Genomic DNA, 132,515 nt, shown 5'->3' on the forward strand with positions numbered 1-132,515 from the left:
GTTGCATTGGGAGCAAGGGTTACTTTGGATAGCAGGATCAACCAAGGCTTCTTAAGGGTGAGACCTGAATGATAAGAAAGAGTCTTGTGCCAATTTGATGAGAAGAGCCTTTCAGCAGAGGAAACAGCAAGTGCAAAGGCCCTGGGGTTGGTAGGAGATGGTTGGGCTTGTTCAAGCAGCAGAATGGATGGCAGAGCAGTTGGAGCTGAGTGAGCGAGTGAGGCAAGGTGGTAGCATCAGGCGGTTTGCGTGTTCTGTGCTTGTTGATCTGAGGGTGGAGACCGAGGTGGAGGCCAGGAGACCAGGGCATTGGCTGCTGCCATCAGAGCAGCCATCCAGGGGAGAGGTGACAGCTCAGAGCAGGGCAGAGTGGGGAGAAGAGGACACAGCAGAGATCCATTTTGGAGGCCGAGCCAGCTGCTTCTGCAAACAGAGTGGATGTGGGGGGATCAGGGAGGAACAGAGGACTGGAAGGTTCCTGGGAGAAGAGAATGGCAACCCACTCCAGTATTCTTGCCTGGAGAACTGGGATTGGACACGACTGAGCGATTTACACTTTCACTTTTCCTGCTTTTGCGGTAAAATGGCCCCTAGAGGGTGACTTCAGTAACTCCTGCCTCCAAGTGTCCCAGACAGGCAGTAGGCTCAGGGGTGGTTCTCTTGCCTCAGAGCCTGTAGGGAGGACAGGGACCAGGACACCTCATCTGGTGGACAGGACAGAGGGCTGCACCTAGTAAATGGATGCACAGTGGAACCAGGAGGAAAGCACTAACTACAGGCTGTTGGGGCACCAGGGAGAGCTGGCACCTCCCAGGATCTCTCTCATTCTTCTCAGTAACCTTGAGATATAGAGATGATTCCATCTCACAGGGAAGACACCGAGATTCTGGGAAGAGAAGGGACTGGTCCAAGGTCATACTGCCAAGGAAGTGAAGAAATGAGCAGTGAGGCTTTTTCATCCCTAAACCCTGAATCACCACCTCCCAAGGTCAGGTCCCCCAGTCTCTCCCCATTCCCTTGTTATCCTGGGAATGAGGGATGGGGAGAAGGGTGGGGAACCAAAGGAGATTTCACCCCAGAGTCACTGTTATTCATGAAAGTAGACAGAGAAGCAGAACTCTGTCCCACAAGAAGACGGGGACTGGGGGTCCAATTCCTGGGCCTGGGGGCCCTGATGACTAGGGGACCAGATTCCAGGGTCTGAGGGGCCTGGGAGCCCGGACTGCTGAGGGGCTAGGAGACAAGGGGGCTGGGGATCAGGATTCCTGGATCTGGGTGGGGGAGGGCACTGGGGACTCTGGGTCCTGGGTCTAGGGGAAGGGAGACTGGGGGAGCAGACTCCTGGGTCTGGAGGGGTTGGGTGCTGGCACTCCTGGGGCTGGGGCCAGGATTTCTGGGTCTGGGTTGGAGAGGGCTTTGGGGGGCTCTGGTTCCTGGCTATGGGGGACAGTGAGGACTGGGGAACCAGACTCCAGGGTCTGGGGGTGCTGGGAGCCCGGACTCCTGGGGCTATGGGAGAAGGAGGCTGGGGACCAGAATTCCTGGGTCTGGGTGCTGGAGGGCACTGGGGACTCTGGTTCCTGGGTCTAGGGGCAGCGAGGACCGGGGGACCAGTCTCCAGGTTCTGGGGAGCCGGGATTTCTGGGTCTGCGGGAGGAGGAGGCTGGGGCCTGAAGCAGGAGGAAGGTAGCCTCCAGGGAGAGTGTCCCGGCCCGGGGTCCTAGGGATCCGAGGCGGGGAAGCCGCGGGGACGGCCGGGGCTGGAGGGGGTAGGGGCCGGGCCGCAGTAACAAAGACCTCTCCCTCCAACAAGCGCCCCCCCTCGGCCCCGCCTCCCCGGCCCCCCGCCTGCCCTGATTGGTCGGCCTTCCTGCCCGTCAGCGCCGCCCCCTCCCCGGGTCTGCAGCAGCTCCGGCCGCCTCGTCGCGCCCCCCCAGCCCCCTCCCCCCGCCCCCGCCGCCCCCCGGGCCGGTGCAGCCGCAGGCGGGGTCCCCCTCCCCCTTCCCCCTCTCCCCCCAGGCCTCGCGCTCCCCGGACCGGCCCCCCCTTTCCCCTCCCCCTTCGCGCCGCCGCTGCCGCGATGCCCCCCCCCGCGCCCGGGGCCCGGCTCCGGCTTCTCGCCGCCGCCGCCCTGGCCGGCCTGGCCGTCATCAGCCGAGGTACCGCAGCGCCGGGGGCGGGGGGCTCGACCGGGACTTCAGGGTCCCGGGCGGGGATTGGGGGCGGGGGATAGAGCATCCCCGGGCGGGGAGGAGGAGGCCCCCGGACGCCGAGGTCTGGGCCGGGGGGGCGGGGGCAGCATCCTCTGGCTGGGAGAGGGGTCCTCAGACGTCTGGCTCCATGCCTGGGGGCAGGGGTCCGCGTCCTGGGGCCCGAGCCTGGGCCTAGGGGCGGAGGTCTGCTTCTCCCGGTCGGCGAGAGGGTCGCGGACACCTGGTCCCGGCCTGGGGGCGGGAGTCTGCGGCTCGGGATCGTGGTGGGGAAATCTGACGCTAAGTAAGGGTCCCCGGGCAGGATCTCTGAACTGAGTTGGTGGGGGGTAGGCAGAGAGATGCCCCGTCGGGGGTCTTCATCTCTGCCTGCGAGGGTCCCCTGGGGGTCCCGGCCTGCGGGCTAGGGTCGGCGTTTCAGGGGGAAGGTTGAGGGGATGATGTCGTCCCAGGTTCCCAGGGTCAGTAAGAGATGGGGGCCGGGGTGTCGAGAGACCTCCGTCCCGGGCGGCAAAAGAAGGGGGTGGGGCTGGTCTCAGCTGGGAAAGGACAGAAATTCCCCAGCTGGGTCGTCTAGGTTGGGAGAAAGTGTTAGTATTTGGAGGGTTACATTTATGTGTAAGGGGAGATGGGGCTGGAGATCCAAGAAGTTGGGGTGCTGGGCTGGGGACTCCAGATGTGGAAAGCCCTGGCTGAATATTTGGGTTTGGGGCAGGACAGAGGGTGACTGAGGACCGCGGGAAGGGAAGGGTTAACCCGGGGTCAAGGATTAGTATCAGTCTTCCTAGTTGAGGCGAGGCGGGGGGCGGGGAGCGGGGGCGGGCTGGGGGCTGGTCTTTTGTAGAGCTGGAAGGGAAGAATGGTAGGGGAGAGGCTGGGGGGTGGTGAACTTGGCAGTCTCTGTTTAGAAGATGTATAGCTGGACCTTGTATCTCCCAGCAGGCAGGCGACCTGGGGGTGGTCCAAGAGATGACCCCCTAAGGAGGGGAGGGGAGAGCTAGGAGGCTGGAGGAAGGGCCCGGGGTTCATTTAGTGCTTCTGGAGAATCACCCTCAGGCCCTGCCCTGCCCCAGAATCACAGAGGCAGGGACACACAGTCGGGAACATCCTAGAACCTCCGACAGTCTCCGCGAGACAGCTGCGAGACAGCGGCTCTCCGGCTCCCACCCACACAACGCCCGTCAGGCACAGCCACATAAACACCCGTCACCCCGTCCGACCCGGAGCCGCACCTGCAGACAGCCGGAGTCACACGGGATGCTGGCGGCTGGGGCGGGGCGGGGCGGGTGGCGGGGATCACCCCCTCCCTGGTGCAAAGCGTCTGGGTGCCCCTCCCACCTGGTCCGTCTGAATCCCTGTCTGACTTTCTGCCTGCCTGTCTGTGTCTCTCTGTCTCTGTCGCTTGTCTCTCTCGGTCTCTCTCACGTCTCACGCCATTTCTGGAGGCTTCCTGGCTTGGGGTGACATCCTGTTGGTCTCCGTGGCTGGGTCTCTGGCTCTCCATCGCTGCTGGGTTCAGCACAATTCCACACCTGGCCCGATCAGCCTCTGGAACTGCTTGTCCCCATCACACCCTGTGTGTCTCTCTCTGTCTCTTTCCAGCCCCTCACATGGTGCCTTGATCCTCATCCACTTCTGGGAACTCATGTCCCATCCCGGGTCACTCATTCTCCTCCTTGTCCTTTGAAATGTCTCTGACCTTCTCCCTTCACCTCTCCATTTTCCTCTCTCTTTTCCTTTACTCTCAAGATCACTTTCCATTTGCCTTCTACTTTGACTCTTCAGAACCCTAGAAATAACTGTTGTTCACACGTGCAGGGCTGGGAGCTCAGTGGAACCAGGAGATGGTCTGTGACCTAGGTCAAGTCCATTCCCACCTCTGGGCCATTTGTTCCCTACCAGGGACTTCGACCAGAGGGACAGAGGGCAGAGTGGCTGGCAGGTGAGCTGAGACAGGATTAGAGGGTTGGAAAGACAGCCCCACCTACCCACCACTGCTTGACGGCTGAGGCTGAGAAAAAGCCGGTGGAAGTCACGCCAGATTGCATCTCCTCCTCTCTTTTATTCATTTGATGGTTTCCAGATTACAGGAGGAGAGCATACCAGTGAGCCATCCACTACAAGAATGCATAAAAGCAAACCCCGCCACGTCCCCACCCCGCCATGTTCCAGTCTCAAGAGAGAGCCAGGGTCCTCAGCCTCCCCAGTAGCCTCTCACTTGCACGGTCAGACAGGCAGAGTTCAGCGTCTGTAAAGGATTGGTTAGTTTGTTGATGTTCCTCCCAAGATAGAAACAAAGTAAAGCCATTTCTCTGCAACTGGCTTTTTTCCACTCAACTCTACCTCCCTGGCATCTGTAGATATTGCTCTGTCTTTACTTTTTTCCCCCTCTAAATTCTTTATGCCAACATACACGCACATCCACACATCCACTTAGAAAAGTAGCTGCAGCTGGTGATTTGGGGGTGGTTCCTTTGCCGTATTAAATGAAGCAGGGGAAGGGTGAACACAGGCTGCGGACCCTTCTCTAGGGGGTCCCCCAAGCACCCAGTTTGTCTAGACTGTGGGCGCTGCCTTGTTAGCTCATTTAACACATATTTACTAGGTACACAGACACTGTTCTAAACACTGGGGATCTATAAACACAGCAGTGGAGTCCCTGACCTCCTGGAGCGTACATCCTAGTGGGATGGAGAGAGATCCACCAACTAAAACCAAACCTACAAAGTAAACAGGTGATTTTAGAGAGTGATGAGCACAGAGGAAATGAGCATGACTCGGCAGGCAGACGAGTTGGCCTTGGGAGCTCAGGTAACATCTGAGCCGCTGAGTGGAGTTCAGACTGAAAGGAGGGGAGGAGTCAGCCTTGGAAAGATTCCTTGGGAACAGCAGAAGCAAAGGCCCTGCAGTGGGAAAGTGAAAGTGAAAGTCGCTCAGTTGTGTCCGATTCTTTGTGACCCCATGGACTATATAGTCCATGGAATTCTCCAGGCCAGAATACTGGAGTGGATAGCCTTTCTGTTCTCTAGGGAATCTTCCCAACCCAGGGTTCGAACCCAGGTCTCCTGCATTGCAGGCGGATTCTTTACCAGCTGAGCCACAAGGGACCAGTGGAAAGAAACGGCCAGCACATGGAAAGTTCCAGGGCTCTAGGCTCAGCCTAAAGACACTGGACATCAGTGATAAGGAAGATTTGGGAGGTCAGCCAAGAGGGAGAGGGGTCTGGGGGCTCTTCAGTGGCAGTTAGACTAGCCTTTTCTTGGGCTTCCCAGGTGGCTCAGTGGGTAAAGAACCCACCTGCCAATGCAGGAGACTTAAGAAACACTGGTTCAATCCCTGGTTCAGGAAGATTCCCTGGAGGAAGGCATGGCTATCCACTGCAGTATTCTTGCCTGGAGAATCCCATGGACAGAGGAGCCTGGCGGGCTACAGTCCCTAGGGTTGCAAAGAGTTGGACAGGACTGAAGCGACCTAGCACAGCACAGCACAGCACATGAGAGTCACCTGTCTGGAATGGCAGAGACCCACATGGTCCCTCCCATCACAATTGGATCCACCGCCAGGCTGCTCCCTGCCCCATAACCATCCCACCAGCCAACACAAGTAGAGCTGTTTGCAGGTGCTTAACTAGCAGAAACCTGCTTGGGTGACCTTTCATCCTCTCTCCCTCAAGCCAGCGAGTGAGGCATGATGATGGTCCCCTGATGGGCCCCATTTAGAGGTGGGAAAACTGAGTCCCTGGTATAGGAAGTAACTTGTGCAGCTAGGTGGTGCAGCTGGGATTTGAACCTAGGCAGCCAGGCTCCCCAGTCCATTCATTTAGCAGGCTGGTTATGCTTGCTTAGTAGTAGCAGAACAGATGCTGAGTCCTGGACTCAGGGGTGGGTGCTGGGCATAGAGCAACCTACAACCCAGAACCGCCCTGCCCTTCCCCCACCCCCAGGGGACCGACACCGAACCTGGGATAGCAGTAGATGTTTCTTTAAAAAGAAGGTGCTGTTAAGAGCAGCAAGCATTTCTGCCTGCTAAGCGCTGAGTTAAACATTTTGCTTGCATGTTCTCATGGAATCCCTGACAAAAAGCCTGCTGAGGGAAGAAATACCATTTTTCTCCTTTCTACAGTTGAGGAAACTGAGGCTCAGACTGGCCGGGGGTCATCCAGTCAGGAAATGATGGGACAGACATTTGGTCTATCAGCCCAGGCTCCTCAGGGCTTTCGTATCCAATCTCTAGAGATATCCAGCCCCCCTACCAACAGTTCTCTAAGTCCAATTTGGGGGAGGCCTTCGGAGAACTCCTGGTCAGGAAGGGAAAACACCTGGATGCTGTAACAGCTGAATCAGAGGGTACTCAATAGAGACAGTGGGAACTGTCCACCTTGTATAGTCAGGGATGTACTTCTGGAGGAGGGGGCATTTGAGCTGGGGTTTTGAAGAATGCATAAGAGTTCAAGAGTTGGCACAGCATGTTGCAGGCATCCATTTACATTCCCTCATTCAACAAATTTTTCCCAAGGCCTTCCAGGCCAGGCCTGGTGCTGGGAGATCCTGGGGACACAAACCTGAGTCAGACTCAGGCTCTGCCCTCAAGAAACTTATAGTCTGATAGGGGAGAGAGACACAGACAGTCACCACAGTGTGATCTGAGCTCTAAGGGAGGTAGTGCAGGCATTGTGGGAAAACAAAAGAGGACTAGAAAGAGTAGGGATTCAGTGTTTTCCAAGCAGAATTCCTACAGAGGGGACCTCATGTGCACTGGCTTATTTATTTAGCTATTAAACATGTCTTGAGGCCGCCTATGGGTCAGACTGTGCGTAGGGTGATGCTGCTGGTGAGGAGCCCGGGCCCCACCCTGAGAGGCTCCCATCCGGTGAGGAAAGCAGAGCGAGACAGTCCAAGTGATTGAGACTAAGAGGGAGGGACAGTGAATGGGACTCAGACAGATGGTGGGGCCGGGCCCAGCGACAGACAGGGTGGTGGGATGGCTCACCTGACCCTCTCCTCCATTTACTGACACGCAGAGAGGGGAAGGGACTTACTCAAGGTCACACAGCACACAGGGTCCTCCTGAGCCTGGAGTCTGGGAACTGCAAGAGCCAGACAGGCAGACATCCAAATTTATAGACACACAGACCAGGCATACAAGACCCACTTGAGATAACTTCATCACTCATCTCCTGAGACCGCCCTCAGCCAGGGCCCAGCTGGGCGTGCTGGGGACGCAGATGGTCTGAGCCGGGCCTTGCCCTGGAGGAGCAGGTGGGGGAGGCAGACGCCTCTGATACACGGAGCCCTGGGAAAAGAGCGAGAGGCTGTGTGGGCTCGGATGGGCCGTCTCTCCTCCGAGAGGCCCCATATACCAGGTGCCTGGAGAAGGAGAAGCGTTTTGATGGGGAATAGTGGGAGGGAGAGAGGGGGAAGAAAAATGGGGAATGCAGACTTGGGTCGCACTAGGGGAGGGGAGGCAGGAGACAGAGATGTCAGGGCCCTGGATGCCAGGCTGAGGGGTGGGGACTTTGTCCTGGAGGCCCTCTGAGTGTTGGAAAGATCCCTCTGGCAAACAGTGTGTGTGTGTCTGTCTGTTTCTCTGTCTCCTGGGACATGTGATTAAGATCCTGCCCTCTCCTGTGAGGTCCGCACCCTACCCCAGGGCCCGAGGCTGAGCTCAGGAGCCCTTGGTTCTACCCTGAGGCTTTGGGGGCACCTTGGACAGCTCCTTCTTCAATCCCCCGGCCTGGGGCAGGCCTCCTTGAACCTGGGACAGTTGCTATCGGAGGGCTGGGGAAGTGGCGGGCGGGGAGGGCAGGGTGATTTTGGCTCCCAGGAGGCATCTAACGACGCCGGCATTTTTGGTTAGGGTGAGGGAGCTCCTGGCATCCCGGGGGGTCAAAGCCGGGATGCTCTCAAACATTCTACACTGCATAGGACGGCCCCATGATGAAGAATCATCCGGCCCCCGATGTCAACGGTGCTGAAATGGCACAAGCTTGGTCTGGGATGTGTGTGCCCAGGAGTGTGACAGATCTATGGGGTGTGCATATGCGTGTGTGTGTGTGCATGGCTGTGTGTGATCTGATTGTAGGTGACAGCATGGCTGCATGTGCCCAACTCTTGGCCCAGGGCAGTTGCTTTGTATTTGAAAGCCTCCGTCCGTGTGTCGCTGTTTCAGGCTGTAGCTTCATGCACTACTGTCTGGGGTCGGGGGTGGGGATGAGCATAGCCCTCCAGCTGGGAGGTCACTGTGACCGATGAAGCCTGTGTGTGTGTGTGTGTGTGTGTGTGTGTGTGTGTGTGAGTGTGAGAGAGAGAGAGAGTCTTTGGGCAGGGCTGTAACTGTGTGTAGACTTGGCACCTGTGCGTGTTGGGCTACATGTGTGTAACCGTGTGCATCTGGTTCTGTCTGGGGGGGCTGGTCAGGGTGTTGTGGCTGCTGGCCGACTGGCGTGCTTCCGGGAAAGAGCTGTCTCTTCTAACTGACCTTCTCCCGGGGGTGTGTCCCGGGCTGTGTGCCTCAGCCCAAGTGTGTATGCCTCTGTCCCTCAGCGGACCCACTTGTCGTGGGTGGGACTTTTTCCTGTCCCTGGGGCTGACTCTTTCCTGGGCCCTGGTGACTGTGTGTGTGTGTGTGTGTCTGTCTCTCCCCTGGCTGCCCCTTCCTCTTCCTAGGGCTGTCCTGGCACATCCTCTCTGCCAGGCTCAGGGCTGGCGAGTCCCTTCCCTCTCTCCAGGGCTCACCAAATGACCAGAGCAGCTCCAGCGCAGGTGAGCTGGGGGTGAGGGCTGCGGGATCCAGGCCCCAAATCCTGGGGCCTGGTAAGCCCACCGCCCTGGCTCTGCCCCAGCTGCGTCCAGAGGGGCTGCAGATGGAGAGGGCCTCCGGGAGTCATCGGGGTGGTGCAGGCAATTAATTCATCAGATTAATCAGTTCCTCATTCCGGGGCAGGTGCCGGGGCAGCCCTGAGCTGGGCAGAGCCTCCCCTGGCGTCCAAGGTCACCCGGCCTCTTCCTCTCCCCCGCCTGGTGCTGTCTCCATCCGCTGCCTCCGCGGGCCCAGCCCCCACTCCCTGGCCCTGGTCCAGCCTCTGGCCACAGTCCACGGAGAGATGAATGGGTGGGGGTGGGGGTTCTGCCAAGCGCCGGGGCACTGGAGCGGGCAGGCAGGAGTGGGCATGCGCCTGCCAGAGTGCCCCGCTGGGCCCAGGCACACGGGGCAGTCTGTGTGCACACGGGGATCGCTACACCACGCCAGAGGGCGTCCTGGGTGTCTGTGATAGATGTGTGTCCGTGGATATTCGCACACACCCGTGTTTGTGTGTGTGCTGGCGTTTGTGTGTCTGGGTGTCTGTGTGCACATGTGTGGGTGTTGAGTGTCTGCCTGCAGCCTGTCTTTCCGTGTATTTCTGAGTTAATGTGTGTACATGTGTGTACCTGTCTGTTACATCTGTACATACATCTGTGTACATGAGTGTGTACTTGTGGGTCTGTGAATATGTATGTGCCTCTGTGTATGTGGATATGTGTGTGTGTGTACTTTTGAATCTGTGTGTTCACTTGAACATGTATGTGTGTGCCGTGTTTACACATGTCTCTGTGTGTGTGCACAGCTTTGTGTGTCTCTACCTGCACATGTGCATTTCTGTGTTTATGAGTGTGCATGTGTCTCTGTGTGTGCACACATCTGTACACAGCATCTGTGAGTGTATACTTGAGCTTTGATGTACGTGTGTCTGTGTGCATATACATGTGTTTATGTGCTGTGATTGTGTTGTCCCAGTGCCTTGGGAGGTGTGTAGTTTGTGTGTCCCAGCCTGTCTGGGTCAGCATGGGCATGTGGGAAGGTACGTTGCGTGTGTCTGTGGTGAGTGTCTCTGGAAACATCAATGAATGTGTGTGCCAGTGGGTGTGGGAAGTGTGTGTCTGCCAGGGTGTGTGTGTGTGTGTGTGTGTGTGTACACATGTGCACGGTCCTGCCCAGCTGAGCTACCCTCCCTTCCGCAGGACTGCTGTCTCAGAGTCTGGAGTTCAGCTCTCCTGCTGACAACTACACGGTGTGTGAAGGCGACAACGCCACACTCAGGTAGGGGGACGCAGAAGTGCTGCCCCTTCGCCCTCCTTAGAGGGGAACTGTCCTGACCCACAGGCTCCACCCATACCTCCCCCCTCATCGGGACAGAGGCCATCAGGGCCCAGACTCTGGGCCCGGCTCCACCCTGGGCCTCAGTGTGCCCATCTGTCAAATGGGTGGAGGAGCGGTGACCACCACCTGGGTTGTTGGAGGATGCATGAGTCTGTACATACACCCCGGGGGCTTCCCTGGTGGCTCAGTGGTAAAGAAACCACCTGCCAATTCAGGAGACCCAGGTTCAATCCCTGGGTCTGGAAGATCCCCTGGAGAAGGGAATGGCAACCTGCTCCAGTATTCTTACCTGGGAAATTCCACGGATGGAAGAGCCTGGCAGGCTGCAGTCCATAAAGTCACGAAAAAGTCAGACACCACTTAGGAACTAAACAACAACAACACACGCTGAGCTTAGAGAGCTTAGCACACTGACTGTTTAATCAGAACTGGTGTTACCCTCCCCCAGCTCTCTGCCCTCCTGTGGGTCTGTCCCCCCATCTCTGTCGCTCTCTCTGAGTGTCTGTCCCCCTCTCTCTGGGTCCCTTGTCATTCTGTATCTCTGTCCCTCTCCCCCGGGGTGTCTGTCCCCCTCTTTTTGGGTCTCTGACACACAACAGTCACTCAGTAAACATCAGCTGTCATCCCATTGTGCACTTGGGCTCACAACTATCCCTCTCTGAGGCTGTTTGCCCACCTGTAAAGTGGGCGCAGTCACAGCTGCCTCCCAGGACTGCTGTGGGAACTGGAGATGCAGCGAGCCTTCCTCTCTCCACCTCCAAGCCCCCTTGACAGGGGGGACCCTGGAGGGCCAGGCGGGGATGGGGGAGAGAAGAACTGCCCTCCCCTCGTCCTCCCCTCCAGCTGCTTCATTGATGAGCATGTGACCAGAGTAGCCTGGCTGAACCGCTCCAACATCCTGTATGCGGGCAACGACCGCTGGACCAGTGACCCGAGGGTGCGGCTGCTCACCAACACTCCCGAGGAGTTCTCCATCCTCATCACCCAGGTGGGGCTGGGCGACGAGGGCCTCTACACCTGCTCCTTCCAGACCCGCCACCAGCCGTACACCACTCAGGTCTACCTCATCGTCCATGGTGAGCCTTCCGCCGGGGCCCTGGCCGGGGAGGGGGAGCCGGGGATGGGCGCTGGGGAGAGGGGACACTCGTGTCCTCGTCAATCCCAGGGACATCCAGGGAAGACAGACACACTCCCTGCCCTCACGGATTCCAGCCAGGCAGAGGGAGAGAAAGTCAGAGACAACCTCCAGGGCAGGAGAGATACGCGGGCCAGGGGGCACTTGAAGGAAAACCCCGCGTTCGTTGGCTCAGCCCTGTTTCTTGAGCACCTGCTGCGTGCAGGCACTGCTCCACAGGCCAGGGACAGAGAGGAGCCAGGTAGGCTGGCCCTGCCCTTCTGGAGGTGTCTTTCCGAGGAGAGGCAGTTTCCCAGACATCACGTCTGAGCTGAGACCTTCAGGAAAAAGAACAGCACGTGCGGAGGCTGGATGCTCAGAGCGGGAGAGGTGGGGGTGGAGAGACCCATGGCGGGGGACGGGAGGCTGGAGAGACCCATGGCATCAGAGGTGGTCTGGAAGGCAGCGAGCACGTGGAGAGACAGGAAGCCAGGGACGGCTCAGCCCTGCTCTTGACAAGCCCTGACCTGGGAGCCAAATCCTCCGGTTCCAACCTTGCGGCTGCCACCCAGGGCTGAGGCACCCAAAGCGAGACGGACGTTCAGACTCCTCATCTGCAAAACCGAGATGACGCTGTCATATATCAAATTCAAGACGTCATCCGCTGGAAGGGACACCTTTACTTTATTCTGCTTGCTAGAAACGGGGTGGGAGGGTAACCTGCCCGTTAAACACTGGAGTCCTTCATAAGGCCACCCTGATTGGAGAAATGTTCATAGGGGGCGGGGTCGAGGCGGGGAACGCCCCCATGTGTTAGAATTGATGAACAGAGCAACATCTCGCTTCCCTGGTGGCTCAGTTGGTAAAGAATTCGCCTGCGATGAAGGAGTCGAGTTCGATCCCTGGATCAGGAAGATCCCCTGGAGGAGGGCATGGCAACCTACTCCAGCATTCTTGCCTGGACAATTCCATGGGCAGAGGAGCCTGGCAGGCTACAGTCCACGGGGTCACAAAGAGTCAGACAGGACTGAAGCGACTGAGCAAGAATGCATGCACCCAGAGGGGAGTAGTGAGGGTTTCATGGGTTCATTTTTGTGAAATACTTAAAACAGGGTAAGCTTACACTCAGTAGGCACCATACAAGCATTAGCTAAACAAATTAGCTGAGAATAATAGTACTAACCAATACAAATAGAGATGGGAAGGGAGGAATTCAGACCCAAAGATAGAAGATAGAAACCACGTGAGAAGGAAGGTGGAGAGAGACTGAGAAAGTGAGGAAGACACAAGACCAGCGACTGGAGAAGGGGCCAGATCCAGAGGGGAGAGGAAACAGAGGAATTCTTACAGAGAGTCAGGAATATCAGCTGAACCCCTGGGTCTGAGGGAGGAGGGGCCAGGGGTCTGGACTCCTGGTCTGAGGGAGGAGGGACCAGGCCTAGATCCTGGGTCCTGGGAACCCACAGGGCCTCTCACTGACCTTCCCTCCGGTCTGCAGTCCCTGCCCGCATCGTGAATATCTCTTCGCCCGTGACAGTGAATGAGGGGAGCAACGTGAACCTGCTTTGCCTGGCTGTGGGGCGGCCGGAGCCCACGGTCACCTGGAGGCAGCTCCGAGGTGAGGACCCCACCCCTGGCTGAAAGTCCTTTCCCCCACTCCACAGGCTGGGCCCAAAGCTCCTCATGTTCCTAGCTAGATACCCAGAACCTCCCACTCCCACCTCCTTTGATCCCCCCAGAAGCTTTGTCATGACCGGATTTACCCCTCCTACTTGGTCCTGTTATTTCTCCAACGGACCCCAGAGCCTTAGGGCCTACCCACGTGCCCTCCCAGGCTGGGGCTGTTTCCTCCACCCACCTGCTAGATCCCAGCTTGCCCCTCATCCCCGACTCCAGCAGCCCCAGTCTCTTCCCTACCAGCTCACAGGATTCTCCTGGACTCAGACTCCCATCCACTAGATGACCGGAGTCAGGTTAGCGCCACAGCCCCTGCCCACATTACTCCTGTCTCCTGTTCACATTACTGAATCTCTGCCGGATGCCTCAGGCCAGCGGTTCTCTTAGTATGGTCCCCAGACTCACAGCAGGAGCATCACCTGGAGACTTGCCAGAAAGGCATGAGTCAGAACCACCCCTCCCCCTATCACCACCACAATCTGTCCTAACAAGCCCTTCAAGTGATCCCAAGGTAGAGCTGAGAAGCATGGCGGCCCCCAAACAGAGCGATCTGAATGGGAAAGTCCAGATCCTACACATTGCACACTGTCCCCTTTACTTGGATTTCCACCACCATTTCCCAGACCCCTAGATCCTCACTCACTGGGTCTTGGGAGACCAAATATGCCAGCCCCTAGATTTCTTGGGGCCCCAGAACGCAATAACTAGGTCTTGGATCCCTGGATCCTCCCCTGCCACTTCATCTGAGCCCCACAGTTCTGGTCTTGAGTTCCTGGATCCCCGAATGCTGTGAGTCCCAAAGGGTCTTCTGAGCAGGCGCGCTGTTCTAAGACACCCAATACCTGGATTGCTGATTCCAGTCACCAGCTCCTGATTCCCTGGGCCCCAAGGGCTAGACCCCAGAATCCTGGATCCTCCCTCGCCAGGGCTGTTTTCTGGATCTTTCTGAGCCCCAGGAGCTCCTGGCACCCTCCCCACTGGGTTCTAGTTACTAAGTCCCAGCTCCTCAGTCCCTGTCCCACCGCAGCAACCCCCACCCCGCACTGACCCCGGCACTCCAGGCCCTGCGCCTGTCCGCCCCGCTGATGTTTGTCCGTGTTGTGCCCGTGTTGTCCCGTGTTAAGTGTTTGTGTCCGGCCCCGCCCCCTCCCCTCCCCTCCCCCCACAGACGGCTTCACCTCCGAAGGCGAGATCCTGGAGATTTCCGACATCCAGCGGGGCCAGGCTGGGGAATACGAGTGCGTGACTCACAACGGGGTTAACTCTGCACCGGATAGCCGCCGCGTGCTGGTCACAGTCAACTGTGAGCCGCCCCCCCACCCCCTGCTCCCCCTCCACCCCGCCGGCACAGGGCACAAAAGTGGGGCGGGCCCTGGGTCCCTGCGACAGGAGGAAGGGGGAGGGTCTGCGGGAGGAAGGGGTCCAAGAGGAGGGGGCTCGAGAACTCCCAGGAAGGAGGAAGGAGGGGCTGGGGGGTGAGACCCTTTCGTCCGCACGAGCAGGGAAAATTCGCTGACCCTGTCCCTCGCCAGATCCTCCAACCATCACCGACGTGACCAGCGCCCGCACGGCCGTGGGCCGGGCCGCCCTCCTCCGCTGCGAAGCCATGGCGGTGCCTCCCGCGGATTTCCAGTGGTACAAGGATGACAGACTGTGAGGATGGCACCGGGGCGGGCCGTGGTGGTGGTGGGGGGGGGCGGTCCTCGGTCCTTTGGGACTCGGGGAGGGCGCAGAGGGAGCAGAGTTCTGGGTCCTGGGAACTAGGGGGTGGTGGGGGTGGTGTCCGGGTTCTAGGTGTTGGGGTCCTCTGGGCCCCAGGGCAACTGCAGTGGCTTACTGGAAATTTAGGTCCTGGGATAATGAATGATGGAACCTGGCCTCCTCCTACTATTCAGGAAGAAGGTCTGGGGTGGGGGTGATGCTGAGACTTGTCAGCATCAGGGTTTTAGGGTACCCCACCAGCTTTAGGGTTAGGGGACCACTGGATCTGAGGTTTAGCAGGGCCTGGGAATCCCTAGAGGTTGGAGGTGAGGGTCTGGGTGTCTGGAGAGGGGCGTCGGTGGGAGTGGCCCGGGTTCCACAGGCAGTTAGAACCAGAGGCTCAGGGTCGCTGGGATGGGGGACAGAATGTAGGATCTACAGGGAATCGGGGAGTCTAATAGTCAGGGGGCTGGGCTTTTTGTCCGGAGGGGGTCCCGGCCCAGGGTCCTGCGGTCTGGTCCCTGACCCGGATCCCCGGCAGGCTGAGCAGTGGCACGGCCGAGGGCCTGAAGGTACAGACGGAGCGCACCCGCTCAATGCTTCTCTTCGCCAACGTGAGCGCCCGGCATTACGGCAACTACACGTGCCGCGCAGCCAACCGGCTGGGAACATCCAGCGCCTCCATGCGGCTCCTGCGTGCGTCCCCGGAGGAGCGGAAGGGGCGGGGCCGGGGCTTGGGCGGGGCCGACCTGAATGGGCGTGGCCAGGGAGGTAGAGATGCAGAACCGCCCCTCGACTGACCCCGAGCTTAGGAAAGAGCCCAAGACCGGTGTTCATTGAGAACCCACTAAGGGAGGGAATTGGATGCTGGGGACACTGCAAGGCACAAAAGAGGCAAGGTCTGGTGGCTCAGACGATAAAGAATATGCCTGCAATGCAGGAGACCTGGGTTCGATCCCTGGGTTGGGAAGATTCCCCTGGAGAAGGGAATGGCTACCCACTCCAGTGTTCTTGGCTAGGAAATCCCATGTACAGAGGAGCCTGGAGGGCTGCAGTCCATGGGATAGCAAAGAGTCGGACACAACTGAGCGACTAACACTTTCACTTTTGTCTAGGGACTGGTACAGCTAGTAGCAGTAGTAGTAAAGCAATAAAGTACACAAATAAAATGAAAAGTCAACAAATACATAAGCAAAAAACAATTTTGCATATTGATAAGGACTATCAAGAAAATAAACAATAGAATTGGGGATGGTAGCAGTAGACATACGCATCAGAGAAGACTTCCTGGAGGAAGCAACCTTTGAAATGAGACCTGAATGGTCAAAAGAATCCAGCCCTGCCAAGATCTACCAAAGAGCTTTGCAGCGGGGTGGGCTGGGGGAGCAGGTGCGGGGACAGAGATGAGCCAGATGATTAGATTAAGAGTGTGGTGTGGGCAGGGTCCCTGAGTGAAAACCCAGAAAGGCCCTTAGGAGGCGGCCTCAGACAAGACCCTCAGAAGCAAGACACCCAGGAGACACACGCATGGGGTCTTCCCACTCCAGGCCTCCTCCCTTGACCCCTCTCTCTTTCCCCAGGCCCAGGATCCCTGGAAAACTCGGCCCCGAGGCCCCCAGGGCCCCTAACCCTCCTCTCCGCCCTGGGCTGGCTGTGGTGGAGGATGTAGGAAGAACTCAGTGCCGCTGGTGTCCCCCTGCGAGGGGGGGCTGAGGCCGAGAGCGAGAGGAGCAGGGGGAGCAAGCGCCGTGGGTCTCGAGGGGCGGAGGAGCTCTCGGCCGCTGAGGAAGAAGAGGAAAAGGAAGAGGAGGAGGGAAGATCTATAGAGAACCCATCACTGTGAGGGATAACGCAAAATTATGCATCTTTCTACAGCCATTCTCGCCACCGTTCACCTTTCCAATTGACCCACCCCTGGCCACCCCCACACCCCTCTCTTAGCTCAGGCTGTCAACTGGATCGCGCGTGTGTGGTAGGTGTGAGCGTGTGTGTGTGCATGTGTGTGTGTGTGTATGGATGAGGGGTGGGTGGGTGGGGAAGGGGGCTCAGCACTCTTCCCTCCTGGGCACCCCCTCTCCCCGACATCCACTGCCCCCATCCCCGCTGTCTCTCACCTCTGGCTGGAGGTAGGTATGGGGTCTTCGTGCTGGAAGCTGTGAGGGGAGGTTTTCCAGGCTCCCGCTTTCCCAGTATATGCACGTACCCCGCCCCCTCCCCTCCCTGCTGAAAGGCTGTCTCCCGGGCAGGTTGGAAGTGGGAGGGGCATCAGACTTGCCTGGCAAGCTGTCACTCAACCTCTGCGAGCAGGTGCGGGATCTCCACTTTGGCTCTGGGCCTCCCTGCTGTCAACCAACCACCTGCCTGGAGCCAGAGGCCCCATCACCGGCTCAGCGGCCTGAGACCTTCCCGCTTTCCCTGTCCCTCCCCGCCCTGGACTTTCTGGCCCTCTCCTGGGCCGATCGGTGCTTCCATCCAACTGTCAGGCCGGTGCCTGCTGTCACCTGCCTGTCTCAGTGCTTTGCCCTAGCCCTCCCCCACTCCCTTCGGCCGCCTGCAGCGCCCCTACGGTCGGCCCACAGGTGTGAGCTTGCTCGTCCACCACTGCCTGGCCTCTCCACCAACTGACCCTCCCAAAGGCTGACCTGACCACCCTCACACACACTCAGACACACACACACACACCAGCGACTGTGACCAGCAATAGCCCCCTGGCTCCAGCTGTCCTGTAGCCGGTGACCAGCTGTGGTTCCCCCGAGGATGAGCAATTATGTCAAAAAGGCACTCCGAGGCTGTAACTTCAGCTTGGATTGTAGGCATACCCCACGCTGGCACACCACATCCCACAACGTGGGGGAAGAGAGGGGCATCACACAGACGTCCCCAGCCCAGACCGAGATGTTACCAACTCCAGCTCCCGGGAGACCCTCTTATAAACACCCACCCCAAACTATACCACCCAGCAGGAGCTTGGGAGGACGAGAGAGGGCAGAGCAGGGGCAGGGGGGGCAAGGGGCAGTGACTGTACCTCAGATGGGGGCCCCATCCCACATTGTCTTCCATTCCCAGGGTCCAGGGGACAGGGAGGGGAGGGGGAGGGTGCCAGGGAGGGGGGCGGGGGGGCCCTGGGGGCCGTGTGTTCCGATTCATGGGGAGTGTTGAGACCGCCACACCAATAAACGCCTTTTTCCAAAGTCTCCGCCTACTAGTGTCAACGTCAGTAAGCATATGGGTGAGTGGAGTGCAGACTCCTGGTCATTGGTGGTGCCTCCCCAGCATCACTTCTGCCCTCCCCTTTCTCTTTGGTAGATGTGGAATTGACCTATTTACAGAGGTGGCCCCTGATTGGCTGAAGCTACTCGGCATAGCCCGTTTCCCACTGTGACTGGTTCAGAGGTGGGCATATGGCCCAGCCAGGCTAATGAGAGAAGGAACACCAGAGCAGTGTGGATTTCCCAGGAAGAGCTGCTCTTCTGTTGGGATAATGTGGCTCAATGGTATGAAGTCAAGATCTGCAGATGTCCATTCTCCATCACATGGAGAGATCTTGGGTCTATGGGGATAGCACTGGTGGGGAAGACAATACATGGAGCCTGCGAGTGATAGAAACACCATGGAATGCAGAGTGGAAAGTCTAGAGAAACTGAGTCCTTGATGACATCATTTGAACAACTGGATCAAAATTTACCTGGTGCCTACCTTCACTTACATAAGCAATAAAGTCCAATGTATGTTTAAACCAACTCAAGTTAGGTTTTCAATTTCTAGTGATTACAAAAGAAATGAAAATTCTCACTGACATAGAAGAGATGTAGAGGTTCCAGGACTCCAGCCATCACCTTTCTAAAAAGATCCAAGGTCTCTATTTTCCAAAGGCCTCTTTCACACCAAACTTTAGCCAGAATGGCTCACATCCTTTCTTCCCCTGAGACAGATATTGTTGCCTATGCTTTATTTGTTTACAATTTCATCTTTGCCCACCTTCCATGACACAGACTGAGACATTTGGTTTCCCAGCCTCCCTCACCGTGATATGGCTTGGTCAATGAGACTTAAGCGAAGTTTCCTATCAGGCTTCCTGGAAATTTTCGCCTCATTCATGTGAGGAAAGGAACCCTGCTCCCTTCCTTTTGTCATTAGATACAGTTGTGTGAAGATGTGATGCCTGGAGCTGCAGCAGCCATCTTGTTACTTGAGACAATATGCTAACACACTGAGGGTGGCAAAGCAGAAGGACACAAAGAAACCAAATACTTGATGGTGTCACTAAGTTGTTGAGCCACACTGAAACTACCTACCTCCATATTTCTTTCCCTCATTTACTTTATTACTTATAGCCAAAATAATCTTCATTGATGCACTCTTTCCATTTCCAGTGAGAAACTCAATTGGAAAAGGAAGTCATCCTGCTGGGGAGAGCAGCAACAAGCCCTGAATTTCACTGGCCCCAGACAGTTGATCAGATGACAAATACTTATGGATGTTTTTGTGCCAAACTCTGTGTTAAATGCTGGTGATAACGACATGGTCTCTACCTTTGTGTAACTCTCAGTTCAGAGAGGAAGTCAGAGGTTAAACAAGTAATTACATATTTACATACAAGAAGCAGGAAGTTCTGAGCCTCTAGGACCTAATTCATAGCCAAGACAGGTTTGGGTCATGGGTTAGAGAAGGGTCCTCTAAGATAACATTTCCCTTTATACTTGAAATATTAATGATGCAGAGCAAGAATCCTGCTCCAGGTGCAGTAAACTCTAGAACAAAGGCCTGGAGGCAAACTAAAGTATGAAGAAGAGAAGCAGGGGTGAAATTTCTGGAAGGGGAGGTTAGAGGGGCCAACAGAGGCCAAACCGCTAGGCTTCAAAGGTCCCAATGAGGAGCTTGGACAATATCTGAAGGGCAATGGGCAGCCCTAGAAGGGCTTAAAGAGAAGAGGTATGTGATCTGATTTGAGATGAAGATTCTGGGAACTGGATGGGGCGTAGCCTGGAGGAGGCAAACATCGATATAGGAAGACCTTTCCAGAGAATGAGGCAGGGCACCCTCTCCAGCTCCCAGCCGCACAGCATGCCCTGCCCGGCCGCCACAGACCCTTGCCCGCTTGAAGGATGTACAAACCACACTGTTCGGTTAGCAGGAGTCCCTCCCAGCCGTGGGGTCCCATCTCCTTAGTTGCATGAATACAGGGAGAATCTTCCTGGGCGCCGAGAGAGGGAGACGGGAAGTCCCACTTTCCAGGTCAAACCATCAATCACAGTGGGACAGGAAGTCCCTGACTGCTACGAAGGCGAAACAGGAAGTCCCGCCCCCAAAGTCCTGCACAGAGCGAGCCACTCGGCCAGCTCACACCTGTGTAGCCGTCCGAACGGTTTTGGGGTCCCCACCTGGAGGCATGCCGGTGGCCTAGAAGAAAGAAGAGGGACGGGGAACAACCACAAAAGTTACCCTGGATGTGACATGACTCACCCTTTCCCAGCACTAGCTCGCACCATTCCAAAATTAGCTGAGTTCCCAACATTTGCAAGGGGGGAAAAAGGTCTAGTCACCCTTGGGAGAAATAAGGCATGCAACAACTCAAATTTTATGGGGAAGAGATGTTCTATCCCACTTCAGAGAGAAAATGGAAGTTTCCCAATTTTTATGGAAATGAATGAAGGCATTTTGGGAAAATTGGAATTTCATGCATATATATATATATATATAATGGAAAGTCCTGTCCAACTTCTGTGTATCAAAAAAAAAAAAAAAAAAGAGAGAGAGAGAGGGAAAATCTATCAACTTTCTGAACCAACAAAAAAAGCTGGAGGAAGAGAATTCTGACCATCTCCTCTGCCTGACTAAAACACAAAAATTTCCACCCCCATTCTAGGACCCTGGGGCACCCATACTCACTGGGTGGGCCCTGATTGGGCTAGGGTTCTCCAGTGGTACTTTGAGGGGCAGAGGCTGTGGGGTGTGCACTGGGGTCAAGCCCTGCACCTTCTTTTCCGGTTGGGGGACTACAGGGGTCCATGTGCCGGGTTCCTTCTTTTTCTTATGCACCTCTCCTGGGCAAGGGAAGAGGAAGAGAAATATGAACACTTGATTGGTGTACCCACATGCCCATTCAGTCAATGGCAAAGGAAGCTGGGCTGAATGGACTGGAGGTAACTGCTGCTGATTGGTTCAGAGGCTGAACCAGTGGGACTCTTTTCAGGGGTGGGTTCCCCACTTACTTCGAAAGCGGCACAGACAGCAGATGCACAGGAGGAGAAGAGCTGCCAGGAGCGCCAGGCCTAGTAGGGACCCCAGAACGATGCCAGCGATGGCCCCGGGGCCCAGGGTGGGACCTGGAAGAAACCAAGAGAAAGGGAGTAAGGGGAAAGGAACCAAAGCTGGACCTGTTTCCTGAGCCTTCTGCCTCAACCCTCCGCTCGTCAGAACCCAGGAATCTAAGACCCCTTACACCCTCAGTTCACTAAACGTTTCCTGAATGACTGTAGTGTGTCTGGCATTCTGTCACGTGGTGAAGATCCACTGGTGAGCAAACCAAGAAACCCGCTTTCCTGTGGGTTGATGTTAATATTAGGAGGGAAATCAGAAACAAATGTGTAAATAGATAACATAATTACAGACTGTCTTCAGAAGAAAAAATAAATGTGCTATGAGAGAAATTTGCTTTTGATGTCTCTGCTTTCCGGAGCAAAAGCAGACACATCATTTTGCTGGCAAAGGTCCCTACAGTCAAAGCTCTGGTTTTTCTAGTTGTCATGTACAGATGTGAGAACTGGACCAGAAAGAAGGCTCAGCGCCAAAGGATTGATGCTTCTAAATTGTGCTAGAGAAGACTCTTGAGAGTCCCTTGCACTTCAAGGAGATCAAACCAGTCAATTCTAAAGGAAATCAACACTGAATATGCATTGGAAGGACTGCTGCTGAAACTAAAGTGCTAATCCTTTGGCCACCTGATGCGAAGAGCCTACTCATCGGGAAAGACCCTGATACTGGGAAAGATTGAAGGCAAAAGGAGAAGGGGGTGGCAGAGGATGAGATGGATGGATGGCATCTACCAATACAATGGACATGAACTTGAGCAAACTCCTGGGGATAGTGAAGGACGGGAATCTGGCATGCTGTAGTCCATGCTGTTGCGTCAGACACGACTTAGCCACTGAACAACAACAAAAGATAGAACTAATGGAACAGGAGATGACATTTAGAAAAGCTGGTGAGGGAAGGTCCTCGAGGAAGTAACATTTGAGCAAAGACCTGGGGAATAGGGAGCCAGGCATGCTAAACAGGGGGACAAGGGTGTTCCAAGCAGAGGGAACAGAAAATGCAGACTCAGAAGCAGGAAAGAGTTATCTGTGTTCAATGAAGGCCAGTGTGGGTGGAGGATATGGAATGAAGGTGGAAGAGGTAAGGGTTGAGGTTAGAGGGATTAAGAGGGGCCAGAACCTGGGCATGAAAGGCTTTTAAGCAAGGCAGCAGCAACATGGTTTGATTTGCATAACTTTGGCATCTACTTGGAGGATGGACTGTAGGCTGGCAAGAGGGGGCATAAAGACACCAAGAAAATGGCTACTGCAGTCCAGGAAAGAGAGGACTGTGGTGCCTGACCAGAGTGTAGAAGTGAAGATGGAAAGAAGTAGATGATTAAGAAAGCATTTTGGAATAGAATTTGTACCCTGCTCTTGTGTGAAAATTGTATAAATTTTAATTATGTTGGATTGGCTCATAGTGCTTTTCAGATCTACTATATCCTTCTACTTTTCTGTCTATACATTCTATTAATTTTTGAGTGTGATATTGAAAGTCCAGCTAAATATCTTAATTTATCTACTTAGAAAATAATTGCAATATACAGTTGAACTACGTGTAACTTTGTTCTGTATTTTCAAAGTCTCCTGTAAAGGTATTATCATACTTTCATGGTTTAAAAAATAAAAAATTTAAAACTCAAAAAAAAAAAAAAAAAAGCATTTTGGAAGGAAGTGATGGGACTCTGGAGATATTTGGGATATTACAGGTGATGTCAGCATGTGGGTGGTACCATTTTCCAGGACAGAAAGACTGGAGAGTTGACAGGAGCTGGGTGGGCAGGGTATAGTTTGGAGAAACATCAAGAGGTTTATTTTGGACATGTAAAGTCTGAAATGTCAGTTGGACATTCAAAGTGAAGATGACAAGTAGGGAGGTGGCTTTTCAAGTCTGCAGTTCAGAGGTCTGGGCTGGAGATCAGATATTTGAGCCTCATCTGAGTATTGATGATATTTAAGGCAGTGAGAGTGGAAAGGCCACACTGGGGAGAAATATAGGTGGAGAAGAGAGCTAAGGAAGGACGCATCCAGTACTTAGAAGCTCAGCGTATTCGCAACCACTGAAACCCCCACGCTTCACAGCTAGAGTCTGCGCACTGCCATGAAAGATCCTGCGCAATGCAAAGAAGGTCCCGTGTGCTGCAACTAAGACTGATGCAGCTAACTAAATCAATAAAAATTTTGAAAAGGAAGTTGGAGAGTCTTACTAATTGTCTCCTCCCCCAAAAGATAATAGTCCCCGTGAACGTGACTTTACTTGGAAATACAGTCTTTGCGGATGTAATCAAGTCAACATCTTGAATATGCAAAGACTTCATTTCCAAATAAGGTCACACAGCTATGTATCTACATTTTTCCCAGCATCACTACTCTGGCCCTTTGGGGTCATTAATAAGTGAAATAAGGGTTTCCTGAACACAAGCCCTGACATACCTTGACAGCTGATCTGACAACTGAGACAGTTTCAAAGTAACTAACAGGCAGGATAAGCTGGACAAAGGGACGACTCACTTCCCAGGTGAGATGGAGTGGACGGTGTGAGATCTCATCGTGCTACTCAGGCATGCAATTTCAAACTTCAGTTCAGTTCAGTTCAGTTCAGTCACTCAGTTGTGTCCAACTCTTTGCGACCCCATGAATTGCTGCAGCACGCCAGGCCTCCCTGTCCATCACCACCTCCTGGAGTTCACTCAAACTCATGTCCATCGAGTCGGTGATGCCATCCAGCCATCTCATCCTCTGTTGTCCCCTTCTTCTCCTGCCCCCAATCCCTCCCAGTAAAGTCTTTTCCAGTGAGTCAACTCTTAGCATGAAGTGGCCAAAATATTGGAGCTTCAGCTTTAGCATCAGTCCTCCCAAAGAACACCCAGGACTGATCTTTAGAATGGACTGGTTGGATCTCCTTGCAGTCCAAGGGACTCTCAAGAGTCTTCTCCAACACCACAGTTCAAAAGCATCAATTTGGTGCTCAGCTTTCTTCACAGTCCAACTCCCACATCCATACATGACTACTGGAAAAACCATAGCCTTGACTAGACGGACCTTTGTTGGCAAAGTAATGTTTCTGCTTTTCAATATGCTATCTAGGTTGGTCATAACTTTCCTTCCAAGGAGTAAGTGTCTTTTAATTTCATGGCTGCAGTCACCATCTGCAGTAATTTTGGAGCCCAAAAAGATAAAGTCTGACACTGTTTCCACTATTTCCCCATCTATTTCCAATAAAGTGATGGGACCAGATGCCATGATCTTCATTTTCTGAATGTTGAGCTTGAAGCCAACTTTTTCACTCTCTTCTTTCACTTTCATCAAGAGGTTTTTTAGTTCCTCTTGACTTTCTGCCATAAGGGTGGTATCATCTGCATATCTGAGGTCATTGATATTTCTCCCGGCAATCTTGATTCCAACTTGTGCTTCATCCAGCTCGGTGTTTCTCATGATGTACTCTGCATATAAGTTAAATAAGCAGGGTGATAATATATAGCCTTGACGTACTCCTTTTCTTATTTGGAACCAGTCTGTTGTTCCATGTCCAGTTCTAACTGTTGCTTCCTGACCTGCATATAGGTTTCTCAAGAGGCAGGTCAGGTGGTCTGTATTCCCATCTCTTTCAGAATCCAAGAAACACCTGGGGTAACAGGCAAATTTGGCCTTGGAATACGGAATGAAGCAGGGCAAAGGCTAATAGAGTTTTGCCAAGAGAACGCACTGGTCATAGCAAACACCCTCTTCCAACAACACAAGAGAAGACTCTACACATGGACATCACCAGATGGTCAACACTGAAATCAGACTGATTATATTCTTTGCAACCAAAGATGAAGAAGCTCTATACAGTCAGCAAAAACAAGACTGGGAGCTGACTGTGGCTCAGATCATGAACTCCTCATTGCCAAATTCAGACTTAAATTGAAGAAAGTAGGGAAAACCACTAGACCATTCAGGTATGACCTAAATCAAATTCCTTATGATTATACAGTAGAAGTGGGAAATAGATTTAAGGGACTAGATCTGACAGACAGAGTGCCTGATGAACTATGGATTGAGGTTCGTGACACTGTACAGGAGACAGGGATCAAGACCATCCCCATGGAAAGAAATGCAAAAAAGCAAAATGGCTGTCTGGGAGGCCTTACAAATAGCTGTGAAAAGAAGAGAAGAGAAAAGCAAAGGAGAAAAGGAAAGATATAAACATCTGAATTCAGAGTTCCAAAGAATAGCAAGGAGAGATAAGAAAGCCTTCCTCAGTGATCAAGGCAAAGAAATAAAGGAAAACAACAGAATGGGAAAGACTAGATATCTCTTTAAGAAAATTAGAGATACCAAGGGAACATTTCATGCAAAGATGGGCTCGATAAAGGACAGAAATGGTATGGACCTAATAGAAGCAGAAAATATTAAGAAGAGGTGGCAAGAATAAACAGAAGAACTGTACAAAAAAGATCTTCACGACCAAGATAATCACAAAGGTGTGATCACTCACCTAGAGCCAGACATCCTGGAATGTGAAGTCTAGTGGGCCTTAGAAAGCATCACTACGAACAAAGCTAGTGGAGGTGATGGAATTCCAGTAGAGCTATTTCAAATCCTGAAAGATGATTCTGTGAAAGTGCTGCACTCAATATGCCAGCAAATTTGGAAAACTCAGCAGTGGCCACAGGACTGGAAAAGGCCCGTTTTCATTCCAATCCCAAAGAAAGGCAATGCCAAAGAATGCTCAAACTACCGCACAATTGCACTCATCTCATACAATAGTAAAGTAACGCTCAAAATTCTCCAAGCCAGGCTTCAGCAATATGTGAACCATGAACTTCAAGATGCTCAAGCTGGTTTTAGAAAAGGCAGAGGAACCAGAGATCAAATTGCCAACACCCGCTGGATCATGGAAAAGCAAGAGAGTTCCAGAAAAACATCTATTTCTGCTTTACTGACTATGCCAAAGCCTTTGACTGTGTGGATCACAATAAACTGTGGAAAATTCTGAAATAGATGGGAATACCAGACTACCTGACCTGCCTCTTGAGAAACCTAGTATGAATCGTTTATTTCTGAGATTTTCCATTGAATAATTTAAGACCACAGCTGACCCCTGGTAACTGAAACTTTGGAAATAAAAACTGAGGATAAAGGGGCTACTGTATCTTTTGCAGGGGGGAGCACAATTCAACCAATCAAGTCAAGATGAGATCATGAGGGTGGGTCCTCATCGGATATGACTTGTGTCCTTACAGGAAGACAGAGACACATACAGGGAGGAGGAAGAGACTGTGAGAGGCTAGAAGCAGAGGCTGGAGTAATGTCAAGGATTAACAGTCACTATCAGAAGATAGAGGGTCCCTGGTGGCTCAGCTGGTAAAGAATCTGCCTGCAGTATGGGAGACCTGGGTCTGATCTCTGGGTTGGGAAGATCCCCTGGCGAAGGGAACGGTACCCACTCCAGTATTCTGGCCTGGAAAATTCCATGAAGTATATAGTCCATGGGGTCGCAAAGGGTCGGACATGACTGAGGGACTTTCACTTTCGCTTTATCAGAAGCTGCTGCTGCTGCTGCTGCTAAGTCGCTTCAGTCGTGTCCAACTCTGTGTGACCACAGAGACAGCAGCCCACCAGGCTCCCCCATCCCTGGGATTCTCCAGGCAAGAATACTGGAGTGGGTTGCCATTTCCTTCTCCAATGCATGAAAGTGAAAAGTGAAAGTGAAGTCGCTCAGTGGTGTCCAACTCTTAGTGACACCATGGGTTGCAGCCCACCAGCCTCCTCCGTCCATGGGATTTTCCAGGCAAGAGTACTGGAGTGGGGTGCCATTGCCTTCTCCATATCAGAAGCTAGAAGGAGGCAAGTGAGGATTCTTCGTAGAATCTCAGAGGCAGGGACTTCCCTGGGGTCCTGCGGTTAAGAATCTGCCTTCCAATGCATGGAATGTGGGTTTGCTCCCTCACTGGGGAACTAAGATACAACGTGCTTTGGGGCAACTAAGCCTGTGGGCTTCAATGAAGCCCTAGTGCAGTCAAAATTTTAAAATTAATTTAAAAAAAAGAATCTGCCTTATTCAGATCGGATGTGCGGTTCGATCCCTGGTCAGAGGAGATAAGATTCTACAGGCCACAGGCAGCTAAGCTCTGTGGGTCACAACTAAAGAAAAGCGCACACGCTCTAGAGCCCAGGTTCCACAAGAGAAGCCTGTGCACCGCAAAGAACACAGTACAGGAAAAACAAAACCAAAAAACAACTCAACAATCTCAGAGGCAGCCTGACCCTGCACAGACTCCTGGCTTCCAGAGTTGGCAGAGAATACATTTCTGTTGTTTCCAGCCACACAATTCAAGGTACCTAATTACGGCAACCCCAGGAAACTAACGCAAAGAAAGAAGAAAGATCCAACTTAAAGAGACTTGAGATGGGGAAGTCCAGGAGAAAGGCTCCAACTCACCGGCCTGGTAGATCTGGCTTTGGGAGGGCATCCCTGGCTGGCCCCCCAGGGTGGGCAGGATACGAAAGACCCAGGTCCTGGGATTCTGAAGAGGGAGGGGTACCACAGCTGAACGCTCCCGAGGCCCCAGGATGAGCAGGGAGACCCAGTCCGAGGCAATGGCTCTGCCCGGGTCAGGGCCCTCCACCTGTGCCTGGATCTGGAAACGGCTGATCAGGGCCCCGCGCTCCACATCCCAAGTCAGCACTGCTGCGTCCCGGGTTCTCTGCAGCCTCCATGAGGAGATGGATGGTCCTGGGGGGGTGAGGGGGGTCAAGGTGGAAGCTGGATCCACCGGTCCAAGAGGGAGAGGAACAGGGGTCACAGACCTGGACTCCTAAGTCCTAGAAGCAGAGGGTCTGGAGACCCCAACTCCTGGATCTGAGAAAGGAAGAGACTGGGGGCCTGGACTCTTGGGTCTGAAGAAGCAAGGGTCTGAGGGTTCCCTGGAAGAAGTGACTGGGGTCCATGATTCCCTGAGGGATCAGGGAAATGGGGGTGGGAATCCTAGGGTCTGGGGTTGGAGGAGGCCCAGGACCAAGATTTGTGTGTCTGAGGGAGGAGGGACTGGGGGTCTGGAGCCCTAGGTCTGAGGGAGGAACTGGCTGGAATCCCAGTCTCCTGGGTTTGGGAGAAGAGAGGTTCTGGGAAAAGGTGGGACTCACCAATGAGGGTGATCTTGTCAGCCCCAGCACCCAGCGCCCCACTGCACAACACGGAGTAATTTCCCAGGTCCCGATCCAGGCTGAAGTTGCCAATGAGAAGTCTCCGCCCATCCTCGGTGAGCCGCAGGCGTCCCCCGCCTCCTGGGGCCAGGGGCCGCCCTTCCCGGGCCCAGGATGCTCGGGAAGGTGGGGGACAGCCAGACGCCTGCAGGGCTACCTCTGCCTCTCCGGACCGTGTCTCCTCTACGATCGGGTGAAGCAGGACCTTTCGGGGGGCCTCTGCAGGCGGAAGAAACCCGAGTAAGAAAGTCAAAGGAGTCCTGTGCCTTTTGGTGAATCTAATAGGGTACCTTAGCCACAGGAGGAAGATCTGCCCTTTCACTCTCTCCCTCATTCATTCGTCTTTCTTAACGAGGACTTATGAAGTACGTGCAACAGACCAGGTCATACTATTCTCAACCATTTGTTGCTCTGAACACGTGGGAGAGTGTCAGTTCTCTTGGTGGGTCCAGGAAAGAAATTTTGGACTGGCCCCTGCTTGAGGTATAGAGAAAACCTCCGAACATCTGTAGGGTTAAAAACAGAGGAAATCCCCCTCCCTCGAGTCCTGAAGGACCAAAGCAGTACCCGCTCCTCCTCGGGGGAAACAGTAAGGCAATCCCACAGGCTCTCACCCGGGGTGACAGTGCACGTGCGCGTGGTCACCAGGTGGCGAGCAAGGCAGGTGACGGAGACGCCGCTGAGCCGGGGGTGGGCGGGGACCACTGCCTGGAGCACAGAGGACGCCAGTCCCTCCTGGACGCCTTCCGGGAGACCCTGGAACTTCAGGGAGGCGGCAGGGGCCCCGCCGGGCCACGAGCATCGGAAGCGGAGGCTGCGATCCCCAGGACCCCCTTCGACTGAGCACTGAGGGGACCCAGGGGGCAGATCTATGGAGGAAAGGGAGAGATCAAGGGGTCAGTCGGCTCTGTGTCCGTTCTGCCCCCAGCCCCTTCACTCCTCTTCTTCACCTGACCCCGCCCAGTAGGCACTGACCCCGCCCATTCTCCTGTAAACCCCTCTCGCTTTCCGGCAACTCCAGGGCTAAGTGGTTAGCCCCACTACCGGTCCCGGATTTCCTAAGGAAGCTTCATCTTGCCACTCTGATTCTTTTCCTTCCGCTCGTAGCCCCGCCCCCTTTCCTAGCTCCACCCCTTCCACCAGGGTCTCGGCCCCCTCTTTGACCCTTCCCTTTTGTTGTCACCCCTGCCCTTCCTACTGGGCCCTGCCCTTCCTACTGGGCCCTGCCCCTTTTCTAAAATGATCCTGTCCCTTTCTAGAATGAATTCGCCCCTTCCTCTTGTGACTCCGTCCCCTTTCCCAGGTAACTTCTTTTCCTGATCCCAGTTACTGGCCCAAGCAACTTAGGCCCTTTCCTATCTCCTGCTGGTGCTGCTACTAAGTTGCTTCAGTTGTGTCTGACTGTGCGACCCCATAGACGGCAGCCCACCAGGCTTGCCTGTCCCTGGGATTCTCCAGGCAAGAACACTGGAGTGGGTTGCCATTTCCTTCTCCAATGCACTAAAGTGAAAAGTGAAAGTGAAGTCACTCAGTCGTGTCAGACTCTTAGCGACCCCATGGACTGCAGCCTACCAGGCTCCTCCGTCCATGGGATTTTCCAGGCAAGAGTACTACTTTTTGTCATTTACTTTGTTGTTCAGTCGCTCAGTCGTGTCCGACTCTTTGCGGGCCCATGGACCGCGGCTCACCAGGCTTTCCTGTCCTTCACTGTCTCCCGGAGTTTGTTCAAATGGACTCATGTCCATTGAGTCGGTGATGCCATCCAACCATCTCATCCTCTGTTGCTCCCTTCTCCTCCTACCTTCAACCTTTCCCAGCATCAGGGTCTTTTGCGATTTACATCCGCTGCTTGATTTGTAGAGATTGCCCCTTGCCCAGAAGTCTCCGCCCTCTCGGTAATGACCCAGGCCCTTCTCCTCGCCATCCTTTCTCCTCTCCTTCTCCTGGGCACCCCTGTTCCTCTACAGAGATCTCCGCTCCTCCCTGCCGGCCCCGCCCCTTCACGAGTCCCAGCCGCTCGTTGGTACCGCCCCTTCTCCCGGGCATCCCCGCCCCCGCATCCTGCCCAGCCTTGCTCACCCGCCACTGTGAGGTTCAGCAGCGAGCGGCGGCGGCTGCTGGTGCGCGGGTTCCTGGCGATACAGGCGTAGGCGCCGGCGTGGCCGGGCTGGACCGCGGGCAGCAGGAGGCGCGGGCCGGCGGGCACAGCGGCTTCGGTGGGGTCGGCCAGACTCCAGGTGATGTCGGCCGGTGGCCGCGAGGCGGCGGTGCAGCTCAGGGTCACGTTGCTGCCCGCGGTGACATACTGGGCGGGGTTGGCATCTCGGTTCGAGGACACAGTGATGACCGGCAGATCCGGGCCATCTAGGCAGAGGAAGGGGGTTGAAACCGAGAAGGTCAGGGTCATCTGGGGCCGCTCCAGGATTTCCGAAGATGGGACATCCTCCCTAGGGACTCCAGGAGCCTAAGCCCTCAGATCCGTGTCCCCGACTGGAGGCGTCCCCCTACTCACAGAAAACACTGACGTCGGCCGTGGCCTCTGTGTGGCCGAAGGGGCTGTGCACGCGGCAGGTGTACCGGGCGTGGTCGCTGCGCACCGGACGCGCGATGAGAAGCTGGTCACCCTCTGCGCGGATCCGCAGTGGCTCTGCTCCCGCAGACTCCACTGTATCCAGGGCGCGTCCGTCTCGTGTCCAGCTCAGCTCCCCGCGACCTGGTCCCCACCCCATGCAGCGCAGCCGGAGCTCCGCTGCTCCTTCCTGGGTCTCCGGAGCCTCGGGCTGCATGGACAGCTTGGGCAGGGGCTCTGGGGAGGGGGCACGGGCTCAGGACTAGGCTCTCAGCCCCTGGGGCCCTTAGGTCCAAGACCCGGTCCCTGCCACCTCTTACACCCAGGACCTGGCCCAGCTGAGTCCCCATCTAAGCCCTCCTCTTAGCCCCAGGAATCCTCTTCTCACAGACTAAGTGCCCAACTCTCTCCTCTCCGGGACTCAGGAGTCAGTGTCCCCAGGAGTTTTGGTCCCCAGGTCCAGCTTCCCTCAAGCATCGGCCTTGACCCCCAGCTCCTCTTCTGTCTCTTCCTAGCCCAGGAGTCCTCTCCCTTGTCTAGGAACCCCTGCTCTACGGAGGACACAGCTACAGAACAGTGGTAACCTGCCCACCAGCAGGCCCCTGCAGTCAGCAATCTGGAGTTCAGAGCCACTTACCATATACGCCCACCGTGAACTCCCGGATCTGCCGGGAGACCCCAGCCCGGATGACCTCCGCTGTGTAGACCCCAGCATCCTTCAGCTGAGCAGAGGTGAGCTCCAGGCCCCCTTGGGCCTGGTCAAATCGTAGGCGGTCTCGGTAAGTGGGGTCCAGGCTAGTCAGAGGGGCCCCTGCCCCCAGGCCCCCCGCTGCTAACACCTTGGAACCTCGGCGCCAAACCACCAGAGGGGGTGAGGGGCCAGGGCTGGGGACTGGAACCAGCCGGAGCTGGATGGTGGTCCCCACCAGGACTGCAAGAGGCTCCCCCGCCTGAGGGGGGAAGCTTGTCCCCACATGGGCCTCTGAGGACACTTTAGAACCCAGGCTCTGGGCAGAGAACTCAAGATCCCCATCCTTAGGGGAGTATTTTGAAGCTGGGGCCTCCACAGAGACTTTAGTATCAGGGAAGTGAGCAAAAATGCCCGAAGCTGGGGTTTTAACAGACAAGGAAGGCTCCCGGCTTGGGGCAGCAACCTGCAAATCCGAAGTGTCAGGAGATACATTGGAACTAGGGATTCCAGAGAAGGGTTCCAGATTCAGATTTTCGCTCTGAGCAGAAATATTGGACTCAAAGGAATCGTTCAAATTCAGCCCCTTGGGAGACCATTCGGAAAGTGAGGTATCTGTGGAGACTTTTGAGCCTGTCGTCTGATCTGGGAATTTCCAGCTGGGGAGATTGATGGAAGGAACTTTCGCACCCGGGCCCTGGGAAGAGCTTTCTGGGTCTGAGGAGAGACTGGTTCTCTGAATTTCAGAAGAGGCTTGGAAGGCAAGGATCTCTGCTCCGGAGGCTGCAGAGGAGAGAAGGGGAGGGTGTTGCTGGGCTGCAGAAAAGGGGGCTGGTGGGGAACCGGCTGAGCTGGGGGCTTACCCAGGAGCAGGAGGAGCTGCAGAGCCCGTGAGGTGTCCATGGTGCTGGCCGCACCCGCGAGGATACTGGAGCAAGACCCAGGGCCTGCACTGATCCCTCTGGGGCTGGACAAGTCTGACAGGACTGGTAGCTTCCTGGGCGGGGAAGAAAGACAGATGTAGTGGGAGGTGCCAGGATCCCCCACCCAGATCTGGTGGCTGAGCCACCGACCCCACCCAATTTGTCCTCATCAACTAGTCCCAGCTTGGGGCGGGGTGCCTAACCTGACCCCTGCACTCCCCACTTGCGGGGGCTTGGGGGTTGGGGCAGGGTAGATGGTGAGAGTGGAATCCCAGCTGGTAACTTAGCAGCAAGTTTGTGGAGAGGAGTAGGGGAGGTGAAGCCAGGAAGACTGCCTGGAGGAGGGTGAGGTGTGCTTTCAGAGAGCCCCCCTCTTAATGGCTGTGGTCTTCTTCCCCCGCAGCCTCCTGGCCTCCAGTCCACTCTGTCCTGCCAGGCCTCAAATACCCCTGGTCTGATCCTGCTCCTCCTCTGCTCTCCATGGTCCCTTTTTGCCCTCAGGGCTGTTTTGAGTGGCTGTTTTCCACCCAATCAAATCTCCGGAGACCCACCCAGAGCTGTGTCTCCTTGACCCCTAGACCCCTAGTCACACTCTGTCCCACTAAACTTAGGATCTTTCCTCTAACCCCACCCTCAGGCGTTCTCCGTCTCCATTCAGCTCCACCTTCTAGAGGGATGCTGGAAGCCTTCCTCCTGCCTCTCTTCCCCTCACTGCTGTCAATCTCCAGATTCCATACCACCCCCTTGGCCCCCTGAATCTCTCTGCTCCATCCCTTCCTCTCTTTCTACTGGCATGACCCCAGCACAGGCCCTGACTCCTCTCTCTATCCCCTTGCCTAGCCTCCTCCCTCCAGCCCATGGATCCCCAGATGGTGGAGTCTTTCTAACCCCAGAGCTGCTCCTCCCGCCCCTCGGCCAACCCTCACAGCCCTCCTACAGCTCCCCAGCACCTGCCCTGGGAAGACAACCAAGCTCCTCATCCAAACATCCAGGGCCTGCATCACGTAGAGCCACCCACTCCTTTTCCCCTCCAGCACTTACTCTTTGAACACTCCGCCATTCTTCAGCCCATCTCTTCCCTCCCAGCCATGGCCTGGACAGTTTCCTCTGCCTGGAATGTTCTGGCTCAGTCCCCCACCCCCTCCCACCTAGCTAAACCACAACTTGTCCCTCAAGTCTCACCTTATTAGGAACCAAAATAATAATTACCCACTTATCATGGGCCAGGAACTGTGCAAAATGCTTCTCCGGCATTACCGGCTAGAGCCCCTTCTAATCGCTCTATGAGCTGAGTGTTTATGAACCAGGATACTGTGGCTCAGAGATGTGAAGGGACCTGCTGGAGGTTGCCCAGGCAGAGGGAAGAGCTTAGTCTGTGACGGTCAGGCTGCTCACTCCTCCTGAGAGCTTCCCCCCAATCCCATGCTAATGATAATAATGGTCATAATACAGAGTGAGCATTTTCTGCACATCAGGTATGGTTTCTGCACATCATGGTATGGTGCTATTGTAATTAACCCTCCAAAATCCCATGGGGTAGGTTTTGTAGCTTCAAAATGGCAAAAAATGCCACACTTCTTCTGTTAAGAAATAGAGTCTATGCCCCCTTTCCTTGGATCTGGGTGGGCTCTGGGACTGTTGGACCAAGAGAGGGTACAGCACAAGTGGCCCTGTGCGTTTCTGTATCTAGGCCTTGAGAGACTGGCACTGTCCACTCTCTGTACTGTGGGGCACTCCCTCTTGGGAGTCAGCTGCCATGCTGAGAGGAAGCTCAATCACCCCCCCAGAGAGGTATCGTGGCCAACAGCCAGCTCAAGTCAACAGCTCCAGGCACGTGACTGGGGCATCTAGGACTTCCCATTAGAGCCACCCAAACAGATGCTGCGTGAAGAGGCAAGCTGTCCCTGCCAAACCCTGCCGAAACTTCAGATTTATGAGCAAAGCAACTGTAGGTTTATGCCACCAAGTTTTAGAGAGGTTTGTTACGCTGCGATGGTTTTTCCTGGTGTCTCAGTGGCAAAGAATCCGCCTGCAATGCAGGAGACGGGTTCAATCCCTGGTTCGAGATCCCCTGGAGGAGGGCATGGCAACCTACTCTAGTATTCTTGCCTGGGAAATCCCATGGACAGAAGAGACTGGCAGGCTACAGTCCATGGTGTTGCAAAGAGTCAGACAATACTGAAGCGACTTAGCACGCACCTTATACCATAACAAACAAGCAGAAAACAGGTATCATTACTGACTCCACTTGATGGAGGAAGAAGCCCAGGCTCAGAGAATAGGAGTCTGCCAAAGGTCCTCCCAGAGCCAGGGACTGGGCAGGCTGGGAGCTGAACCTGGGTTAACCAGGCCCTTAACCACTGTACCAAGCTCTTCCTGTTTTGATTGTCCAAATGAGGAAACTGAACATCAGAGACAGGAAGTAACTCACTCAAGATCTCACAACTGGTAAGTATGAGAGTGAGGCTCTAAAATCACCATCTCTGACTCCAGGGCTCAGCTCTTCATCCCCACCCTACGTTTGGATTGTCTGTTGCTTGCCTGTCTGCCCAACCAGGACCAGAGCTTCCGGCATCATTCCCTCTTGTGACCCAAGTCTCAGCAAAGGCCAGGCACCCATGTCTGTCCCTCCTTCAACATGGAAGCTCCTCAAAGGCAGGGGCCTGACAAAACTCACTTGGGACCCCAGTGTTGCCCAGCACAGGACCTGGCACATGGGAGACTTGAATAAATGTTCATTGAATGAATCAAAGAAGGGATTCCCGGGGAATGAGTTAATGGAGACAGACGTCGGAGGAGTCATGGTTTTATTGCTGGGTTTCAGGGAAGGGGCTCAGATGCGCCCAATCTCCTTCAGTTTGGCCACCAGGTCCTCTGTGGTCTCCACCTTGACACCAGCCGTGCGCTGGGGCGGGTCTTCCACGCTAATCACGGAGAGCTTGGAGGTCAGGTCCACGCCCAGGTCCCCTGCCTTCATCACCTCGATCTTCTTCTTCTTGGCTTTCTGCACTCAGGAGGCCGTGATTTCACAGGGCTGCCCCGGCCCCTGCCCACCCTCTTGCAGCCCCTTGGCATGTGTGCCACACCTGCAGAACCACTCCCATCGGCTGAACCCTCTGGATCTGCCCACTGGCCAGGGCACATGTGACCTCTTACAGGGCCACACTTGGTGCGGACAACTCCTGCTGGCTGGGGTGCCCTGGGGAGCCTTCCTATTGTGGAAGCCCCCCTTTAGTTAACCACCGTGGGAAGTCCTTCACTGGCTGGAAAGGGTGGGAAAAGTCATCCTCTAGCAATAATAACTCAATGGACCTTTGGCCAAGATGACCGATTGTACTCCCCTTGTTGGGATGACTCAGTGAACCCTCCCTGTTAAATGAAATGACCTACTAAACACTCTCTATTGGCTGGGATGACACACTGATACCTTCCTATTGGCTGAGATAACTCACTGAACTCACCTATTGGCTATGATGAGTCAATGAACCTTCCTTGTTGGATAAATGACAAACAGGAGAACGGTTTGGCTGAGAAAACACAATGAACTCTCCCTATTGGCTGAGATGGTTCACTGAATGCACCCTATTGGCTGAGATGGCCCACAATGTTCTCCACATGCTAGAATCTAGATGAACAGTGATTTCACCATGTTTGCCAAGAGACCCCATGAACTTTTCCTAGTTAGGCCTAAATGATTCTTTCCTGTTGGTAATGATTACCAGCGGAACCCTCCCTGATGAACCAAGATGATCTAATTGGCTAAGATTACACAATCAACTTTTCCTATATGTTGGAATGACGGGTAAACCTTCCTATTGGCCAGTGAAGCCTTTCTGCTGGCTGAGGTGACCAAAAACCTGCTCCATTCGCCAAAACAGCACCGTCTCCCGGAACTCTATTGGCAGAAATGATTCAGTGAACCCTCTGTCTAAGGGCAGGAATCCCTTAGAAGAAATGGAGTAGCCATCATGGTCAACAAAAGAGTCCAAAATGCAGTACTTGGATGCAATCTCGAAAACTACAGAATGATCTCTGTTCATTTCCAAGGCAAACCATTCAGTATCACAGTTATCCAAGTCTATGCCCCAACCAGTAACACTGAAGAAGCTGAAGTTGAATGGTTCTGTGAAGACCTACAAGACCTTTTAGAACTAACACCCAAAAAAGATGTCCTTTTCATTATAGGGGACTGGAATGCAAAAGTAGAAGTCAAGAAACACCTGGGGTAGCAGGCAAATTTGGCCTTGGAATGCGGAATGAAGCAGGGCAAAGGCTAATAGAGTTTTGCCAAGAGAACGCACTGGTCATAGCAAACACCCTCTTCCAACAACACAAGAGAAGACTCTACACATGGACATCACCAGATGGTCAACACCGAAATCCGACTGATTATATTCTTTGCAGCCAAAGATGAAGAAGCTCTATACAGTCAGCAAAAACAAGACTGGGAGCTGACTGTGGCTCAGATCATGAACTCCTCATTGCCAAATTCAGACTTAAATTGAAGAAAGTAGGGAAAACCACTAGACCATTCAGGTATGACCTAAATCAAATTCCTTATGATTATACAGTAGAAGTGGGAAATAGATTTAAGGGACTAGATCTGATAGATAAGAGTGCCCGATGAACTATGGATTGAGGTTCGTGACACTGTACAGAAGACAGGGATCAAGACCATCCCCAGGGAAAAGAAATGCAAAAAAGCAAAATGGCTGTCTGAGGAGGCCTTACAAATAGCTGTGAAAAGAAGAGAGGCAAAAAGCAAAGGAGAAATGGAAAGATATAAGCATCTGAATTCAGAGTTCCAAAGAATAGCAAGGAGAGATAAGAAAGCCTTCCTCAGTGATCAAGGCAAAGAAATAGAGGAAAACAACAGAATGGGAAAGACTAGAGATCTCGTCAAGAAAATTAGAGATACTAAGGGAACATTTCATGCAAAGATGGGCTCGATAAAGGACAGAAATGGTATGGACCTAATAGAAGCAGAAGATATTAAGAAGAGGTGGCAAGAAAACACAGAAGAACTGTACCAAAAAGATCTTCATGACCAAGATAATCACGATGGTGTAATCACTCACCTAGAGCCAGACATCCTGGAATGTGAAGTCAAGTGGGCCTTAGAAAGCAACACTATGAACAAAGCTAGTGGAGGTGATGGAATTCCAGTAGAGCTATTTCAAATCCTGAAAGATGATTCTGTGAAAGTGCTGCACTCAATATGCCAGCAAATTTGGAAAACTCAGCAGTGGCCACAGGACTGGAAAAGGTCTGTTTTCATTCCAATCCCAAAGAAAGGCAATGCCAAAGAATGCTCAAACTACCACACAATTGCACTCATCCCACACACTAGTAAAGTAATGCTCAAAATTCTCCAAGTCAGGCTTCAGCAATACGTGAACCGTGAACTTCTAGATGTTCAAGCTGGTTTTAGAAAAGGCAGAGGAACCAGAGATCAAATTGCCAACACCCGCTGGATCACCGAAAAAGCAAGAGAGTTCCAGCTGCTACTGCTGCTGCTGCTGCTGCTGCTGCGTCACTTCAGTCGTGTCCGACTCTGTGCGACCCCAGAGACGGCAGCCCACCAGGCTCCCCTGTCCCTGGGATTCTCCAGGCAAGAACACTGGAGTGGGTTGCCATTTCCTTCTCCAATGCATGAAAGTGAAAAGTGAAAGGGAAGTCGCTCAGTCGTGTCCAACTCTTCGCAAGCCCATGGACTGCAGCGTACCAGCCTCCTCCGTCCATGGGATTTTCCAGGCAAGAGTACTGGAGTGGGGTGCCATTGCCTTCTCCAAGAGAGTTCCAGAAAAACATCTATTTCCGCTTTATTGACTATGCCAAAGCCTTTGACTGTGTGGATCACAAAAAACTGTGGAAAATTCTGAAAGAGATGGGAATACCAGACCACCTGACTTGCCTCTTAAGAAACCTGCATACAGGTCAGGAAGCAACAGTTAGAACTGGACATGGAACAACAGACTGGTTCCATATAGGAAAAGGAGTATGTCAAGGCTGTATATTGTCACCCTGCTTATTTAACTTATATGCAGAGTACATCATGAGAAACGCTGGGCTGGAAGAAGCACAAGCTGGAATCAAGATTGCAGAGACATTACTTTGCCAACAAAGGTCAGTCTAGTCAAGGCTATGGTTTTTCCAGTAGTCATGTTTGGATGTGAGAGTTGGACTGTGAAGAAAGCTGAGCACCGAAGAACTGATGCTTTTGAACTGTGATGTTAGAAAAGACTCTTGAGAGTCCCTTGGACTGCAAGGAGATCCAACCAGTCCATCCTAAAGGAGATCAGTCCTCGGTGTTCTTTGGAAGGAATGATGCTAAAGCTGAAACTCCAGTACTTTGGCCACCTCATGCAAAGAGCTGACTCACTGGAAAAGACTCTGATGCTGGGAGGGATTGGGGGCAGGAGGAGAAGGGGATGACAGAGGATGAGATGACTGGATGGCATCACCGACTCGATGTTGAGTTTGAGCGAACTCTGGGAGTTGGTGATGGACAGGGAGGCCTGGCGTGCTGCAATTTATGGGGTTGCAGAGTCGGACACGACTGAGCGACTGAACTGAACTGAACTGAACTGACTTTGGAAACGTCCTTTGGGTCTGCTCTCCTCCCACCTGACCACCAGTAAGGCATGGGGCCTGCAGCACCCGCCCCTTCCCAGCCCCCCAGTGGCCCCTCTGCTAAGTACTCACCATGATATTGGGCAATGTTGCATAGCGGGGCTCATTGAGCCGCAGGTCAGCGGTCACCACAGCAGGCAACTTCAAGCGCAGAGTCTCCAGGCCCCCATCAATCTCCCGCTCTACTTTGATCTTGTCCCCTTCCAGTGTCACCTGGGAGGCGAATGTGCCCTGGGGAGGGACAGCGTGGGGGGACACAGGGGAGGTTAACTAAGGAAGTCACAGAGAGGGATCTCAAAAATCCAGGGGAGGGTGTCTTTCATGGGACTCAGGGTATAGTTCCTAATATCCTAAACCTACCCACTGGATCTCCCTTTCTCAATAACGAACACATGTTGAGTATGGGACACTGTTCCAAATGACTGAAATGTATTAAATCATCAGATCCTCCTAGGAACTCTATGAGGGAAGTGCTATTATCCCACTTTACAGATGAGGAAAACTGAGGCAGAGAGAGAGAGGCTCAAAAACATGTCTAGGCTGGTTCAAGGCTCGTGTCATGGTCTCATTTACCCATCTTTCTGTCCCCAAGAGCTCCTTTGAGGCCTCTTGACAACAGAAGCTCAAGCGTACCTCGATCCTCAAAACATCCTCTGGGGCCCCACCTTCTTCACATAGTGCCCACCCTCTGGCCCAAGGCTCTTGGGTCCTTCGGTCCTGAATCACCATTTCCAGATGTGACCTACGCCCTCTGTCTAACCAATCTGTTCTCTCTATTGTGTCACTTATTCACTGGACAAATCTTTCAGGTCTCACCCGGAATGTCCCACGAGCCTGCTCTTGGAGATACACCATGAACATAACTGATAAGGTTCCGGCTTTGGGGCCATTTATCCTGCAGTGAAGACCACTGATAACCAAGTAAACACACAGTGGCCACTGGCCACAGGTGGCTTCTGAGCACATGAAATGTGGTTAGTTCCACTGAGGTGTGGATGGAATTTTTCATTTTATTTCGTTAATTTAAATTTTAAAACCAATAAGCAGGATCCATGATCATAACTGTGGGGATGGTTTCATGGGTGTGTAATATATGTGTAACATGTACCAAAGTTCACTTAATTGTACTTTATATATGTGCCGGATATTTGATCATTATTTAAGCCTGTTTGGAACAACTTGGGCATATGAATCTACTTTTTCAACACTGAGTTTTAGGAATCTGAATATTTCTGATAGAAACTGAGCATCTGAATTGAAATACTCTGTAAATATAAAATACACACTGGATTTCAAAAACCTCATACCAAAACCAAAAGAATGTAAAATAGCCCAATATTTTTTCTCTGTGACATGTTAAAATAATATTTTTGATATGTGAACTAAAATAACATTGAAATAAATTTGGCCTTTTTTACTTCTTGAAAGTGGCTGTGAAAAATTTTAAATGACTCCTGTCATTTGCATTTCAGTTAGGCAGGAATGGGGCTCATGGGGTTGGAGAGGGGGCATATTTCATAGATTGTGAGCAAGTAGGCCTCTCTGAAGAGGTGAAACCTGAGGAGAAATCTGGAGGTAAGTCAAAAGCCTTGAGGTGATCTGAGAGAATCCTGTTCCAGGCTGAGAGAACAGCAGGTGCAAAGGCCCTGGGGTAGGGCTAAGCTGGGTGTGGCTGAGGAGCAGCAGGATGGGGAAGGGGCACGTGAAGGCCCAGAGGAGGCCTGGAGTCTTGCATATGCGACCCCACTTCTGCCCACTGGAGCAGGCGTCCAGCTTCACACCTGCCTCCCTCCAGAAGGGCAGAGATCGGGTGGCTGTGTTCTGAGCCCCCAGGCCTGGCCTTCAGCAGATGGTCCGCACTCTGGCCTCACCTGTGGCCAGTCCAGAAATCCGGCTGTCATCTGCCCTGTCTGGTTACAGTCATCATCGATGGCCTGAGTGGAGAAGAGAGAAGACTGTACAATGATGGGGTTTCTCAGGTAACATTTGGGCTTTTGTTCTAGAAAGGAGGCTGGCAAATGTTTCTATAACAGGCCAGGTAAAAAATATAAACACTCTTAGGATCACTCAGCTTTGCCCCTATAGAGCATAAGCACCCATAGACAATAGGTGTCTACATAAACACATGTGGTAGCATTTCAGTAAAACTTTATTTATAAAATCAGTGGTGGCCATGGACCAATTTGCTGACTCCTGGTCCACAATGCTCCCTTCCCCTCACTCAGGCCCCGAGAGAGGCAGTTAGTTTTTGAGGAGCACATGAGGGGCCCTGGTATGTCTTTGCCCCTTTTCTAAATATTCCAGTGGTGTCACTCTAGGCACACCTGTTCTGGTCACACAGAGCAACCACATGGATGGCATCTGGGCCAGTGGGAACACTTTATCTCCAACCCCAGTGATTAGTTCAAGGATGGGCACGTGACTCCAGCTAGACCAATGAAGAGTCAGCTCTGAAAGTTTTGCTGGACTCCTTGTAATAGAGGTTCCTGCCTTTCTGCTGGGGTTCTCAGGCTGCTGGGATGTGAGCCTGGAGCTACAGAGAGTAAAGCTAACACAGAGTTACAGATTATAGCATGTGGGACCTAGAACAAGCTGTGCCTGAAGCTTCCTCACATGAACTAATAAGTCTGCTTTTTGGCTTCAGCCAGTTTGAATCATGATTCTGCCACCTACCTGCTTTCCCAGCAGCACCAGGTCCACTTTCTCCTTCTCTGCCAGCTTGGCCAGGACCCGAGCCACCTGCAGGGGACCCAGGTGATTCGCTTCTGCAGCAGGCACCTCCACATGGATGCCCCGGTCTGCACCCATGGCCAGAGCGGTGCGGATTGTCTCCTGCCGGGCAAAGAAGGGGCTTGACTTGGCTTCTAGCCCGAAGGGGACTGAGGAGCACAGGCCCCCAGCCCCTCCTCCCTCAGACCCAGGGATCCAGCCCCCGGCCCCTCCTCCCTCTGACGCAGGACGTGGGGCCCCAGCCCCTCCCTAGGCCCAGAGCACCTGGCACTGGGCAGGCCCGCAGCTGACGGCAATGATTTCTTTCACTAGCTTCTTCTCCTTGAGCCGCACGGCCTCCTCCACTGCGATTTCACAGAAGGGGTTCATGGAATGCTTCACGCCATCCGTGACCACACCCGTCTTGTCAGGCTTCACCCGGATCTGCTCAGCCAGGAGGGGAAGGGGCAAGGTCAGAGGGAAGCAGGTGAGGAGGCAGGGGCTGAGACACCAAGCTCCACCCAGGCTGAATGGGGACCACGTGCATGCCTGCTAAATCGCTTCGGTCTTGTCCGACTCTTTGCGACCCTATGGCCTGTAGCCCGCCAGGCTCCTTTGTCCGTGGGATTCTCCAGGCAAGAATACTGGAGGAGGTTGCCGTTTCCTTCTCCAGGGAATCTTCCCAATCCAGGGATTGAACCTGTGTCTCCTGCTTGGCAGGTGGATTCTTTACCCTGAGCCACCAGGGAAGGCCCCGAATGGGAGTAACTGTCCCACAGTCATGTGGTCAGTCGGCAGTGCCCTGGGCCCCAAGCACTCTAGTCTCCTTCTGTACCACCTGACAATCCTAGAGGAGGAGTCAGGGAGCTTAAGACAGGACGAGGGGGGCCCTGCCCAGGCTGATGCTGGAGGCTATCAGGGGAGGATTCCCTGAGGCAGTGGCAGTTAAGCTGAACCTGAAGGGGAACTGGCATTGAGGGGTAAAGTGTGTGGGAAAGTGTCAGGGGTGGGAGGAGCACGTGCAAAGGCCCTGGGGTTTGAGGAGTCCCAGGGAGCTGTTGTGGCCAGAGGAATGCAGTGTGCTGTTGCAGAGGCTGGCAAGGGCTGAACCGGCATGATCCTCAAGATGTCCACATCCTAACCCTGTGACTGTCGCCTGCATGGTGACTGTAGCCTACGTGGTAAAAGGGACTTATGCAAAAGTGCTTACATTCAGGATTCTGAGAGAGGTTACTTGGTATGAACCAGGTGGGCTCAAATGAGTCACAGCATTCCTTATAAGTGAAAGAGGGAGGGGAGAGAGTGTCAGGGTCCAAGAGAGACTGAAAATGCTATGCTACCGACTGAAGACAGAGGAAGGGGCCACAAGCCAAGGGATGCAGGGGGCCTCTAGGAGCTGGCAAAGGCAAGAGACAGATTCTCTCCTGGAGCCTCTGGAAGGCACACAGCCCTGCTGACACCTTGAACTTAATCCAGTACACTCACTGCAGACATCTGACCTCCAGACCTGGAAGAGAAGGAATCTGGGTTGTTGGGAGTCACACAAGTTATGGTAACTAGTTTCAGGAGCAACAGGAAAGGAATATGACTGTCCAGGGCCCAGCAGGCCCCGCCAGGGAGCTGGGCCTTGATCCAAAGAACAGCATAAAGAGGTGAGTGCATCCAACTTAAGTTTGCACCAGGTCATTCTGGATTCTTGGTGGAGAAAACTGGAAAAATGGCAAGAGCGGAAGTGGGGACTGGATGGCTGTCGGTCACCGAAATCAGAAATGACTGCTTTGGACAGCCGTGACAGCGGTGATGGGGAACTGGATGCACTGGAGGTCTTTGGAGGTGAAACTGACGGAGTGCCGGGGTGGAGGAGGGGAGTGGTGAGAGGGAAGAGCCGGGTGGACTCTCGGGTTTCCAGTGGGTACGTTAGCAGAGAGGGGGACACTGAATTGGGCTCCAGCCTGAGAGAGAGATGCCCAGGGGAGCTTGGCTTGGGAACCTACATAACCTCCCTCAGGACCTCCCTCTCTCTTTTCCTTGAACAGAGCAGATCCAGGGTGACAGCATGGCCCAATGGGGGGCACTGGGATTCTCTCTCTTACTATTTCCCTGCACCGGTTTCTCTGGGCCTGGCGGAGGTGTGGCTGTTCCTCCCATTCACAGGACAGAACTGAGATGGGAGTGTGGGATTTGGGGAGGGGTCTCCCAGTCTGCCTGGGCCTCAGGGACTGGTAACATTAAAAGGCGGAGGGGAAAAAAAAATAAATAAAATAAAAAAAATAAAATAAGAGGAGGAGGGGGAGAAAGAGAAAAAGTACAACCCTATCCCAGTTTTGGAAAAGTCATCTTGGCACCAACAATAGGGCACAGAATCTAGAACTTAATCAATTAACTTTACAGAAAAAGCCATGGAGCAAACACCATGCACTGAGTCCATGTGTTGTTCTTCTTTTCCTACTAGAACCTCTACTGGGTGGATCACACAAGATTTCCCCAGACATGCCGTTGGCTCCATCCCTCACCTCCTTCTGCCTTCCCTGGCCATCTTCCTCAAACTGCAACCCTCTCAACTCTCCGTCTCATCTTTCTCTTCCTGTCACCATGGCCAACCCCCAGCCACATGACACATGTCAGACCTGTCTTCTCTCCAGCCAAATGTCAACTCCACGAAGACAGGAATTTATGTGCATTTTGGTCATGACCATATCCCCTGGGCCTAGCACGGTGCCTGGCACATGGTGAATGCATTGTATTTGTCGGATGACTAAATGACAGCCTGCTCACAAGGGCACCTGTCTGCTGATCAGTCACTTACTAAACAGTATGGAAACTAAAACACCAAAGCCCTTTCTTTCATTAAAAAAAAAAAAAATTCAACATAGGAGCCTCCCCTTTATAAACAGGAAAGTGGCCCCCCAAATCAGTACAAGGCCTCACTGGGGGGAGTCAGCGGGGGCCAAGGGAGCGCCCCAGCCTGTTCCAGCCCTGGCAGGATGCCCAGCCCCGGACTCCCAACTCCCAGGGAGAAATAGATGTGAGTTCTCTGGTAGCGGGGACCTGTGCCAGCTCATCTCCAGGGAAGACCTTTGAAGCTTGAGTTGTTTCCAGGCTTCAGAAACACTGCTTACTTAAATTACTTAAGTCGGGAAACAATGGTTGGCCTGCAAACTCAATATGGTCTTTTTTTCTTTTTTTGAATAAAGATGTTTTTATAAATTGAGGGAGATGATTCAGTGGAGCATCCAGGCTTTCTCTTTAAGGTGCAACAAATTAACCCTCAACAGAAACAGGCAGGCAAAGCTTCCAAGGGCTTTATAAGCCTAAACTCGTTTAACCATCCAAAGAGCCCAGGAGGCTGGTTACTGCCACTGCCATCCCCACTTGCTAGATGGGGCAACGGAGGCACAGAGAGGCCGAGCAGGTGACCACGGAAGGCCTCAGAGACTAGGGCAATGCTGGGAACACAGAGTTGTGTCAGGCTTTGCACACGCCCCGCCCCCCCCCCCCCCCCAAAAAACAGCTGCCAACCTGGGGGCGGGGTGTGGACATCTGGGCAAACAGAGGATCTTAATTAATCCAGTGTGGGAAGGGCTGAGACCAAGCCCAAGGGGCTGCGGGAGGGCCCAAGGACACATCAGAGTAGCCTAAAGGGATGAGGCGGTGGGGGAGGGGGGATTTCCGGGAGGTGGTGACATCATAGAATCCCTTAGCCCTACTGCAATAGATGAGATGGGAATTAGGCAGGACAAGGGAGGGATAAGAAGCAGAGGTGGGAGGGTGGAGCTGGAAAGGCACCCAGGCAGAAGGCACAGCAGGGGCAAAGGCGCAAGGCAACCAGCAGTCTGGTCTGTTGGGAAAGTCTGAGCAGCTTGGAGCCGCGGAGGCACCAAGGAGGGGTGATGGAAGGCCTGGGAGCCAGGGCTGGACCACTGAGAGGCCTGAGCCCCAGGCTAAGGGACTGGGACTTTGTCCTCCAGGAGCTTGGGAAAACTGGGATGATGGTGGGGGCACAGGGTCAGCCCTGGGTGTAGGAAGCCCCCTCCAACTCCGAGGCTGGGAAGGGATGAACTGGAGGGGAGAGACTGGGGAACTGGGGAGGAGACGACACTGAGGGTTCAGGTAGAAGAGGAGGCCTGAACCGCCGGAGAAGAGGGAGCAGGGCAGAGAGATGGAGAGAGCAGAAGGCACCGGGCTGAGAACTGACAGACTGCGGAGGTGAAGGAAGGAAGCTGGGGTGGTGCTCCAGGTTTGGCTGGGTGATTAGGGAGTTGGCACTGTTTAAATCACTTTTTTTCTGAACAAGGAACATTAACAAACACATCCAGGGAGACACCCTGGGGCACTGTGGGAGGGGCAGGCAGCGCCAACACTTGGTGGGGGGGACGGGGTGGGAAGGACAGAAATTCATATGAGGAATTTACACTTCGGCATTCGGCACGAACACCAGAGGCCGCCATGTCCTGGTGTCAGGTCCTGTGCTGGGACCAAAGAAAACATTAGTCACTCAGTCGTGTCCGACTCTTTGCAACCCCATGGACTGTAGCCTGCCAGGCTCCTCTGTCCATGGAGTTCTCCAGGCAAGAATACTGGAGTGGGTAGCCATTCCCTTCTCCAGGGGATCTTCCCAACTCAGCGATCGAACCCGGGTCTCTAGCACTGCAGACAGATTCTTCACCTTCTGAGCCACCAGGGAAGCCCAAGCTGAGACCTAAAGCTGAGTCAAATGTGAGCCTGTCTGATGGATGAGACAGGTATCTTAGGCCAGCGACTAGGACTAGCGCTGAGGGAGGCTATGGGAGCCCAAAGGGACAGAGGGGGGAGCAAACAGGAGAATTGGGTCGCAGGACCCCAAAATAAGCTTGCCCCCCAAATGTTGGAGGCAACTCCCCTGTCACATGGTGCCAGAGCTGTCATTAGGCCAAATGGTTGTCACGTAGAAATGAGAGGAGGCCCTGGCTACCTTTAGATCCTGACTGCTGCTGACCTGCCGGGTGATCCGACAACCAACAGAACCTCCATGGGCCTCAGTGTCCTCACCTGTCCAATGGGATTCATATCTAGATGGTATTGAAAGGACTGAATCAATTCATCTCCCTGCCTAGTGCACAGCAAGGACCCACTTAATGTGAGCTGTCAACAATCACAGAAGTTTTCATGCACAGACAGGCTTCCAGGCCCTGTATTGGGCAATGCTGGGGACACAGAGGTGTACTGATGGGAGTGGGGAGGTGGGGACAAACGTGGATGGACAGTCACTGCCTTCAGTCTGGTTCAAGCCAACTATTGAGACAAAGTGGCTTTTGTCTGAGGGAGTCTGTCTGATTTACCTCTGTCCAGACCAGCTTCCCTGGGGACAAGCCCGGTCCTCAGGGACCCTGCCCTCTACCCCATCCCGTGGAGGCTGTAAGCTATTTCCATCAGCTTGTCAGACTGGCTTTCATCTTTAGCAAACCTTTCTCCTTCCGAGCTACAGCCTCCTCGCTCGCCCTGGGGCTGGATAGCTTCTGGGTTCCCAGAGGACTTCCATTATAGCACACTGCCTGTGCCCAACCCCTCTGAGTGTGCAACGCAGCCGAGTGAGTGAAATCCTGGCTCGTGTTCAAAGGCACTAATTGGGGTGAGGAGTCAGCGGGACCTGGCTAGGAATCCCGGCTCAGCCCCTTCTCAGCCGAGTGGCCTCTCTGTGACTCCGTTTCTTCGTGCGTTAGGGGCCACGGCTCTTCCAGCAGGTAAGAAACAGAGACGGTAGCTCGGCCCACAAGCAGTTCTCAAGACACTGAGTATAGAAGTGGCGGAAGGGGGACGGAGTCATGACCCCAGAAGGGCTGGGTTTAAATGAACCAGGACGGGAACCTAAGAACCTCTCCGTTCGGTGATCTCCGCCCTCAGATGTGACTCGGACGTTTGGGAGAGCGGCAGACACGGGAGGTGCCAGAAGACCCTCATACGGTGGGCGCTCGTGACCCCGGAAGTACACGACCGCAGGGTTCAGGGACGAGGGAGAGGAGGGGGGGGCGGTCACCTTCACCGCGAAGTCGATGACCCTCTTGACAGCCACGAGCGCGCGCAGCTCCGCCATCTTCCCGCCACGGCGACCCGCCGGGTCCGAACTCACCTTCTGCCTCCCTGACCGCTCGCCCCGCCCCCTCTGCCCTCCTCTGCGCCTGCGCCACGCGCCGCCAGCCGCAGCGGCGCCCGCCTCCTCGCCCCGACAGAGGACCAATCGGGAGGCCGGGAGGCAGAGTCTCCAGCAGACGTGGGCCAATGGGGAGCGGCTCCTGAGGAGGGAGGCGGAACCCGGAGGGGAAGGGACAGGAGCTTCAGGAAGGGGGCGTGGCCGGGAACTGGGGTAAAGGTCTTGTGGGGGAGGGAGCTGCCCCAATCTTTTTTTCCCCCGAAGACCTCCGGGGTCGGCCCCTCCCTGAGGTCCCCACCTCTTATTCTCTCTCTCTAGAGTGGTGAGAGCGGAAGTGCTCGTGTCCCCGAGCCTCTGAGTCTGCAGGCTTCTCCGATCTCTCCACGCTCGTATTCCTCATCCCCTCCACGATCGCACCTCTGCGTTCCCTCCGTTCCGTCCTCCCCCGCCCCCGCCTCCACTTTCCCCGCAAGTCTGCGTCCCTACCTCCTCTCCACGCGCCCCCTTGTCCCCTCCTAATTCCACAACCCCCTTGTCCCTGTTCCCATCAAAACCCATGTCCTTGGTCCTACCCACGTCGGAATCTCTCTGCGTCCCCCAAGTCTCCACTTTCCCTGTAGGTTCGCGTCCTTACTTCCTCCCCGAGCCTCCAAGTACCCCCGTGTGCGCATCCTCGGGTCCCCCAGAAAGTCATGTGAGGCCGGCTGGCAGTGGGAGCCGATCCTTTATTCTGTCCCCAGGCAGCTGCGGTCATAAGCACACGGGGAATCCACTGATGGCATCCGTGCTCTGCATGATCATGTCCGCCAGCAGAAAGCAGAAGCCTGACAGAAAGGGGAACGGAGGGCGGGTGGAGCAGGGTGGGTCCTGGCGCAGATGACCAGGAGGACCCCGGGGACTGGGGTTTGGGACTCCAAGGGCCCAGAGTGGAGGGTGTTAGGAAGTCCCTGGGAGGGCAGCTGGGAAGACTCTGCAAGAAGCGGGGCGGGGCCCTCGGGGAAGTCTCCTCTCCACCCTCTTCCGCTGTCCAGGTTACCCGCGATAATACAGAAGGGTAAAGCCAGCCACCCCAAAAAATAGGACCAGGAATAGAAGACGTCGTCTTTCCATGCATTCTTCACTGTGTAGACTGTCAGGGCGATCAGCAGAAGCAGGCCTGGGCCCCACCCCGCCGCTAGGTGAGCGTGGCCGGGGGGGCACCCAGGCCCCACCCTGACCGCGCCCACCGCCCTGGCCACGCCCTTCTCGCCCACCCTCCGGCCCCCTTCATCCCGCCCCCGCCCTTGGCCCCTCCCCCTCGAAGCCTGTCCTCCGGAGCCCTGCCCCGCTCCTGGGCTTTCTCTTCCAGGCCCACCCTATGCCATCTCACCCGAGATAAGGAAGACGGCACACGTGGTCTGACCCCGGGAGTAGCCCTCACTGCACAGAAGCCGCAGCCCCATCACCAAGCCCATGATGCCGCAGCCCGCCGCCAGCACGATGCACGCCCCGGTCACCGCCAGCGTGTCTGGGGAGAAAGGACCGTGTCAACAACCTCCGCTGGCGCCGCTCTTGCCCATCACCCCCAACCGCCGGTTCCGGGCTGGGAGCCGAGTCAGGGGTTTGGATGGGGACTCGGAAGTTACATCATGAGGGGAGGTTAATGTTGCAACAGAGAAGCAGGTCCCAAAGTGGGAGTTCGTGGTGGCCTCGGTCACGGAGGAGCCGAAGTGGAAAGAGCAGGGGGGTGGGGGTGCTGCAGGATGTGGTGTCAGGTGAGGGGACAGCTGCGGTCAGTGCTGGGGGCTGTCTGTTCACGGGGGTGGGGGGGGTGGGGGCGGGGGTCTGACAGCTGGGCCTCCGGGCCTCACTATCGCAAGGGATGTTGGAGCAGACGCCCTTGTTACACTCCTGCCAAAGGCCACTGTGGCCCCCGGAGTAGCGGATCCAGTAGTTGGAGGCAGTGGACAGAACGATGAAGGAGTTGGCCAAGAAGCCCAGCATGGTGCCCCCGCTCTGAAGGCTCCGCTTCACCCCCATGCCAGGGGACTGCTGCCAAGGATCACGCCTGCAAGACTGACCCATGCCCTGCTCACTGCCAGGTCCCTGGGACCCCCTCCTGCATGTCCCTCCGTATCATGCTACGGAATAGCCATCAGATGGCTACTCCTCCACCCCTGCCTGGGGCTTCTCATTCTGGGGACCCCTCTCAGGCCCCACCCAGACCTAAGACTGACCACCTTCCCCTCAGGCACCACAGCTTAGGAACCTCCCTTCTGTCCAGAGACCTCTGTTCTCTAGTGGGTGTGCCTTCCTAACACCCCACCTCTGTGCACACTCACCTAAATGACTCACCCCCAGCTCTCCGGGGGCCCTTGGACAGGGCCCAGAGGTGTGAGAGAAGGAAGACTATGTCTCTATGCAGCAGAATTCCAGAACCCCCCCTCTCCTAGCAGCCATTTAAAGAGATAACCACTCACCCAGCTATACACACACACACATAGGAGCAGCTCTTCTGGCAAAGTGACAGAGTCAATGTTAGGTGGCAAGTCCGAGGGAGTCTGAGGGCCTTGACACAGTAGCCCATGTCCTTCTAGAAACTTCCCTTCTCTTGACCCCCATAAGCTCTCCTGGTCCTCAGTTCTTTGTGCCCTCCCAAGCCCCCAGGCAGCCTCCTGCCCCTCCTCCTCCGTCTGCTTCTCAGGGCCAGTTCTCCTGGAGAACTCCATTCTGCATCTTCTTACCAGGTGAGCTCCAGGGATGTCTGATGCTCTGAGAGCATCCCAAACCCTATCTCCAGTCTGGGTCCTCATCTGCTTCTGACCATCTCTCAGACCCTGACCCTCAACCACATCCCCACTGAGCTTGGCGTGTGACCATGTTGTGGCTCAGTCATATCTGACTCTCTCTGAGCGCGTGGACTGTAGCCCATCAGGCTTCTCTGTCCGTGGGACTTTCCAGGCAAGAATACTGGAGTGGGTTGTCATTTCCTCCTCCAGTGGGATCTTCCCCACCCAGGGAAAGAACCAGAGTTTCCTGCATGTCCTGCACTGGCAGGCCGATTTTTTTTTTTTTTTTTTTTTAACCACTGAGCAACCTGGGAAGCCCATTTGAGCTCAGCATCTTCCACCAATCCAGGGAGGCCCCTGACATCCCACCCAGTTAGTTGGACCACACCCTTGGGCACTATCCTTGTTCCCTTCCTGCTCCTTGCCCTACAAAGTCCTTGGATCCCTGAGTCCAGTTCCTCCTGCCCTGCCTCCGAATCTATTTTTTAAAAAATAATTTTATTTATTTATTTACTTCTCTGTTGCACTGGATCTTTGTTGCTGTACTCAGTCTTTCTCTAGTTGCCACGAGCAGGGGCTACTCTTTGATGCGGTGTCCTGGCTTCTCATTGTGGTGACTTCTCTTGTAGCAGAGCACAGATTCTAAGCACAAGGGCTTCAGTAGTTACAGCGTGCAGGCTCAGTACTTGTGGCTCATGGGCCCAGTTGCTCCAAGGCACGTAGAATCTTCCTGGACCAGGGATCGAACCTGTGTCCCCTATACTGGCAGGCGGATTCCTGTCCACTTCTCCACCAGGGAAGTCCCTCCCCCCGCCCTGAATCTTTCTGGCTCCTCCTTTCCTTCTCATGCCCTGGCCCCAGTGCAACCTTGTAATGTCTCGTGTCCCTCCTGTTGGATTGCAGTCTTTTTTCTCTCCCCTTCTGGCCTCCAGAGGGTGCAGAGTGGGGGGCTTTCTGGCACCCAAACCAGATGCTGTCCCTCCCCTGCTCCACCCTTAGCTCCCTATCACCCTCAAGAGAGTCAATTGTGGGGTTAGAGGTGCTACTTCTCACCCATCCTCATTTCCTGTCACCCTCTCACATTCGACAGTGGACCACAAAGTGCTGTTCCCCATCTTGTGAGAACTCCCAGCCTCTCCATGCCTCCACTTTGGGGTCCCTCTGCCTGCATTACCTTTCCTCATCCCTGGAGAAGTTCCTAAACACATTCTCCCCAGAAAGCTCACCCCCACATCCCACCTCTCCCCCAGACACAGCCAGTCCTCCTGCAATACCAGCCCTGGGCTCTGCCTGCCCCTGTGGGACTTGGAGCCCCTGGCAGGCAGGGCCCAGTCTGAGTCACCTCGGCATCTACGGTGGAAGGCCCAGCAGAAAGGATGCGCTCAGGAAAAGCCAGCCGAAGGAGTGAATTTATTAATGAAATGAACAAGGACTAAGGATGAACGCCAGGGTGACTAAATCAGAGAGGGAGCCAAAAGACAAGAACTAAAAGGAGGAAGGTACAAGGAAGACCTCCCTGTTGGCCCAGGGGTTAAGACTCTGTGCTTCCGCTCCAGGGGGAGCAGGTTCAATCCCTGGTCCCGGAAGTTTGCATGCCATGCAGTCAAAAAGGAAAAAAAAAAAAAAGACACAGGGAAGAAAAGAGATGGAAGGACAAAGAAGAGAGACAACAAGGACCCTAAGGCCATGTCTGAGCCTAGACTGGTCCCCACACTGGGTAGGAGCTCCCGAAGGGCAGGGCGGGTGGCAGGACTGACTCCCCTCTGGGTGCCCAGCGTCACCCACCATGGAGCTGGCATGTCATCAGTTTATGTCGTAGCTGCATGACCCTTTGAATAACCAGATCCCGGCAAATTTTTGTTGAATGAATGAAGCTACAAAGGAAGAAGCTTGTGGAGGCTGAGAGTCAGGGCAGGCTGGCTGGAAGGAGAGCCAGCTGTTGCTTTCAGGATTCCTGATGATGCCTTCAGAGAACAGAGCTCTAAGGCCATCCTGCGGTTCACATGGCCTCGTAGCCAGGCCGGTGGGTCGTGCAGTGAGCACCCAGACTCAGGCCACCTGGGGTAGCAGAGAAAAGTTAGATACTTGCTCCTCTCCTGCTCCCTCAGAGCCCCCAGCCAGCCCCAACCCTCCCAGCCAGCCCCTCCCCCAGCCAGCCCCCACCCCAGCCCCAGCCAGCCCCTCAAGCCAGCCCCAGAACTCCCCAGGCAGCAATCACAATCACCTGTACAGAGAAAGAGGAGTGTTGAAACCCAGCCCAGGTAGAAGGACCATGCGAAGAAGCTCTGGACCTGGGGGTTTCCTGGCTGGTTCCACCGCTCAATGGTGTAGACCGTCATAGCCACTATCAGGGACAGGGCTGGGGATGGAGACATGAGGGTCGGGTCAGCCCCCCTGCAGCAGCTCCCCCTCCTCAGCACCCCTCCTCCCCGCCCCCAAGCCCAGCACGGAGTCCTCACCTCCAGCAAAGGCCATGAAGGTGGAGACAATGGGGCCGCGTCCGGGGGCAGACAGCGAAGGGATGCAAGACATGACCAGAAAGGCCGTGGAGATCAGGCCCCACAGGACGGCCAGGATGCAGAAGCTCTGCGTCACATGGATGTAGCCTGCTCGGAAATGGGACCTCTGACTGCCCGTCCCCGCAGGCTTTTCCCAGCACCAAGACCACACCCCCAGCCCTTACCTGCTACTGAGACTTGATCCTTGCTGGGCCAGAGGCCTGAGTGAGATGAAGACTTGGGCCCCTGGGCTGCAAACCAGAAATTCGTGCTCAGAGCCACTAAGAGGGACACCAGGCCCAGGGAGCTGGTGAGGAGGGCCAGGGACCGGCAGGGCTCCATGGGGGTGAAGTCTGGGTTCCTGGGTCCTGGGTGGCAAGGACGAGGCTGGTGATCTAGCCTCCTGGGTCTCTGAAAGAGGAGGAAGTCTGTTCCCCCTCCGCCCCAGATTCCTGGGTCCTCTGGTCTCAAGAAAGAGAAACCAGCAAGCGCTAGGGGCGGCTGGGGGGTGGTCTTTGCTCCTCAACGTCAGGCCCGTTTGGTCTCAGCCTGTCCAGGGCAGCTGCTCTGTGTGACACACCCTGCCTTCCTGGCTTGCATCGACACCCGTCCCCCCAACCCCGCCCCTCTCTGAGGTTTCCCTCACCCTGGACGGTGGCGGCGGGGGTTGGCCCTGAAGATGTCACATTGTCACTGGTTTGGAACTTGTCTGTCTCCACAGAAGCCTCTCTATATGCTGCCCTTGGGGGCCTCCGCACCAGAGGGGCTTCCTGGAAAAGGTGAGAGAAAGAGATGGGAGGTGGGTAGAGGAGTGAGCAGAGGGGGCATGCGGTGAGTGAGGCTGGGGTGTGAGTTAGATGGGAGGGGAGGTGTGACTAGAGGGAGACAGTGGGGGAATGCATCATGCTTTCCTGTAATTCTGCAATTTTCCGTTCTGGGAGGTGGGGGCCCCTAATTCTAGGGTCTCTGAAAAAAGAGAGGGGGCAGTTGGCAAGGATGCTGGGCGCTGCATGAGGAAGGTGCTAGAAGCCTAGACTCCAGGTGCTGAACTCAGACTCCTGGCTCCTTGCTTGGAGCTTGTGCCGGGGGGAAGGTAGATAGTGACCACAGTTCTGAAAGTTTGCAGAGGGGAAGACGTGCCCACATCCTGGTACAAATGAGTTCACAAACAGCTCGGCCGAGGGTAAGGCGTTCAGCCTGGTGGGCTTCATCGCCGGGATCGGGGTTTCTGTGGTCAGGGGGAGAGGGGGGATGGGTAAAGGATGTCAGGGCAAGACTTTCCGGCTCTCCTCACCTCAACCAGCGTCAGGCTCTGGGCCCCACCTCAGGCACAAGGGGAAGGTGTCACGGCCCAGCGGGGAGGCGCAGACCCTAACCCTATCTCTGTGAAGCAGGAGTGACCTGGAACAGGACTGCTGTCCCAAAGAGGAACTGAGCCGACAGTCCCAGGACAGCCGGCGAAGGGGAGAACAAGAGTGGCTGCAGGAGGCCGGTCCTCTTCCTTGGCTGGAGACTCCAGTTTGCAGAGTTTGCCCCCCATCTAGATCCTCACCACCTGGGCAACTGGTCACTCCTGAGAACACGCTTGGGAGGACAGGCTCCTGGAAGGAGATCCTGGTCATGGACAGCTGGGGCACCATCTCGAAAGCGGTGATGGACCCGGCTCCTGTGAGGAGCAGCTGGACAGGCTTCAGGAAGTCTGGGCTGAGGGCATGTGATGATCACATGCTCGGAACCCATCTGTGATCTTCTGTTTTTCCTTTTTCTCCCCACCACCTCTCTCCTATTTTCTCTTTTGGCCTCACTAAATGGTTTGTGGGACCTTAGTTCCCCAATCAGGGACTGAACCCGGGCCCCTGGCAGTGAGAGTAGAGTCCTAACCACTGGACCACCAGGGAAATGTCCTCCTCTGTGATCTCGACCCCATCCCAAGCCCAACCTCATCCTGACCACAGCTCCAATCCCATTTTGAGCCCCATTCCTATCCTCCAACACCATTCTCATTCCCAAACCCAATCCCAAACTCATCTTTTCTTTTTGGCTGCACCCTGAGGGTTGCAGGATCTTAGTTCCCTGACCAGGGACTGAACCCAGGTCCCTGAATCCTAACCACTGGACCACCAGGAAATTCCCTCAATCCCATCCTTAACCCCAGTTTCAACCCCAAATTTCCACTCCAACCCCAAATTCAATCCCATCTCAAACCCCAAACATAACCCCATTCCTGTTCCCAAACCCAACTCTACATTCAACCTGATGCCCAAACACAACCCATATTAAACCCCTGAGTTTAACCCCAACCCTCTCCTCCCATCTAACCACTTTCTTAATCTCAAACCCAACACCAATCTCAACCCCATCCCCAAACCCAAATCCATCCTCACATTTAACCCTCTTCTCATTTCTATACCTACACCGGTTCCACCCCTACTTCCTTCTTCATTCCTCTCCCCAACCCCAGGAATTCCTACCTCAATCCACACACTCCTCCATTTTTACCTTCATCCTACCTCCAGGTCCAAGCCACTGGAGGACTTAGAGCACAACGGGGACAAGATATGAATCATGTTTTAATAAAAATTCCTTTAAAAGTCTAAAAACAAAGCTGCAGAAGGTGCAGAGAAAAAGGAACCCTCTTACGCTGTTGGTGGGAATGTAAATTGGTACACCCACTATGGAGAACAGTATGGAGGTTCCTCAAAAGACTAAAAATAGGACTTCCCCGGTGGCACAGTGAATGGGAATCCACCTGCCAGTGTGGGGGATGTGAGTTCAATCCCTGGTCTGGGAAGATCCCACGTGTCACGGAGCAACTAAGTCCACGTGTACTGAGCCTGCACTCGTTTGGGGAGATGTTGGTAGGAGCAGATGTGGGGTGTGAGAGAGATCAGGAGCTCAGCTTTAGACCAACATGTGAAAATTGAGATGCTTCTTCAAATGGGAATGTTGAGCAAGTAGTAGTTGGAGCTGTAAGTCTGAAGTTATAACATTATCGTTATTACTAGAGTCATCGTTGTTCAGTTGCTAACTCATGTCCAGCTCTTTGCGACCCCATGAGCTGCTGCACCCCAGGCTTCCCTGTCCATCGCCAACTCCCAGAGTTTATTCAAACTCATGTCCTTTGAGTCAGTGATGCCATCTAACCATCTCATCCACTGTTGCCCCCCTTCTCCTTTCGCTCTCAATCTTTCCCAGCATCAGGATCTTTTCCAATAAGTCAGCTCTTAGAATTAGGTGGCCAGAGTATTGGAGCTTCAGCTTCATCATCAGTCTTTTGAATGAATATTCAGGGTTGATTTCCTTTAGGATGGACTGGTTTGATCTTGCAGTCCAAGGGACTCTCAAGAGCCTTCTCCAGCACCACAGTTGGAAAGCATCAATTCTTCAGTGCTTAGTTTTCTTTCTGGTCCAGCTCTCACATCCGTACACAACTATTGGAAAAACCATAGCTTTCAGCCCCTATGAATTCCTGGAGTAAGTCTCAGTAAATATTTCTACTTAAATAGGCTTCAATAAATTATAACTAAAGAAGACTTTGTGCTTGCTTTGGCGGCATATATTCTAAAGAGGAAAAGAGGAAGACTTCAATTGCTATAATTACTAGAGGAAGCCTCTATAAATACAGTATTATTGTTATTTGAGGAGGGCCTAATAAATATGTCTAGAGAGTAAGCCTCTATTAATATAACAGTTCCTAACATAGGCTGCAATAAATATTCTTGTTATTGGAACTAGCTTTCTAAACAGTCTTATTGTTTTATGATAAGCATTAGTAAATCTCATGGCAGTAGGCATGAGTTTGTTGAGTGAACTAACGAATGAGTGAATGAAGAGAAGATTAAGGTCAATGTCATGAAAGATGGATGAAAAGGCAGCTGCAGGAGGAGGTGCAGGTCAGACTTCTAGTGTTTATTCTTGGAGGGGCTCATCCAGGGAGAGACGGAAAGTTGGGAGAACCAACTGGAGATGGCATGAGTAGGCAAGGAAATTGTTTTTTTCACAGATTTTTTTTTTTTTTTTTTTGGCTATGCTATGCAGCATGTGGGATCTTAGTTCCCCCAGGGATTGAACTCAGGCCCCCTGCATTGGAAGCTCAGAGTCTTAACCACTGCACCACCAGGAAAGTCCCACAGCTGTTGTCATTTATCCTATTATCCTCTTGTGATATTGTGATTTATAAGTATATAAAGTATATATAAGTGGGGTCTTTGTCCCCTCTTCTGGCATCCAGAAAACAGAGGTAAGTTCTGGTGGCTCAGATGGTAAAGAATCTGCCTGCAATGCGGGAGACCTGGGTTCAGCCTCTGGGTTGGGAAGATTCCCTGGAGAAGCAAATGGCTACCCACTCCAGTATTCTTGCCTGGGAAATCCCATGGACAGAGGAGTCTGGTGAGCTACAGTCCATGGGGTGACAAAGAGTCGAATACCACTGAGCGACTAACACCTTCACTTTCAATTTTCTGGCATCCAGATGTTTAAAGTCTAAAATTTCCTAAGTTGTGAGGGCAATCAAGGTGTCTCATGTTATATTAATGTGCTGACTTTGGAACCACCCCTCCTTAACCAAAGGGAGGGGGCTGGTTGCCACGGGGACCAAGCACTCCGTTAGAGGGCCAGAACTTGCAGTCCCAACACCTGACCTCCTGGGAGGAAAGAGAAGTTGGAGATTGAACTCAGTCACCAATAGCCAATGATGTTCTCAGTCATAATTGTATAATGAAGCCTCCATAACAACCCAAAAGGAGAGGGTTCAGAGAGCTTCTGAGGTTGGTGAACTTGTGATTTTGGTGGGAAGAGTGACTTATTTGGAGAGAGCATGGACATTTCGGGCCCCTTCCCGCTTACATTGCCCTGGGCATCCCTTCCATCCGGATGTTCTGAGTTAGATTCTTTTTTAACACACTGGTGACCTAGTAAGTACAATGTTTCTCTGAGTTCTGTGAGCTGCAAATGAATCGAACCCTATCAGGGGGCTGTGGGGACCTCTCATCTATTGCTAGTCCTTCAGAAGCACAGGTGGCAACCTGGACGTGTGACTGCCATCTGCAGTTGGGGGTGGTCTTACAGGGCTGTCTTTAACCTGTGTGATCTGTCAGTTTCTTCAGGTAGATTGTATCTGAATTGAATTAATTGCTTGGTGATGTGGGGAAAACACACACACACACATCAGAACATACAGGGACCTCTCTAGTGGTCCAGTGGCGAAGATTCCATGCTCCCAATGCAGGGAGCCCAGGTTCCATCCCTGGGGAGGGAACTAGACCCAGAATGCCGAAACTAAGACCTGGTGCAGCCAAAAAAAAAAAAAAAAAGAATTGGATTTACACACATCAGCTTCCTAGCAGTTGTGAGCCTAGGAAATTCCCTGGCAGTCACCCTGTGGTTAGAACTCCACGCTTCCACTGCAGGGACCTGGGTTCCATGCCTGGTTGGGGAACTAAGACCCACAAGCTGCCCTCATGCCTGTGTGCTAAGTCATTTCAGTCATGTCCCACTCTTTATGACCCTATGGACTGTAGCACACCAGACTCCTCTGTCTGTGGGATTTTCCAAACAAGAATACTGGCATGGGTTGCCATGCCCTCCTCCAGGGGATCTTCCCAACCCAGGGATCAAACCTGCGTCTCCTAGGTCTCCTGCATTGGCAGGTGGGTTCTTTCCCACTAATGCCACCTGGGAAGCTCCTACAAGCTGCCTGGTGTGGCCAAAAAATTAAAGAAGTGGAACCCAGTAGCAAGGGCCTGTGTGGTTTATTCTGGTGCCCACCCCTACAGGAACTGAACAGCTTGGGCTACTATAATGCAATCACCCCTGCCCCATTCACCACAATCACCCCTCTTTCTCTCTACCCCAAGCCCTCAGGGACCACACTTCAGTAGTTTCAACCAGTTTTATTAGACTCCAGAAAGCCGCTCTAATGGATATCCCATTTCTCTAACAACCCCTCGGTGGGTGGGGTCGTAGGTCTTCTCAACTGCCTCCCCCAGGCCCCAGTCTTGCTCCCTTCCCCTTGGGACAGGAGTCAGGGGCCTCCACCCAGGGTCCGGGACCAAGCCCCCTCACGCCCCCTAGGAACCAGGATTTCAGGCCTCTAGGCCCTTCCCCTCCTCTTCAGTGACCAGACTTCTACTTCCAGGTGCAGTCGGGGCACACATTTGGGCTCAGCGGGGAGTGGACAGGCGCCGACATTCATGCATCCGGTAGGCACACATGTAGAAAATTCCTGCACGAGAAGAGACCCCAGTGGACCCCGCCCTCAAGCCCTCCCATCCCTTCATCCCCCTCAGCCAGCCCAAGATCCCAACACAGTATTCCCTTTCTCCCTGATTGTCTGCAGGGATTGGAGTCTGCCTTCTGGCTCAAAGCTGGGCGCCTTATCTGGGACTCCCCATCATTTCAGCCTCCTGGGTGCTGCCAGCTGGGACACAGACACTGACCTTCCCACCCCCAAACCCGGTACCTGCAAAGAAGGTCATGAGCAGGGCTACCCAGCCCAGGATGTAGGACCAGGAAAAGCGCCAGTCCCCAAAGCGGCGACCCAGAAAGCTGACGGTGACTCCAGTGTAAATGGCCAAGGCCAGCAGGACGAAAAAGGCTGGAGAGAGAGGGCGGGGGATGGGGATGTGCGTGGGAATGGAGTTGGGTTTAGAGATGGGGCTTCCCTGGTGACTCAGAAGATAAAGAATCTGCCTGCCATGCAGGACACCCAGGTTCGATTCCTGGGTCAGGAAGATCCTCTGGAGGAGCGAATGGCTACCCACTCCAGTATTCTTGCCAGGAGAATCCCATGGACAGACGAGCCTGGTGGGCTACAGTTCCATGGAGTCGCAAAGAGTTGGACATAACTTTTTGCTTTTAGAGATGGGAGTTGGAATGAGATTGAGAAGGGGGTATGGATGCAGAGAGGGATAAGGGTGAGGATGGTGGCTGAGTTGAAAGTAGGAGTAAAAATGAATGGGGAGTAGGGTTAAGGGCAGGGATTGGGTGGGGTCATGTTGTGTCATAAAGAGTCTGACTGGTCTTCGTCTCTGGTTCCTGGGAGGGAAACTCTTAAATCCTTGGAAGTTTCTGAGTAATAGGAGTGTCTTTGTTTCTCTTGAGCCTCTCGAATCACACCTGAGTTTATATTGATGAGCAGAGATGACTCAGGGTGAGAGCTGGTCACCAGAAAGACCAACCGTAGGATGGAGGGTTGAGACGGAGCCACCTGGGATCACTGCAACCTCTGGGGAGGAGAAAGGAGCTGGAGATTGAGCTCAGTCAGGTGGCCCATGATGCAATCATTCACGTCCTTGTAATGAAACCAAAAGAAACGCAGGCCACTGCTGCTCACTGGGGCTTCCTGGTTGGCAAACATATGGATGTGCTGGGGTTGGAGGGTAGGGTGATGAGCCCCAACTCTAGAGAGAGGGCATGGGAACTGTGTGTTCAGGACTCTCTCCAGCCTCACCCTATGCATTTCTTTAGTTGGCTGGTCTTGAGCTGTATTCTTGGTAATAAAACTGAAATGTTTAAGTATTATGCTTTTCCTGGGTTGTTCCAGCAAATTTTTGAGCCTGAGTGGATCCTGGGAACCCCTGAATCTGTAGCTGATAGATCAAAAGTGCAAGTGGGCTGGGGACCTCACTTGCAGCTGAAGTAGGGGCAGTCTTATTGGGAACTGTGTCTTTAAGCCTGTGGGGTCTGATGCCTGCTCCAGGTGACGAGTGCCAGAATGGAATGGCAGTACATTTAGGTGGTATAGGAATCAACGAGCGTTAGAAATAGTCATGAAGTTGTTGTTGGGAGTGGAGGTGGGATTCCGGTGCAGGTGGAGTTGAGAGCGAGGAGCAGTGGGGAATGGACGCAGCATTGGGGGTGGCATGGGTGCGGTTGGAGCTGGGCAGGGAGTCGGGGAGAGGGGTAGGTGTAGGGTGCGGTTCACTCACTGGAGGCGAAAAACATGATGCCTGCGGAGAAGGGCCGGGAGAGGCGGGTGAAGGTGGGCTGCTGAGCAAAGGCCACGATGCCCATGATGATGCCGGAGGTGGCACAGAGGGAGGACAGGATCATGAAGGCCCGGGTGGCATTCCAGTATGCTGTAAGAGCACCCCACAGTCACTGCTGTGCTGCCCCTGCCCTCAGAGGAAAGGCTGCTACCTCTGGGGGCAGGAATGCCTTCCCCCTCTCCATATCCCCGACCCAGCTCTTCCTTCACTGCTCTTCAAACACCCCCCCCCCTCTTCACCTGGCAAACTCCTATGCATCCTCCAAAGCCCACCTCCCAGATCCCCTCCTCTAGGAAGCACTCCCTCACCCCTCAGGCACCATCAGCACTCCCTCCTCTGGTTTGAGACTCTTTGTCTTTCTCCCTCTCCAGCCTGATTGCTCCCTGAGGGCAAGTACCTGGTTGATTCTCCATCACAAACATGCCCAGCAGAGGCTTGTTTGAACAGGAGTCTGGAGAAATGTTTGTTGGATGAATGAATGAGTAAATGAATGAATACCAATTTCCCATATCCCCCTGCTACTCACTGTCTACCCTCTGCCTCATGCTCCCTTTCCCTTCCTTCATACCACTTGCCCGTATCTAAAAACGTCCCACTTGTTTATTTCTAACTTGTTTATGATGTCTAACTCTCTGCACTGAGTTTTCGGTTCTGTAGGGACAAGGGTCTGGCTTTCTCATTCACTGCTGTATCCCCAGCATCTAGTGCCTGGCATGTAGTAGGTGTTCAATAAACATGTTGAATGAATGAAGATCCCTGAGAACAGTCTTCATGATCTCAACTTCCACTTGGTAACTATCAAGTATGGCCCAGGTTCTCTTTTCCTGTATGACCCTATTTATTCCTTCCAAGAGTCCTATGCTGTGTTTTCCTGCCCATTTTTTTCAAGTAAAGGAAGGAATAGAGGCTCAGAGAGATTCAGTGTTTTGCCCAAGGTCCCACCATTAGCAGAGAGACTAGAGTTGAAAGTCAAGCTCAAAACTCTCAGTTTTAACTACTTGGGGTCACCTGCTGGTCATACCCAGCTGACCATGAACCCAGAGAAGGCTTGAAAAACCGGAATTTTCAACAAGAGCTAGAAGTCCAGATTTTAATGTAAAACCTCCAGATTTTTTAACACTGGTGTATTATAAAATAAAGACATCTCTTTGCCGACAAAGGTCTGTATAGTCAAAGCTATGGATACGGATAGCCGTATATGGATATGAGAACTGGACCATAAAGAAGGTTGAGCGCTGAAGAATTGATGCCTCTGAATTGTGGTGTTAGAGAAGACTCTTGAGACTGCAAGGAGATTAAACCAGTCAGTCCTAAAGGAAATCAACCCTGAATATTCACTGGAAGGACTGATGCCAAAGCTGAAACTCTAATACTTTGGCCACCTGATGCGAAAAGCCAACTCACTGGAAAAGACCCTGAGGCTGGGAAAGACTGAAGGCAAAAGAAGGGGGTGGCAGAGGATGAGATGGTTATATAGCGTCCCTGCACTGACTCAGTGGACATGAATCTGAGCAAACTCCAGGAGACAGTGAAGGACAAGGAAGCCTGGTGTGCTGCAGTCCATGGGATCACAAAGAGTCAGACACAATTTAGCGACTGAACAATGACAACGACTTTGGAAACTTTAAAAATGTTATGAATACACATCCAAGGTTGGGTTTAGCCCTGGGGAAGCAAGCTCAGGACTCCTGCTCTAATTTTGGTGATTGGATTACATCAGTCGTACAATGAATGAACAAGTTAAACCAGTTGTTTGGACAAATACTCAAAACTCTATCAGGGTGAGGTCGTTCCTGAGACCCTCAGTCTCGGGGTCATGAAGATGTCAAATGAACTTGAAGACCTCCATCCAGCCTCCCTCTTTCCCATTCCCAGCAAAGATAAGACAGAGAAGAAACTCGGACCGTCCCAGGGCGGGGGGTCAGGTGGGGTGGTTCCCAGTCTGAGTCAGGAGGAGTGGCAGAAGCATGACAGTGGGTGCAGCCGGATACGAAAAAGATACATGAGCCTTTCCCCATGAGATGCATTTCCCATGAGCCACCTCCCATGAGATACATGGGATCCTGAAAAGATACATGATTGGCAGATGGGGTTCTGAAACCCGTAGCCCAGGGCAAGCTTTTCTGCTCCCCCCTGCCTCAGTTTACTGCTCAGGTTTGGTGAGATGGGGTAGACGAAATCTCCTGTCACAAGCCTGTCACATTACAGGGCTCAGGCAAGGTGGGCTCCTCCTCCCAACCCCCTCCCCTTGCAAAAGAATTGGTTTTTCAAGGTCATGTATTCTGTCTTATTCACAGACACAAAGGAACTGCCTTCTTAGTGTTGTTGGGACAGCTAAGGGCGTTAATCCAGGCAAAGTACTTAGTATAGCATGTAAGGCACAGTAACAATACGTGCCAGTTATTATTATTATAATTATTATTACCGTTATCACTGGATACATATAGAGCACGTGATACACTATATATCATTAATATATTACATAACATATTACATAATATGTGTGAGGTAATATAGTATGTATCTCTATGTATCTCTCTCTCCAGGTATGAGATTCCCAGGTGGCCCAGTGGTAGAGAGCCAGCCTGCCAATGCAGGAGATGCAAGAGATGCAGGTTCAATCCCTGGGTTGGGAACATCCCCTGGAGAAGGCAATGGCAACCCACTGCAGTGTTCTTGCCTGGAGAATCCCATGGACAGAGGAACCTGGTGGGCTGCAGTCCATGGGGTTCTAAAGAGCTGAACATGACTGAGCACTCACAACTTCCATATATATGCGTATATATACACTTGACCCTTGAACAGCACAGGTTTGAACTGTGCAGGTCCACTTACACACAGATTTTTTTTCCAATAAATACACACAGTACTATACGATCTGGGGTTGAATCCATGGATGCAGAATTGTGGCTATGGACCCATGGCTGCGGAACAGCCGATACAGAGAGCTGACTATGTGACCTGAGCATCCAGGGGCTTGGGTATCCACTATGGGTCCTGGAAACAATTCTCCGAGTATGCTGAGGGACTGAGGGATGACTGTACATACATACAAATATAGAGAGATAGGGAAAGAGGTACACAGAGATACATAGCTCATTATAATAATTTATATTATTTAACATAGATTGTAAGTGGCTCAGATAGTGAAAAATCTGCCTGCAGTGCTTGAGACTGGGTTCAGTCCGTGAGCCAGGAAGATCCCCTGGAGAAAGGAATGGCTACCCACCCCAGTATTCTTTCCGGGGAAATCTCACGGACAGAGGAGCCTGGTGGGCTATGGTCCATGGGGTAGCAAAGAGTTGGACCCGACTGAGCGACTGAGCATGTGTGCACATTAGTCCATCTACTGTAAGAACTGTTTTTATGCCATTTTTACAATATAGAGTGTAACGCATACACTCTATGGGCTTCCCAGGTGCCACTAGTGGTGAAGAACCTGCTGCCAGTGCAGGAGACATAAGAAACGCAGGTTCTATCTCTGGCTTGGGAAGATTCCCTGGAGGAGGGCATGGCAACCCACACCAGTATTCTTGCCTGGGAAATCCCATGGACGAGGAGCCTGGTGGGCTACAGACAATAGGGTCACAAAGAGTCAGACAGGGCTGAAGCAACTTAGCAGCAACATATACGCTATACATCTATATACACATATATATATACACACACACATATATATTATTACATGGCTTGGCTCACAACAAATATTTAAAAAGACCTCATCTAGCACAGCAAATTTAGGGTCTATATTGCTTCTGCATCCTCTTAGTACTGAAAAGAGTTCTTGACACATAATAGATATTTAGAAAATGCTCTTTTGTCAGCCCCAGCCCCAACTGCTGTTACCTGACCTCTATTTCATGCCAGAAAACGTCACCTCTCTCCTTAACTTCTTAATCAGTACATCCTGTAATTGTACCAGAAAAAAATACTGGGCTCCCAACTCTGTCCCTTCCCTGCTGTGTGACCTTGGGCTGGACACTTTCCCTCACTGAACCACAAGGTTCTCCATCTGCAAAATGGGGGGGAGGGAGCCCTTCTGCTATAAGGTTCTGCCCTGCGGGAGGCTCTGGTCCCAAGCAGAGCCCAGACCCCGTTCCGGAGCCTCACCGATGCTCTCCGTCTGCAAGTAGCACTTGGTGCCCAGGCAGTATCGCCACAGGCCCTGGTGGGCGAAGGCCCCCGACAGCCGGTACTGCATCCAGTGGTCTGTCGCGGTGGCCACCACCAGGAGGATGGTCCCCACCCAGGCACAGAAGAGGCCGCCTCCCATGAAGCTGTACATGGTGACCTGTGGGCGAGGGGAGAAAGGGGGTCACGAGCTGGACTCCCGGGTCCTGGGGGAGGTGAGGGCTGGGGGATCTGAGTCCTGGTTTGAAGGAGGACGACCTGGGGACCTAGACTTCCAAATCCTAGGGTGGGGAGAGGGGGTGGGGGCTGGGACATCAGGTCCCAGTGGGAGCAAAGAACTGGGCACCTGGACCCCTGGCTCTGGGGGAGGAGAGCTTGAGGACCTAGACCTTTGTGTCCTCTGGGAGACCAAGACTGGGGGCCTAGACATCCCGGTCCTAAACTGGGAAGGGGCTGGACACTCCCTGCCCCTTGGGGCACCAACTCTCTGGGGGTAAGGAGAGGGCTGGGGCCTGGACCCCCAGATCCGAGGTAGCAGGGGGCTAGGCTAGGACCCCACCAAGTCCCGGGGAGAGAAAGCAGTCCCGGCCGCCTACGTTTGGGGGGAGGGGGCCACGCCTGGTCCCTACCTGAGCAGCAGATTTTGCCCTGAGCCCTCCGTCTGCCTCGGCCACTCTGAGCAGACTGAGCCCGGCCAGGTCACTGGCCTCTCGGCTCCCTGGGTCCCGTCAAATCCCTTAAGCCTCCCCACACAATGGCCCCGCAGCCCAGCAGCTTCCAGCGGGCAGAGGCCCCCAGGTGGAATTCGCTGAGGCAGGAATCCAGGCCCTGCCTCTCCGCAGCCCCTGGCCCCACTGGCCTCTCTCCGTGACCCTCCCAGCCACCCTGGCAGCCTTTCACCGGCCTGGCTCCCAGCACCCACGGGGTTAGCCCGAGCTGCGTAAGCACACACAGACACAAGATATAGGGACACTCAGCCATTTATTGTGTAAGCCAGTCCCCTTACCCCAAGCTGCAGTTGCCTGGATATGTTGGGACAACAGGGTTTTCTGCAAGTGGGGTCACAGGGCATGTCACCTGGGGGCTTGGGACAGGAAGGGGGTTGAGGATGAAGCGGGGCCGGCTGGGGTGGAGGACACGGCTGCACTGGGGGCTGGAGCTTCAGTGAAATGAAGGATGACGGCTAGGCCGGCCTTTAGAAAGAAGGGGATGAGGGAGCTGGGAACGAGCCTATGAGGGTGGGTCAGGGCAGAGATGGGAGCAGAAAAGGGGATGAATGGCTGGGGCCATGGGGTGGGGCTGGCAGGAATGGCTTTGGGGTTAGGAAGGGGACTGGAGATGTCCCTGGGCGTTGGGAGAGAAGCACAGGTTGGCACTGTAGTTAGGGATGCTGTCAGAGATGGGAAGGAGCTTGGGTTTGGGCATGAGGTTCAGGGTTGTTTCCCTGGCTTGGGATCCGAAGTCAGGAGCCCCTCCTGAGGCTGTGGTTTTCAGGGAAGAGGGATGGGAGTGTGATGTTCCCTGGGTATCTCTGGCAGGGCTGGGGTCACCCCGGGCTCCAAGAAAACTCTCCTGGTGACCTCCACGGCTCCCTCCAGAATCTGGGGTGCGGGATCCTCAGGGTCTTAGTACTCGGCCTCCCAGTCCTCAGCAGGTGGCGGCTCCACGGGTGGCTCCGGACCCTGGGTGTCCTTCCCATCCTGGGCAGGCGGTGCTGGTGATGACGGCATCATCGGCGGGGTCTTGGGGCCAGCCCCACGGCCCCTGGCCCAGCCCTTCTCTGCCTGTTGAGCCCTCCCAAGTCCCCATCTCCGGTGGCCCCGGTCTGGCCTGCGCAGGACGTCCCAGCCCCCACGTCCCTTGGGTGGCCTCTTGGCAATGCCCGGCGGGGTGCAGCACGCCTGAGGGACACAGGGGCAGGAGGGCAAGGACTGCTGAAGTGAGTAGGCTCCCATCAGGGCGCTGTGCAGGAGGTAGGAGAGGGCATCCAGGCGGACGGGGACAGTCACAGAGGCCAGGCTCTTGGGGAGCCCCAGGTGGGCTGGATCTGGGGTACCCAGGAAAGAAGTGGGCAGAACTGGGAAAGATGGAGGCGGCCACGACCCAGTCCCGGGGGACGGCAGATTGTTCCTAGAACGACAAGAGGACAGGTCAGGCAGGGGATGTCCCCAGTCTACACATGCTTTTCCTTTCCGCAGCCTCGCTGCTTCCTGCCTTCTCCCAGGCTTTCATTTCTCACCCTCAGGACCGTTTGCCTCTGATTTCTGGCCCCTTACTTTCTCTCTTTTTCTGTTCCTTCCTGTCTCTCTTTACAGACAGGCAGACAGCTCAGCTGGAGCTTCAGCGTCCCACCGAGCCTGGTTCCCATTCGAGGCTGCCCTCCTCACCCCTGTGTCTGGGCGAATCATTTCCCCCTTCCGAACCTTAAGTTTTCACACTAAGAGAGAGCTTCTGGTGGTATCAAAGGTGCCTCTGAAAGGGCTGGGTTTGGGAAGTGTTCAGTGCCTGGGGTCAATTATTATTATTATTTCCTCAGACAATTATTAGTATCTTCAATTCTCCTGGTTCCCGCTAGAAACTTCTCTTCCATTAATATCTGCTTCTAGCTCTCTCCCTATTTCTCAGTATCTCGCTCAGCTCTGTCGCTAAGATCCTCAAAGATTCTGTTTCTATGTGATGATACCAGAGGCTTTCCCCGCCCCACCCCCGCTACCCTCTCTGGATCTGCTCAACTCTCTCTCCGATTTTCTCTGTCCCTCCTCATTCTGGGTCACTGTCCTTCCCGCGGGGAGTCTCGTGTCTCTCACCCCTCAGGCTCAGTCTCTTCCTTTTGCTGTTCCATCTTTAAGGGGGTGTTTCAAGTCTTTTCTAGCACCTTCGCCTCGATTTCTCCATCGCTCAGAGAGAGGGGAAGGGTCTGGGAGAAGGTGGGCGGGACTTTGTTGGGAAGGGGCGTGGCTTGCGGGGCGTGCGGGGGACGGGGCGTGACTTCAGGGGCGCGGCTTGCGAGGTGCGCCGGAGCGGGTCACGTGGGTCGTGCTGAGCGGCGCGGAAGCGTGCGAGGGTTGGGTTCTACACGTGTCTCAGGTAGCAGCTCCCACCTCCCCGAGATCAGAGACTGCGGCCCCGAGCCCACTCCTCCCTCAGACCTAGAAGTGCAGGCCCCCAGCCTCTTCCTTCCTCAGGTCTAGAAGACTCTAGCCTCCTCTATCTTCATCTGTATTCCTGGAGGGAGTCGGGGTGGGGCCAGTGGTGTTCTCTAGGACTAAAGGGGCATTAAAAGGAATCTGAACATTGGATGCTCCCGGGGCGGAGGGGTTAGTAGCTGGGCTGCGAATCTTCAAGGCTGGATTTCATTCTAAGCTCTGTCTCTGACTTATTTTGTGAGCGTAAACCTTTCCAGTCGCTGTTTTTTGAGAAACAGGGTTAATATTACCTTCTAGGATCTCGTGAGGTTTAAAGGCTATATTGCATGTATAAAGTAGTCAACATGCGATCTGGACTAAAATTCATCTCAACCAATGAGGGTTTCTTATTGTTATTGCTGATGACCATGGTAGTATTTTATTGAGAAGCAATGGGATGCTTGTATCTATTTATCTAAGAAATATTATCCAGTGCCTGCAATACTCTGGGCACCACGTTGGGCGCCCGACAAAATAGATGCACACTTATGAAACTTACAGGCAAGGTGAGCAACACGCAAGGCACAGATAGTACATTTCCTACATGAAAGACGGCTTTGAAAGTGTAAAGACAGGACAAGGGATACAAAGGCACAGGGGATTATTTTAGTTAAGATAGTTAGAGAAGACTACTTGTGGGATGGAACCAGCCAACCGGGGAGCTGAGTATTCCTGGTAGAGAGACCAGCAGGTGCAAAGGTCCTTCAGGGTGAAACAAACATAGTGTTTGAGGGACTGGGAAGCAATAAGCTAGGAGATGAACAGGTCTATTTTTAAAAAAATATTTTTTAAAATTTTGGAATACCTTCACATTTACAGAAAAGTTACAAAGATAACTTTGTAACTCACCCTGCTTCCATTCTTGTTATTTCCTTACCTGGTCGTGGAACATTTGTTACAGCTAAGAAATCAGCATAGCTCTTTTAAAAAATATTTATTTTAGTTATTTATTAGACTGCGCTGGGTCTTAGGGATCTAGTTCCCTGACCAGGGATGGAACCAGGGTCCCCTACATTGGGAATTGAGTCCTAGCCACAGGACCACAAGGGAAGTTCCCTTATATGACTCTTAACTAAAACTCCAGACTTGGATTTCCCCAGTTTTCACACGAATATCTCTTTTCTTCTGTTCCAGAATCCAGTGCAAGGTCTCACTGAATCATCATATCTCAGTCGCCTCTGATTTGCAGCCATGTTTTCCCCAACTTTGACAGCTTGGAGGACTACTAGTCAGTTTTTTCCTTTTAATAAAACAGAAAGTGAAAGTGAAGTCGCTTAGTTGTGTCCAGCTCTTTGCGACCCCATGGACTGTAGCCTACCACACTCCTCTGTCCGTGGGATTTTCCAGGCAAGAGTACTGGAGTGGGTTGCCATTTCCTTCTCCAGAGGATCTTCCCAATCCAGGGATTGAACCTGGGTCTCCTGCATTGTAGGTAGACACTTTACTGTCCGAGCTGCTACCAGGGAAGTAATAACACAGAGGTCTATTTTAATTAATAATTCCAACTTATTAGTCCTCATTTCACAGAGGTTCAAACTGGGCCTCAGAGAGGCTAAGTAAGTTACTTAAGGTCACAGATCAGGTGAATAGCACAACTGGGACTTGAACCCTACATCCAGAGTCTGCTTTCAATGGAGACACAAGTAGAAGCTAGATTGTATAATACCTTATAGGCTGCATTGAAGACTATGGAATTTTTAAAATTTTAATTCTGGAACATTGAGATGACTTTGAACGTTTGCAGGCAGAGGTGTGACATAATTTATGTTTTAAGAAGAGCTCTTTGCCTGCAGTTTGGGGAATGGATTGTGGTGGGGCATAAGACTGGAAGCAGGAAGCCTAGGGAGAATGCTGTCATCCTATAGGCAAGGGTGGTGACCACCCCAAGGAAGGTGCGGTTAATGGGAATGGGAAGATGTGAGTGTATTTACAATGTATTTTGGAAGGAGAACCATCAGGATTTGCTGTAGGGCTGCTGGAGGTGAGGAATGGGGAATCAAGGATGATGCAAAGTTTTCAACCTGAGTGACGCCTTTCAATATGAATTTTCTTATAAAAGCTCAGAACATCCCGCTTTAAGGAGGATGAGAAATTGGAGAGTAACTCACTTTCCAAGTTCTCTTGAGCTAACTCTGCACCATGCTGGGGACTCAGAGTAGATGCAGAACCAATAGCTGCTCTTCAAGGGCTTTCGAGGTTTGAGGGGGTGAAATCCATGGTAGCATTCTGGGGTGATTGGGACACTGGGAGGGACAGGACAATGAGAGCTGGAAGTGGGTTAAATGTAGCTTGGAGGCCAAGAGGTGGAGGGTCAAGTCCGGGTCCAGGAGAACAGTTGCTCTCCTGCTAGAGGCTGGAGAAGAAGGTAGCGGAGGGTTTTTTGTTTGCTTGTTTTTACAGGAGGGGCCTTTGGGCTAGGTCTAGGATGAGTGGACGTAGAAAAAATGGTGCGAGCAAAGGCCAGGTGGCTGGAATCGAAAAGATTTTATCAAGAAAGCTGGCTTTTCTGGCAGCTATGATTAGCATTCAGGTCTCATTAATCCGGTTACAGTCTATCCCAAAGAAGAAGCTTTTGTTGAACAGGGCTTCGAAATGACGGTTTGAATCCTCACTCTGCTTCTTACTAGCTCTTGCCCTAGAACAGGCTAAGTCTGTTTTTCCGAAACATAAAACTCAGTCCCAGCGTAACAGCACTGCTTCTGGTTTTGTTCCGTAACAGGTCCTCCTATTTCTGCGATCAGGGTCTGACCTTGTCACTTACCAAGTCAGTCAGTTCATTCCCTCAGTCGTTTCCAACTCTTCTCGACCCCATGGACCACAGCACGCCAGGCCTCCCTGTCCATCACCAACTCCTGGAGTTTACTCAAACTCATGTCCATTGAGTCCGTGATACCATCCAACCACCTCATCCTCTGTCATCCACTTCTCCTCCTGCCTTCAATCTTTTCCAGCATCAGGGTCTTTTCAAATGAGTCAACTCTTCACATCAGGTGGCCAAAGTATTGGAGCTTCAACATCAGTCCTTCCAATGACTATTCAGGACTAATTTCCTTTAGGATTGACTGGTTGGATCTCCTTGCAGTCCAAGGGACTCTCAAGAGTCTTTTCCAACACCATAGTTCAAAAGCATCAATTCTTCAGCGTTGAGCTTTCTTTATAGTCCAACTTTCACATCCATACATGACTACTGGAAAAACCATAGCCTTGACTAGACGGACCTTTGTTGGCAAAGTAATGTCTCTGCTTTTTAATATGCTGTCTATGTTAGTCATATGGAGAAGGCAATGGCAACCCACTCCAGTACTCTTGGCTGGAAAATCCCATGGACAGAAGAGCCTGGTAGGCTGCAAGTCCATTGGGTCGCTAGGAGTCAGACACGACTGAGCGACTTCACTTTCACCTTTTACTTTTATGCACTGGAGGAGGAAATGGCAACCCACTTCAGTATTCTTGCCTGGAGAATCCCAGGGACGGGGAAGCCTGGTGGGCTGCCGTCTAGGGTTGCACAGAGCTGGACACGACTGAAGCAACTTAGCAGCAGCAGCATGTTGGTCATAACTTTTCTACCAAGGAGTAGGCGTCTTTTAATTTTATGGCTGCAATCACCATCTGCAGTGATTTTGGAGCCCAAGAAAATAAAGTCTACCACTGTTTCCACTGTTTCTCCATCTATTTGCCATGAAGTGATGGGACCAGATGCCATGATCTTAGTTTTCTGAATGTTGAGCTTTAAGCCAACTTTTTCACTCTCTTCTTTCACTTTCATCAAGAGGCTCTTTAGTTCTTCACTTTCTGCCATAAGGGTGGTGTCATCCGCATATCTGAGGTTATTGATAGTTCTCCGGGCAATCTTACCAAGTATCTGGCCCTTTAAGGCCCTCCCCCCGGAGCTAGGAGAGCGGAGGCTGGCTTTTGAGTCCTTTAAGGAAATATGCTTCGCCCAGCTTCCAAAATTGACAGGCAAGTTCTGAAAAGTGACCAATCAACTCCTGCATCGGGTGGGAAGGACGTTTCCGATTTGTTGGGGGAAAGGGCAGTCATCGGCCTGAGCTCCGCCCACTCCTTGTTACGCACGACAGCGCGAGGCGCCATCCTCAGCTCTGATTGGCGGGTGAACTCGCATTGCTTCCGGGCCCCCTCCGTCCTGCTGTCAGATCCAGGTGGGGCTCGGAAGCAGTGCGAGGCTAGCATCCCAGAAAGGTTCAGTTCAGTTCAGTCGCTCAGTCGTGTCCGACTCTTTGCGACCCCATGAATCGCAGCACGCCAGGCCTCCCTGTCCATCACCAATTCCCGGAGTTCACTCAGACTCACGTCCATCTAGTCCGTGATGCCATCCAGCCATCTCACCCTCTGTCGTCCCCTTCTCCTCCTGCCCCCAATCCCTCCCAGCGTCAGAGTCTTTTCCAATGAGTCAACTCTTCGCATGAGGTGGCCAAAGTACTGGAGTTTCAGCTTTAGCATCATTCCTTCCAAAGAAATCCCAGGGCTGATCTCCTTCAGAATGGACTGGTTGGATCTCCTTGCAGTCCAAGGGACCCTCAAGAGTCTTCTCCAACACCACAGTTCAAAAGCATCAGTTCTTCGGCGCTCAGCCTTCTTCACAGTCCAACTCTCACATCCATACATGACTACTGGAAAAACCATAGCCTTGACTAGGGACCTTAGTTGGCAAAGCACCCTCATTCTTTGATTGGCTACGTTTCTGAGCACAAGTCTCTCTCTCGCCCTCTGATTGACTGTTTCCTTTCAGAGCCTGGGCTGTAACTGAAGGTTTTGCCCTGGTCTTATAGCGGTGTCCCTTGTCTGCTTCTCGGCGCGGTGGCAGCCTAGACCAGAAGATGCTGAGCGAAGCTAGAAAGGGAGAGGGGTCCCCAGGCTGAGGGAAGTCTTGGTCCTCTAGGGAAGCTCATTGGACTCTCCTGATGGCTTAAGTGGGTTAGGAATCCACTTGCCAACACAGGAGCCATGGATTCAATCCCTGGCTCCAGAAGATCCCCTGGAGGAGAAAATGGCAACTCACTCCAGTATTCTTGCCTGAAAAATTCCGTGGACAGTGGAGCCTGGCGGGCTAGTGCTTGGGGTCGCAAAGAGTCGGACAGGATTGAGCAACTAAGGACAGGACTGAGCAACTAAGCACGCAGCCAGTCTTAGGACGAATCTCTTCCTTCCACTGCCCCCTACAGGCCTCCGACTGTCAAAGTCCCAAGATTCCATCTTCAGAGCCTTCCTAGACCACAGGACTCAAGGATTCCCTTAAATTCCTTCCGTCTCCCTCCCTGCAGGGCACCTTCTCTCCCTTGAGCCTTACCCACTCGTTCAACGCCTCCAACTTAGGAGCCCTTCCGGTCTTGGGGTTTTCCACTATCCTCAGAAATGGTCGGGATGCTTTGGCAAGGGGTTACTGGAGTGAGACTGAGTTTAAGGGGTCAGATTTGTGGGCTGAAGTCTGTGCTGGAATGAGTGCCCCTGGGTTTACGTGGCTCTCATGATTGCTTTTTTTTCCCCTTAAGATTTTTAAATATTGTTCTTTTGAAAAATTATTTGGCTGTGCTGAGTCTTAGTTGTGGTGTTTGGGATCTTTGGTGCAGCATGTGGGTCTAGTTCTCTGACCAGGGATGGAACCTAGGCCCCTTGCACTGGGAGGGTGGAGGCTTAGCCACTGGACCACCAGATAAATCTCCATGATTGCTTTTTAGATCGCTTGGTAGTCAGGGTTTGCTAGAAAAGTCCGCTAAAGCGGCAGTGGGAGTCTGGAGGTGAAGGGCCCCAGAAAGGGAGATCACTGAGATACTTGCATTAAATCATTTAAATTCTCACAATCTTTTAAAAAGTACTCAAAATATTTTGCATTTGTATTATTTACCTTCTTTCAAGTACAGTAAAATTCACTCGTTTTGGTGTGCAGTTCCGAGTTTTGACAGATGTATAGAGCAGTGTAACTGTCACTGCTAACAAGATCCAGCGTGTTTTTATCATTCCTCCACATTCTCTTGTGCTGCCTCTTTGTCATAATAACCTTTTTTAAAAAAGTTTTCATCAGTTATCTATTGAAAACTCACTAAAAACTTAACACTAGAATCATACTATATGTTGGAGGAGTTTATTTTATATAGGTTATAATCATGCTTACTTGAAGGGCTATATGAACTTGACCTTATAGATGTCATATAAAAGTTTAGTTACTCCAAGTCCTCTTATTGTCTTTAGAAAGTCTTTTTTTATTTTATTCAAATATAGTTCATTTACAATGTTGTGTTTAATTTCTGCTGTACAACAGTGACTCATACGTATATGTATTCTTTTTCATAACTTTTCCATATATATATATATAACTGAATCACTGTGATCTACACTTGAAACACAACATTGTAAACCAACTATACTGTAATTTAAAAAAAAAATTTGTTTAAAGGTGCCTACCATTCCAAAAGAAGAAGCAGAAGAACCAGGAAAGCAACTAAACAACAACAAACTTTTCCTAATTGAAGGCTAGCTTTCTTAGGCTTAGCAAGGCAACAACTCCATTCTTCCTGAAATCAGTCATAGGCAATACAGAAAAAAAAAAAATGGGCATGACTGCGCTTCAATAAAGCTTTATTTAGGAACACTGAAATTTGAATCTCAAGTTATTTCCATGCATCATAAAACATCCTTCTTTTGATTTTTTTTTTTTTAACCCCTGAACCATTTAAAATGTAAAAAACACTCTCGGCTCACAGGTGCCATCAAAGCCGACAGCGGCCCAGACTTGACCCGTGAGGTTGTCTCGGCAACCTCACAAACAGGCGTGCTTCATCCTGTCTAAAGCCTCCCCCCCCCCAAACCGTTGAGAAACTGAGACTGTGAGTAATCAGCTGGGGCGGGGCCTGGGCTTCTCCGAGAAAAATCTTTTCCTTGCTCAGAAGAGTGTATTTGGAGAAGTAAGGGCAGGAGAAGGGGGCAACAGAGGATGAGATGATTGGATGGCATCACCGACTCAATGGACATGAGTCCGAGAAAACTCCAGGAGATGGTGAAGGACAAGGAAGCCTGGAGGGCTACAGTCCATGGGGTCACAAAGAGTCTGATACGACTGAGCTACTGAACAACTCTGGAGACATTCATCAAGCTGCTCCAGGGTCTGGGATGGGATGACCCATCCTCAGAGGATTAAAAAGAGAGAGAGAGACAGACCACACTGTGTTCTCGTCCCAATTGCTCTGCCTCTCTCCCTGGCCTGCATCTGAGTCCTCCGGCCCAGCCGACCCTCAGTGGAACTGGATTTCAGCGTACTCTGGGTGCGTGCCCTCAGGTCTCTGGGTCTCCCATGGTCTGAGGCCTGGGAAGTTGAGGACAGCGTAATGGAGCTCCTCTTGGTTGTTCTCTGCTTCTGAGGCTTGTGGGGATGACTTGGGTCCTGGACAGTTGTGGGAGACGAGATGGAGCTCCTTTTGGTTCTTTCTGGCTTCCGGGGAGTGACCATCTGGAGGAGGAGGCTGGGAAGGACTGCTTGGTTTGGCTTTCTGTTTCTGAGCATAAGGGGGGTAAAGAAAAAACCAACCATCCTGCCTTCCTTCATTCAACAAATACTTGAGCACCTGCCCAGTGCCAGGTACTAATTAAGGAACTGGGGTTACATCAGGCAGTGAAACAATGACTCTGCCCTCCCTGAGCTCACCTCTTGTCTCGGGACAGGAACAAACTATAAACAGAAGTCTGTTGTTTAAGCCTCCAGCCTGTGCTCTTTGCTATGGCTGCCCTAGTGAACTGACTAATGCAGGTAGGTTGGTGTGAGGACCACCACAAAACACTGAAGCGCTCCATCATCACATCCATCTCCCTCCCATATCCATAACCTCCCTTCTCATCTCCTCCCATCCTGGACCCCTCACAACTACTAACCTGTCCTCTATCTCTACAGTCGTAACACCCCGTGTAGGTGACCATTTGAAATTGGCCTTTTTTTTTTTTTCTTGGTCCCTAAGCTCTATCCAACCGAGGTGGGGAGAAGTGGTTTGGATGGATTTGGGAAGAAATGTGCTGATGGATTGATTGTGGGAGGATAAAAAAGAGAAGAGCAAGAAGTGACTTTAAGGATGGAGGCTTGAGCAATTGGGCCAATGTGGGCTCTTTGCTGAGATGCAGAGGGTGGAGGAGAAGGGATTTAAGTGGTACTTAGTCACAGGTTTGATTCTGGATAGGCAAAGTCTGAGATGACTGTTGGACATCCGAATAGAGACGCAGCTTAGAGAGTTGGCTGTGAGTCTAGAGTTGAGGAATGAGTCTGGGAAATGTGAATTTTGGAGTCATCAGCATCTACATGTTCACTCCTGAAAATATCCAGCATTTAAACCAACACTTATTATTAGGTGCCTGGTACTCAATGTTTTATGGGTAGAAAATGAGCCTATCAAATACCCAGAATGAGCCTACATGGTCTGTACTACTATTATCCCCTTTTTACAGTTAAATCGAGGCACAGAGAAGTTAAGTGACTCATCCCAGAACACACAGCATGGAAAGCAGAAAGGAACCCCAACAGCCTGACTTCAAAGCCCTGCCCTTATTCATCACTAGGACATACGGACCCTCAGTGATATTAATCATTGTGGCATCATTAATTATACTTTGTCATGCCGTTGGTAGTGGTGATAGTGAAATAGTTATTGCCATCTATCAAGCAATAACATGTGTTGTAATCCTCAAACCGGCTCTCAAGGAGGAAGCAACAGAGGCTCAGCAGGAAGGAAGGATATGGTCAAGGTCTCCTAGAAGTTATGTGTCAGAATCAGGGTTTGAATCCAACACCCGGGCCTTTTCCACTGTGAGGAAAATCGGGGACGGGGCTGGAGAGGAGCGCATATGGGAGTCAGAGAAGGGGAACAAGAGGCAGCGGCTTGGGAGCACTCACCAGGGGGCCGGCCTTAGGGATCACGTTGATGTAATCCAGGATCGTGCTCCTGCGTGAGAACCTGGACCGCGGAGCCTCTCCGGGGGCCGGGGCCGGGGCCGGGACCTCTCCCTGGGTCCATTTCTTCCTCAGAGTCCTCACTCTGAGGAAACAGCCCACTGCCTCCTTGGTGTGCGCCCGGGTCCCGCCCCCTTTGCCAGGGTGCCCCAGATTTCACGCCCCATCCCTCGCTGCCCGCCTCGCTCCTAACTCACAAGATCAGGATGAAGCAGAGGAAGAGGAGAGTGGTGACGCCAATCCCTAGAGAGATTCCGCTGGAGAAGGCCCCGGAGGCGAGTCCCTTCTCATCTGCACGGAAACGGTCAGCCGTCTCTGAGCCCGTCCCATTCACGTGGGTCCTCACGTCCGCCCGCCCGCGCCGACTGAGCGTCTAGGCGCTCAGTCTTCCGGCTCCCATGCCAGAGGTTTTCCCCTGCAGCCCCTTCCCATCGACTTCTTGGAAATTCCACTACACCTCAAGCCCAGATATCAGGCTTTCTGATTTAAACTTCCCCTCTGCATCCCAAGGGGCTTCCTTGGTGGCTCAGACGGTAAAGAATCCGTCTGCAATGCGGGAGACCTGGGTTCGATCTCTGGGTGGGGAAGATCCCCTGGAGAAGGAAATGGCAACCTACTCCAGTATTCATGCCTGGAGAATCCCATGGACAGAGGAGCCTGGTGGGCTATACATTCCATGGGGCTGCAAAGAGTCGGACAGGACTGAGGGGCTAACGCGCCGGCGTGTCCCCGCCCTCCCCCAGCTCCTGATCCAACCGCAAGGCCCAGCCCCGGTCCCTTTCAACCCCCCGCCTCCACGGGGGCGTCCAGTTGACCCCTGACCTGGCAGTAGCAGGACAGACCCGCTCTGGGCCCCGTGGCCGTTCAGGGCCTCGCAGCTGAGTCTGAGGCCGGAGCTGAGCCCCTCGCGGAGGCTCAGCGAACTGTTGGCCCAGGGCCCCGCAGAGCTGGAGTCGACCTCAAAGGAGGCGTTGCTGAGCTCCCCCTCCAGCAGGCCCTCCCCGAGCCGCCAGCGCAGGGAGGGGGCCGGCCGGGCTCGGGAGGAGCAGCTGCAGCGCAGACCCTCGTCCTCCTGGGAGCAGGAGGGGCCTAGCAGTTGCGGGGGGGCTGTGGGGAGAGATGGGAGGGATCAGGGGCGCCCCTCCCCTCTCTGGAACCCCGGCCTCCTGTCCCCAGGGGACCCCACACTCACAGACCACGGAGAGACTCAGGGAGATATTTTGGGAGCCTAGCAGGTTCTGAGCCCGGCAGGTGAACTCCCCTTCCTGCTCTGTTTGTATCTGAGGCAGCTCCAGGACCCCGGGATCTGAGGGCTGGGAGGGGCTCACAGTCCGTCCCTGTCGGGCCCAGCTCAACCGGGCGGGGGGGTTGCTGTGAGCGACACAGAGGAGACGCAGGCTTTGGCCCTCGAGGACCTGAAGAGATGCGCCACTCTCCAAGTTTTCCAGGGCTAGGGAGAGAAGAGGCAGGATGGATGAAGAGAGGAGGGCACAGGAACCCTTCTGCCTGTTGATATGCCAGACGTCCATGCAGCAGTATGGCACCCAGAAGCCTGGCTCCTCTGATGCCCTTCCTTACCTGTGCGGTTTGCTTTCGAGACCATCACTTTCAGGTTCTCTGGGGCATCTGAAACAGAAACGGGGGCCTTGGCTGTAAACAGGCAGGGGTTTCCTTCTGGGGCAAGTGAATGTCCCCAGGGATGAAGGGCTCAGAGGGGGAGGAGGGTTAAATCACCCTCTGAGTGATTCTCTGAAGAGGAACCCATGCTATGTAATAGAAATAGGTCTTTGGTCTTCGTCCCTACTCCACAAACAGAGCTTCTGAAACTCCTGGATTTCCTGAATGGTAAGCATGATAAAGGTGCCTTGTTAAATAACAAACCCCTTTCCACCATCCCTGAGTATACCATTATTGAAGCGACTTTTGGAAGTGCCCAAGGCTGAGGGCTTGTTGCGGGGTGGGGGTGGCGGGGACCGGCCATGTGGTTTGAGGGTTGAAACTTCCAGTCCCACCCCCTGACCTCTGAGGAAGGGAAAGAAAGGAGACTGGAGATTGAGTTTAATCACTAATGGCTGATTTAATCAAAGTGACTATGTACCAGGGGCTTCCCAGGTGACTCAGTGGTACAGAATCTGTCTGCTAATGCAGGAGACCCAAGTTCAATCCCTGGGTGGGGAAGATCCCCTGGAGAAGGAAGTGGCAACTCACCCTAGTATTCTTGCCTGGGAAATCCGAGGGACAGAGGAGCCTGGAGGGCTACAGTCCAGGGGGTCGCAAATGTAACGAAGCCTCCATAACCACCTCCCCAAATGGGGTGAACAGATGGAAATTTGGGGAACGTGGTGCCCAGGAAGAGGGCATGGAGGGTAGGTGCCCCTTCCCCATACCTTGCCCTAAGCATCGCTTCCATCTGGCTGTTCCTGAGTTAGTCTGTTATAATAAACCAGTAATCTAGTGAGCAAACTATTTCTCTGAGCAGCTCAAGCAAATTCATGGAACCCAAGGAGGAGATCATGGGAATCCCCAATTACTGGTGGGTCAGAAGCACAAATGACACTCTGGACTTGTCGTTGGCAGCTGAGGTGGGGGCGGGGCCAGTTTGGTGGGCCCCATCCCTTAACCTTCGGGGATCTGACTGATGCTCTCTCCGGGTAGACAGGATCAGAACCGAGCTGAGCTGTAAGACAGCCTGCTGATGTGGGAGAATTGCTTGGTGGTGTGGGGAGAATCCCACCCCCTCCACTAGCCCCCCACCCGGCTCCTCCGATCAGAGCTGGAAGCAGAATCTTAAGTTGGCCTGGGGTTCCAGGTCCCCATGGAGCCCTGGGACTCTACCCCCAGCCCCCCTGCCTCCTCCCTGGCCCCCCAACCCAGGCCCCTGCTGGTCATACTCACAGTGCACTGAGAGGTCCAGGCTGCGGCTCAGGAAGCCAAGCCTGTTCTCAGCCCGGCAGGTATAGCGACCCGCATCCTCGGCTTTCACCCTGGGCAGCGCCAGCTCCAGAGCTGTGGAGCCCAAGGGGTGGGACCAAGAGAGGACTCTGTCCTGCAGGGTCCAGCTCAGTGTGGCCAGCGGCAAACTGTCCGCGGTACAGAGCAGCCGCAGGGACTGGCCTTTCTGGACTTCCAGGTGTGGGCTCTCTCCCCCGGGCTCCAGAGCTGCAGAGAGAGAAAGAGAGACAGCAAGAGAAGGACCGCCGGGGGAAACGCCACTCCCCCCGCCCTCCTGCACCCCCAAGTGGCCCTCAGTACCTGGCTCATCCGTGTGGGAGACGCTGATAACCAGGTCTTTGGGGGCATCTGTTAACAGGATTGGGAGTTGGCTTTGGGGAAAGTGAAAGTCGCTCAGTCGTGTCCAACTCTTTGCGATCCCACGGACTGTATAGTCCGCGGAAATCTCCAGGCCACAATACTGGAGTGGGTAGCCTTTCCCTTCTCTGGAGAATCTTCCCAACCCAGGGATCAAACCCAGGACTCTCGTATCGCAGGCGGATTCTATCCCAGCTGAACCACAAGGGAAGCCCAGGAATACTGGCGTGGGTAGCCTATCCCTTCTCCAGCGGGTCCTCCGGACCCAGGAATCCAACCGGGGTCTCCTGCATTGCAGGTGGGTTCTTTACCAGCCGAGCTATCAGGGAAGCCCGGCTTTGGGGAGGAATGATACATTCCCCACCGCCAGAGAACACCCCATCAGGGAAAAGAAAGCGTGACAGTCCCCCGGGAAGACAGGCGATGCATGAGTGCCCAAGATGCGCTTGCGGACAGAGGACCACATGGCAGCCGCGTTCCCTTCCTAGGGCCGAGCCCAGCATCGCGAGACTCCGCGCCTTCCTGCCCCGCGGGCTGCCGAGAGCTATCGGTCATCGGTCACCGCCCGGCCGCCTCTCCACCTCCCCATCCCCCGAGCCTGGAGCGCACCGTCCTTCCCGCCCTCAGACTCACAGGCCACGCTAAGTCGGACGGTGTTCTCCGCGCTCACACCCTCTCCGAAGAAGTCCACTCTGCAGGTGAGCTCAGTGTTGTGGTCCTGGGGTCTGGGTGTGAAGGTGAGCTCTGAGAAGTAGGAAGTTCTCGGGCTGGCCTTGTGGGGGGAGACGGTGTTCCCGATCCAAGAGAGAGTAGGGACTGGACATTCGTCAAAGATCCAGTTAAACGCACAGAAGAGCGTCACCTGGTGCCCGGGCTGCAAGACCTCAGGGACGTAGATCTCCGGCTTCAGTGTCAGGGCTGGGATGGACCGAGAGAGGGTGGGATGCTAGCCCCGGATTGGGGGGTACCCTTGGGAAGTCACGTATGGTCTGTTCTCTACAGCCCCTCCCCAGTATGAGAAGGTGGGGGAGAGGTCCCCCCCACCGCGCCCCCTTCCAGTTCGAGCCAGTTCCATACCTGTCACCTCCAGATAGAACTTGTATTCCATGAAATTATATTTCACATAATCGCCTCTCTCGAACCGGAAGAAGTACAGTGCGCTGTCCTCCAGGTGTGCCTCTCTGATGAGCAAGGAGCAGCTCTGATTGGGATCGCCAAGGAGCTGGAATCGGCCCTGGGTGTCTGTGTCCACGTCCTGACCTGGCTTGTTGGTGGCCACTGGCAGACTAGGCTTGGGGGTCTTGTCTCTGAACCAGAAGCCGTAAGCTGGGGTGGTGGGACTCCATCCTCTGGAGGGGTAGAAGACAGAGCAGGGCACGACCACACACAGGCCTTCTTGCACCATCACAAACTCCTGCACCTGCAGCTTGAATGAGTCCAGAGCCTGAGACCCTATGAGGGAGACAGAGGTTCAAGCTGCAAGCCCAGCCCAGACCACCCCCCCCAGCCCCCGGGCCCCTCCTGGCCACCCCCTTCCACTCACCGCCCCACAGCATGGCCAAGAACAGTGGCAGGAACATCTCAGGCACTTGGACCTTCCTGGGACACACTCATTCCCCAGACGCTTCGACGGGCAGTGGGTAAGGGCAGAAGGCGGAAGCTGAGCCCTAGGGGACTGATGCATGAAATGCGCTTCTGGTGCACAGACCCACACGACTCTTTTTCCTTTTCTGGACTCTCCCCACCGCCACCTGGCACCCACTTGAATTCACTCTGGGGAGCTCACCTGGTGTCTGGGCTCCCTGAGCTGGTCGCCTTTCCCAGTCATCTCTGGGGGAGGGGCTGGAGGGCATGTGTCTAACCTTGGGGCCTGGCTTTGGGTGGGTGGAGGCTGGGGGCTCTCCCACTGGACCCTGAGTCGTTACGGAAGCAGAAGTGAAAGTCCCCACTAAGCCCTTCCAGGGGCCCCTGGTGACTGCAGTGGATTTCTGGGGCAGAAGATGGTGGTGGTGCAGGGCTGGTCTTGCCAGATAAAAGGCAGGATGCCCAGTTAAAATTGGCTTTCAGATTAATAATATATTTTTTTTTAGTATAAGTATGTCTTAGAAGTATAAGCATGAGATATTCATGCGTGCGTGCTCAGTCGCTTCAGTCGTGCCTGACTCTTTGTGACCCTATGGACTGTGGCCCACCAGGCTCCTCCATCCGTGAGATTTCCCAGGCAAGAACACTGGAGTGGGTTGCCATGCCCTCCTCCAGAGGATCTTCCTGACCCAGGGATCAAACCCCGAGACTCTTATGTCTCCTGCATTGCAGGCAGATTCTTTATTGCTGAGCTACCGGGAAAGCCCATGTATGAGATATGCTTCTACTAAAATTATTCACTGTTTAGATCTGAAATTCACCTTTAACTGAGCACTTTGCATTTTTCTTGGCTACATCTGGCAATCCCAGGCTGCTCTCTGTCCCTACCCCTTCACCCTCCCTGATGGGCTCACTGGAGCCTGTCTCCCAAGATCTCTGTCTGCTTCCCAATCTCCCCTTCTGTCCCACAGTTGGATGACATACATTTGTAACACCTGCTGTGAAAAAAACTCAGGATCCCTGACGGCTCAGTGGTAAAGAATCTGCCTGCAAGGCAGGAGACTCAGGTTCAATCCCTGTGTTGGGAAGATCCCCTGGAAAAGGAAACTGCAACCCACTCCAGTATTCTTACCTGGAGAATTCCCTGGACAGAGGAGCCTGGAGGGCTATAGCCCATGGGACAACAAAAGTCAAATTTGACTTAGAGACTAAACCACCACCCCAGCCAGGGTGATGCCGATGGTGGCATCTCTGGCAGTGTAAGAGGCATGGGAGCTGTGCAGTGAGTCAGTGTAACTGCCCCAGATCTTGACTATTGTTCCCTTCACCTTGAAATTGATTCTCTGTTTTGGTCACATAGAAATGCCAAGTTTGCCCTCTTGACCTCCACTCCCTGGGACCTTGTATGTGGCAAGTGTCCTGCTGTGAATGGGGGAGGGGAAGACACATAGGTAAATCAGACAGTGTCTGGCCTCGGGGGATCCCAGCTTGGTAAAGAGCCTTAGAAACGGAAAAGAGCTGAAGTGTTCATAAATGCCCCGCCCACACACTGAGACAGATGTCCCCGCCTGGCCCTGGGGAAAGGGTGTTCACTTCCTCCTGGCGGAGTCAGGAGGGGCTTCCTGGAGGGAGTGACATGTAGCTATCCCTGTCTTTGGATCTGCTGTGTTAATCTGCCGTCATAAAACCACACAGAATGAGTGGCTTAAACAAGAGAGATGTACTTCCTCACTGTTCTGGAGGCTGCAAGTTCAAGGTCAAGGTGTCAGTAGGGTTGATTTCTCCCAAGGTCTCTTTCCTTGACTTGGAGACGGCCGTCTTCTCTCCGAGTCTTCAGCTGGTCTGGCTTGTGTGTGTGTGTCCTTCATAAGGACAGCAGTCATATTGGACTGGGACTCTACCCTGTGACCTCATTTCAACTGAATTAGTTCTTTAAAGATTCTATCTCCAATTGTATATTCTGAGACACTGGGGGTTAAGGCGTCAACAAATGAACTTGGAGGCCGAGGGAGCGCAATTCAGCTCATAACATCCACCCTCCTCTTCATCTCCTTCCAGGTCCCCACTGCCCATCCTGAGCTTTCTCTCGGGGATGCCCTTGCGTCCAGGGACAAAGGCAGAAGGGCCTCCCAGAGGGTGGAGTGAAAAGGAGAGAAGAAGCCTGGATCCTGCTGGGGGCTTGCCCTGAAGGAGCCGAGAACTGAAGTTCCCCACCTTCAAAGCTTAGATCCAGTCTTGCCCCCGCCTTGGAGCATCTCCATGCCTCTCTGAGGCTAACAGGAGCAGGAACCGGGAGGGTGGCAACATCTCAGGCCTTCCGTGGCTTTCTCCGCATTCTTCCATGCTGCTCCGTCAGCCCAAAAAGGGAGAGAGAGAGGACCCTCTGCTACCCTGGGGCCAAAAGGATACCAACCTGTGGCTACCCTGTTCCTCTGAACCAACCCAGAGGTCTCCCATTCTCCTGTCAATGAACATGAGCCACTGCGGGGTTAGATATGCCTTCGAACCTCAGCGCTGATCCCTGAGATGTGGAGGTGAGGCCTCCTGTACCAGGTGAGGTCATCTGGGCAGCTTTACATCCATAGCCAGGTGGGCAGAGGCAGGTGGAAACTGAGAGGGGCCCAGAGGACCCTTCAGTGACCCTGCTTGCGGACCAATCCATCCCCTTCCGCAGGCAGCTGCCAAGAGGTTCCTGGAGGCGGTCCTGAGACCATCAGCTCCCCTCCTCCGCTTTCCTGGAAACGCTGAGGGTCCACTCTTCTCATCACAGGAAAAGTATTTCCAGTCACAGGACCTGCCCTTTCTTTCCTGCCCATCCTCCTTTTCCTGGTCCCATCTTGCCTCCATCCTCATGTCACTCAAACTCTTCCTGTCAAGATCGCCGAAGACCTCAAACGCTTAAAAGCCCTAGGTAAATTATGTTCTCATCTCACTTGGATGCTGCCCACCCAGCAGCATTTGATGTGCTCGGTCGGCCCCTGCCCACCTGCTTCTTGAAGCGCTGGTTCAGTCTGGCCTCTGAAGGCACCTGCCGGAGCTGGGCTGCAGAAGACACCATTGTTGCTGTATTGGTTGCTCAGTCGTGTCTCCCTCTTTGTGACCCTGTGGACTGTATGCCCCTCTGTCCATGGAATTCTCCTGGCAAGAATACTGGAGTGGGGCACCATTCCCTTCTCCAGGGGGATCTTCCCGACCCTGGGATCGAGCCCAGGTCCATACTTTCCTGGTTTTCCTCCAACCTTTCTAGACACTCTTCCTCATCTTTCATAGTTCTGCCTCTTCCCCTGACTCCTAAATCTTAGAATGCATCAGGATCGCTCTCCCAAGATGTCCCATTTCCTCCATGACCTTAGAAACCTTTGCTGTGTGTGATATTGTGACTTGCAGTAAATACATATTTTGGTCTTTGTTCATGTTTCCTGGCCCACAGTTCCCCAAACCCTTGGAATTTCCTGAGTGAGAAGAGCAATAGGAGCATCTTTTGTTAAAAAAATTTTTTTTTGATCTCTTGTCCTCAATTTCTGAAAACACTTTGGAGCTAGAAATGGGTGTCTTGTTATTCTTAACAAACCCCTTTCCACCACACCAGAGTTTTTGTTAATGGGGTGACTTTTGGAAAACACAAACAGATGAGGGCTGGTTGGCAGGGGGAATGAACCCTGTGACTAGAAGGTTAGAATTTTGCGTTCAATCTCTGACCTCCCAGGAGGGGAGAGGAGCTAGAAATTGAATCAGTCCCCATGGCCACTTATCTAATCAACTGTGCCTATGGAATAAAGCCTCCAGTAAAAAAAAAAAAAAAAAGTATGGGGTTCAGAAGGTTTTCAGGTCAGGGAATATGTGAAGACTTGGGAAGAGTGGTACTTGTCCCCAAACAGAAGGCATGGAAGCCCTGAGCCCTCTCCCCATACGTTTTTCCCTGTGCACCTTTTCCATCTGACTATTCTGAGTTACATGTCCTTTTAAAATAAGCCAGTAACCTCAGCAATAGCCTGCTTCTCTGAGCTCTTCTGCTTTACAGGGGTCCAAAGGTCATGGTTTCTGGTACCAATATCTGCCCATATCCTAGCATCACCCTGATGTCTTTGCCTCAGCCCCATGTACAATCTATCTTCATGACCCATCAGTTCAACTTTAAAAAAATAATAATTTTGTTTATTTTCGGCTGCACTGGGTCTTTGTTGCTGCATGGGCTTTTCTCTAGCTGCGGTGAGCGGGGGCTACTCTCTAGTTGCAATGTGCGGGCTTCTCAGTGCAGCTGCTTCTCTAGATGCAGAGCATGGGCTCTCGGGCACCCAGGCTTCAGCAGTTGTGGCTCCCGGCTCTAGAGCACGGGCTCAATAGTTTGGTGCTCAGTCTTAGTTGCTTCAAGGCATGTGGGATCTTCCCAGACCAGGGATCGAACCTGTGTCTCCTGTGATGCCAAGTGAATTCTTTACCACTGAGCCACCAGGGAAGCCCTCAACTTTTTAAATATTAAAAAAAAAAATGTGCTCACTTATCCCCATCCCCACTTTCACTCGTTACCCTAGTCTAATGGGAACACAATGGACAACACAACTGACATTTTGAGTCAGATAGTCCTTGGTGAGTAGAAGCTGCGCTACACGTTGTGTAGAGTATTGAGGAGCATTCCTGGCCTCTCTACTCACTGCTCTTTACTCCCCTCCTTCCCATCCCAGGTTCGACAATAAAAACGTCTCCGGGCATTGTCACCTGTCGACAAAATTACCCTTGATTGAGAATGACTGTTTAGGTCCTAGTCACGTTACCACTCATCTGTTTGACGAAAATCTATCAATGATTCTCCTTGCTTCCTTTTTTTAAAAAAATGATTGACATATAGTTGAATTACAACGTGTTAATTTCTGCTGTGCGGCAAAGTGAGTCCATTGTACGCATATGTGCATTCTTTTTCCGTTATGGTTTATCACTGGATACTGACTGTGGTTCTCTGCTTCCATTGTTTTTGCTCCTTCCCTAATGCCATTTCAACACAGCAGCCAGAGTTACTGTTAAAATATAGATAAGGTCAAGTCACCCTCTTACTCAAACATTTCAATGGCATTTCACTCTATTTGAGAAAAATCTAAATGAATCACCTCAACTCACCGAACTTGACCAGGTGTAACCCCCAATGAACACTGCAAACTCATTTTGAATCCACTTCACTTTATTTCCCGCATTCTCTCCAATGATACCTACCTCCTCCGTTTCTCACATTTACCAAATTTGTTTCTGCCTCAAGAACATGATGCTAGCTGTCCGCTCTTCCAGGAATGCTCTTCTTGTGGCTGGCACCCTTTTTCACCGTTTTCAACTCAGAGGCCCTCTCTTCTGAAATGTTTTCCCTGAAGTTACAATGAAGGTGCCCCAACATTTCCCCACCTGTACACTTTTTTCCCCCCAACTCGCATATTTCTGGTGATTCCTTGGACCTCCTCTGAGCTTTCCACCTCTCCTCCGTGTGACCAGAGCACCTCCCCACTCTTCTTTGCAATTGCCTTCTCATCCAAGCCACCCTTCCCCCACCCTTGGCCATACAGCAGATGAGGGGTTACCCGAGTCTGCAGGAACCTTTTTTCAGTCATCCTTGTATCTGTCTTCTCTGCCTAAGAATGTTCAGATTGTCTCTGAGCCTATTCCTTACGAACAAACAAACAAACAAAAAACACTCTGCAAGCTTCTGGTTTCCTTCTGGAATTCAACAGATGTTGAGCACCTGCTGTCTGCCTCTGAGGTCACAAGGGCAAAGACAGATACTGAGGGGAAGTGAGAGAGGGGTGGGTGGATAGGTATGGGGTTGGGGAGGTTAAGGAGGAAGAAGAGAGGTCAGTAGGTATGCGTGTGTCCGTGTAGGTAGGTGGGTAGGCAGCTTAAGATTCTGTCCTAGGAAGGATGCTGGGTGAGGGTTTGAGGACTGGACTCAGGATGGATGAATGAAACGGATGTAGGGAAGCATTCCAGGGGTGAATGGAGAATCCGAGTCAGGCTATATTTGAGTCCCTGGGGGTGCTGAGGACCCTTGGTTGGGGGAAAGGGGCTATCTTAGACACCCGCTATGTGATCAGTTGCATCCAACTCTTTGTGGCTCCATGGACTGTAGTCCACCAGGCTCCTCTGCCCATGGAATTTCCAGACAAGAATACTGAAGCGGGTTGCCATTTCCTCCTCCAGGGGATCTTCCGTACCTAGGGATCGAACTAGCGTCTCTGGCATCTCCTGCATGGACAGGCAGATTGTTTACCTACTGCACCACCTGGGAAGCTGTTGTGCTTAGTCATGCAGTCGTTTTCGACTCTTTGCGACCCCGTGGACTGTAGCCTGCCAGGCTTCTCTGTTCATGTGGGATTCTCCAGGCAAGAATACTGGACTGGGTTGCCATGCCCTCCTCTAGGGGATCCTCCCAACCGAGGGATCAAACCGAGGTCTCCCGCACTGCGGGCGGATTCTTTAGTCTGAGCCACCAGAGAAGCCCACCTGCGAAGCTAGACACCCCCTAGCTGGCATCTTGGTGTCATTCAGATACACCTGTCTCTGTCAGTTCCCACCCACAGCGCTTGTACTGCAGTTCATAACGCTGTCCCCAGAGGGCGCTCCACTTCCCCCGGCGCAGACTGACCCCTGTGCCCCAGTCACCACGATCTGTGCTGTCCAGAGTCCTGAAGAACTGCAGCTCCCTCAGGAATGTTTCCCAGGTTCTGGACACATTTGCAAATGACGCTTGCCCAACAAGGGTGCATTCATACTCACTGAACCTAGGAACAAGGAGTCTGCTCCTCTCACTGAACCTCAGTACAGCCAAGTCTCTGCTGGAGGGAGCATATCAAAGCAAGCACTTAGTTACCACAACCACCTCACTGCCCTCACCCTTCCTGAAATTTAAAAAACCTCAATATCTACCCCACACACACTTTCACAGTGTCATTCTCAAATGACTTCCACCGAGACACATCAAACCTGTGATGTCTACACCAGAAAATGTTCCTGTGGCGTTTCAGTCTGTTCCTGCTGCTGTATTAGACATACCAAAAGCAAGATCTGAAATCATGAAACTCTTAGAAGAAAATATAGGCAGTAGTCTCTTTGACATTGGTCTTAAAGACATCATTTTGTCTCCTCAAGAAAGAGAAACAAAAGCAAAAATAAATCAATGAAACTCTAAGAAACTAAAAAGCTTTTCCACAGTGAAGGACAAAACAAAAACACAGCCTACTATCTGGGAGAAGATATTTGCAAACAGTATATCCGGTAAGGGGTTAATATTCAAAATACACAAAAGCCTCATGCGACTCAACATCAAAAAGAAAAAAAAGCACTCTGACTAAACATAGGCAGAGGACATGAGTAAACATTTTTCCAAAGAAGACAAACACATGGCCGAGAGACACAAGAAAAGATGCTCAGCACCACTCATCTTCGAGGAAAGCACATCAAAACCAGAATGAGCTACCACCTCACACCTGTCAGAATAGCTGTTATAAAAAAGACAACAAATAACAAAGATGTGGATAAAAGGGAACCTTTGTGCACTGTTGTTAGAACTGTAAATTGGTGTAGCTGTTATGGGGAACAGTACAGAGGTCCCTCAAAAAATTAAAAATAGAATTGCCATACGATCCAGCAGTTTCACTTTGGAGTATTTATTTACTCAAAGAAAATAAAAACAACAAGTTGACAATATATATGAACACCAATGTTCACTGCAGCATTATTTACAATAGTCAAGATATGAAAGCAGCTTAATGGTCCGTTGATAGATGAATGAGTATATAATATACATATGACATTACAATATACTCAGACATAAAAAATGAAATCTTGCCATTTTTGACAATTTGGATGAATCTACAGCATATTAAGGGGGCTTCCCTGGTGGCTCAGAGGGTAAACAGTCTGTTTGCAATGCAGGAGACTCAGGTTTGATCCCTGAGTCAGGAAGATCCCCTGGAGAAAGGTATGGCAACTCAGTGCAGAATTCTTGCCTGGAGAATCCCATGGACAGAGGAGCCTGGTGGGTGATGATCCATAGGACTGCAGAGTTGGACATGACTGAAGTGACTTAGCACACAGGCATGCAGGGCCTATTACGCTGAGTGGAATAAGTCAGGTACAGAAATACGAATACCATATGATCCTGCACATGGAATCTAAAAAATAAAGCATACACACAAAACAAAATGAAAACAGGCTCAGAAGACAAAGGGGTGGTTGCTGGAGGGGAGGAAGTGGTGGTGGTGAGGCAAAACAGGCAAAGGAGATTAAGTGCAAACCACCACTTATAAAAACAATAAGCCATAAGGATGCAATAAACAACATAAGGAATACGGTCAATGATACTGTCATAACTTTGTGTGGGGACGAGTGGTGACTAGACTTGCCATGGTGATCAGTTCATAATGTATGCAAACGTCGAATCACTATGTAGCGCCCCTGAAACTAACACAATACTGTACATCAATGCTATTTCAGTAAAAATTAAAGAGCCCTTAAAATATTGACCCAACATACAAACAAGTTAACTGCCATCAAGAAAAAGACTAGTATTATTTAAAGAAATACAAGACCACGTCATCAACCACATAAAACTGACAATGTCCAGCAATCAGTGAAAAATTGCTAGACATAAAGAAGTAGGAGCATATGACACTTAGTGAAAGAAAAATTGCTCAATGAGGCATGACAGAGGAAACAGACCTAGCAGATAGATACATTAGAGCATTTCTTACAAATATGATCCACATACTCAAGGACATAGAGGAAAAAATTAACATGATAAAAGAAGAAATATGAGATCAAAAACTAAGGAATGAACTTCTGGAGATGAAAATAAATGATCTGAGGTGAGAATTTCACTGAATGAGACTAAGAGCTGATTCAACATTGTGGAAGAATAATCAGTAAACTTGAAGATATAGAACAGATCCTATTCAAACGGAAGAATATAGAGAAAAAAGACTGGAAATGGTGAACAGATGCTCAGGACCAATAATGAGATCATATTGGGCAATACCACATATGTAAAATTGGAGATACAGAGGAGAATAGGAGAATAGAGACAGGAAGACTAGAAATATATACACACATATAAAAGAATAGAAATATATATAATACAAATATATATAAACTGACTTAATTTCACAAATTTGATCACAAGTATAAAATTTCAGATTCAAGATACTTAACACACTCCAAGTAGCATAATCTCTGTCTGTCTCCCTCTCGCTCACACACACATACATACACATTTACACACCACGGCACATATTAATTTAATTATTTAATTTATTTTTAAACCATGCCTCGTGGCTTGTGGGATCTTAGTTCCCCAACTAGGGACTGAACCCATGCCCTTGGCAATGAAAGTGGGGAGTCCTAACCACTGGATGGCCAGAGAATTCCCTTAATCAAGTTTTTTTAAACCCAGTGAAAAAGAGAAAATGTTAAAACCAGCCAGAGAAAGATGTAAACTACAAAGAAAGATGAAAGTAACAGCAGAATTCTCATAAGAAACTAAGCGAGCCAAAATAATTTGAACAACCGAAAGGAGGAAAATTTAACCTAGAATTCCTAATCCAATAAAAGTATCTTAGGCAAAAACTGATAGGCAAACAATGGCCAAGAGAATTCATAACCAACATGCCTACACTACAAAAATATAGGGAAAGACCTTCAGGTAAAAGGAAAATGATACTATAGAGAAAATATTTGGTTTTTGTTTAGTTCCTAAGTCGGGTTCGACTCTTTTGTGACCCGATGAACTGTAGCCTGTCAGGCTCCTCTGTCCATGGGGATTCTTCAGGCAAGAATACTGGAGCAGGTTGCCATTTCCTTCTCCAGAGCCTCTTCCTGACACAGGAATCAAACCCGCATCTCCGCATGTCCTGCATCGGTAGATGGATTCTTTACCACTGAGCCACCTGGGAAGCCCAAAGCAACTATACTCTCGTCTTAAATTACAAGTAACTTTGAGAAAAGAAGCAGAGTTACCTTAAAGCGAAAGGGCAGCTTTATTGTTCACAAGGTTTGCATACCAGGGATAAGAAGCCTTTGGCTGTAACCCAAAGTATGTTCCTTGGAGGTGAAGGGGTGAGGGACTTTGAAAAGCACAAACCATAGAAGCAATAGGACTTGCAAAAAGAGACTGGCTGGCCCTGGCAGACCGGCCACAAGTCCTTGCTGGCTGACCTGTAGTTTCCGATGGTGGCTGTCAGCAGAGCATGTCCTGAGTGGTTTTTCTGGTAAAAGTCTTAGCACAATCAGAAGTTCTTACCGTTTTTGTTTGTGGTTTTTCTAAGAACACAGTGTACGTGGCTGAACCCTATGTCTGTCGTGCCTGCCTGGCTCCAGTTTATTTGCGGTCCCTGTTAGCCACAGTGGGCCCATTTTCCATGCTCTCTCCACAGGAAAAGCCTCTTATGTTTGCTCTTCCTTGTATGCAAGTGTTAGTGGCTCGATCGTGTCCAACTCTTTGCGACCCATGGGATTCTCCAGGCAAAAATACTGCAGTGGGGTGCTATTCCCTTCTGCAGGGGACCTGCCTGACCCAGGAATTGAACCCACGTCTCCTGTGTCTCCTGCATTGGCAGGTGGGTTCTTTACCACTGAGCCACCTGCGAAGCCCCCTTAGGGGAGGTTGTTTTTACAATAAAATAATGAAGAGCAACTGAAATGATTCATATATGCCTAAACACAAAAGAGTTAATTTTTCTAATTGAAAAAAAAATCTCCTTTGGGACTTCCTTCATGAGCTAGTGGTTAAGAGTTCAACCTTCTAGTGCAGGGGGTGTGGGTTGGATCCCTGGTCAGTAAGCTGAGATCTCACTTGCCTCATGGCCAAAAATCAGAAAACAGGAACAAGGGGGCTTCACTGGTGGTTCAGCTGGTAAAGAACCCGCCTGCCAATGCAGGAGACCCAGGTTCGATCTTTGGATTGGGAAGATCCCCTGGAGGAGGGAATGGCTACCCACTCCAGTATTCTTGCCTGGGAAATCCCATGGACAGAGGAGCCTGGCGGGCTACAGCCCATTCGATTGGAAAGAATCGGACATGACTGAGCAACTAACACTGTCACACATTATGTTTTTATGGGTCGCGTTATGGGCATATCAAAACCACTCCAAGGTAAGCACACAGAAGAAAACCTATTACATCAGGCATAGTTCAATTTTGTAATAAGAACATCTATTTCTTCCTTGCCTTCCCAACCATTCCTGTAGAACTATCAGCAAGACACCTGGAGACCAGATGTGATGAGGTGTTATTCCTGGGTAGGGCTTGGGGCCAGGTCCTCTAGCACTTCCTTGTCCACAGGCCTCTGGAGCACCCCCAGGAAGGACCAGGCTTACTCACACCTCCTAGCCCCACTCCCCCGTGACCTTCTGAACCTGTAAGGGAAACACAGGTCAGAAATAAGAGGTCAGCTTGTCGGTTTCTTTACCGGATGTGTTGGAGTCAGTTTCATGGAGGGTTTGCTCTGGAAAGGACAAGACAGAAGGCCGCAGGAGGTGTCCCTTTCCCCCTCCCCCAAATCCAGGGACACCTTGAAAGTGCTTCTCACGTGGTGTAGTAGATCCAGCTGAGGCCACAGGTAAGAAGGAAACCAGCTCCCATCAGGGCACCCCTAAGCAGGGTGAGGACCAGGGGCCAGGAGCCCTGATTCTCCCCCAAAATCTTCGGGGCAGAAAGAGGAGACACCTACAGGAGGAAGAGAGGAAGAAGGTAGAAGTGAAGTGTGAGTTCACACCTTAGCCCCGCTTACGGCCCCAGCTCTGAAAGAGAGCATCCGGATGTCCCTAGTGGTTCAGTGGTTAAGAATCCACCTGCCAATGCAGGGGACACCCATTCCATCCCTGGTCCAGGAAGATCACACTTGCTGCAAAGCAACTAAGCCCGTGTGCCACAACTACTGAGCCCACGCGCAGAGAGCCTGGGCTCCGCAACTAGAGAACCCACCGCAATAAGAAGCCCGAGCAAAGCAACCAGAGAAAGATCTTACGCAGCAGTGAAAACCCAGCGCAGCCAAAAAATAGAGAACTGGAGCATCCTTGCTTCTACTCACCCAGTACAGCTCAGTACACATGGCTGGAGCCGCTCGGGTGCTGAGCTCTGCAGGTGACCTCTCCTCCATCCCCTAAGACCACCTGGGGCAGCTCTAGGACCCCAGTATCCAAAGGCTGGGAGGGGCTCAGGGTCAGGCTCCCCCGGGACCAGCTTACATTGGTGGGGGGGTTGCTGTCGCTAACACAGACCAGGCGCAGGGACTGGCCCTCCCAGACTCTCAGGGAGGTGGCATTGCCCAGGATCTTGGGGACTGGGAAGACAGAGAGAGCAGGAAGTGCAGGGCTGATAGGCCCTTCTCCCCTCTCTGTCCTCCCAGATATAGGACAGTGGCCCTGAGATTTCATCATAGGCAAGGGCAAGTAGGGGTGAAGGCCCCCACCCCGGAGGTCAGGGGCAAGGGGAGGAGAGGCAACTCGGTGAACCCAGGACAGGGGGATGGATGTTAGAAGATGTTTTCTCAACCTGGGAGATAATATCCAAGGAGGTGGCCTCTGATGTGTGACCACGGGCTGGACATGGACACGTGTGGGTCTGGCCACATGCAGGCTTGCACACAGGTGATGAAGGAGAAGGGAGACACGGAGGGAAGGAGGAGGGTCAGCTCTGGGCCTGCGGACAGCGCTTTGTGGCCCCAATTATGGCAGGCTGGACAAGGCATGACTAGAGGCTGACAGGCCAGAGGGGAGGCTGCTCCAAGTCCAGATGAGAGAGAGAATGCAGGCCTGAGCTGTGAGGCTGTGGTCACGGAGGTGGGGAAGGGGAAGACATGAGGCGTTTTCAGGAAGCCAAGCTTGCAAACTAAGTCTTGGGGAGGGTTGGGTGAGAAATAGTCTAAAGGAATTTCTGAGATGTAGACTCTGATTACTCAGGTTGGAGGGGCCCGACCAAGGGGAAGTGGAGGACACTCAGGACAGAGATTTGTGAGGGTCTTCAGTGTGGAGGCTAGAAAACTCCAGGGTGAATGAACTTGACCTTGCCCTCCTGCACAAATGGGCAGGAACCTGGTGTTAGTTAGCGTTAGTCACCCAGTCATCTCTGACTCTTTGAAATTCCATGGACTGTAGCCTGCCAGGCTCCTCTGTCCATGGAAGTCTCCAGGTGAGAATACTGGAGTGGGTAGCCACTCCCTTCTCCAGATCGAACCTGGGTCTCCTGCATTGCAGGTGGATTCTTTACCATCTGAGCCACGAGGGAAGACCAGCGGCCTGGTAACCAGCTTGGGAACTCAGTCTCCTCCTGGGAGGTGGAGATGGCACAGTCAGGAAACTGACAGAGAATCAGGGAAAGGATGGCATGGCAAAGTGAGCGGTGAGGAGAGGTGGGAAGAGAGGGAACAAGGGGAGATGACAGTGAATAGTCACCTAGGAGTCCACAGTGGCCTCAGAGAGAGGCCTGCCAAGGGACAGAGTGGGGGACTGGGGAGGGGAGACGTAGGAGCCAAGAGGGGATGAGTGATGAGGGGCCTGATTCTGTTCAGTCTTCACAGCATCCCCCCATCTGACCTCCATGCTGCCCAGGGATCTCACACCTGTGCTGTTTTCCCAGAAGACCCGAATATCCAGGTTCTGCGGGGCATCTGGAAGAGAAAGGAATAAAAATCCTGCTGCATTGTGATGGGGGGGGGGAGTCAGGAGTAAGGGGTGAGGCAGAAGTCTCCGTGTCTTCACCCCAGCTTGTCTCCAAGAAGAGTCCCCGAGTGTCCCACCCAGCACCCTTCATCTCTTTCCCCTGCATCCTCCATGACTCAGGTTCTTGGCTCCCCACTCACAGGACACATTGAGCCTCATGGTCGCCTCTGTGCTCACACCAGCTCCAGGGAAGGTCACACGACACGTGAGGTTGGTGCCGTGGTCCTGGGGCCTCGGGGTGAGGGTGAGCACCGAGGAGTGGGGACTCTTGGGGTGCGGGGAGGTGAGGGCGACCCTGGTCCAGGAGAAGGTGGGGGGCGTCCCCCTCTCACAGGCCCATGGCACCGCACAGGTGAGGTTGGTGGGGCGGCCGGATGCTAGGGTCCCCTGGACGTGGACGTCAGGTGTGTCTGTCAGAGCTGGAGAGGGGGAGACGCAGACCCAGGACTGGAGGTAGGACACCTGTGTGCCCCTCAGAGCAGTCTGTTCCCCAGCATCCTGTACCCCTGGGTCCCTCCCAGGATGAGAAGACAGGGTTCCCCTCTCAACCTGCCCTGGGGACCCTCAGGACCCCTGTATGTGTGTCCTCCCCTTGACTTCATCCTTACCCGTCACACGGATGGAGAGCGGATGCCATTTATAATTTATATCTCACAGTAGGCCCTCTCTCCAACCTAAAGAAGTATACTCCTGTGTCCCTCCTCTGGGCATCCAGGGAGCAGTCCTTGGTCCGGGGGTCTCCAAGGAGGAGGAATCGGCCCTGGGTCTCACTGAGCACTGCATGCTCTGGGTTGTTTGTGGCCACTGCCAGATCTCCGTAGTCACGGGCCGGTTTTTGGAACCAGCAGCCGGTTTTTGGAACTCTGGGTCAGAGTTGTTCCAGCCTTTCTGGGGATAGGAGACAGAGCAGGGCACGTAGACACACAGGCCCTCCTGCACCGACACGGACCGCGGTGCTTTCAGCCAGTAATTTGGATCCTGAACCAGGGACCCTGCGGGAAATCAAGGATCAGCCGAGCCCCCGCCCCGCCGACCCCCGCCCCGCCGTCCACTCACCTGCCCATAGCAGCAGCGGCAGCAGCAGCGGCAGCATGTCTGAGCAGGAGGGTGTCTGGGCGTCCAGTGTGTGAAAAGAGAAGGGAAGGGAGAGGGAGGTAGGGCTGGGGAGAGGCGAGGGAAGCTGGGGAGGAGCAAGAGACTCTGTTTACAGAAGAGGAACTTCAGAGCCGGAGCTCCTCCCGCTTCACACACAGCGGACAGGACACCCCTGGGCCCAGAGACCCCGGAGACCTGCCCACAGAGGAGCAGACAAGCAGGGGACCCCTGTCCTGACCCCCATCTGGGGCTTGTCCCTCCAGCACCAGAGCTTGGACCTGTAAAGACACAGAGGGCTGGGACTCAGGTGCCCTCCTAAGGTTCTCCCATCCGAGCTCCACTGTCTACACCAGGGCACTGCTCAACTCCACTCTTGACCTGGAGAGTCACAGCCTCACGGAGACCCTCGGGTGGTCATTCCTGCGAGATGCAGGGCTCTTTACGGTCTGTGGGAGTGTCTGGAGCAGAAGACAAGAAGGGGCTCCTGGGTGGAGTGAAGGCAGCAGCCAGCCACCCATTCACACATCCCCCCAGCAGTGAGCAGACGTCTCTGGGTGGTGACCTGGAGGCCATAAGGGATACGACTCACCTGGTCCCGGCCGGCCAGATGCCCCCCGCCCGGGGCCCTCACTTCCTCCCCCCACACAGCACTGCTGGGTCTTACCAGCTTTCGCTGGTGACACGGCCATGTGTCCTGGCAGCATTCTGGGTCTTTTTTTGAGTGAATATGATTTCTCTCACTCCAATAAAAAACTACTCTTTTCCAATAGAGAAACTTGCAACTCTCAACAACAAATCCTTATTTCTCTTTTTACCATCTCCTGGCCACCCCAGTTCTAATTTTCAGTCTTTAGGAAATTGACACCTTTGATACCTCGTAGATGTGGAATCATACACTATTTGGCTTTTTGTGACTGGGTTATTGAAGGTACCATAATATCCCTAGAGTTCATCCATGTGGTGGCATGTGTCAGAGATTCCCTCCTCGATTTCCCTGGTGGCTCAGTGGTTTAGAATCCGCCTGACGATGCAGGGGGCACGGGTTTGAGCCTCGGTCAGGAAGCATCCTACATGCTGGAGAGCACCTAAGCCTGTGCCACACAATTACCTGCCTGCCTGCCCTGGAAACTGGGCTGCACAAGGACAAAAGCCACCACAATGACAAATCCACACGCCACAACCAGACTGTAACCCTAGCTGGCTGCAACCAGAGAAAGCCCCCGTGCAGCAACAAAGACTCAGCACAGGCAGAAATGAATAGAAACTCCTTCCTTTTCCAGGCTGAATAATTTTCCATGGTTGTTGATCCATTCATCGGCTGAGGGGTGCTTGGATTGCTTCCATTGTCTGGCTGTCATGAATACACTACGAGAAACACAAGCATGCTAATGTCTCCAAGAGTCCATCCTCTCAATTCTCCTTGGAGATAATCAGAGGCAGAATGGCTTGATCATGCTAATAATATGCTTAATTTCTGAGGAAGTACCATTATCTTACCATCTCACCGACCTGCTGCCCCCTGACTTAACCGCGGCTGTGATCAACTTACACTAACTATACGTTTGAAGGTGTTTATCTTGGACCCCTCTCTTGATCTCTAGACATTCCTGTCCAGCTCTCTCCCTGGCATCACAGTTGCATATCTAAGGGCTTCACAGGAAAAACTTGGCATTTCAAAGTCCTACTCTGAAGCCCTCCACGTGACACAACTCCATCTGCCCAGTTGTTCAGAAGAAACATTTGAACAACATCTTTGTTCCAGCATCATCTTAGCTCCTCTTTCTCCCTCACTTACCACCTCCACTAAAAAATTTCAGGTACTTCCCTGGTGGTCTAGTGGCTAACCTCCCTGCTCCCTAGACTAGCAGCCTGGGTTTGATACCCCAGTCAGGGAGCTAGATCCCATGGGCTACAACTAAGAGTCACACACCGTCCCTGAAGATCCCATATGCTGCAACTAAGACCTGGCCAGGCAAATAAATAAGTAAAGGTTTTTAAAAAGAAAAAAAACTCCACTAACTTGACCTTCACAATAGATCCAAATATACGCTCCCTGTCTACATGACCTCCCTGGGCCATCGCAGCATCACTTCCTGCCTGGGGTGCCCAGCACTCTTGCCACAACTCTTTCTTGCTGCCCTGGATCTTTCTGGGGTATCCTGGTGGTTCTGAAACTAAAGAATCCACCTGCAATGCAGGAGACCTGGGTTCACTCCCTGGGTGGGGAAGATCCCCTGGAGAAGGGAGCGGCAACCCCCTCCAGTATTCTTGCCTGGTAATTCCTTATGGACAGAGGAGTGTGGCTGGCTACAGTCCATGGGGTCACAAAGAGCTGGACATGAATGAGAGGCTAACACTTTAGGGCTGATTCTGTTGTAACAGCCATTGGGATTCTGCTCCTTTCCTTGTGTGATGTTCCTCTAAACATGTCAGCAGCTGATGTGGTCTAATTTTATTTTTAATATATTTTTTAAAATTCAGGTCCACATAATGACAGCACCATGATGACAGAAGTGCTCCTCATTCCCTTTATTTCTGTAAAATATTCATAGAATAAAAATTATTTTTAAGACTGCATAGGGGACACTTTGGGGAATCCCAGGTGGCTCAGTGGTAAAGAATCTGCCTGCCAAGCAGGAGAGTTGGGTTGGGTCTCTGGGTCAGGAAGATCCCTTGGAGGAGGGCATGGCAACTCACTGCAGTGGACAGAGGAGCCTGGCGGGCTACATTCCATGGCATTGAAGAAAATGGACATGACTCAGCAATTAAACAACATGTTACACCTGAGTGGCAGTAAGTACATCACCATGTTAGTGCAACCATCACCATTGTTTCCAGAATGCTTTCATCATCCCAAACAGAAACTCTGGGTGGAGAGTCAGCAGGGGAGAGCCCGCCAGGACTTTGAATCCAGCCCGTGGTGTGGGCCCCTCCGTCCCCTGCCCCCTGCGTGGGGAGGAAACAGCTGCTCCGACTGTGCGGGAAGTGGACGGGAAGCGTCTCTGGCGAGTCCTCTGACCCGAGGGCCGTGTTTCCCAGCGAGAGGAAGCAGGAGATGCTTGGGTTCAGTGACTCAGGGAAGAGATGAGGCTGCTGGAAGGACCAGGGTCACGACGGGGAGGAGACGGGCTTCAAGATGAGCTGTGCTTAGGAGGAAGGTCGGGGAGCCTTCAGTGATTTGTTGGATCCGTAGAAGGGGGCAGGGATTAAAGGCGGGCAATTTCGCCTAGCACCCTCCCCCGCCTTGCCTCTCACCCCGCCCCCCTCACCCCCCTTGCGCCCCATCCCCTTCTGGCCTTCAGATGGGGGCTCTCATCAACGGGACAATAAACCCAGTAGAGCAACGGGTTTGAGGAAGAAAATAGCAGCTGAGTTTTGGCCGCCCCGAGTGTAGCAATCCCAGGAGCCATCCCAGTGGAGGTGTGCACTGGGATGTTGGTGAGGTGCCCCATCACTCACCTGAGGGGTTAAAGACGGGGTTTCCTTTGCCTCTGACACGCCCCCTGCCGGCCTGGCTGACTTCCTTGTGCAGCGCCTCACTCTGCAGGGCAGACCAGGCTCTTGAGTCTTTTCAGATTGGGATTCAACGGGGATTGGACTCACCCACCCCCCGCCCCAGCCGTGGTTCAGGGACAGGAGGGGTGGGACAGGGCGGTTGGCCCCACAGACCTCCTGGAGCACAGCAGGGACCTCCATCCCTGACAGTGGGCTGGGGCGGGGGGGCGGTGCGGTGAAGCCGGTCCCCAAGCGGAATCCTCAGGTGCCCCTGCCCACCCTCCTTCCCTTCAGCCTCCTGCCCTCCCCTCAGCCTCCTCTCCCGGGGCAGTGCTCACAGGAGGCCCAGGAGACAGAGGAGGAGGAGCAGAGTCTTGACAGCCGCTTCCCAGGTGGCTACCAGGACCGCCTTTGCCGGGCGCGCTGACCGCCCTGCGGGAGAGCGGACGAGGCCGCGTCACCCGCTGGTCCTCAGCCTCGTCCTCCCGCTCCCAGGTGGACTGCGGTCCCTGGCCTTCCAGGCTCCCCCCACTCACCGGATGGAGGACCCCACGTGCCCGCCTCCCCCCACCCCGCCATCTGCCCGCCCAGCAGCTGTCGTCGGGGGCACTCAGGGCCTGCAGGTGGGTGTGGGCCTCCGCAGGCCGCCCCCGGACACTCACTCTGCAGCGAGAGCCTCAGGGAGACGTGCTGGGAGCCCAGGGCGTGCTGAGCGCGGCAGGTGAACTCCCCTTCGTCTCCCACGAGCACCCGTGGCAGCTCCAGCACCTCCGGGTGGCTGGGCGGCGAGGCGCGGAGGGTCAGGCTCCCCCGGGCCCAGCTGATCCTGGCGGGGGGGTTGCTGTCGACGACGCAGACCAGGCGCAGGGACTGGCCCTCCGAGACTGAAAGAGAGGATCCGTTTTCCTGGGCTATGGATGCTAGAGGAAAGGAGACCGAGGGTCAGAGAGACCCAGAGACTGGGAGGAAGAGGAAGATACACTTGGAAGAGGGCTGAGAGGGAGCGGCCCACAGACACTGACTGGGAGAACCACAGACTCTGTGAGAGGGATCCAGAGAGACAGAGTGAGCGTGGTCCCTCAGCACTGCTGTGTGCTCAGTCCGTGCCAATGGGCTCTGCCTGGTGGATCCAGTCCCCACGAAGCAAACAGGGAGGCTCTTGACCTACACAGGACACCTAAGTGCTGTCAGCCCTGCTGTTAATTCCACATGCCCTTCGTTTAGAACCCACATGGACCCTGAAAACTTTTGTCCCTTATTCATGGTTTCACTTGACACCAATTTACTGATTTAACAAGCTGTCTCCAAGGAGGCTCAGGCTTCCCTGGTGGCTCAGTGGTAAAGAACCTGCCTGCCAGTGCTGGAGATTTGAGTTCAATCCTTGGGTTGGGAAGATCTCCTGGAGGAGGAAATGGCAACCCACTCAAGTATTCTTTCCTGGAGAATCCCATGAACAGTGGAGCCTGATGGGCTAAAGTCCATGGGGTCACAAAAGAGTTAAGACATGACTTAGTGATAGCAACTAGACAAGGATGCTCACTCTTAGAAACAGCCTGGTGAGGAACTCGGGCCCAGGAACAGGGCCTCACAACACCACATATTACTTATGGTGGCAGTGACTCTGGGCGGCAAGAGCCCCTGTGTATGGTAATGTGAATGCTACTGTCAGGTCCAGGAGGGCATCCTGCAGAAGGCAACATCGGCAGTCAAGTGTAAAAAGGAAAGCAAGGATGGCGAGATGATGATGAAGGGTTGGAAGGGCATTAAGGGAAGGAGGAACAGAGCTTGCAGAGATGACCAAGCCCTGTGCATATCGGGAAAAAGCACACAGACTTGCAAGTCTGGAGGGAAGGGGTTGGGGTGGGTGTGGGGGGCCTTCAGAAATGGGGCCACAGGACAAACAGTGGCATTTGTTTTTTTAAACTCAAAGTGGGAGAAGCAAATGTGATTGATAAATGTAGCTGTGGGTATGCATACATGCTAAGTCACTTCAGTCATGTCCAACTCTTTGCAACTCTATGGATTAGCCAACCAGGTTCCTCTGTCCATGGGATTCTCCAGGCAAGAATACCAGAGTGGGTTGCCATACTCTCCTCCAGGAGTCTTCCCAATCCAGGGATTGAACCCAGGTCAATGATTCCTTACCATTGAGCCACAGGCAGATTCCTTACCATCTGAGCCACCAGGGAAGCCCAAGAATACTGGAATGGGTAGCCTATCCGTCTAAGCACTGTAAAAATCACTGTGTATGTATGCTCAGTTGCTCAGTCATATTTGACTCTTTGCGACCCCATGGACTGTAGTCCACCAGGTTCCTCTGTCCATGGAGATTCTCTAGGCAGGAATACTGGAGTGGATTGGCATTCCCTTCTCCAGGGCATCTTCCTAACCCAGGGATCGAACCCAGGTCTTCCACATTGCAGGTGGACTCTTTACCATCTGAGCCACCAGAGAAGCCCACTATATTCAATATCCCGTGATAAAGCATAATGGAAAGAATATAAAAGAATATTACAATAGTTACAAGATTACTCGTGCAGTGTTTCAGTTAGTAAAATAAAACGAACACCACAATTTCCCACAGGAAAATTGTGGATTTTAGATAGATGCACAGGGATTCAGAATTCATCCATGCACTGGAGTACTCCACAGTCCTGAAGAAGAATAGGGATGTCTGAACTACTGCTATCAAAGGATGCCTAAGATGCTTTAGGCAAGCAAACCAAAGCTCAGAGCAGCTCATGGACACAGGTAACTTCCCACAAGGGGACTGGGCGTCTGAGGACAGACTCTGCTGAACATTTTGAATTTTTGATCCTGTGAAATACATATGACAAGCCTAGACAGCATATTAAAAAGCAGAGACATCACTTTGCCGACAAAGGTCCATATAGTCAAAGCTATGGTGTCTCCACTAGTCACGTACAGATGTGAGAGTTGGACCATAAAGAAGGCTGAGCACTGAAGAATTGATGCTTTCGAACTGTGGTGCTAGAGAAGACTCTTGAGAATCCTGTAGACTGCAAGGAGATCAAACCAGTCAATCCTAAAGGAAACCAACACTGAGTATTCATTGGAAGGACTGATGCTGAAGCTGAAGCTCCAATACTTTTGCCACCTGATGCAAAGAGCTGACTCAATAGAAAAGACCTGGGAATGACTGAAGGCAGGAGGAGAAGGGGGCGACAGAGGATGAGATGGTTGGATGGCATCACTGACTCAAGAGACATGAGTTTGCAAAAACTCCAAGAGATAGTGAAGGACAGGGAAGCCTGGCGTGCTGCAGTTCATGGGGTTGCAAAGAGTTGGACATGACTGAGTGACTGAACAACAATACATAACCTGTCAAAATAGATGTAAATTACAAACTATTGGGAGAGCACTTCCCTGGTGGTCCAGCAGTAAAGAATCCACCTGCCAATGCAGGAAACATAAGTTTGATACCTGGTCCAGGAGGATCCCACATGCTGCAGGGCAACTAAGCCCATGTGCTACAACTACTGAGCCTGTGCTCTAGAGCCCGGGAGCTGCAACTACTGAGCCCACGCACTGCAACTACTGCAGCCTGAACACCTAGAATCCGTGCTCTGCAACAAGAGAAGCCACCGCAGTGAGAACCCCTACACCGAAAGCAGAGAGTAGCCCCTGCTTGACACAACTAGAGAAAAGCCTGTGCAGCAACGAAGACCCAGCGCAGCGAAAAATAAAATTTTAAATGTAAAACTATTTAAATAAAAAATGTTTTTAAATGTAAAACTATTGGGAGAAAATAAAGAGCAGAGCTGGAGGAGTCAGGTCGTGGGTGGTGAGACGCTTTGAGGGGTGGGCTCTGCCCTGTGGATGTCGCCCTGCTCTTGGGGAGCAGAGGAGGAAGTGGACAAGTCCCAGGGGAGTGAGGGGAGGTGGGGACAGCTGGGCATAGTGGCCACGGGGGCAGAAGAGGGGCAGGGACCACTGGGTTCACCCACTAGGAGGCTCTGGTCACTGGGGTGGGTCCAGAGTGAGGCAGGGACCAGCAGAGAGCAACCCAGCCCTGAGCCGGAAGCAGCCTCGCTCCCAACAGCCCAGGAGGGGACCTCCTTCCTACCTGTGTTGTTTCCTTGGAAGACAGTCACAGTCAAGTTCTGTGGAGGGTCTGGGACAGAGAGACATGGCGGATCCACGTCACTGGTGAGGCCTTGGTGGACCTGGGCCCAGTGTCCCCAGGAGCTGCAGAAATGGGGAAAGGGTGGGGGGGCGGGCATCCTCCTACCCCCCTCCCAGCCTGGATTCCAGAACCCGGTGTCTGAGGCCCTGGTGCCCCCTTCCCCTCTGCCCTTTGACCCCATCAGAGACCCGGGTGTCCTGGCCCAGCTCTCACAGGACACGTTGAGGCGGACGACCCTCGCTGTGGTCACTTCAGCTCCAGGCAAGGTCACCTGACAGGTGAGCTTGGTGCCGTGGTCCTGGGGTCGTGGAGTCAGGGTGAGCACCGATGAGAGACTTGTCGTGAGAACCTGGGAAGAGACGGTGGCCCCCTTCCAGGAGAAGATGGGGGGCGTGCCCCGCTCACAGGCCCAGGGCACAGAGCAGGTCAGGTTCCCGGGGCGGCCAGACACCAAGGTCCCCGAAATGAGGATGTCAGGTGTGTGGGTGAGGGCTGATGAGAGGAGGGGGGAGACAGGGGATCAGGAGGAGGGTTTGGGGTGTGGCCCCAGAGAAGCCTCAGACTTCGGTCCAGTCTCTCCCCCTGGGCTGCCACTTTACCCCAGATGCCCTCCCAGGAGGAGCTCCCATCCCAGCCCTGCCCTGGAACCCTCCCTGGGACCTCTCCTGGACCTCCCCCCACAGCCCACCTTACCTGTCACATGCAAGGAGAGCTGGTTAGACATAAAATTGTTTTTCACATTTCCTCGTTCCATCCTAAAAAAGTATGAGCCATTGTCCCTCCTCTTGGCGTCTCTGATCTCCAAGGCGCAGTTGTAGGCCCGGGTGTCCCCGAGGAGATGGAATCGTCCCTGGGTCTCCTCCTGCACTTCTGTGTCTGGGTTGTTTGTGGCCACAGGAGCATCCTTGGATGTCGCCGCCCCTTCCCGAAACCAGTAGCCCAGAGTTGAGGTAAAAATGGCCCAGACATCCCAGGGGTAGGAGAAGGAGCAGGGCACGAGGACACACAGGCCCTCCTCCACCGTCACCAGCTCCGGCACCTGCAGCTTGTAGTTCTCCTCAGGCCCCATCTGGCCCTCGGCTCCCTCCCTCCGCCAGAGCAGGGCCACCAGCAGCGGCAGTAGCAGCATGTCTGTAGTGGGCAGTGGCAGATTCCCCCAGGGCAAGCCTCTTTCTTAAGGTTCATTTTGCAGGAAATGGAAGTTGCGAAATCTAGAGGAGGCACCAGCAGGAAGACGAGGGTGAGGTCAGAAGGAACCTCTGTCAGAGGAGGAACTTCACACCAGAGAACGCTGGCAGCGGAAGAGCCCTGAGGGATCCAACACCCACCCACCACCTCACGTCCACTCCTGGGGACGCTGGGCCAAGGAAAGCGAGAGACTTGCACAGATTCACACCCCAAGTTGGGCCAGAGCCCCGCCTCCCGCCTCCCTGTCAATGCCCTTCCCCTCGGGGATCATTTTCTGAAAAGCCACAGAGAGTCCCTTCTGGCCAGACCCCCTGAGTCACAGCTTGTGGGTGTTTGTGAAGATCGGTCCAGCCAGGGTGGGACCTAAGGACATGGGAGGTGGGGGCGAGGAGGTCAACTGCGTATCCTCCCTCAGTGTCACACACCCTTGAGGCACCGTCCAGTGGAGAGCCAGTAAGTGTCCCAGCGTTTGGAGCTCCCTGTGAAGAGGAATTGTAATTCTGTGAATATTTGTTTTATGGATTTTGAGGCTTCATTTGTAGATGCATACATGTTTAAAATTTTATATTTGAGGGGGAGAGTGAATTAAACCTTTGCTCTTCACGACGTGCTCCTTCTTAATGCCTTTGGCATCGAAAACTCACCCAAGGAATTCCTTGGTGGTCCAGTGGTTAGGACTATCATTGCCCAGGACTAGGGTTCAATCCCTGGTTGGGAAACTAAGATCCCTGCAAGCTGCACAGCATGGCTAAAACAAAACAAACAAATGAACGTCAACAGCAAAAAACCTTCTCCATCTTATGTTAGGATAACGACGTCAGCTTTTCATGCTTAGTACTTGTACCATGTATCTTCTGACATCTCATTTCAAACTTTCTGAATCCTTAAGTTCTAGTAATGTTTCCTGTAAATATGGGGAGACAGATTTCCTTCATTTGTCCTGTCCTTCATTCCTCCAAAAGCACACGGATGTACTCTGCTTGCTCCTGAGAGGAGAGAGCAAGGTGAACTTGACACACCAAGACTTTCTCCTCACCCTCCAGCAGGGAGCTGGGCGGGGCATCAGGAGCCTGGAAAACTTGGAGTTGGCAGGAGGGGTGTGGCCAGGAGCCTCAGGGTGGGAGGTCACGAGAGATAAGTGGGATAGTGCGCTTAACCCAGCAGAGTGTCTAGAATATGGTGAGCCCTTGGAGGCGGCTGTGATTGTTTTTGTGGGTTGGGGTTGTCGGGTTACCACAGTTGCCCCCATGCCTCTGTGACTAGTTGCCACACAGCCCTTCCGCCTTTCCCCAGAGTTACTTCCTCTCACTGTTCCAGTACATGACAGGCTCTGCCCTGCCTCTCCGGCTTTGCTCGTGCAAACCCCTCTGCTGGGGGGCTTTGGTGCTCAGGACACATAGAATTAGGACTGCCAGGCTGGGAACCACCCACCAGTGGGAACCATCGGAATCTACTGGGCGAGAGTCTTGCTCCTGAATACGGGCAAGAACGTTCCTCTTGTGTAGCTGGTGGGTGTGGAGGAAGCGGTGGGAAAGTAGGACAGGCACTGGAGAGGAGGCCCATTAAATGGGTTTATTGTCGGTTTCCATAATGTCTTAGGACATTCCCATTGCTTGCTTTCTTTATTTTTCTGAAACAGGTTGCTTTGTCTTCTCTTGAGTTTATAATGCACAATCCTTTCCTTAGATACAGAGTCTTTTTATCCCCTCTGCCATTTTCCAAGATCCTTCTCTATTCCCTTCTCCCCAAGCCAACTGTACTCCTTTCTCCATGAACTGCTCCTCTTAAATACAATGCAAAGAGTGAAAATAGAATTTAATCCTCAGGAAACTATGCTTGGTATGAAGAACACATAAAGCATTCCTCTTCGAAGTATCTGTGGTCCCCTCTCTAGGGCCTGGGACTTTGTAATACTGAGGGTACCTACGAATGAGAGGATTGTGTAAAATCGTGTTAAGCTCCTTCCCAGCTCTAATGACCTACGATGCAATGTATTCCATGTACATTTTAGAATCCAGCTCATCGAGTTCTACCAGAGCTCTCACTCAGAATTTGAGATTGCATTGAATTTATCCATCTGATCGCCTAACAATATTGAGTCTTCCAATCCATGAACATGGTACATAGCTCCATTTATTTAGGTCTTCTTTCATTTCTTTAAGCAATATTTTAATGTGCTCCATATACAGGACTTACATACATTTCAATTCATTTCACATTTCATGTAACTGTAAACGGCATCTTTAAAAAAATATTCAATTTCTAATTGCCTTTGGCCAATACATAGAATTACAAAGGAACTTTGCAATTTGAATAAGTACCTTAACACCTGGCTGAACTCTATCCGGGCTTCCCAGGTGGCTCAGTGGCAAAGAATCTGCCTGCCAATGCAGAAGACGCAGGTTTGATCCCTGGGTTGGTAAGATCCCCTGGAGAAGGAAATGGCACCCCACTCCAGTACTCTTGCCTGGGAAATCCCATGGACAGAGGAGCCTGGCAGGCTACAGTCCATTAGGACACAAACGAGTCAGACACGACTAAGAAACTAAACAGAAACAAACTCTATGCTTGGTGTTAGCAGTTTCTTGGCAGATAATCTTAGAATTTCTAGGCACACAATTATTACATCATCTGTGAATAAAGACTGTTTTAGTTCTTTTATGAATCGGATAATTCTTATTTCTGCTTCTTGCATTTATTGCACTGGAGAGAATCTACAATATATTGCTTAATAGAAGTGGTAAGAGCAGCCATCATTGCCTGATTTCCAGTTCTGTGACTTCTGGGACTGGCCCCTCCAAGCCTTAGGAGAAGTTGTCAGCAAAAAAATTATGTGTTCTGAGTCCACAAAAACTTTGTGTCAGGATCTTCATTGCCTGTTTTCTGTGTATACTTTCACTGCTCTTTCACAACAGTCTAGCTAGACAGGAATGGTGTCCCTGCTCACAGAACAGTCAAGTGAGGCACAGAGAGACAAAGTGACTCATTTGATGAGTGACACAAATGAATGTGAACTCAGTTCTTTTGGTCACAGCCCTCCACTCCTGGGCAGCAGATTGAACAAAGGTCCGTCTAGTCAAAGCTGTGGTTTTCCCAGCAGTCATGTACGGATGTAACAATTGGACCATAAAGAAGGCAGAGCACCAAAGAATGAATGCTTTTGAACTGTGGTGCTGGAGAAGACTCTTGAGAGTCCCTTGGACTGCAAGGAGATCAAATCAGTTCATCCTAAAGGAAATCAACCCTGAATATTCATTGGAAGGACTGATGCTGAAGCTGAAGCTCCAATACTTTGGCCACTTGATGCGAAGAACTGACTCATTGGGAAAGATCTTGATGCTGGGAAAGATTGAGGGCAGGAGGAGAAGGGGGTGACACAGAATGAGATGGTTGGATGGCATCAACGACTCAATGGACATGAGTTTGAGCAAGCTCAAGAAGATAGTTAGGGAAGATAGCGAGGGAAGCCTGATGTGTTGCAGTTCACGAAATTGCAAAGAGTTGGACACGATTTTAGCAGCTGACCAACAACAACTTTTAGTCACAAGTCCTATGGTCTTCCACCCATACCAGGGGATTCTGACCACCGCCAAGAAGGCCATTTGTTTTTAAATGATTGGAGACTGAGTGTTACAGGCTGAAAACTCTTGTCCTTATAAGAAGAATGAATTAGGACACAGAAACACACAGAGGGGAGGCCGTATGAGGACATGGGGGGAAGACAACTATCTCCAAGCCAAGGAGAGAGGGCTCGGAGGGAACCAAGCCTGCCGACACCTTGACCTCAGACTTTCAGGCTCCAGACCACGAGAAAAGAATTCCTCACTTGTGTATCTTGATCTCTGAGTACTCAGTGTGAGAGCCTTCCTGTTCCTGAGGCTTCGGCTTGTGAAATCGGAGGAAAGCATAGTGAGGCTCTTGTTCATTTCTTGAGATGGGGCCAGCCCCATCGGGGCTGGGGTGGTCTGCAGCGGTGTCTGTCCAGAACTGGGGCTGGCGTTCCTGAGAGGAAGGAGGAGAAAGGATTCAGATCCAGGCAACAGGGTCTGGGAGAACTATGGAGTCAAAGACGATGGAATGGAATTGGAACTGATGGAACTTTTATCATTTGCCCATTCATTTGTTCAAACATAGTTAATTCAGATTGACCAGCCCTTCGTGAGTGTTTACATGAACCACGTTATATTGTTTAAAAATGCTAGGAGAGAATACTATTGTCATATGTGTCTTAGAAATAGTAAAACTAAGGCTAAGAGAGATTATACACATTGTTTTCCTGAAGACACACCTCTATAGATGCACCCCTGAGCCAGGACTTGAAACCAGTTCTTTCCAGCTAGGGTGCTGTGCTTTGTTCAGGCTGTGTGTGTAGGAAGCGCTGTGTGCGGAGTGATGGAAAAAGGAGACATAGTCGCTCAGATTATGCAGTGTGTTGTTTTATGTGTGTTTTTTTTTTCTTTTGAGGGGGTGGTTTTGTTTGTTTTTGCCACACCACACAGCTTGTGAAATCTTAGTTCCTTGACCAAGGATCAAATGGATGCCCCGTGCCATGAAAGCTTGGAGTCTTAAGCATTGGACCGCAGGGAAATCAGGGAAATCCTGCTTATGGTTTTCTAGGCGAGGCAGTTAATAGACAAATACATTTCAAGGTCTAAATTTGATAGGAGATATTTTGAAACGTAAAGCAAGGGTGGGGGTGGGCAGGTTCTAGAAGACAGAGTAGAGATCAGATCCTGCAATAAAAATGGCAACCAGATCCCCTCACTCATATCTGCTCCCCGCCTGCAACACCCTCAGGCTATAGGAGCATGAACTAGAAACCCTCGAACAGCAGCAAAGAGAGGCAGACAAATCATCCTCAGATTAGGAGAAAATGGTTGCTGTTGTTGTTTAGTCACTAAGTCATGATTCTTTTGTGACCCTGTGAACTGTAGCCTGCCAGGCTCCTCTGTCCATGGGATTTCCCAGGCAAGAATAGCAGAGTGGATTGCCCTTTCCTCTTCCAGGGGATCTTCCTGACCCAGGGATTGAACCTGCATCTCCTGCCCTGGCAGGCAGATTCTTTACCACTGAGCCACCTGGGAAAGTGAGAGTTGCTCAGTTGTGTCCAACTCTTTACGACCCCATGGACTATAATCCATGGAATTCTCCAGGCTGGAATACCGGAGTAGGTAGCAGTTCCCTTCTCCAGGGGATCTTCCCAAACTGGGGACCGAACCTGGGTCTCCCACATTGCAGGTGGATTTTTTACCAGCTAAGCCACCTGGGAAGTCTGAGAAAATTGTTATTTTACTTTATTTTTTTGGCCATGCCACCCGGCTTGCAGGATCTGAGTTCCCCTGACCAGGGGTCAAACCCAGCCCCGCCCCCTGCAGTGAAAGTGCCAAATCCTAACCACTGGACCACCAGGGAATTCCCATGAAAATGGCTATTTTAGAAGATAGGGAGAAGGCTGCCCATATTAAGGAAAAGCAAGGTGAAAATGAGTAAGTTAATAGTTTAAATCTACTATAGCCAAAACACAGAAAGGAAAAAAATGTGTCTGTTAATAACTGTGACTGAAGTATCTGTATACAGATGAACCTCACCAATCAAAAGATAGAGACAACGACTTTTATTAGCAAATGAAATTTAACTACATAGTTAATGCATGATTTGCTCCAGGAATATTGGAATCACCTACTGTGAGTTACGAGCTAGGCGTTCCTCTAGGTGTTGGGAAGACAACAGGGAATAAAGTAATAACAACAGCAACAAACTGCCTTTGGGACTTATTAGAGGAGGGAAAGGTTCTGATTGGTTATCAGGAGAACTTGCTTCATACACACCAGAGACTCTTCTAATCATGCCTCATAACTACTCTGCTCTTCCCTGGTGGCTCAGATGGTATAGAATCTGCAGGCAGTGAGGGAGACCTGGGTTTGATTCCTGGGTCAGGAAGATCCCCTGGAAAAGGGAATGGCTACCCGCTCCAGTATTCTTGCCTTGTTACAATAAGTTTTAACCACTGGACCACCAGGGAAGTCCCAATATTAATAATATTCCCATGTCACAGGAAATAAATAGAGGTCAGAAAGAGGACATCATTTGTCCAAGGTCACACAGCTTATAAATAAGATAGGATTTGAATGCAAGCAGTCCAGCTCCAGAGTACATGTTTTGAACCATGATGCTATACTGACTCAATGAGATACTCATTAAAAAAAAGATAAAAAGAAGGTTACTGAAAATTTGAAAGTAAATAACAGAAAAGATATCTCATGATTTCTGACAAGATAGGGATTGAACACACACTAAGGATTCCATTACCCAAGATTAACCAAGAAGAAACTGCAGGGGGAAATATGTAAACTAAATTTAAAACCTGATTTTCTGTCTTCTTGTTCTGCCAGTTCCTGAGAGAGGAGTTTTGAGATAATCAGCCCTAACTGTGGATGTGCCTATTTCTCCCTGCAACTCTATCTGCATTCACTGATTTATTTTGAGAGACAATGCTCCATTATTGAGGGCATCCACACGTAGGATTTTACATCTTTTAATAAATCACTAGAGGCCATATAGAGAGAGTGAGCATTATGTGATTCCATTTATATGACACTCGAGAATGGACAAAATCAATCAATAATCATAGAAATCAGTGACTGTTGGAAAGGGGTGGGGGTTGAATGAGAAGGGGAATAAAAGAACTGGGGGCCCTGATGGAAATGTTCCCTATCTTGACTGGGAACATGGTTACAAGATGTATTCGTCTGTCAAAGTTTGTATAACTTCATACTTAAATGGTGTAAATACCTCTATATGGGCTTCCCTGGTGACTCAATGGTAAAGAATCTGCCTGCCACTGCAGGAGACATGGGTTCGATCCCTGGGTGGGGAAGATCCTCTGGAAAGGGAAATGGCAACCCACTCCAGTATTCTTGCCTGGAGAATCCTATGGACAGAGGAGCCTGGCGAGCTATGGTCCATGGGGTCGCAAAAGAGTCAGACACAAGTTCGTGACTACACGACAATGTCTCATTAAAATTGAAAGTAAATAACAGGGTGGTAGATTTGAAAGATACCCATCAGGAGTGATGCACTGTGGCGCTGGGGTACATCAGGCTGTCTAGCTACTTCCTATCTTCAGTGAGTCTGACATAGGCTAGGTTTGGGCCAATTCTCTTCCCCATAATCAACGTGAGAAGAAAAGGCTAAAGCTCTAGGAGAATATGATAATCTGACATACCAAGCAAAATACCCCCCAACCAACCAACTAAACTGCCTACATATTTCATCAGAAGCAGCAGTGCTAGAGTAGTTGAATCAGTAGTTTTAAACAACCCCACGTGGAATTCCAGGGAGTGCTGGATGTTAATAGGGAAATGCCAAGGGCTCGGACCAGGGATACCACCCACAAGGGATAAACTGAATGGGACCGCCTGCCCCATTACTCACCCTGGAGCCTGAGCCCACGGCCTGGTTCATATCATCCATGCTTTGCACTGGCTGGGTCTTTCTGCGGGTCTTCACTCTAAAGGAACAGCCCCGGGCGTTTCAGCCTGCTAATTTGGGTCATGGGGTAGGCAGACCATCCCCTCCTCCCTACGAAGAGCACGGAATGAGGGAGGAGGTGGCAGTGGATCCAGTGTCCAGGTGCTGCCACGTGGACAACCCAAGAGCTGGACTAGGGCTGGGGAAGAAACCTCCAGGCTTGGTCCAGTTGCTTACGGGCTGATTCACGCCATCACTCAGCTTTCATTCTCTGTCTCGGGGCTTTCCAACCAGTCCCTGGCCCTCCAGCTCCAGTTTTCTGAGATTCAGTGACCCTGAGCCCTTCCCACCCTGGGCTTCTCCCTCCACCATGGAGCCCCCTCTCACCTGAAGATGAGATACAGGCAGAGAGAAAGCAGGACTGTGATGCTAGCTCCCCCAACTGCTCCCAGGACCTCGCCAGCCCTGGGCTGTGGTTTACCTGTAGACAATTTGAATCTTGTTTAAACTCCAACCCCAATACATGGCATCTTCCCAACAGGCCACCCCTCTCTGTGTTGTTAGTGTACCCGCCTCGCCCTTGACTTCCCATCCAAGACTCAGTCACTGGACGTTTCCATTGCCCTGTAGACCCTGGGGCCAGCCCCTTCCCCTGGACTCAGGACTGAGAATCTTCCACCACCAGCCATGCCAGCTGGGGCCCTGGGGTGCCCCTCCTCCGAGCTCCATCCCTCTGGGGCCGTTCAGGTTGACTTGTGCTTCCTTCTCCCAAGTTCATATGTTGAATTCCCCTCACTCCTAGTCACTCAGAATGTCACCTTATTTGGAGAGGAGACCTTTACTGAAGTAGTCAAGTTAAAATGAAGGCCCAGCAGGGCCCCCTGGTGGCTCAGTGGGAAGCAGTGTGCCAGCCAATGTGGGATCGATCCCTGGTCCAGGAAGATCTCACATGCCTCAGAGCAGCTAAGCCCCTGCGCCACAACTACTAAGTCTGTCCTCTAGAGCCCGAGAGCTGTAACGACTGAAGCCCTTGCTCCCTAGAGCCCGTGCTCTGCAACAGGAGAAGCCACCTCAGCAAGCACCACAACTCAAGAGTAGCCCCTGCTCTCCACAATTAGAGAAAGCCCCCATAGCAACGAAGACCCAGCACAGCCAGAGATAAATTATTTAATTAAAAAACATGAGATCAGCAGGGGCTAATCCGATATGACTGATGTCCTAAAAAGGGGAAATTTGGACACAGACACAGGCAGGCAGAATAATGCCATGTAAACATGAAAGCGGGGGTGGGGAGGCTTCCCAGGTGGCGCTAATGAAAAAGAACCTGCCCCCCAATGCAGGAGACCCTCATCCAGGCAGAACCTGCCCTCCAGTGCAGGAGGGGTTCAGCAGCCACGGGGGTGCTGTGGGTTCGATCCCAGGGTCAGGAAGATTCCCCTGGAGGAGGGCATGGCAACCCATTCCAGTATTCTCGCCTGGAGAATCCGATGGACAGAGGAGCCTGGCGGGCTGCAGCCCATGGGGTCACAAGGAGTCGAACATGACTGAAGCGACTGAGCACTCACAGACACAAACACGAAAGCAGAGATGGGGGTGATGCTCCTACGAGCCAAGGAACACCAAAGGTTGCCAGCAAAACTTCCAGAAGTCGTGGGGGAGAGGCCTGGAACAAATCTCACAGCCTGCGATGAAATCAACCCTGCTGACACCTCGATCCCAGGCTTCCAGCCTCCAGAACTGGGAGGCGTATCTTTTTAAGCCCCCAGTTGGAGGTGCTTTGTTCTGGCTACCCTAGCAGACTCATATAAGGACCCAGGCTCCTCTTCTCTTGGGCATCACCCCTCGGCAGACCCCTGACCTGGCAGCAGCAGGACAGACCCGCTCCGGGCCCCGTGGACGTTCAGGGCCTCACAGCTGAGGCTCAGGCCGGAGCTGAGCCCCTCGCGGAGGCTCAGGGAGCTGTTGGCCCAGGGCCTGGCGGAGCTGGAGCGGACCTCGAGGGAGGCGTTACTGAAGTTCTCCTCCAGCAGCCCCTCGCCCAGCCGCCAGCGCAGGGAGGGGGCCGGCCAGGCTCGGGAGGAGCAGCTGCAGCGCAGACCCTCGTCCTCCTGGGAGCAGGAGGGGCCCAGCAGCTGCGGGGGGGCTGTGGGGAGAGATGGGAGGGATCAGGGGTGCCCCTCCCCTCCCTGGAACCCCAGCATCCTGTCCCCAGGGGACCCCACACTCACAGACCACGAAGAGGCTCAGGGAGATATTTTGGGAGCCCAGTGGGTTCTGAGCCCGGCAGGTGAACTCTCCTTCTTCTGCTGCCCCTACACAAGGCAGCTCCAGGACCCCGGTGCTCGAGATGGGGGTGGCCTCCAGGGGGGGAGACCCCCGGAACCAGCTCAGCTGTGCAGGGGGGTTGCTGTCAGCAACACAGAGCAGCTGCAGCGCCTGGCCCTCCTGGACGGGAAGGAAGGAGGTGTTCTGCAGAATCTTGAGGGCTTCGGGGGAAGAGAAGGGCAGAGACAAAGAGATGGGCTGGGCAAAGCTGGCACCTCTCTCCTCCTGCGATGTCCACACTAGCTCTGGGGAGAGGACTGGCAGAGTCTGAACCACAGGAATTCAGAAGAAGCCCCAGCAGTTTACCTGGAGCTGCCCAGACAGTACATCAGATGGGGCATAGAGGGCTCAGGACAAGGATGTGTGTGTTTGAGACGCTCAGTCACGTTCGACTCTTTGTGACCCCATGGACTGTAGCCCTCCAGGCTCCTCTGTCCATGGGATTCTCCAGGCAAGAATACTGGAGTGGGTTTCCATGCCCTCCTTCAGGGAATCTTCCTGACCCAGGGATCGAACCCGGGTCTCCCGTATTGTGGGCAGGTTCTTTACCATCTGAGCCACCAGGGAAGACCTGGTGGACAAGGATACAGTGAGCAAACGCAGTTATGGGACAAAGAAGAGAAAACAGAAGGCGGTAAAACATCAGAGAGGGATTTCCTTGGTGGTCCAGTGGTTAGGACTCCACACTTCCACTGCAGGGGACACGGGTTCGATCCCTGGTCAGGGAACTAAGATCCTGCATGGTGCATTGTGTGGCCAACTGCTGACCAGCTCCCCCCTGCTCCCCCCGCCAAAAAAAAAGTCAGAAAGCAAAAGGAATGTGACAGCTTCCTTTGAATTTAGCCAAAGAAAGCTGTGGGTGAGCTGAAGGTTAACTTCAGGGAGCTGAGCTTTCGGGATTCCACACCCCACCCCCCAGCTCTCCCGTGTCTGACCTCAATAGCTGGGCCCTCAAATATATTCCACTTAGTCCTCTGAGGGGACTTCCCAGGTGGGACTAGTGGTAAAGAATCCACTTGCTACCGCAGAAGACGCAGGAGTCGTGGGTTCGGTCCCTGGGTGGGGAAGATCCCCTGGAGGAGAAAATGGCAACCTACTCCAAGCATTCTTGCCTGGGAAATCTCATGGACAGAGGAGCCTGGTGGGCTACAGTCCATGGGGTCGCAAAGAGTCTATCAGGACTGAGCAGAAAGTCCTCTGAGGTCCAATGAAGCTCTGTCCTGGCAGAGACCTGGGTTCCATCCCCAGTCTGGAGGGAAGAGGTTTCTTCCTACCTGTCCTGTTTCCTTGAAAGATGCTGATGGCCACGTGCTGTGGAGCATCTGTGACGGAAGGATAAGCAGGATCAACACTCGTGGGGAGGGAGTGGGCGGGCCTTGGTGCCATGGAAACAACCAAGCGGGCGGCCCTTCCTGTTCAGCTGCAAGACCCGGATGTCAAGCCCCACCCCAGCTCCCCCTGCCCGCACACCCTCAGGCCCCCGGGCATCCTCACCCCTCACTCACAGGTGACATTGAGCAGGATGGTCCGCTCCGCCATCGCCCCGCTTGTGGGGAACTTCACCTGACAGGTGAGCCTGGTGCCGTGGTCCTGGGGCCGTGGGGTGAGGGTGAGCACCGACGAGAAGGGGGTCCTGGGGCCCAGGGAGCTGGGGGCAGCTGACGTCCAGGAGAAGATGGGGGGCGTGGCCCGCTCACAGGCCCAGGGCACAGAGCAGGTCAGGTTCCCCGGGCGGCCGGGCTCCAGGGCCCCCGGGCTGAGGACTTGGGGCTGGTGGGTGAGGGCTGGTGAGGACAGAGAGGATAGGGCGGGCCCCCTTGGCATCTTGTTAGCCTGCCCCGGGGTCTTGTCGTGGTGTCCCCACCCCAGCCCTGGTTTCCCATGCCCCTTTCTTTCCCTGAGTGCCCCTACCGTACCTGTCACGTTCAGAAAGAGCATCTTGTTTAGATATGGGAGTGTCCTGAAGTGTGTCTCGACTTGAAAGAAGTATGTCCCGCTGTCCTCTGCGTTGACATCCGTGATGCTCAGGCTGCAGTTTCTGGCCTGGGGCTCCCCGGGGATGGAGAATCGCCCCTGGGTCCCCTCATGCAGCTTCTCTTCTGGCTTGTTCGTGGCCACCGGGGGATCGCGTTTTGTATCTGCCCCTTCCCGGAACCAAAACATGTAGAACTTTCCAAAGGAAACCCAGGGGTGGGAAAATCTGCAGGGTACGAGGACACACAGGCCCTCCTGCACTGTCACAGTCTGCCGCAGTTCCAGGCGCTGAGCTAGGGGTACTAGGCAGAAGAAGAAAGTCAGCCTGGAGCTCCAGTGCCTCGCCCCAGTGTGTGTGTGTGTGTGTGTGTGTGTGTGTGTGTGTGTGTGTCGGGGCAGGGGAGTTCCCCGCACCCCTCAGCCCACTCACCTCCCCACAGTACTGGCAGCAGCAGCAGCAGCAGCAGCAGCCGCATCCCTTCCTGATGTCCCACGGGGCCTGCCTTCTGGATCCGCCTGATCCACCTTCTGGATCAGTCTGAAAGAGAAGGGCAAGCTGCAGATAAGGGGCGGGCAGAGGAAGCTCTGCCAGGAAGCTGTGCAAGCCCCTAAGAGGAAACTTCAGGCTTAGAGTCAGCTGTGGTTGGCCCCGCTGAGATCATTCTGCCATTTCTGCATATTGGAAGGTGACCCTGAGGAATCAGAGGAGGCGAGGGGCTTGCCCGAGTGAGGCAGCAAGGAAGGATGAGAGCCCCTGAGTCCTGCCTCCTGGGCTCCTGCCCTGTTTTCTACACTGGATAAGGGGGCTCCCCTATCTAGCTCCCCAAGAGTCATGGTCTGGGGAATCCTCGTGGAGGCGGCCTGTTAGGGATGGAACTGGAGATATCCTACATGAGCACCAGGGGCAGAAGAAGGTATAGATGAGGCAAGAGAAGCAACACATGCCTGTACTTCATTCATTCACAAACTAACAAAACAGGACAGATTTGGGGACTTCCCTGGTAGTCCAGTGGTTAAGAATCCACCTTGCAGCACAGGTTCGATCCCTGGTTGGGGAACTAAGATCCCACATGCCGTGAGGCAGCCAAGCCCACGTGCCACAACTACTGAAGCCTGTGCGCTCTGGAGCCTGCGTGCCACAACTAGAGAGAAGCCCGTGTACCACAACGAAAGAGCCTGTGCACCGCTACTAAGACCCAGCACGGCCAAAATGCGTTTTTTTTTCTTTAAAACAAAAAAGACAGGTTTGACTCAGTTCTCACCCTCGACTAACTCAAACAGTAGGGGAAGACAAACAAACCTGAGCTTTATTTAAGGGCAACGGGGAGCCACGGAAGGTTGTTGAGTAGAAGTGGGACAGAGTCATATAGGTATAACATGATCTCGCTGAAGCCAGTGTAGGGAACAGCTGGAAGGGAGAGGCTGGAGGCCAAGAGGAAGCTTCTGTGATTGGGAAGAAGAGAACCACACCTGCAGGGAGGTAGCAGCCTGTGGGATGGAGAAGGGATGCCACTGAAGACACTTTGAGGAAGTGAGATTTGAGGGGAGGTGTGGGGGGCCGGGGAGAGAGAGGCATTTAGAGTGCAACTGGGGGCTGGGGGATGAAAGTGCCACTGCCAAGAGCAGGATAAATGTGCAGTCTAGGCTGGGCAGACAGGGCTGAGAAGGTAGCAGAGCTGCCCCTGGAGGTCATAGACACATTCACCAAGCCGGGCAGAGGGCCCTGGGCGGGGCAGTGGGAACCCGAGCGCCTGCATGCCTGCACGCCCCCAATTAAGCTTAACTGTGGGGTGTAGGGAGAGCCGGTGGTGGTGACCGAGACGGCCTGGTCAGGAAGAGAACAGGTGGTTATTGGTGACCCACGTGAGAGTTTTGCCAGGGAGGGGAGAGAGGGAGCAGCAGCCAGACAGCAGGGAGCAGAGAGGTGAGGCGAGTGCAGGGTGAGGGTGGGGTGCGTGGAATCCCACTGACCGCCTTTAGCCCTCTCCCATTTAAGCTTGAAGACCCCACTTCTGCCCTAAGCAGTAGGAACCACCCCCTCCATCACTGCCCCAGAGGAGCGCCTCCTTCCTACCTGGGCCATTTCCTTGGATGGGGGCCAATAGCCCAGGCTCTTGGAGCATTTGGAATGGAGATAAGAAGGTATTTTCTCCTTCAATCATGGGGAGAGATGGTGACTTTAAGTCTGGCTGGATCTGCAGAAGGGTGGCAAGGCAAGAATGCTGGAGTGGGTGGCCATGCCCTCTTCCAGGGGATCTTCCTGACCCAGGGATCGAACCTGCATCTCTTACGTCTCCTGCGTGGTGGTGGGGGACTGTTGTGGTTTCTTCTCCCTTTTCAGGCCAGGCTTCTGGCCAAGCATCACGCCCTACAGGCACTGCGACTGGGCCCCTCCTCAGGGACCCAGGTGTCTTGACCAACACCGAGACGGTATGCTGAACCTGACTGGGGCCAGGAGCTCAGCCGAGTGGGAGAGACAGCCTGAGCTGCTAGCATCAGAGGGAGCTGCTTAAAGCAGTTGAGTCAAAATGAAAATAACAATTAAGCCTTTAATCACCTATTGTGATGATATAAGCAACAGTCTAAATGGAAAAGCAGTGACTCCCCCATGTTCCGGAATGGTTGCAGGGATGTTAAAGAAAAAAAATGTGATTCTAATTGTTAAGGGGAAAAAAATTATTCTTGGCACTTCTTTTTTTCACTTAAAAAAAAATTGGAGTATAGTTGTTTTACACTGCTGTCTCTTTCTGCTGTTCAGCAAAGCGAATCAACCATATGTATACATATGCCCCGTCTTTTTGAAATTCCCTTCCCATTTAGGTCACCACAGAGCAGAAAGTAGAGTTCCCTGTGCTGCACAATAAGTTCTCGGAAGTTACTTGTTTTATACACTGTTGTTTAGGTGCTCAATCACATCCGATTCTCTGCGGCCCCATGGGCCCCACCAGGCTCCTCTGTCCATGGGATTCTCCAGGCAAGAATACTGGAGTGGGTGGCCATGCCCTCCTCCAGGGGATCTTCCTGACCCAAGGATCGAACCTGCATCTCTTACGTCTCCTGCGTTGGCAGGCGGGTTCTTTACCGCTAGCTCCACCAGGGGACCTGACGCACTGTAGTATATATAGGTGAATCCCGATCTCCCAATTCACCCCGCCACCCACCCTTCGCCCCTTGGCAACCACACATTTTTTCCTTCCATTTGTGTCTCTGTTTCTGCTCATGACACTTAAGGAACCACGAAGCAGATTTCATTCAGGACCGTTGTCATAGGTTCAGGGACCCCTGCAGTGGGGGTTTGCTGCAGGGGAAAGAGACCAGGCTCAACTCTGACAATGATGAGGGATTTATTGCCAAAGAGGAGGGTGAGGGGTCAGCAGATGGGAAATGACTGAAAGAAAACATCGGGGGAAAGGGGGCTTCTGGCTAAACTGACCCACCAGGCTTCTTGCTGAAGGCAGGACAGGATGACCAGACAGCAGCTGGGGGCTGGAGGATGAGGAAGCCCATCAGATATGGAGGGTAAGGGATGTGGGTTACACTGACTTCCCTGGTGGTGCAGTGGGTAAGGATCCACCTGCCAGTGCTGGGGACACGTGCTTGTATCCTGGTCTTGGAAGATTACACGTGCTGCAGGGCAATGAAAGTCCGTGCACCACAGCTACTGAGCCTGGACTCTGGAGCCAGCGAGCCACAATTCCTGAAGCCCGCGTGCCTGGCGCCTGTGCTCCACAACAAGAGAAGCCACAGTGAAAGCTGGTGCACCGCAACAAGGAGTAAGCCCCGCTCTCTGCAAACAGAGGAAGCCTTCACGCAGTAATGAAGACCCAGCGCAACCAAAAATAAATTAATTTAAAAAAATATATATATATATATTTTAGGTATGGGGAGGGAGATGGGAGGGGGGTTCAGGATTGGGAACATGTGTACACCCGTGGCGGATTCATGTTGATGTATGGCAAAACCAATACAGTATTGTAAAGTAAAATAAAGTTAAATATATATATATATTTTTTTTTTTTTTTAAAAAAGAACTCGAAGAGCCGGGCTAGAGTTGAGCCAAGGGGAGAATCTTTGTTAAGGTGTCTGATGGGCCAGCACAGACATGAGGGTCATTTCATGTACCAGGGACCCAGAACAAAAAGCTGCGGCAGATCTATGGATCCTGGGTTGGGGCGTGGGGGTAGGCGTGGAAAAGTACCGAGTCCTGAATCAGAGTGGGGCAAGGTGTCTTCAAGTTTTCCTCCTCCTCCCCCCCCACCATTAGAAGGCCTCAGAAGAGGTGCCTGAAGACCTCTGCCCAAGGCTTCAGATAAACAGACCAAGAATGAAGTCCTCTGAGCTAGGAATGCAAAAATGTGAAGAGTAGGACAGGCCAGAGCAGTCTGAGTCCTTCACTGCAACTCCTTTCAGAGACTGCAGTGTGCAGACAGCATCCCCGTGAGGACAGCTGAAGAAAGCTTTCGCGTTTGCTTATGATCAGATGGGAAAAATCACCTGTAGGTTTGTAGCCATGAGCTGAATTCCTCAGATGGCTCTATGCATAGACCTTTCACCTCCTGTGGCTTTCCAGGTGGCTCAGTTGATAAGGAATCTGCCTGCAATGCAGGAGCCGTAGGAGATATCGGTTCGATCCCTGGGCCAGGAAGATCCCCTGGAGAAGGAAACAGCAACACACTCCAGTGTTCCTGCTTGGAAAATCCCATGGATAGAGGAGCTACCCCTGTGGGCTACATACAGTCCATGGGGTCGCGAAAGAGTTGAACACAACTTAGCAACTAAACAGCAACATCTATCACCTCCTAGGAAGGTCACCTGAAAACGTAGGGCTGGTGTCATGATCTCTTCTTTAAAATTTATGTATTTTTAATATTTTCACTGGGGTATAGTTCATTTACGATGTTGTATTAAGTTTCAGGTGTACAGCAAAGTGAATCAGTTGTATATATGTATGTTATATATAATGTGTATATCCTGGTGTCATGTTCTTGGGACCCGAGCATAAGGGTGAATAATAAGGAATGGGGAGCCTTGGGTCCCATGGAGGAGAGAAATACCTTCCTACTGGACTTTGAGCTGTTTAGACCCTAAGACAGTTGGGCTTCAGGTTAAAGGGATGTAGATTTTGGGATATTCTGGTATAAGGTGGAGAGAAGGAAAATATTCAGACCTCAAAAAGGAGATCCTGAGAGTCCACCTCAGCTTCCCCTGGGATCGTGAACACATCTCCCCACCTTTCAGATAAGAAGCACCTGTGTTCCTGTCTCTAGGGTCCTCTGCTGGGGATCCTTGACTGCTTGTCACATTCAGATATATAAGGAGTCGTGCATGCCTGCTCAGTCGCTTAGGTGTGTCTGACTCTTCTCGACCTTTGTAGCCCTTTAAAGTCCACTGTCCATGGGATTTCGCAGGCAAGAATACTGTTGTGGGTTGCCATTTCCTACCCAGAGATCAATCCCATGTCTCTTGCATTAGCTGGCAGATTCTTTGGCAGATTCTTTATCACCGGGCCACCTGGGAAGCCCCATATTGGGAGTCATTTTTCACATGATATTTCTCTACCTGAAAGTATTCTCAGTTTCCTGCATCTTGGCAAATCTAATGCTTAGAGAGCAACTGTGAGCCCCTAGGCCCCACAGAAGGTTGGACTGGCCCTGAAGAGTTTCTTCCAGATGTTGATGGGGATCTGTGGGTGGAAGGGGATTACAGTGTCTGCTGGACACCTCTGGGATCTGAAGGTGGATGTTGAGTGGGCTAAAATCAGTCCAGAAAACCCAAGGGTTGGAGTGAACAGGATGGGAAGCATGAGCCCTCCTTCACTACCCTCAGTGAAGGTCACACCTGCACCACCCTCCAGGGACCACTGCAGCAAACAGAGCCTCTGACTGCAGCCCCACCCGGAAGCCTCCTCCTCACATCTGCTGCCCTCCCAGCTGCAGCCACAGTGGCAGCAACATCTCTGGGCTCCAGAGGCTAATCTGGATTCACCTGACACCATCTGATTAGCCTCTCCTAGCTTAGAGGTGGGGGCGACCATGGGGTGGCAAGAGAGCTGGGACACTTCTTGGGTTCAAGTGTATGACTTCTGTATCAGTCTTCTCTCTTCAGCAGAAATACCCCTCTCTCCCTTGAGCCACCCGTGGGGAGGGGAAGTGAAAGCCGAGCTCTTCTCTTTTGGGGCCACAGCTGTCTTGTACCCTGAAACTCTAACTTTCACCCCCTGAAGACCAACTCCCACTTCCCTTAAGCGAGATGTGGAGTTTCGGGGTCTATTTTCCCCACATAGGTTTCTCGGAGCCTGGTTAGAACCTAGACAGGGAGGCCTTTATCCTGTTCATTACCAGTCCCCAAGCCCGTCCCACTTCTTCCCATCAGAACGTACCCACAGAGGGATCGCTCTTTCCAGCCAAGAGAGCATGTGGTCCCCAGAAGCGGGTGTAGCGCTGTCCGTGGTTCTGAAGCGGGGTCGGGTTTGGAGCTTGGGAATCATTGGATTATGCAGAAAGGTCTGACTAGATACGAATTAGATCTGGACCTCAGGCCAGGAAAGCAGCTGAGTCAGAAGGGTTTGGCCTGCCGAGGAAGGAGAAGATCAGGGAGGGGCCGACCCTCTGGTCTGGGGGCTTGTCTTTCCCCGAGGCTCTCCCTCTTCCTTCTTCTTTACACTCTAAAATCCTCTGGGTTCTGCCAGGCCACTGGATTAAAGTCAGCTGCAGCTCCCACCCCCTCACCTCCCGCTGACTTCTTGTTTTGAGAGAAAAATAAAGCCCTATTAGTTAAGGTTCCTGAAAGTCAGCTTTTTTTTTTTTTTTAACTTAGAGTGAAATGCATTTCTAATTGATACAGTCTGTGGAGATGATTCCTCCAATTTCATTTAAAGCCAACACGACATTTTCCAAAAGTGCCCTACTCTCATGAGAGTGCGTGGTATGCCTGACTTTTTTCACTTTTGCTAATTCAAGAGTAGAGAAACAGTATTATATCTTTTTTTTGCATTGGTGTGATTATAAATAACTTTTCTCATCTTTTAAAATTAACTGTAACCCCTGTTTGTGAATTATCTATTCAAAGGGGAACTTCGCTGGTGGTGCAGTGGATAAGAATCCACCTGCCAGTGCAGGGAACATGGGTCCGATCCCTGATCCAGAAAGATTACATATGCCTCAGAGCAACTAAGCCCTTGCGTCACAACTACTGAGCCCACATGCTGCAGGGACTAAAGCCTGCACACTTAGAGCCTGTGTTCCGCAACAAGAGAAGGCACTGCCATGAGACGCCATGCACCGCAACAAAGAGTAGCCCCCGCTCACGGCAACTAGAGAAAGCCCAAGCAAAGCAATGAAGATTCAGTGAGCCAAAAATTTAAAAAATAATAAAAAAAAATTTTTTTTAATCTACTCAAAGGGTTTACACAGAAGGACTGTGGAGTTTTCCTGATCAACCTCTCTAGAGACTCTGATCTCATCCCTATTACTAACCTTGTGTGCTATGCTATGTTGCTTCAGTTGTGTCCGACTCTACGCAATGCTATGGACTGTACCCACGAGGCTGCTGTGTCCATGGAATTCTTCAGGCAAGAATACTAGAGTGGGTTGCCATGCCCTCCTCCAGGGGATTCTCATAGGGATCAAACCGACCTCTCTTGTGTCTCCTGCATTGGCAGGTGGGTTCTTTACCACTAGCCCCACTTGGAAAGACCATTATTAACCTTAGAGGATCATATGTTTACCGATGAAATAAACACCCCTAAATTTCAAAGTTACGGTTTTATAAATACTGGTTTTAATGTTTATGTGATTGGCATCCTACAGTACACATTTTCTTTCCTGGCTATTTCCACTTGATGTCAGCTGAAAAATTTTTTTATGGCGAAGTGTATAATGTTCAGAAGATAAATGGCTAAGTGTGCACTGCAGTGATTTACCACACAGCAAATGCAGTTAGTTCACAAAATATCTCCAGTTCGAAATATCAAGTATGGCCAGTTCCCCAAATAGCTCAACAGTCTACACTCCCACCACAGAGCATGAAGTTCCTATTTGCTCACATCTCTGCAACACTTGCTCTTATCTGCCTTTTGGGTTTTCCAGTCTGACATGTGTAGAGCAGTATCTGGTTTCTGTGTGGTGTTTTTCCATTACCAGTGTGTTTAAGCATCTCAGTGTGGACTTCTTTTCCATTCATATTTCCACATTTCTGAAATAAATATTCATATTCTTTGCTATTTTTATATTGGCTTGTTTTTCTTCTTGTTGATTTGTGGAAATTTTGGTGCATTCTAAATAATTAAAAAGCTCTTGTGAAGGAAATAATTGCTCCCATTCTGCCATTTCTCAATTAAATTTATCTCCATTGTCCTTCATTTTGATGTGATCAAATCTATGTGTTGCTGGTCACAGCACTGTGGGATGCAACGCTGTGTACTCTTTCTAAAAGTATCCAAAAGCCAAAAGTTGGCTTTCACATTAACCATTTCCATGTTTTCGTCATAGTTTTATCACCAATGTATCCCTAGAAAGTACAGTTCACATAAACCTATTTTTGAACTTTTTATAAGTATAATCATATTATATGTCATTGCCTGTGTCTTGCTTCATTTTTGTTATTGTGGTGTAATTTACATATAATGAATATATATTTAGGCACATTTGTAAATAATGGATTTATACCCAACAAGTAATTTTTAAAATAAGTAATAGACTTTATTTTTTTGGACAGTTTTAGGTTTATAGAAAAATTGAGCAGATACTACAGACAGCTCCCATATGTACCTCGACCCCCTCACATTCTTCCATCGTGCATTACTGTAGAATATTTGTTACAGTTAATGAACCAATACTGACACATTACCATCAACTGAAGTCCATAGTTTTCACTGAAGTTCTCTCTTTGTGTTATCCAGTTCTATGGATTTTGACAAAAGCATAATGTCATATCCACCATTACAGTACCTTACATATTTTATCATATATGGGTGATATATACTTTATATGACATACAGATCTATATATATAATAAGCAATTTTTATATTATGTATTTATGTATAGTGCACATGTTTTAATGAGTTTTGATAAATGGATACATCCACCCCAACCAAGATGTGGAATATTTCCATCACTGCTCAAATTTTCCTTATACTATCCCTCGCCTGTGGCAGCCTTCCTATCACCATAGCGTAGTTTTAGCCATATTAGAACTTCAGAGAAATGGAATCGTAATCATGTACTCTTTCACGGCTGGCTTCTTGGGATTCTTGCATGAGGTTGGCCCCTGCGTTGGCAGTTCATTTCATTTCATTGCTGAGTAGACTCTCCAAAACAGGAGGTCCAGAATCGTCTGCTTCCCATGCCTGCCCTCAAGTTCTGGAGAACTGTCCCTGGGATGGGGGTCGCTCCTGCTTATCTCACATGCTCCATCGAAGACCTGGGGCCTCTGGGGCAAACTCACAACAGCAGGCAAGTCCCCTCTGGGCTTCTGCTCTGACAACTCCAGGAGCCCAAAGACGGTGGGCATCAGGAGGTTCCAACCAGAGCCGCAGGAGAGAGTGGGGCTGGGTTGGGAAGGAGAATCCTGTAGCCTTGACAATGTGGCCTGACCCAGAGGCTCTGCAGAGGCACCAGGAAGCCCTTGAAAGGCAGTGACCATATGGCCACTCATCCACCATTCTGTCTACATCAATCTATGGGGACCCATGGAGAAGGTCACGGGGCTAGGCACTGATGGTAGACAAAGATCAGGAAAACTGAACAGCAATAAAACAAACAAACAAAAAAACCACAAGAGATTTGGACTACACCTAATGAAACTTAATCACAGCTCTACCACCTTATAACTGTGAGAATACGAAGCTATGACTTTAGTTGTAGTTTCCAAAATGTGGAGGAAGGTACTAATCACAGGTGTGAAACTGACATTTGATGAAGCTTGTGAAACCCTGAGCATCTGCTTTGCACTTGACAAACACTGGACCCTAAATAATCTCTAATTTGGGGTTTCAAGTAATTCATTCCAACAGGAAACCATCATCAATCTGCTCAACAGCCCATCACTGACCCTTACCATGTCCTCAGGGAACCAAGGAGACACCAACACTGACCCACTCATCCATTCACAAAGGACCTCAACACTCACTGCCCAACGTCTCTAGGTGAATGGCTCCCATATGCTTCCCTTAGTCCCCCATTTTACTGATTTCATAGGTCCTCAATCACTGGCCCCCTGAATGTATTACAATGTAAACCTCAAAGCCCTCTGATTCCTGAGGCTCCCACTCCCAATCAGTCACTGCTTCCTATGGTCCCCTAAGCAGTGGATCACTTCCCCAAATGTCCCCCGGCCCCAGGGATGGTTCTCAAGAACCAGGGGACAGACACAGGAGGAGCAGATCTGGACTCCCTGTTCTGAGACAAGCTGGATCCTCCTGCTGAGAGCAAACCACAAGGGGCCTTCTTTCCTTGTCCACAGGCCTTCTGGATTACCAAGGAAACCATGGTCTGGCTGATGAAGAAGTGTGTGTCTGTTAGAATAGATGTGCTGGGGAGAGTGATAGGGAATCTGTGGGATGAGTATTGGGGGTGGGTCCAGGGTGAGTGATGGAGGAGATTTACAGTGGGTCATAGGGGGTGGGGTCTTTGAGGAGAGTGATTTCTTCCAGGCCATTGGGCAGGGGGGTGAATGATGGGGGCTGTGTAAGGTGAGTGATGAGAGGGTCTTTGGGGTGTGTGACAGGGAGTCTGTGGGGTGAATGATGAGGTTCTGAGTGTTGGGGGCAAGTTGGATGGATGGTTCATGAAGTTTAACCCTCTCCTTTTGTTTTTCTGTATGTATGTGCATCAGTACTTTTGTAACCATTAAACTCCAAGTGTAGTTTTACTGTTGGGTTTTATATCATTGGTTCATGAGACCCGCTCATTTGAGGACAGTGAACATGCATCTGAGGAGGGACTTAAGTTTTGAAACTTACAGGAGATGAAGCTGGTTGAGCCCTTAGCACCTTCCTGGCACGTAGTGAACAGTGAATAAAATACAAGTCAGGTATCAGGTACCATGTTTAATTTCCACATAATCCTGTCAGCTAACTATTATGTTCATTATTATACTCATTCTGTGGATGAGGAAATGGAGGCTGAGTGGTGTTACATAACTTGCCTTAAGGCCAAAAAGGAAGTAAAAGGATGTACAGGGAATCAGTCCAACATCTGCCTCATTCTAAACTGCACAAAATCGTCACTATCCCATGTGGTTCCCTACATGACCACCATTTCCATTTCCGGTTGCCTTCAGATAGCTTAAGTTTTGGAGTGGCCATGTCTGTTGTGCCTACTCTGAGCTACTGGACATTTCACTGCCTATCCATGACACCCTACATAGCCCAGCCTTTCCAACAAAGATAAAAGTTAAATTCACCATACCCAACCTCACACCATGACCTGGAAAACCCACAGATCTGTATCATATCAGGACACTGAATCACTGATTATCTCCCTTCTGAAGATAACGCAACCCAAGGAGCGAGGAGCAGTGGCTGCACAGGCACAGGAGGGCCTAGAGGAGCTATCCCACGTTGAAGGTCAGGAATGGCGGTGGTAAGGAGATACCCCTCGTCCAAGGTAAGGAGCAGCGGTGTGCTTTGCTGGAGCAGCCGTGAAGAGATACCCCACGCCCAAGGTAAGAGAAGCCCAAGTAAGATGGTAGGTGTTGCAAGAGGGCATCAGAGGGCAGACACACTGAAACCATACTCACAGAAAACTAGTCAATCTAATCACACTAGGACCACAGCCTTGTCTAACTCAATGAAACCAAGCCATGCCTGCAGGGCAACCCAAGATGGGTGGGTCATGGTGGAGAGGTCTGACAGAATGTGGTCCACTGGAGAAGGGAATGGCAAGCCACTGCAGTATTCTTGCCTTGAGAACCCCATGAACAGTATGAAAAGGCAAAATGATAGGCTACTGAAAGAGGAACTCCCCAGGTCATTAGGTGCCCAATATGCTACTGGAGATCAGTGGAGAAATAACTCCAGAAAGAATGAAGGGATGAGCCAAAGCAAAAACAATACCCAGTTGTGGATGTGACTGGTCATAGAAGCTAGATCCGAAGCTGTAAAGAGCAATATTGCATAGGAACCTGGAATGTCAGGTCCATGAATCAAGGCAAATTGGAAGTGGTCAAACAAGAGATGGCAAGGGTGAACGTCGACATGCTAGGAATCAGTGAACTAAAATGGACTGGAATGGGTGAATTTAATTCAGATGACCATTATATCTACTACTGCGGGCAGGAATCCCTCAGAAGAAATGGAGTAGCCATCATGGTCAACAAAAGAGTCCAAAATGCAGTACTTGGATGCAATCTCAAAAACAACAGAATGATCTCTGTTCGTCTCAAGGCAAACCATTCAATATCACAGTTATCCAAGTCTATGCCCCAGCCAGTAACGCTGAACAAACTGAAGTTGAATGGTTTTATGAAGACCTACAAGACCTTTTAGACCTAACACCCAAGAAAGATGTCCTTTTCATTATAGGGGACTGGAATGCAAAAGGAGGAAGTCAAGAAACACCTGGAGTAACAGGCAAATTTGGCCTTGCAATGCGGAATGAAGCAGGGCAAAGACTAGTAGAGTTTTGCCAAGAAAATGCACTGGTCATAGCAAATACCCTCTTCCAACAACACAAGAGAAGACTCTACACATGGACATCACCAGATGGTCAACACCGAAATCAGACTGATTATATTCTTTGCAGCCAAAGATGGAGAAGCTTTATACAGTCAACAAAAACAAGACCAGGAGCTGACTGTGGCTCAGATCATGAACTCCTTATTACCAAATTCAGACTCAAATTGAAGAAAGTAGGGAAAACCACTAGACCATTCAGGTATGACCTCAATCAAATCCCTTATGATTATACAGTGGAAGTGAGAAATAGATTTAAGGACCTAGATCTGATAGATAGAGTGCCTGATGAACTATGGAATGAGGTTCGTGACATTGTACAGGAGACAGGGATCAAGACCATCCCCATGGAAAAGAAATGCAAAAAAGCAAAATGGCTGTCTAAGGAGGCCTTACAAATAGCTGTGAAAAGAAGAGAGGCGAAAAGCAAAGGAGAAAAGGAAAGATATAAGCATCTGAATGCAGGGTTCCAAAGAATAGCAAGAAGAGATAAGAAAGCCTTCAGCGATCAATGCAAAGAAATAGAGGAAAACAACAGAATGGGAAAGACTAGAGATCTCTTCAGGAAAATTAGAGATACCAAGGGAACATTTCATGCAAAGATGGGCTCGATAAAGGACAGAAATGGTATAGACCTAATAGAAGCAGAAGATATTAAGAAGAGGTGGCAAGAATACACAGAAGAACTGTACAAAAAAGATCTTCACGACTCAGATAATCATCATGATGTGATCACTAATCTAGAGCCAGACATCTTGGAATGTGAAGTCAAGTGGGCCTTAGAAAGCATCACTACGAACAAAGCTAGTGGAGGTGATGGAATTCCAGTTGAGCTGTTTCAAATCCTGAAAGATGATGCTGTGAAAGTGCTGCAGTCAATGTGCCAGCAAATTTGAAAAACTCAGCAGTGGCCACAGGACTGGAAAAAGTCAGTTTTCATTCCAATTCCAAAGAAAGGCAATGCCAAAGAATGCTCAAACTACTGCACAATTGCACTCATCTCACATGCTAGTAGAGTAATGCTCAAAATTCTCCAAGCCAGGCTTCAGCAATACGTGAACCATGAACTCCTTGATGTTCAAGCTGGATTTAGAAAAGGCAGAGGTACCAGAGATCAAATTGCCAACATCCGCTGGATCATGGAAAAAGCCAGAGAGTTCCAGAAAAACATCTATTTCTGCTTCATTGACTATGCCAAAGCCTTTGACTGTGTGGATCACAATAAACTGTGGAAAATTCTGAAAGAGATGGGAGTACCAGACCACCTAACCTGCCTCTTGAGAAATCTGTATGCAGGTCAGGAAGCAACAGTTAGAACTAGACATGGAACAACAGACTGGTTCCAAATAGGAAAAGGAGGAAACACAAGCTGGAATCAAGACTGCGGGGAAATATCAACCTCAGATATGCAGATGACACCACCCTTATGGCAGAAAGTGAAGAGGCTAAAAGCCTCTTGATGAAAGTGAAGTGAAAAAGTTGGCTTAAAGCTCAACATTCAGAAACAGATCATGGCATCCGGTCCCACACTTCATGGGAAATAGATGAAACAAACAGGGTCAGACTTTATTTTGGGCTCAAAATCACGCAGATGGTGACTGCAGCGACTAAGGTCCATCTAGTCAAGGCTATGGTTTTCCTGGGTCATGTACGTGAGAGTTGGACTGTGAATGAAGAATGATGCTTTTGAACTGTGGTGTTGGAGAAGACTCGAGTCCTTGGACTGCAAGGAGATCCAACCAGTCCATTCTGAAGAAGGACGACCGAGGATGAGATGGCTGGATGGCATCACTGACTTGATGGAAGTGAGTCTGAGTGAACTCCGGGAGATGATGGACAGGGAGGCCTGGCGTGCTGTGATTCAAGGGCTCAAAATATGGCATTCGCAGTCAACTGGCCTCAACATGCTTACAATTTCAGCTCTCCTCAGCATCCCATGCTACCAACGTGGACCTCACACTCAATGGACATGAGTGCATGTTCACTGTCCTCAAATGAGCAAGCCCCTAGCAGAAGAACAGTTAGAACTGGACATGGAACAACAGACTGGTTCCAAATAGGAAAGGAGGACG

General features: G+C 52.1%; 9 protein-coding genes and 4 long non-coding RNA genes across 34 annotated transcripts; 5 read left to right on the top strand and 8 right to left on the bottom strand.

The window, feature by feature from the left end:
- The first annotated feature begins 2,063 nt into the window (after positions 1 to 2,063).
- Positions 2,064 to 18,040, top strand: IGLON5 (IgLON family member 5). The gene is made up of 8 exons (XM_015100290.4): positions 2,064 to 2,159; positions 10,208 to 10,286; positions 11,190 to 11,422; positions 12,959 to 13,078; positions 14,306 to 14,440; positions 14,670 to 14,790; positions 15,380 to 15,534; positions 16,419 to 18,040. The coding sequence occupies exons 1-8, from the start codon at positions 2,081 to 2,083 to the stop codon at positions 16,505 to 16,507; spliced, it is 1,011 nt and encodes a 336-aa protein (XP_014955776.3). The 5' UTR covers positions 2,064 to 2,080; the 3' UTR covers positions 16,508 to 18,040.
- A 732-nt stretch (positions 18,041 to 18,772) lies between these two features.
- Positions 18,773 to 32,513, bottom strand: VSIG10L (V-set and immunoglobulin domain containing 10 like). 2 transcript variants are annotated; one of them, XM_027977539.3, is made up of 10 exons: positions 32,446 to 32,513; positions 31,532 to 32,365; positions 30,838 to 31,131; positions 30,405 to 30,689; positions 28,940 to 29,194; positions 28,266 to 28,544; positions 27,562 to 27,855; positions 21,051 to 21,164; positions 20,728 to 20,882; positions 18,773 to 20,238 (listed from the first exon to the last, which is right to left on the bottom strand). In XM_027977539.3, exons 1-10 carry the CDS (start codon positions 32,483 to 32,485, stop codon positions 20,179 to 20,181), a joined length of 2,610 nt encoding a protein of 869 aa, XP_027833340.2. In that variant the 5' UTR covers positions 32,486 to 32,513; the 3' UTR covers positions 18,773 to 20,178. The 2 variants fall into 2 exon arrangements, with proteins under 2 accessions (XP_027833340.2, XP_060254772.1); XM_060398789.1 differs by lacking the exon at positions 27,562 to 27,855.
- A 2,782-nt stretch (positions 32,514 to 35,295) lies between these two features.
- Positions 35,296 to 49,483, bottom strand: ETFB (electron transfer flavoprotein subunit beta). 2 transcript variants are annotated; one of them, XM_042231083.2, is made up of 6 exons: positions 48,547 to 49,483; positions 42,133 to 42,291; positions 41,812 to 41,970; positions 41,010 to 41,072; positions 39,211 to 39,369; positions 35,296 to 35,509 (listed from the first exon to the last, which is right to left on the bottom strand). In XM_042231083.2, the coding sequence occupies exons 1-6, from the start codon at positions 48,643 to 48,645 to the stop codon at positions 35,339 to 35,341; spliced, it is 810 nt and encodes a 269-aa protein (XP_042087017.1). In that variant the 5' UTR covers positions 48,646 to 49,483; the 3' UTR covers positions 35,296 to 35,338. The 2 variants fall into 2 exon arrangements, with proteins under 2 accessions (XP_042087017.1, XP_004015435.3); XM_004015386.5 differs by lacking the exon at positions 48,547 to 49,483 and adding an exon at positions 47,861 to 47,958.
- On the top strand, positions 47,480 to 51,255 carry LOC121816383 (uncharacterized). Its single transcript, XR_006055978.2, has 2 exons — positions 47,480 to 47,567; positions 47,728 to 51,255. It is a non-coding gene; the product is annotated as an uncharacterized LOC121816383 (long non-coding RNA).
- An 878-nt stretch (positions 51,256 to 52,133) lies between these two features.
- NKG7 (natural killer cell granule protein 7) lies at positions 52,134 to 53,813 on the bottom strand. The gene is made up of 4 exons (XM_027977537.2): positions 53,426 to 53,813; positions 53,202 to 53,348; positions 52,967 to 53,101; positions 52,134 to 52,800 (listed from the first exon to the last, which is right to left on the bottom strand). Exons 1-4 carry the CDS (start codon positions 53,580 to 53,582, stop codon positions 52,742 to 52,744), a joined length of 498 nt encoding a protein of 165 aa, XP_027833338.1. The 5' UTR covers positions 53,583 to 53,813; the 3' UTR covers positions 52,134 to 52,741.
- Positions 53,814 to 53,866: 53 nt separating this feature from the next.
- LOC132657778 (uncharacterized) lies at positions 53,867 to 60,758 on the top strand. Its single transcript, XR_009596389.1, has 3 exons — positions 53,867 to 54,019; positions 54,635 to 59,440; positions 59,578 to 60,758. It is a non-coding gene; the product is annotated as an uncharacterized LOC132657778 (long non-coding RNA).
- LIM2 (lens intrinsic membrane protein 2) lies at positions 59,117 to 65,513 on the bottom strand. The gene is given in 5 exon segments (XM_060398854.1): positions 59,117 to 59,463; positions 59,701 to 59,835; positions 61,169 to 61,318; positions 65,197 to 65,248; positions 65,250 to 65,513. Coding segments are annotated over 5 exon segments (663 nt in total). The 3' UTR covers positions 59,117 to 59,401.
- An 810-nt stretch (positions 65,514 to 66,323) lies between these two features.
- Positions 66,324 to 75,019, bottom strand: C14H19orf84 (chromosome 14 C19orf84 homolog). 2 transcript variants are annotated; one of them, XM_042231096.2, is made up of 2 exons: positions 74,408 to 75,019; positions 66,324 to 67,489 (listed from the first exon to the last, which is right to left on the bottom strand). In XM_042231096.2, the coding sequence occupies exons 1-2, from the start codon at positions 74,518 to 74,520 to the stop codon at positions 66,985 to 66,987; spliced, it is 618 nt and encodes a 205-aa protein (XP_042087030.1). In that variant the 5' UTR covers positions 74,521 to 75,019; the 3' UTR covers positions 66,324 to 66,984. The 2 variants fall into 2 exon arrangements, with proteins under 2 accessions (XP_042087030.1, XP_042087031.1); XM_042231097.2 differs by lacking the exon at positions 74,408 to 75,019 and adding an exon at positions 68,167 to 70,968.
- A 102-nt stretch (positions 75,020 to 75,121) lies between these two features.
- Positions 75,122 to 82,632, bottom strand: SIGLEC10 (sialic acid binding Ig like lectin 10). Of its 6 annotated transcripts, XM_042231006.2 has the most exons (11): positions 82,344 to 82,632; positions 81,878 to 82,252; positions 81,434 to 81,718; positions 80,744 to 80,791; positions 80,387 to 80,650; positions 79,070 to 79,117; positions 78,684 to 78,941; positions 78,314 to 78,598; positions 77,689 to 77,782; positions 77,435 to 77,576; positions 75,122 to 76,052 (listed from the first exon to the last, which is right to left on the bottom strand). In XM_042231006.2, exons 1-11 carry the CDS (start codon positions 82,378 to 82,380, stop codon positions 75,792 to 75,794), a joined length of 2,097 nt encoding a protein of 698 aa, XP_042086940.1. In that variant the 5' UTR covers positions 82,381 to 82,632; the 3' UTR covers positions 75,122 to 75,791. The 6 variants fall into 6 exon arrangements, with proteins under 6 accessions (XP_042086940.1, XP_042086939.1, XP_027833264.1 ...); XM_042231005.2 differs by having other exon boundaries at positions 75,122 to 76,019; positions 80,387 to 80,791; XM_027977463.3 differs by having other exon boundaries at positions 80,387 to 80,791.
- Positions 82,633 to 84,114: 1,482 nt separating this feature from the next.
- Positions 84,115 to 85,793, top strand: LOC121816384 (uncharacterized). Its single transcript, XR_006055979.2, has 2 exons — positions 84,115 to 84,937; positions 85,059 to 85,793. It is a non-coding gene; the product is annotated as an uncharacterized LOC121816384 (long non-coding RNA).
- A 13,891-nt stretch (positions 85,794 to 99,684) lies between these two features.
- On the bottom strand, positions 99,685 to 108,435 carry LOC121816380 (sialic acid-binding Ig-like lectin 13). Of its 14 annotated transcripts, XM_060398846.1 has the most exons (11): positions 108,322 to 108,435; positions 106,645 to 106,748; positions 106,426 to 106,479; positions 105,852 to 106,023; positions 105,506 to 105,567; positions 105,001 to 105,304; positions 104,753 to 104,800; positions 101,328 to 101,585; positions 101,004 to 101,097; positions 100,630 to 100,711; positions 99,685 to 100,338 (listed from the first exon to the last, which is right to left on the bottom strand). In XM_060398846.1, exons 2-11 carry the CDS (start codon positions 106,682 to 106,684, stop codon positions 100,244 to 100,246), a joined length of 1,209 nt encoding a protein of 402 aa, XP_060254829.1. In that variant the 5' UTR covers positions 106,685 to 106,748; positions 108,322 to 108,435; the 3' UTR covers positions 99,685 to 100,243. The 14 variants fall into 14 exon arrangements, 12 of the variants coding, with proteins under 12 accessions (XP_060254829.1, XP_042086974.1, XP_060254827.1 ...); XM_042231040.2 differs by lacking the exons at positions 106,426 to 106,479; positions 106,645 to 106,748; positions 108,322 to 108,435 and having other exon boundaries at positions 99,685 to 100,311; positions 101,328 to 101,549; positions 105,026 to 105,304; positions 105,506 to 106,000; XM_060398844.1 differs by lacking the exons at positions 106,426 to 106,479; positions 106,645 to 106,748; positions 108,322 to 108,435 and having other exon boundaries at positions 99,685 to 100,311; positions 105,026 to 105,304; positions 105,506 to 106,000.
- Positions 108,116 to 118,309, bottom strand: LOC101123403 (sialic acid-binding Ig-like lectin 6). Its single transcript, XM_027977957.3, has 8 exons — positions 118,200 to 118,309; positions 117,712 to 118,071; positions 117,301 to 117,579; positions 117,070 to 117,117; positions 115,699 to 115,956; positions 113,858 to 113,951; positions 113,435 to 113,510; positions 108,116 to 110,002 (listed from the first exon to the last, which is right to left on the bottom strand). The coding sequence occupies exons 1-8, from the start codon at positions 118,243 to 118,245 to the stop codon at positions 109,823 to 109,825; spliced, it is 1,341 nt and encodes a 446-aa protein (XP_027833758.2). The 5' UTR covers positions 118,246 to 118,309; the 3' UTR covers positions 108,116 to 109,822.
- Positions 117,295 to 121,774, top strand: LOC132657779 (uncharacterized). The gene is made up of 2 exons (XR_009596390.1): positions 117,295 to 117,365; positions 120,672 to 121,774. It is a non-coding gene; the product is annotated as an uncharacterized LOC132657779 (long non-coding RNA).
- The last annotated feature ends 10,741 nt before the right edge of the window (positions 121,775 to 132,515 follow it).

The sequence above is a fragment of the Ovis aries genome, chromosome 14 (genome assembly GCF_016772045.2).
Source record: "Ovis aries strain OAR_USU_Benz2616 breed Rambouillet chromosome 14, ARS-UI_Ramb_v3.0, whole genome shotgun sequence".
Taxonomy (NCBI): domain Eukaryota; kingdom Metazoa; phylum Chordata; class Mammalia; order Artiodactyla; family Bovidae; genus Ovis; species Ovis aries.

Excerpts from the sequence above, each read along its gene's own strand:
- IGLON5 (XM_015100290.4), top strand. The coding sequence starts at position 2,081 with ATGCCCCCCCCCGCGCCCGGGGCCCGGCTCCGGCTTCTCGCCGCCGCC. Across the intron at positions 2,160-10,207 it reads CCTGGCCGTCATCAGCCGAG|GACTGCTGTCTCAGAGTCTG; the intron begins GTACCGCAGCGC and ends TCCCTTCCGCAG. Across the intron at positions 14,441-14,669 it reads CGTGCTGGTCACAGTCAACT|ATCCTCCAACCATCACCGAC; the intron begins GTGAGCCGCCCC and ends GTCCCTCGCCAG.
- VSIG10L (XM_027977539.3), bottom strand. The coding sequence starts at position 32,485 with ATGGACACCTCACGGGCTCTGCAGCTCCTCCTGCTCCTGG. Across the intron at positions 31,132-31,531 it reads GTTCACGGTGGGCGTATATG|AGCCCCTGCCCAAGCTGTCC; the intron begins GTAAGTGGCTCT and ends CCCCCTCCCCAG. Across the intron at positions 28,545-28,939 it reads CACGTGCACTGTCACCCCGG|AGGCCCCCCGAAAGGTCCTG; the intron begins GTGAGAGCCTGT and ends TTCCGCCTGCAG.
- ETFB (XM_042231083.2), bottom strand. The coding sequence starts at position 48,645 with ATGCGCACACGGGGGTACTTGGAGGCTCGGGGAGGAAGTAAGGACGCG. Across the intron at positions 42,292-48,546 it reads GCAGAGAGATTCCGACGTGG|ATCCGGGTGAAGCCTGACAA; the intron begins GTAGGACCAAGG and ends CTGGCTGAGCAG. Across the intron at positions 41,073-41,811 it reads TGGTGCTGCTGGGAAAGCAG|GCCATCGATGATGACTGTAA; the intron begins GTAGGTGGCAGA and ends TTCTCCACTCAG.
- NKG7 (XM_027977537.2), bottom strand. The coding sequence starts at position 53,582 with ATGGAGCCCTGCCGGTCCCTGGCCCTCCTCACCAGCTCCCTGGGCCTG. Across the intron at positions 53,349-53,425 it reads GGATCAAGTCTCAGTAGCAG|GCTACATCCATGTGACGCAG; the intron begins GTAAGGGCTGGG and ends ATTTCCGAGCAG. Across the intron at positions 53,102-53,201 it reads CTTCATGGCCTTTGCTGGAG|CCCTGTCCCTGATAGTGGCT; the intron begins GTGAGGACTCCG and ends CTCCATCCCCAG.
- C14H19orf84 (XM_042231096.2), bottom strand. The coding sequence starts at position 74,520 with ATGATAAAAACACGCTGGATCTTGTTAGCAGTGACAGTTACACTGCTC. Across the intron at positions 67,490-74,407 it reads TTTACTGTACTTGAAAGAAG|GAACAATCTGCCGTCCCCCG; the intron begins GTAAATAATACA and ends TTGTCGTTCTAG.
- SIGLEC10 (XM_027977463.3), bottom strand. The coding sequence starts at position 82,380 with ATGTTCCTGCCACTGTTCTTGGCCATGCTGTGGGGCG. Across the intron at positions 81,719-81,877 it reads GTTCTATCTGGAGGTGACAG|CCCTGACACTGAAGCCGGAG; the intron begins GTATGGAACTGG and ends GGTCCATCCCAG. Across the intron at positions 77,783-78,313 it reads GTCTGTCCTGCTACTGCCAG|ATGAGAAGGGACTCGCCTCC; the intron begins GTCAGGGGTCAA and ends GTTTCCGTGCAG.
- LOC121816380 (XM_042231034.2), bottom strand. The coding sequence starts at position 105,941 with ATGCTGCTACTGCCGCTGCTGGTGGCCCTGCTCTGGCGGAGGGAGGGA. Across the intron at positions 101,098-101,327 it reads CCTGAGGCTCTCGCTGCAGA|GGCGGTCAGCGCGCCCGGCA; the intron begins GTGAGTGTCCGG and ends GCTCTCCCGCAG. Across the intron at positions 100,339-100,629 it reads CCCCGTCTTTAACCCCTCAG|GCTCCCCGACCTTCCTCCTA; the intron begins GTGAGTGATGGG and ends AAATCACTGAAG.
- LOC101123403 (XM_027977957.3), bottom strand. The coding sequence starts at position 118,245 with ATGCGGCTGCTGCTGCTGCTGCTGCTGCTGCCAGTACTGTGGGGAG. Across the intron at positions 117,118-117,300 it reads CATCCTGCTCAATGTCACCT|ATGCTCCACAGCACGTGGCC; the intron begins GTGAGTGAGGGG and ends CTTCCGTCACAG. Across the intron at positions 115,957-117,069 it reads CTTTCAAGGAAACAGGACAG|CCCTCAAGATTCTGCAGAAC; the intron begins GTAGGAAGAAAC and ends CTTCCCCCGAAG.